General features: G+C 37.8%; 5 protein-coding genes across 6 annotated transcripts; all 5 read right to left on the reverse strand.

The window, feature by feature from the left end:
- Positions 1-30,267: 30,267 nt before the first annotated feature.
- LOC149819347 (beta-adaptin-like protein C) lies at positions 30,268-61,659 on the reverse strand. 2 transcript variants are annotated; one of them, XM_089985512.1, is made up of 15 exons: positions 61,411-61,659; positions 58,094-58,291; positions 57,625-57,738; positions 57,231-57,481; positions 55,940-56,075; positions 53,742-53,921; positions 53,569-53,661; positions 50,272-50,483; positions 50,114-50,177; positions 49,839-50,018; positions 32,686-32,778; positions 32,208-32,605; positions 31,853-32,042; positions 31,558-31,761; positions 30,268-30,695 (listed from the first exon to the last, which is right to left on the reverse strand). In XM_089985512.1, the coding sequence occupies exons 1-15, from the start codon at positions 61,495-61,497 to the stop codon at positions 30,399-30,401; spliced, it is 2,697 nt and encodes an 898-aa protein (XP_089841638.1). In that variant the 5' UTR covers positions 61,498-61,659; the 3' UTR covers positions 30,268-30,398. The 2 variants fall into 2 exon arrangements, with proteins under 2 accessions (XP_089841638.1, XP_089841637.1); XM_089985511.1 differs by having other exon boundaries at positions 53,742-53,972; positions 61,411-61,653.
- Positions 61,660-66,541: 4,882 nt separating this feature from the next.
- LOC149819348 (ras-related protein RABE1c-like) lies at positions 66,542-91,215 on the reverse strand. The gene is made up of 9 exons (XM_089983988.1): positions 91,186-91,215; positions 90,852-90,991; positions 68,192-68,264; positions 68,007-68,107; positions 67,630-67,695; positions 67,437-67,534; positions 67,291-67,353; positions 67,120-67,212; positions 66,542-67,027 (listed from the first exon to the last, which is right to left on the reverse strand). The coding sequence occupies exons 2-9, from the start codon at positions 90,922-90,924 to the stop codon at positions 66,950-66,952; spliced, it is 645 nt and encodes a 214-aa protein (XP_089840114.1). The 5' UTR covers positions 90,925-90,991; positions 91,186-91,215; the 3' UTR covers positions 66,542-66,949.
- A 7,117-nt stretch (positions 91,216-98,332) lies between these two features.
- On the reverse strand, positions 98,333-99,730 carry LOC149819349 (zeatin O-xylosyltransferase-like). The gene has a single exon (XM_089986389.1). The coding sequence runs from the start codon at positions 99,728-99,730 to the stop codon at positions 98,333-98,335; it is 1,398 nt and encodes a 465-aa protein (XP_089842515.1).
- Positions 99,731-118,925: 19,195 nt separating this feature from the next.
- Positions 118,926-119,837, reverse strand: LOC149819350 (zeatin O-xylosyltransferase-like). Its single transcript, XM_089986390.1, has one exon. The coding sequence runs from the start codon at positions 119,835-119,837 to the stop codon at positions 118,926-118,928; it is 912 nt and encodes a 303-aa protein (XP_089842516.1).
- LOC149819351 (cis-zeatin O-glucosyltransferase 1-like) lies at positions 119,838-120,296 on the reverse strand. Its single transcript, XM_089986391.1, has one exon. The coding sequence runs from the start codon at positions 120,294-120,296 to the stop codon at positions 119,838-119,840; it is 459 nt and encodes a 152-aa protein (XP_089842517.1).
- Positions 120,297-137,055: the final 16,759 nt, after the last annotated feature.

Consider the following 137,055-nt stretch of genomic DNA (forward strand, 5'->3'; position numbering starts at 1 on the left):
GACAGAGGAGTATTGTTCTTGTGGCCAAGCAATGTTGGATGGCTCATCATCTAGATTCTCCATGCACTAGTTTGCTTCATACTAAATATGGTGCTCCTGGTTTATCTCTTTTTCGTCATGAAACCCGGGGGTTGGCGATCTTGCACTTGCGAAGCATGTCGCTGAGAGCCTTATCATTCTTCAGAAATCAAATTGGAGATGCGGGAAATTACGATCAGTGGTTGCAATGGTCAATTGCGCCAAATGGTGCGTTCCTCACCCACAAAGTGTATAGATCGTTGCTCTCCCTGGGGGCAGATTGGTTCTCTGAGTGTGTGTTATGGGCTAAGGTCCCTTCCCCAAGATCTCGGGTCTTGGGTTGGTTAATTTTGCATGATAGGATTCAGACTAACAATTATTTAAAGAAGTTGGGCTTTCAGTTTCCTAGCTGGTGTGTGCTTTGTCAAGCTGCTGAAGAAACTACTTCTCATTTATTCTGGTCCTGCCCAATCTTTGTGGCCCTATTTAATAAGACGTGGAGATCTCCAAATATAATTGTTAAAGAGGAGTTTTTTGCGCTCGATCTGCTCCTGAGCTCTATTGGAATTAGACGTTGCAAGCGGTGAAGACTAATCTAAAAGACGTGGTTGCTTACTAGTTGGTGGTTTGTTTGGATGGCACGCAATGATGTTACTTTCCGTCAAATTCTGGTCGTCCTTAATAATCTTGCCCATAAAATCTTGGTTGATGTATATGCGATTCTACGTATGCATCTTAGAGACCTCTCATTCCCTCTTAACAACGTTCACTCATCGGTGGTTTCTTCTAATCCAACGGATCCTGGTTGAGCTTGGCTTATTGTTCGGTTCATGGGTTCAACATTTTGTTGATCTTCACGAGTGATAATGTTGATCCTCTCTCTCTCTCTCTCTCTCTCTCTCTCTCTCTCTCTCTCTCAAACACATTATTTTACTTGGGTGTCTGTTACTTGTTAGTAGGGAAGAATGTAGAACTAAAAATAACAGTAAGTGCTGTGCTTGAAGACCTGGTGTTAGTGGGTTGAGCTTAAGCTGAAGTTGGGAATTGTAATTTCGTATGGACCTTGTGATCTGAGCCAACTTTTTTATGGCGGCTAGGGATGGCTGGATCCCATCTTGTATACGGACTGTTGATGGTACATTTTATGACAATTATCCATTCCAATCATTAACACTTCTTCCTAAAGGTACAATAAGTCTGGATTCTTGAATCCTACTCATGGAGATAGGGATGGCAGTGGGGCGGGGCGGGGGACAAGGTTTCCACCCCCGCCCCGCCTCCGCGGCAGGGATGGATTTTATCCTCCATCCCCGTTTCATACCCTTCATCCCCGGTCCAAACGGGGATGAGGCGGGGCGGGGATATTGCGGGGAAAAGTGGTCGGGGCGGGGATTAGGCAGGGATTAGGAGGGGATCGTGGCGGGGACGGGGCGGGGCGGGGAAAAGTGCACGTCCACCCCCGCCCCGCCTCCGCGGCCGGGATGGATTTTATCCTCCACCCCCGCCTCCATCCCTGTTTCATACCCTTCATCCCCGGTCCAAACGGGGCGAGGCGGGGCCCCGCTTTCCCCCGGTCCACTGCCGTCCCTACATGGAGATGTCAATGAGTCTGTCCCGACCCAACAAGGCCCAGCCCTGGCCTCCTGCTAAATGCATCCAGCAAGCTCAATTATCAGTCTTTAGGCAGATAAGTAACGTCATAGTTAGATATGATCTACACTACTACATAGTTCACTCAATCAAAAACATGTTTCAGATCATTCAATTGTATTGCACATCAAGTTTCACAATTGAAAATCTTAACAAACAAACCATATTGATCCCATCTGTGGAGTCAGGTTAACTATATAAACCTTGCATCAATGAGTTTCTTTGTCATACTGTAATGCCCGCCTCTATTAGGGATTTTTTTTTGGTGTTGTGTACAAACTCTGAAATTTTATTTATAACACAAATGAAATCTTTTTGTAATAACTGAATTATTATGGCTTGATTCTAACTCTGGGAAGTGCCTGAATTTGAAGATTGTTTTTGAATTGGTCTGAAAAAGTCTTTAGCTGTAGTTCCTAAATATAATCCTTAGAGCCTAATAATTTTTAACTGAAGGTTAAAAATGATCCAAGTAGATCTGAATGCTGTTTTCCAGTTGTCTTTGTTAAAGGTTATCCAAAGATCTCCCCAATTGAAAGGCGTTGGATGCACGCCAAGCCCTGTGTATAGAACGCATGTGATGATCATGTTTGCTTGTTGCACATGAGAGGGAGTTGAGTTATTTTTATCACATTTTTTTCAATTTGACATATACGTTATGGTTTAAGTTTGGAACAGTTCAGACGGCTGGTTGACACGTGGTTGTAAGAGTTGCGTGTCTTGATAGTCTTATTTATTCGTTGACCTATACCAAAAAAAAATTGCCCCATTTTATTGTGTGCTAAATTAAGCATGACTAAAATGTAACAGTACTTAACAACGGAGGCTTGGCTTGTCTAGCAGGAGCAATTGGTACACGCCACCTTGTGTTGGGGACGTTGCTCAATGGTACGGTTTTGTATAACTGTTAGCGGTCTGCCTAACCTCAGCTTTCTCTATCTAAAAAATGTAGCAGTACTTTCGTTGTCACCAATTTTACCAGAGTATTTTTTGGCGTAGGCTGGGGTTAATGCTAAGTTAGAATTATGGAGACAGACATTGGAAGCTAGAGGTTTTAAGTTGAGTAAGAGTAAGACTGAATATATGGAATGTCGGTTTAGTAAGCAACGAAGTAGTGATGGGAGTGTAGTGAAGCTTGGTGAGCAAGATATACGGGTGAATGATTATTTCAAATATTTGGGATCCATCATTCAAAAGTATGGAGAAATTGATGGAGATGTAAATCATAGGATAAATGTTGGGTGGATGAAATGGAAAAGTGCTACTGGAGTGCTGTGCGATCGTAGAATGCCATTGCGGTTGAAGGGAAAGTTTTATAGGACGACTATTAGACCCGCTTTACTATATGGTACGGAATGTTGGGCTGCCAAGAGACATCATATTTAAAAAATGAGTGTAGCTGAGATGCGGATGCTTAGATGGATGTGTGGAAATACAATAAAAGATAAGATTCGGAACAAAGAGATACGTAAGAAGGTAGGTGTTGCATCCATTGAAAATAAGATGCGAGAGAATCGTTTACGGTGGTTTGGACATATTCGGCGAAGGCCTAATGATGCTCCAGTTAGAAGGTTGGAGAAATGGGAAAATATATTAGTTAAAAGAAGTCGGGGTAGGCCTAGGAAGACTTGGATGGAGATGATAGGAAAGGATATGAATGCTTTGAACCTCACCGAGGACATGGCGTTGGATAGAAATGATTGGAGGAAAAGGATTCATGTGGAAGACCCAAAATGAATTTTTTTTTTGGTTCATATCGCTGACCCCAATTGTTTTGGGATGAAGGCGTAGTTGTTGTTGTTGTTTGTTTGTATTTTTTGGCGTAGGCTAAGAAAAAAAAAAACCATCATCAACCTCACATTCACAGCCCTTCTAGTCGGTAAACCTTTGAGGTCCCCTGTCCACTTGGGAGTACACCGGACTTTTGACCATGTGGCAAGGATGCCCCCCTATGAGTTTTGAACCCGTGACATTAGCAAGTCGTTGGGCACTGGGACCAGTGTTGATAATAGCAATTTAACTGGATTGCATTATTGTATATCGGGATTATACATGGTATATTAAACTGCACTCGACCTGTAAAAAGGAAGTCTGAACCATAATGATGGTCGATTTGAAAAAGAAAAGCCATAGTTAAAGCTTTGTTGAATTGATTTGACAAGGGACTCTTACACGTGAGACGTGTGGAGAGGACTCTGGCGGATAATTCTGTCCAAGAAAGAGTTCAAGACTTGCAAGAAATAAGAGTCGTCGTTTAAGAAGGTGGGACTCCTCTAACTCTCTCATTGTAATTAAAAGGATGAGAGAAAGAGCTTTTATAGGTCTATAATGACTGGGGTTAATTTTCACCCCTTCGTTAACAGATATCCCTTCTTGAGGAGGGCCTTTTTACTCTCCGCCATTGGAAAAGGGAGTCTCATCCTTGATCCAGCCTAGTTAGGTGGGCTCATGTCCACTTGATCAATTAGGTCAAGGATTAAATTATATCATTTTAATAGAAGATTTGTTTCAAAACTTACTGAAAACAAAACAGATGTGAAAACTGTGTTTGACTCATTCTTATTATGATGCGTTCATCTAACTACGATCATTGATATATATGATCCTGTTCTTTAATTTATGTTCCTTAAACTCTAAAATATTGATTAGCTTTTCATTAATGCTAAAGTCTTTTTTAATATCTTATACATTATTGACAAAGATGAGGGTAACACTAATTTGTAAGGACTAAGACCTATCATTTTTAAAATCTCAAAAGTTTAATATACTTTGGATTCAATTTTTCTTTCTTTCCTGACATCACGACTCTTTTGAAAAATAATATTTAAAAAAAAAAACATGATCACCTTGATCAACTCAACCCTCCTTGAGACTAATGAGGATCATCTACTCTCTTTTTTTTTTTTTTGAGTAATTAGATCCATCCATGATGCATATCAGAGGATTGTCAATATTGGAATATATCAGCTGATGCACTGATTGGTTGGTTCATGAGAGGCACATCCCACGGTCTAAGCAGTGGGTCAGGGTACTGGTTTGGTGCATCCATGATGAGCCCACTGAGCTCCTGCATGTAGTTGAGCATCTCAGTGAGGCTCTGCAGCCTAGCACTCAGCTCCACGGGTTGGTAGTTGAGTTGAAGAACTAGAAAGTGAGTTTTATTTGGAGCAGCAATGAATTCGATTAAAAAAAACTTGTCTATTGCTTGTATGAATTATAGGTGTCTCTCTCCTACCCTCAAATTGACAGTTAAAATTTGAAAAGAAATGTCAGTGTGGGCTACACCAACAAACCCTAAAGTGATTTAAGGCATGTGAAGGGCACATGGAATGATGAAAGCATTCACTTGGTCGTATTATTGTGTCCCCTACGTCTCTTCTTTGTGAGCTAGAACTTGGGACATAATTTTTCTGTGCCACAAAACCCCAGTCCAAGATGCCCTACCGGAACATGAGGCCAACCTGACCTGAGCCGGCCCAGTGTCCATTAGACCCATTGAGCCAAGGAAAATCCCTGTCCCTCAAACAACCCAATCCGATTCTTAAGCTTGGGCTGATCCTAGTCTTAGTGGACAATGTCTGTTAGGTGCCTAACCAATAGACCATAAAACATTAGGGTGATTAAAGTGCATCAACTCAAGCCCTTAAGTGATTAGGATTTTAATAGACCACCACACTCTGTAGTTGATGTTCCTAGTAGCCCACTCTGGGTAGGGGTGTCAACAGGTTGGGTTTGGTTCGGACCCAGGTGAAACCAGATTTTCGGATATGGTAGGAAAAAATTTTGGGGACGTAAACTCCATTTGCCAAATCACCTAAAATCGTGTTCCCTCTGCATTTGATGTGTTTATGCTTTGCCCTATACGTCCTACAATATCTTTCACAATGGATGTGTTTGTAATGGTTCATGTTTTAGAAACCACATTTTGGATTGAGCCATTTCAACTTAAGAACATGACTTTTTTTTGTTCATAAAATTTCAGAAGCATTGTGGACCACTGTTTTCTTTTTCCTTCAAAAACTGCTTATACAGCACAACTGGATGGTCTAAAACATGTTTTTTACTAAACAAGTCATGTATACCGTACCCATAGGGTTTGATTTAAAGAAATACCGAAAAATACTAGAGAGTATGGCATTAACAAAGTGTCTCCAATGTTTACACATACATTTTACACGGGGTAAATATTTGGTACTAATAAAATACCAAACTGTTGAGTAGAAATTACTTTTATTTCATATATATATATATATAGAGAGAGAGAGAGAGTAATGGGTCCGTGTTAAACCAATTTGGTGCTAAACCGCATGCTAAATGGGTTTTTTGGGTTTTTTTCATTTTATTTTTAAATTCTGACCATACAGATGTGATCTATGTACTTGATTTTAGAGGGATCAGCTCTTGAAGCGCTTGATTCCAACACATTGATGGGTTTTTATAAAGTTCAAAAAATCAACGGTCCAAAATCTTTGTAAATTTTCGAGGCTCCAAACATCATTGTTTCCATCAAAAACACATGATCCAGGTGTGGATTCTTAGTAAATTGACCATGCCCAACACATTTATGGGGGCGAGAACCACATAAAAAGCACCAAAAAAATTTGAAAAACCCATTTAGCATGTGGTTTAGCACCAAATTGGTTTAGCATGGACCCATTACTATATATATATATGTGTGTGTGTGTGTGTGATAACATACTATGATATACCAAAATTTTGCAATTCAAAAAATCATAAGGTCCCATCCTTGAACACGTCTATGTAGTCAGATAGAGCCGATTCCATTTCCATCTATGATTTATAACTCCTTAGTTTTGTACCTTCATTGTGTAGTGCATTTTTTTTAATTGTACCATGCTCCCCAACGTTATATTCTTTTATCTATAACCCTTGGGTTCAATTCATTTTCATGTTGTCTAGGCTCATATCCTTAGATATGGTCCCACTTGTGGCTGTCTGATTGGGATCTAACTCATTGACAGCCCACCCTGTGGGATCTCTGTTGCAACCGCTACTTCACTTAACTTTCAAGGAATGAGAAGGGAAAAAACAAACTGTATAATTTGGACGGTGCATTAAGTTGTTTTATTTCAATGGATTAAAAAATGCTAATCAGCCCAAGGGTTTTGGTGCAGTGGTAGGGGCCCTTGGCTGCCAAACGGATGGTCAGGGTTCCATTCTCACGTGCATCAGCCCCTTGCATATAAGAATAGGGAAAGGCATTGTGCCCCTTGTTCGTGCCGAAGCAAGGTGACTCCCTTGGGGCAAGGGGTGTGCCATGAGTTTACACTGCCAGAAAAGCGACAGTAAGTATGGCAGACATATATAGCCAGCATGACTAGGTCTCTGATCCCGGGGTAGTTTCCCTGTTGCGTATGACAAAAAACATTTACCGAGAAGCATATTCTATTTTATCCAGATATGATGTGCACGTATGCTTATCCTAGAATGTTTTGGTGCATTTTTCAATTAAAGTTGTGTAAGTTGACACTCGACTATATGATTGAAATGGATAATTGGGGTTTTTTTTATTTTATGATTGAAAGATGAATAAGTCAAAGTCTTGTTAATTTGGTGCTATACTCCACTCTTTCTTGGCCGGATCAATGGGTGACCTCCAGCCGTGCATTATGGCGCCAATTTAGATTGTGTAGCTCCACTTATAGGCCAAGTGCCATCTGTCTTTTGTTTTATTTTTTTGACGAAAGGAGGATAGGGTACAATGTGGTTGCACACTTTTAACGTGCTGCCACACCTGATCACCCTCTATCTCTAGGATACACCTTGTCTGCTGTGAGGCCCACCTAATCTTCTCTCTCTCTCTCTTTTATGACGAAGAGAAACCACTGTTCAGGCTATAAGGGCTTGTTTGATGGCTTGTTCAAGATTAGACGAAATGAACAAAAAAAAATGGACAAAACACTGGTTTTGTTCGTTCTATAACAATTGTACTAAGTTCAATGTTTGTTTGGATCGTACTCAAATGTGTTTAAATATCCGCTGTTTGATGAACATGAAAAAAAGATGAAACCCTTCAAAATTATGTGATAAAAAAGACAAAAATTCGCATAATTTTACACCTTTTACGGCCAAGCCCAACAGAAGAAATTCATGCAAATAAATAGACAAAAACCAACAATCTGATCATACAAAAAAAACCGATACAATCCAACCGTCGGAGCAGAATTAACAAAAAACCAGCAAGATTTAATTTAAACGGGGATAGAGGCGGGGTGGAGGTTAAAATTCATCCCCGTGCGGGCTGGAAGTTTGGATTTTGAGACGGGTCAAGGGTGGAGACCGTGACCCCCGCCCCGGTCCATTGCCATCCCTAGGGGTGCCCCCCCCCCCCCCCCCCCCCCCGACCCTCGCCCACTGAACACGCAGCGGGACCTGCGCCGGGGGGGGAAGCCCCCGGACCCCCCCCCCCCCCTTTCAGAAAGGGCAAAAACTCTGAATCAGGCTCCATCAGTGGCGGAGCCAGGGGTGGGCATGGGTGGGTTGTCGCCCACCCCAGAATTTGAAACCGAAAAAAAAAATATTATGCCTCCAGCGATATTTCGTAAAGAAACAAAGAATCTGATTTTAACTCTTGTATGCTAATGCCTACCGCTATGTGTGTTTTAATTTGTCTGGTGTGTGACAAACAGAAAATAAGTGTATGTTTACTTTTAATCCAGCAATCTGTTCTGGATATTATCGTCTGTGGTGTGTTGTCATTTAGATGCAGTTTGTTATAGGTGGCGAGCACTCGCCCAGGACAGCAATCAGCAAGTGGTGCTGACACGTTTATGTCTTCCGCTGGCAGCGGTATCACATACACCCTAAGCTTCCACCTAATCTGGACCCGCGTCTGTCACTCCCCGAGTTCGAATTTGCATTCAACTGGGTTCTGCATTGTGCGTTTTAAGCTTTAGAAGCTGCTTTCGGAAAGCAGCGTAATGTTCTGGTTCCTTGCTGTTTATTTGAGCTGAATGTATGCAAGACTGATCTCAAATGATTTGAGTATATTGTGATAAATATTGCTGATTTTTTTTACATTGATAACCAATAGATTTCAATATAATTCAAAGGTTTATTTAAGTTTTATCTCTTCACCAACGACTGTGCCTCCAACCAATTTTTTTTGGCTCCGCCATTGATCCAAATAAATGGATCGTCCTTCAAGACCATAGCATTGTCCTCGAGACCCGAGGTCTGCCCACCCAACGAAAAACTCCTGGCTCCCGCCACTGGGCTCCATAACTCATCATTCTTCACTGTACAACTTTAGAGATGTGCAAAGGACAGTTATATCCACCACCTCAAAGTGGTGGAGATCCTTCCAGTACTTCAATCTTCAATTTAATGATATATTAGCTAATACAGCCCTGATTTGAAGCCCTAGAGGCTCAATTTTGTGCAATGACTTGTCCAGCCTTTGGTGCTCTGCTCTGTATCTTTAGCTCTGAAGAAATGAAAACTCACAACTCTAGAACCACAACCTCGCAGTTTATCCAAGATTAGCAACTTATTAGGATGAAAGTTTTTGTTTGAGTATGAAATTAATGGGTATTGAACTGGGGAACTTACAGTTAGAATCTGTTTTGATCCAGTTCTCTTCCTTCATGCATTCGTCAGCACTGGATTCAGAAATTGAAACTTTGGCTGAAGAGATGAGTGTCTTGTGATCAAATGTTCACTCCTGGTTGAAGATGTTATGGGAAGTGGAGAGGAGGCTGACGAAATAGAACAGTTGCCAACTTCACCTTTGAAGCTTAGTCTGCTTGAGTTTGAAATTGGTTCATCGTCGTGATGACCTCTGAGTGCCCCTCAATTCCCGAAATATAGAACCTTCAATGGCAGTAAACACAACACATTACAGTCAGAATTTAGCTGAATTAGACTTTTGTTACGTTCTTTAATACTAAGTGATTGAGTCATGGCTTAAGTGCCCTTACTCAGTATAGAGATTCTATTAGGGTTTCCTGACACCTGGCAATTTGTAACCAGCAACCCCTGAACCTGATGCCTATATGAGTTTGATAATCCGTTATGGTTTGATTTTGTTTTTGGTTGAAACCAAGTTGGCCAATAAGAGTCTAAGTAACTCCAATCTTGTGGTTTGTTTCTCCTGTTCTTTAGTTGAAGTATGTTTATTGCATTGTTGGTCAATCGAATTGTTGTCAAGGAATGATAACCAAAGTCAGAATGAGTCTCTTGCCAACTTGGTATATGGTGGATCAAGCTGGTATGTGATATTGTGATGCATTAAGTTTCAATGAGTTGATACAGAGATTCTTGATGAGACAAATTCAATATTCATGAGCCCTGATAAACAAAAGTAAAATAGTGTCAGGAGGAACTTACCTTCCATTGTTTATTGCCTCCCTTGTCAGGGTTGGATGCTGCTGCCCAACGTAGCAGCTCCTTCTTTTTAGATATTTTCCTTGTCTTCCACCCTTATGCAACTTCTTCAAATATTCGTTTGCATAACTCATATAAGTGGAGGAAGATGCACTTGCATCACACAATGATAAAACCTTGCTACCAACTTAGCAAAACTCTGCCATATGGTTGTGGCCCAAGGTAATATTAATGAGATTTTCTTTCATTGACTGCAAGTATTGCTTCAATGTGATATGGAAGAAGCTTGTGCCATTATCCACCCCCTCTTCCAAGAATATGTCCAACGAGCTCTTTGCAATTTTTCTTATCTGTATTTTTCTTTTTGTACACTTGTGAGTTGACAGATGCATTTTCTCTTTGTACACTTGTGAGTTGACAGATGCACCAACCTGGTGTAACACCCCAATCTGGGACCTCGGGAGTTTGAGTTCAGTTGGTATTACTTCCCAGAGAGAAAGCATACAGAGTTCACACAAAGAAAACATGGTTAAAAAAAAATCATTATTTTTCAATAAGGTGAAGCTTTCTCTTGGATCAATCTACGACCTATATCGTGCTTCTGTACGCTAGACAGGGTGCTTTTGTCGGATATGCTGAACTCTATTAATGATATTTCATGTTGCCTACTTCCACCATCTGTCTCAGACCATAGTCAGATTGTTATTCGATGGGGTCAAGGCTTCACCGGCAACAAATCCTTCAGATTTGAGCAATGGTGGCTTAAAGAGGCGGGTTTTGAGTTGTTAGTCTAACAATCTTGGAGTAAAACTTGCTATGCGGACCGAGCGGTGACACGATGCATGGTTAAGCTTTTTCGCTTATCATGCGACATCAAATATTGGTTTATCTTTAATAAAATAAGCAAATTCCAAAATATAGAGGATTGGGAGAGTGAGTTGTCGTCTATCAGTCAGTCTCTCTTGGCTATGACCTCTATGAATGCATCAGAGATGGAAAGCCTAAATGCTAGATCGGCGGAGCTGACTCTTCTTTTGCAATCTTTGTAAAACCCATGAATTTTAAAGAATTTTCAATGAAATAAAAATGCGTGTTTATGTGAAATAATATGGTTTATGAAATATTCAATGTGATTTTGAGGCTTGCGGGCCACTAGAGTGAACCCGGTAACGAATACTAGAAAGGGTACTTGGATCCGGACTTTAGCGAGATCCAATGATCCGACCCGGTTCACGAGGCCAAGTGGGGAAATTCGATAGTTCTGGGATAATAGCGTGAGATCCAAAGCATATTTAAGGTGAGAGAGTGCAAGGTTGAAACAAACGGGAGAAAAAATCCACGTAGTAACGGAAGAGATCCACCAACGGGGGTAAACGTCTCAATAAGACATAAAGGAAATTTCTTTGCAAAAGTAAACAACAAGCAGTGGTGTGGTGTAGTGGTAGGGCACACGGTTGTTTGGAGCAACAACCCAAGTTCAAAACTCACGGTGCGCCTACGTAGGAAGGAAAAACGTTGTTTTTTTAATGAAATCCGGAATTGAACAAAAAAGGGTTAAATAGAATAAAATCCACACACTTTGCAATGAAAAGCAATGTAGCACAATTGGTGGGGCTCGTTACCCCTTTGGTGGAAGACCACGGTACAAAACCCCTTGTGCACGGAGTTCTTTTTGCACAAAACACCATGGTTTTTACCTTATTGGAAAAGGTAAAAACGTGGGCTAAAATTAAACCCTACTATTTTGGCCTCTCTCCACCAAAAACGTGAGCAACTCCTCTCACTTTACCAAAAAAAGAGGAGAATCCCATGTGACATGGAAGAGGGGTACCCATAAAGCAACTAAATGGGGAGGTTAGAGAAAAACTTGCCAAAGGAGAAAGGGGGGTGAATTTGGAAAGAAAAATGTACCCACTAAAAATCGTGGGAATAGGGTGGAGTTTTGAAGTTTGAAAATTTTTAACTCCCCTAATTAAGAGGAGTTAAATGAGGAGCTCAAGAGAGGAACGGGTAGCCATTGTTGGATGTCCCATATTCCCTCTCTCTTTCTCTCTCCCTTTTTTTTTCTCTCTCTCTCTCACAACGTTTCTCTTTTTTTTTTTTTTGTCACTCCCGGTGGTGGTCGACCTCCATTGTTGGACTGAGTAGACCTTCATTGGCAACGTGGTGTGTCACTCTAACGAAGGAACGAGATTGCAGCCGTGCCGTCGCAAGACTTCAACGAGGTAAGGAGCAATATCTTTGTATGTAGGGTTCGAGGTCCTGTAGCACAACCATACGCTCCAGTAATCCCCGGACCACCCAGCACTGCAGTAAAGAAACACTGTCGGTAGCTAGCCGAGAAGTCACACTTAATCTCAATCTTGGTATGGTTCATGTTACATTCTAACCATGATGGTTTTCAACCATCCATGGTCGTCTAAAGTTCTCAAACACTGTGTGAGTGTAACCCTAAGTCATAAGTTGAGTTCAACACATTGAACCACATTCTCAAACTTGTATTTTACTAATTCTCTCACAAGTGATATCATAAAATGATCATGACAGATCTCATTTTTTTAATCTCAAGATAACATTAGGACTCACACTTATCACATAATAAGCACACAACGATGTAGGGTATCTACATCGTTAAATCACTGGTGGCTCACTCTCTATAGTGGCTACACTTTGACCGCAAACCAAGTAGCCCTTACCACAGGTCACCATTTTCAAAATTTAAGGGGTTATGCATGATAATCTCAATATATCTATTCACAACATAAATAGAATAAAGGAATTTAAATCTAATCACCATGTTATTAGCAACTTATTATACAGATATATTATCACAACATAATATCTTTCTAATATGCATGGCATACCACAACTAACATGTGTATGCAATCATCTTAGAATATCATGCATGGTCATTTTATGCACATCAAGATTACACTCAAAAGCTATCATGTTAATTCACAATATTATAATAATATGCAATGTAAAAAGCTTTATTTATATCTAAATTTTACTTACAATATCTCTTCGAATATGAATATTGTGCTTTATTCACAATTGAGTCTCAAGAAGCTCTAACAATAGGATATAGTCATTATACAAGCATATTCGTATTAATTTACAAAACCTCTTATATTCTAACAAAATTACCAAAATACCCCTCCTAAATTGACATGTGAGACCTTAATTTTTGTGTCTCTGATTTGACCAAAAAATAATAAATAAGTAGATTTTCTTCTACGATATGAGTCCAGCGCACCAAACCTCACTCAATTCTGAGTTTAGAGTGCAAAGTTATGTTTGTTTTACCAAAATGGATCTTGAGTACATATAAGGGCATTTTGGTCATTTCAAAATTTATTCTTAAAATTCAAAAATAATCACAACCCGATCCAGATCCAGATCCACTTTTTATCTAGATCCAAAATTGTCTGATTGGTCCAGACCCATTACTAATCTGGATCCAAAATTGATCTAATCAGATTCAATTCTGATTTGGATCCAAAACTGATCTGAACCAGATCCAGATTTGTTCTGGATTCAGACTAAGATCTCACTGGATCCTGTTCTATTTGGATCGACCCAAGTTAACTGAATCCAGAATAGGTCTGATCCAAACTGAGAATAGAGACCCAGTCAGACCCGACTTAGTCTAGTTCAAACCCAAACTGGTTCGGTCTGTTTGAATCGGTCTGAACCGGTTCAATCTAGACCAGTTCGGTTTGAACTAGTTTGGTCTGAGCTGACCTGACCCAAAATCAGTTTGGTCTGAACCGATTGAGCTTGAACTGGTTCAATCGAACCGCACCGCACCGAACCGATCCTGTTTTTTTTATTTACTTACTTTGTTCGGTCTGGGTGCGACCCAGACCGAACCGCACCCAGACTGACCCAGCCTCAACAAAATAAAAGCAGAAGGGGGGTCTACCCCTTCCGTCTACCCTGTTGCAAGGAGGGTGGCCCTCTCCCTTTCTCCCTGTGACAGCCGGACCGGTCGACCTCTCTCTCTCTCTCTCTCTCTCTCTCTCTCTCTCTCTCTCTCTCTCTCGCGCGCGCGCGCGCGCGCGCGGCGAGCGCGTAGTTTTCCCATTTTTTTTATTATAGTAACTCACTGACAGCCATGGCTGTCAGCCCTCAATCGACCCAAATAAAACAAAAAGAAGGAGAAGGAGGAGAAGAAAGGGAAGATTACCTCATCATCGCTGGCTAGATTTCAGTAAGTCCTCTCTCTTCGACTCTCTCAAAAAAAAATTGTCTCCCTTCCTCTGTCGTTCGCTTTGTGAGTGGGGGGGCGGCAGAGAGATGGCATAAGAGCTTTTATAGCCCTCACGCAGGGTGAGGGGGGTGAGGATAACCCTCACTCCCTCCCACGGATTATGGGGGTGAGGTTTATCCTCACCCCCTTTGGGCTATCAAGAAGGCAGTTTCCCCAAATAGGGAACCATCTTTTTTTTCTTTTACTTTAACAATCTCATCGCCTCCAACGATTTCATGAGAAGGGGTTTACAATTCTACCCTACTTAAAAGAATATTTATCCTGAATCTTACGTAGAAATAATTGTAGAAATTGTTCACGGATGTCTGATTCATGCTCTCATGTAGCCTAATCTTTGTTATAATGACTCCATCTAACTAATACCTGAGATATCTCCTTGTTTTTCAGTTTCTGCACTTTCGCATTCAAGATTTCTATACGCTTCTCACACATGCTTAAATCATCTTGTATTTTTAACACTGACTCAATTGTATCTAGTATGTGGGAGGGATCAAGCACATATTTTTGCAATATAAAGACGTGAAACACGTTGTGAATTCGAGACAAGGAAGGTGGCAAAGCCAATTGGTATGCCGTCTGACCAACTTTCGTAAGTATCTCGAAGGGTCCAATGTATCTTGGACTCAATTTTTCTCTTCGACCAAAGCGCATCACTCTCTTAAAAGAAAATATCTTCAAAAATACATGATCACCTTATTCAAATTTTAATTTATGACGTCTTTGGTCTACATAACTCTTTTATCAACTTTGCATTGCCCGAAGACGTTGTCGAATAACTCTCACTTGATCTATCATCCGCTGAACCAAATTAGGCCCTAGGAATCTTCTTTCTCCGACCACCTCCCAATACAAGGGTGTTTGACATTGTCGACTATACAGTATCTCAAATGAAGTCATGCAAATACTTGCTTGAAAGCTATTATTGTAGGCAAACTCTATCAGAGGTAGGATGTCATTTCACGAGTCACTATACTCTAAGGTATATGCTCATAACATATCTTCCAGGGCCTGAATAGTTTGCTCTAACTATCTGTCTCATTAAGGATAAAATATCGTACTCATTTTTAACTGTGTCAACATGGTCTCTTGAAAACTCTACTAGAATCGCGATGTAAACTTAGAGTCTCTATCTGAAATAATCGAATCTGGTACTCCATAAAGTCTGACTATTTTTCGAATGAATAATTGAGCTAACTAATCACAAAAGTGAATTGTTTTACAGGCCAAGAAGTGAGTTGACTTAGTTAGCCTATCTACAATCACTCATAGTGAATCCATCCCATTATTGGTCTTAGGAAGCTCTAAGACGAAGCCCATAGTGACATTTGCTCATTTCCATTCAGGTATAAGGAGTGGTTGTAGTAGTCTACCTGATCGTTGGTGCTTAATATTCACTTGCTGACATACCAGACACTTGCTTAAAAACTCAACACTGTCTCTCTTCATTTCACTCCACCAAAACGTATCTTTCAAATCTCAATACATTTTGGTATTGCCAGGGTGAATGAAATATCTAAAGTGGTGTGCCTTGTCTAATAACGGTTGCCTGAGCTGGTTATCCTTAGGAATGCACACTTTATTACGAAATCTAATAAGTCCCTAATCATCAACTTTGAAGTCTGACTTTACACTTTTTGAAATCTTTTGTCTCACTTAGGCCAACTCTAGATCTAAGGGTTGTTTTTCCTTAACTTGCTCTTACAATTCTGACCTCAATATGGTTTGCATAAATAATAATCGACATGTTAAGCATCGAGCTTCTTCTTTTTAATACGTAACCAAAGAAAATAAATTGCAATATGCAAGTATGTCTAATGCTCCTGACTTTCTATTAAGAGCGTCAGCGACTACATTCGCCTTTTTGAAATGATATTTCAGAAGCTCAAAATCATACTCTTTTAAAAATTTCAGCCATCTTCTTTGCCTCAAGTTCAAGTCTCTTTGTGAAAACAAATATTTGAGGCTTTAATGGTCAATAAAAACTTCAAATTGTTCATCGTACAGGTAGTGTCTCCATATCTTGAGGGTGAATACAACTACTTTTAGCTATAAGTCATGCGTCAAATAGTTGACTTTGTGTGTTTGGAGTTGGTAAGATGCATAAGCTATCACCTTACCATGTTGCACCAGAATGCATCCTAATCCCTTATGAGAAGCATCATTATAGATAATGAAACCTCCAGATCTAGAAGGTAAGATCAACACTAGAGCAGTGGTTAAACGCTTCTTTATCTCTTGAAAACTCTGCTCACACTTATCATTCTACTTGAACTTTACGTATTTCTGAGTGAGCTCTATCATTTGAGCTGCCAACATAGAAAACTCTTTCATAAAATGCCTGTAGTACCCAGTCAATCCCAAGAAACTATGAATCTCGGTAGGATTCTTGGGTCTAGCGCAATTGGTGACTGCTTCAATTTTTCGCAGTGTCTGACATAATTTCGTCTTTAGATACAATGTGACCAAGAAAGGACACTTGCTCCAACCAAAATGCACACTTAGAGAATTTGGTGTATAGTTGATGTTCTTTGAGTGTCTGTAGAACTATCCTCATGTGTTCTTCATGTTGCTCCCTCATTGTTGAATAAATAAGGATGTCATTAACAAATACCACCACGAACTTATCCAAATATGGTCTGAAAACCCTGTTTATCATATCCATGAAGGTTGTTGGTGCATTAGTCAAACCAAAAGGCATGACTAAAAATTCATAATGGTTGTACCTTGACCTGAACGTTGTCTTAGCTACATCTTATTTCTTAATCTTCAACTGATGATAACCCGATCTTAGAACTAACTTTGAGAAACATGCAGCTCCTTGAAATTGATCAAACAAATCATCAATTTGTGACAATGGATATTTATTCTTGATGGTCACTGCATTCAGTTGTTGATAATCTATACACATTTGCAGTGATTCATCCGTATTCCTGATGAATAGAATTGGAACACCCCAAAGAGATACTGACGGTCGAATAAAATCTTTTTCCAGTAATTCTTACAGTTACTCCTTGAGTTTCTTAAGTTCTGCAGGTCCCATCCGATAAGGAGCCTTTGAAATGGGTGATGTTTTCAGAATGAGATCGATCTGAAATTCAATTTCTCAATCGGGAGAGAGACCTGATAGTTCCTTCAAAAAAATATCAATATATTCACGAACTATGTCCACATGAGATATGATGAGGTCTTCTCTCCCTTCAGTCTTCATATAGGCCCGAAATCCAATGTATAATTCTTGAATGTATTTGTCGGCCTTCAAGCAAGATATGATCGTTGGCTTTGCTAGTTTTCTAAGACCTTGGTATGTAAAAGTTGGAGTCTGGGGGTTTTGAAAATTGGCATACTTCTTTGTGCAATCAATTGTGGCATGGTGGTTCAACAACCAATCCATGCCAATGACAACGTATATATCTTTGAAATCAAGTTGCAATAAGTTCATAGGCAACTCACGGTTTTATATTTTTACTATATAATTGTTATACACTATGTCCACTACGGTGGATTCACCTATAGGTATCTCTATTAAGTAAGAAACACTCAATCATGAAGGTATAATTAGCAACTGTTTTTCAAAAGTTAAGGTAGTAAAACTATGTGTAGCTCTAGAGTCAAACAATATATGAGCTACATTAAAATTATCACATAATTGATTTATCATTATTTGAGTTGGTTAGGTTATATTTACACAAGATTTCATCACATGTAAGCAATCAGGACACTTATTTAGTCAAAAATAGTTTATTTCATTAATTATCCTAGTACCTAAATATTACTAGGAAAGCAAGAAGAAAATAACGCAAAACAAGAAATAAATGAACTAGACTACATAAAGCTAAGTATTTCTAAACGTGATGTCATATCACTCCTCAATCCATCTGAAGCTTGGTTTTCTCCTTGAATACCTTCACATCTATTGTGGGTCAGGCAAAAAAACTTTCAAATCGTATTGGGGCGAAGTAGGAGTGTAGGTAGGTGAGGCAGGATCAATAGTGGGATCTTCATCCTCGCCTCCTTACCATGAACTTTCCGATGTTGCTCGACCCTATACTAGTCTTGGGCCACTTTCATTCGCCTTTACAGTTTGTCATGCTACTTCTGCTTCCTGAATTGCTGCCCTCTTAGTTTCTTTATTAAGAAACTCCTCGACTGAATGTGAAACTCTCCGATTGGCTACACTCATGATAGTTGCATAGCTACTTCGGGATATATGTTGTCCCCATGCACTGGTCACATGAGACCCTCTCTGAGATGCAAAGTTTGTGCTAGGAGATACTCTCACTCCTCCTCGATCCGCCATCCAATCTCTTGTCATTCACCCATGTACTGATCGAGCTCTCTGATAGTGGGACCGGTGAGTCTCTCGCTCGTAGGGTTGTGGTTGTTTCCCATAAAACTGTGATTGTTGCCCCTGAGTAGTGTTGGGATAGTCTTGTCGGTACGCCTCTCTCTCACCAACTACAATATAAATTGGCAAGGGTTGTGGTGTCAACTCTCTAACTATCTAGGTCATGCTCGCCATGACTCTAGTAGTCATCGCTATTGCAGCGACAAACTCCTCTTTTCCTATGATAGAAGGGTTTTGCTCCCTTAGGTCTTCATGATTTTTGCGTTCGCTAGCCATTTTAATTACAAAATAAACTAATCACTAACGTGCTTTTATCGAGCAAAGACTTATACCATATTTTATGTCATTGAACTTGTTATGAATGATGAACATTTTTGTGTAAACCTGACTCTGATACTATTTTGTAATACCCCAAACTGGGACCTCGGGAGACTAACTTCGGTTGGTATTACTTCTCAGAGGGAAAGCATATAGAGTTTACATAGAGAAAACATTGCTAAAAAAAAATTTATTATGTTTCTATAACTCACTTTCTTCCACAATGTTCATCATTCATAATAAAAGAAAATAACAAATACAAGAATGTTTAATGACAAGAAAGATAAAACTATCAAGTACTCCATCGAAGAAGAAGTCGCTCACGTCCTATCGATGCTAGTGTGCCTGAAACTTACAGTTGTAATTATACAGGGGTGTGAGTCTACAACCCAGTGATAAATAATTATAAGCAAATAAACACTTAAACTTACAACTGTAGTGGGCTCTAAGCCCCTAGTCTGATTTTTTGTTTTTGACACACCACACAAGTTTATGTATTTTAATTATCCTTCATTATTCTCTTAAAACCTCTATTACACCAAACTAATCCTAAGTCAGTTATACGGCCATAGTCGTCTATGGGCATAGTAACCCGCATAGAACACCTCAATTCTATATGTTGGTCAGACAATAAAACCATATGCTCACAGTGGTCCCCGAACCACCCGGCACTGCAGTGAAACAAAAAGAATACCCCACCGGTAGCTAGCCAGGAAGTCAAGTTGAATCTCAATCTCGGTATGGTTCACGTTACATCCTAACCATGATAGTTCTCAACCATCCATGGTCGTCTAGAGTCGCCAAATACTGTGTGAGTGTAACCCTAAGTCATAAGCTAAGTTCAACACATTGAACCACATTCTCAAACTCATATTTCATTAATTCTTTCACGAGTGATATTATGAAATGATCATGACATATCTTATTTTTTTCATCTCAAGATGACATTAGGACTCACACTTATCTCATAATAAGCATGCAACGATGTCGGGTCTCTATATCGTTAAATCACGAGTGGCCCACTCTCTAGGGTGGTTGCACTATGGCCGTGAACCAAGTATCCCTTACCATAGGTTGCTACTTTCATAATTTAAGGGGTTATGCATGCTAATCTCAATATATTCATTCACAACATGAATAGAATAAAGAAACTCAAATCTAATCACAATCTTATCATGATGCATGTTATTAGCAACTTATTACACAGATATGTTATCACAACATAATATCTTTCTAATATGCATGGCATACCACAACTAACATGTATATGCAATCATCTCATAATATCATGCATGGTCATTTTATGTACATCAAGATCACACTCAAAAGCTATCATGCTAATTCACAATATTATAATAACATGCAACATAAAAAGGTTTATTCATATCTAAATTTTACTTATAATATTATTTACGTTGAATACAAATATTATGCTATAGTCGCAATCGAGTCTCAAGATGCTCTAATAGTAAGATCCGATCATTACACAAGCATATTTGTATTAATGCACAATACCTCTTATATTCTAATAAAATTACCAAAATACCGCTCTCGAATTGACTTGTGAGACTTTGATTTTTGTGTCCCTGATTTGACCAAAAACCAATGGACAAGTAGATTCTTCTCTGCGTTATGAGTCCAACGCACTAAACCTCACTCAATTTCAAGTTCAGAGTGCAAAGTTTTGCTCGTTTTACCAAAAATAGATCTTGGGTACACATAAGGGCATTTTGGTTATTTCAAAAATTATTCTTAAAAATTAAAAATAATCTTAACCTGATCCAGATCCAAAATTTTCTAATGGGATCCAGACGCATTACTGATCTAGATCCAGAACTGATCCAATCAAATCCAGTTCTGATTTGGATCCAAAACTGATTCAGTTCTATTCTGGATCCAGAACCAGATCTCGTTGGATCTAGTTCTATTTGGATTGGTTCAGGTTAACTAGATCCAGAATAGGTCTGATCTAGATCAAACCGAATCTGAACTGAGAATTAAGACCCAGTTTGACCCAACTCGGTCTAGTTCAAACCCCGATCGGTTCGGTCTGTCTGAACCGGTTCGATCTGGACCGGCTTGGCCTAAACGGGTTCGGGTCGGTTTGGTCCGAGTTGACCTGATCTGAACTTGGTTTGGCCTAAATCGGTTCATCTTGAACCAGTTTGGTCAGAACCGATTCAACCAACTTTTTCTTTTCATTTACTTACTTGGTTCGGTCCAGGTGCGACCCAGACCGAGTCGCACCCAAGCTGATCTAGCCTTAACAAAATAAAACTGAAAGGGGGTCCGCCCCTTCCATCTACCCTGTTGCAGAAGGGGGGGGGGTGTCGGTCTCTGAGCTGACCCTCTCCCTTTCTCCCTTTCATTGAGGGATCGGATGCCGGTACTGGTCGACCCTCTCTCTCTCTCTCTCTCTGTTGCAGTTTCCCCATTTTTTCATTACAGTAACTCGCCGGCAGCCATGGTTGTCAGCCTTCAATTGACTCGAATAAAACAGAAAGAAGAAGAAGGGGAAGATTACCTCGTCGTCACCGACTGGATTCCAGTAAGTCCTCCTCTCTCTTCAACTCTCTCAATTTTTTTTCTTGTTTCTCTCTTCCTCTGCCACTCGCTTAGTGAGTGGGGGGGGGGGGGGGGTGAGGGCTTTTATAGCCCTCATGCAGGGTGAGGGGGATGAGGATAACCCTCACCTCCTCCCGCGGATTGTCACCCCCTTCGGGTTACCGAGAAGGCGGTTCCACCAAATGGGGAACCGTCTTTTTTTTATTTTATTTTAACGATCTCATCCCTTTCGATGATTTTGTCGGAGGGGGTTTACACCTGGTAAACAAAAATTATATCCATTTCTTCTGCTTCTAGTAGAAAAACATCTCATTAAAGTCACTTTGGTAAAAATTTGGTAGATATCAAAACTTCACAAATGAAAGTCAAACCCCAACTAAAACAAAAACCATTGCATTGCTCTCATTTCCTATAATTGTATTGATGAGAAATGGGAGCCAAAGTAGAAAACAAAACATCTTTTACTGTACAGAGTTGAAACAAAATTTTCATGGTTACTTGGCAATCTTATTAGCTACTTGAGTAGCCAAACACCAAAGTAAAGCAAAATAGATCTGAGGATCTTTACCAACACACCTATTAGAGTTGCCTTGCTCCTATGTTTATGCTCATGTGCTATCTTAAGAAGCCATTTAAGGATCTATATGTTGGGATTTTGAGAACCCAAATAACGCAGAAGAAAGTGAACACTAGTGAAGGAGGTATGAGGCTAGGGAAGCATATACTCAACACAATCACTTACAAACACCTATTGTATACACTCACTCTTAGTTACTCAAGAGAAATTTTATGGCATTGCTTGATGTTTCAAGAAGTGTACAAAAGGAGTTTATATAGGACTCATGAGAACAAGAAGATAGAGACGTTCCTCCCTACTTTTGGAGTGAGGCACATCATCCCAAGAGTCATCCTTGAAAAACAGGCTTAAAGGATAACCACAATAGAACCCCCCATATTGATTTACCAAAGTGGATGTAATGAAAATGATGCATGTGACTTTATAAATGAATATTTTAACATCGCTTCTTAATTTGTAATTCCCAAAATGGATCTGAAATTCTCAAACTTATCTCCAAGTAATGGTTTGGTGAACATATATGTTGCTTGTTCATTGCTTAGAACGAACTCTGGCAAAATTTCTTCTTTCTCAACCAATTCTCTGATAAAATGATGTCAAATGTCAATGTGTTTTGATCAACTGTGAAAGACTGGATTCTTTGTCATTGCAATAGCAGACTTGTCGCAATTGATAATGGTTGGTCCTTTGAGCTTCTGTTGTAAGTCTAAAAAAAATCTCCTTAGCCATATTGCTTCACTTATTACAGTAGTGGCTATGATATGCTCTACTTCGACAGAAGACAATGCAATAATATTCTGCTTCTTTGATGACCAAGAGATTACCTTCATTCCCAAACAAAATATATATCCTAAGGTACTTTTTTGATTATCGATGAATCCTGCCCAATCACTATCAATATAGCCAAGCAGTTTTAAATTGGTCTCGACAACATACTTGATTCCAAAACTTTTTCCGCTTTGTAAATACTTCAAAATTATTTTTGCTACTGCAAGGTGGAGTTTGCTTGGTTCACTCATGAACCTAGAAACCAAGCTTACTGCATTTACGATGTCAAGTCTTGTATTAGTGAGATAAATTAAAGACCCAACCAAGCTTCGATACATTGAAGCATCTACCTTTTTGGCCCCATCATTTTTTGATAGCTTTTCATTTACAGACATCGGTGTGCTCATTGGTTTGCAATTCACCATATTAAATCTTTTCAACAGATCTTCAATGTATTTTTCTTGAAAAATGAATTTTTTTTATTTTTTTGCTTTACTTGGATTCTGAGAAAATATTTCATAATCCTCAGATCTGTCATTTCATATTCTTTCATCATGATATCTTTGAACGTAATGACTATTTTCACATTTGATCCAGTGCAGATCAAATCATCTACATATAAGTACACAATAAAAAAATCTTTTCCATCTCTTTTCATATAGAGAGAGGGTTCGCTTGGATTTCTTTGAAAACATTCTTTTGAAAATATTGACCTATTTTCTTGTTCTAAGCTCGTGGTATTTGTTTTAGGCCATACAAAACCTTTTTTAGCTTGTAAACTTTTTTTTTACTTCTTTTCTTCTCAAATCCAAGAGGTTTCTCAACATAAATCTCTTTTTTGAGCTCTCTATTTAGGAAAGCAGATTTTATATCTAGTTGGTACAATGAAATTTTTAATTTAGTAGCAATAGCTAGCATAGATCCAATTGTCTCCATTCTCACAACTGGAGCGAAGGTTTCATTGAAGTCTACTCCAAATTTTTTAGAGTAGCCTTTTGCTACAAGCTGATCATTGTGCTTTTGAATTAAGTTGTCTTCATTATATTTTGTTTTGAAAATTCATTTTAGGCCAATGACATCTTTTCTTTTTGGCCTATCCATCAACTCCCATGTATGACTCTTCACAATTGCAGAGATTTCGTCATTCATGATAGTTTTCCAAATTTCATCTTGGATAGCTTCTTCATAATTTTGTGGCTCATAGAAAAATAATGCAAAAACCACATGAATCATAGATGTCAGGAAGAGATCTGACCTTTCATGGAGATGAATCAGATTATAAATCGCTTGAGTGAACGTCTTTTGTTACAGATGAATCTTTCTCATGTTCTAGTGACTACACTGAGCTTATTTCCCAAGTCCTTTCACTTTCTTCATCAAATATCATGTCTCCAAAGATTATCTATTTCTTTGAATTTGGATTAAAGAGATGATAGGCTTTGGAAGTCTATAGCCAATAAATATGAACTTTTCTCTTTTTTGTCAAATTTTTCTCTATTTTGAGAAAGAATTTTATTGTAAGCAACACAACCAAAGACTTTGAAGTAGCTTATCTTTGGTTTATGCTTATACCAAGCCTCATATGAAGTTTTATTGTGAATGGATTTTGTGGGATCTCTATTCAGAATATGCACAACAGTGTTTACAACTTTGGCCTAGAAACTATTGGGGAGAATCTTTCCTTTTAGCATGCTTCTTGCCATTTCCATAATAGTTTTGTTTTGACGCTCGATTACACCATTTTGCTTTGGTGCTTTTATTGTAGTTAGTTGCCTTGTGATGCCATGCTTTTTACAGAAGTCTCAAAACTCCTTAGATGATAAACTCTCCTTCGCGATCCATTCTCAATCTCTTTAGATTGTAACCACTTTCTTTTTCCACATAAGCTTTGAATTCTTTAAAGACGGAAAAGGCTTCAAACTTTTGTTAAAGAAAATAAACCCACATCATCCTATTGTAATCATCCACGAAGAGCAAAAAATATTTTTTTTTACTATAAGACTTGGTTTGCATTAGCCTACAAATGTTCGCATAGACCAGTTCAAGTGGACACTTTGCCTTCTAAGATGAGACTGAGAATGGTAGTCTATGAAATTTGCCATAGATGCATTATTCATATATTTTCTTTTCTTCATTGATATAGGGGAAGCCAACCACCATATTTTTCTACTTTAATAATTTCAGGCTTTGATAATTTAAATGACCAAATCTTAAGTGTCAAAGATTTGATTTATCTGAATTTTCAACTTTCAAGGCTTATCCTTCACATGGAATCATAGTCAAAGGAAAAATTTTATTTACAGTCATTTTTACTTTGACTATCACTTGTTGACTCTTCTTGTCAATTATAGTGCATTGGTCATTATTAAAATTTACTAAGTAGCATTTTAGCATAAGTTGACCAACACTTAATAAATTTTGAGCTAAACCAAGGACATAAGAGACATCACGGATAAGTTTAGTCTGACCTAATTTAGTTTTGATAACTATGACTCCCTTGCCTTCAACATTTTGAGATTTGTCATCTCTCATCCTTAATTTAGATGTGGCAGTTTTGTCAAGGTTCATGACACACTTTTGATTTCTGGTCATGTGGTTGCTACACCCGCTATCCACATACCATATGTCATGTGACTCGTGTTCAACATTCATGCAAGAGAAGAATATATGGTCTTTGTCATCTTCATTTTTTGTAAAGTTGGCTTCTTTCTTTTCTTGCAACCAACAGTCTTTCTAAGAGTGGTTTGACACTCGGTATCTTGTGCACTTGAATCGACAATCCCTTGATTCATTACCAGGCTTTTTACATACATAACATTTTTTTTCGAATTGCTTGTGATTTCTTAGTTCATTAGAATAGCCTTTTCCTCGATCACGACCACCAAATCTTGGATTTTTGCTCCCTCTTGCAAAATAAGATTTTTATTGCCAATTTTGTTTATCAATATTGAGCTTTGATCAGAGCACATGCTCAATATTTTGATATTTGAACCATGAGATCTATTTTTCATGTGCCTCGAGAAAACCCATCAACTCTTGTAATGATAAGGTTGTTAGGTCTTTTGATTATTCTATTACAACTATATATAACATAGTCATATTTCATCGGCAAGCTTCTTAAAAAAAATTTAATGATTTTTTTCTTCTCAATTTTATCGCCATAGCTTTTGATTTGATTTATGATTTCAGCAACTCTTGAAAAGAATTTTTTAATTGATTCATTGTCTTTAATTGACAGTGTATCAAAATTTCTTCATAACGCTTGAAGCTTGATGAAGATGATTTTTTCGGGGTCTTAAAATTCAACTCTTAGAATATTCTAGGCTTCTTTTAATGTACATGCATTCATAGTATGAAGAAATATCAAATTGCTTACCCAAAGTTGGATGCATAGAAGCGCCTTCGTGTCTTTGTTTTCCTTAAAGTCTTTTTGCTTTTCTGGAGTTCATGATGCAAGAGTTGCATCATCAACTAGTTCTTCGAAACCAACTTGGATGAGCTCCCAAAGTTCTTGTGAGAAAAATAATCTTTATTTTAAGATTCCAAAAATTATAGCCTTCACTATCAAATAAGGGCACTTAGAGTTGGGAGAGATTTACGACAGAATTGCTTGAGCATACTGCATAGTTTTGGTGCGAGTGTGATCTCCTTCAACAAAATTCTGATACCACTTGTTGGGATTTTGAGAACCCAAATAACTTAACAAAAAGTGGTATGACCAACAAAAAACATGGGAAAAGGAGGTGTGAGGCTAGAAAAACAAACACTCAATACAAATCACTCACACACACCTATTGTAGACACTCACTCTCACTTATTTACTCAAAAGAATTTCATTTCATTGCTTGATGTTTCAAGTGTACAAAGGGGGTTTACATAGGACTCAAGAGAGCAACAAGATAGGGCCGTTTATCTCCATTTTGGAGTGAGGCACATCATCCCAAAAGTCGTCCTTGAAAAACAAACAGCCTACCCAGAAATGGAAATGACGCATGGGATTTTACAAATTACATATTTTAACACTATATTCAAGCTTTTAAAGGTTAGACATGACTTAAAAAGAAGCAAGTAAACTTAAATTAGCAAGCAAGCCTAAATAATGTTGTTACATTACCTGCATGTTGTTCAATTTGTCTGTTATATGGGATGGATGAGTGGAGATGCAGCCAACGAGACAACCCGGCAACCAACCCTTATTTGTGTACAAGATAGAGACAAAACTCTTGCTTCTTTAACCAGCCTAGATAGAGTAAAATTCTCAAGAGGATTGTGCTGGCCATTGCTTTTCCTGGCACTTATATATATAAGTGTCCCGTATGGGTATGAGATAGACATGATCCATTTAAAATTGTTACTTTTGCAACTAGTGTTTTTATGCCCCATGTGTGGGCACAAACCCATGAACCAGAACCCAAGTGGGGTGGATGCTGGCCTCCAAGCTGACCTCATTGTCACCGACATTTTCCCTCATCTTAAGCAACACCAACTGAGGTCAACTTACCAATGAGTGAGCGCTTGTCTGGTAGGAGCAGTTAGTGCACGTCACCTTGTGGTGGGACGTTGCAAGTTCGAATCCCTATGGTATATGGTTGTATAACTGGTAGGGGTCTGCCTAACACCAGCTTTCTCTGTCGAAAAAAAACTGAGGTCAACTTGAGTATGGCTCATGATCCACTAAGTAGTCACTCTCCTAGCATATTCCCAAAGCAAGGCGACTCTATGGGGGCAAGGGGTGCGCCTCAGTTTTACACTGCCGGAGAAGCGATCGGTTGACCAGCACGGCCAGGTCTCTTACTTTGGAGGTGGTTTTCTCTGGTTTTCATCGAAAGAAAGAAATACATACACGGCCGGCTGCAAGTTTGCGTCCACACCATCCTAGCAAAAACAGTTAACATGGTGTGGTGTATCGTGTATGGTCAGCAATATTACTGTGCATCTAAGCAAACTGTTTCGATGGTGTTGGTGGAATTGGCAACGTTGGTCTAATAGATTACTTTCTTGCCCTTTATTTTACTTGACTTTTTTTTCGACAGAGAAAGCTGGGGCTAGACAGACCCCTACCAGTTATACAACCATACCATGGGGTTCGAACTTGCAACGTCCCAAAACAAGGTGACATGCACTAACTGCTCCTGCCAGACAAGCGGAGCCCGGGTTGGTCTTTATTTTACTCGACTTGCCTTTAACTTTCTCACCAACATCCACACCCAGTATTCCAAGTATTTGGAGTTCTAGGGAGTATTGACCTTGTAACTGTATATACATATACAAATGGCTAGGTCAACTCAGTTTCATTGGGTATCTCATTGGAAAAGGCTGTCACTTTTGGTGTGGGCAACTGCCTCACTTTATAAGAACAACAAATGTAGGGGGAAACTAGGGATGGCAGTGGACCAGGGGAAAGCGGGGCCCCGCTTCGCCCCGTTTGGACTAGGGATGAAGGGTATGAAACGGGGATGGAGGCGGGGCCGAAGGTTAAAATCCATCACCGTTCAGGGATGGAGGCGGGGATGGACTTACACTTTTCCCCGCCCACCCCGATCCCCGCCTAGCCCCATCCCCAATCCTTCTAAAGGATGGCAATAGACTACGGGGAAATGGGGCCTGCCTCATCCCCGTTTGAACCGGGGATGGAGGACATGAAACGGGGATGAAGGCGGGGGTGGAGGTTAAAATCCATCCCCGTGCAGGGATGGAGGCGGGGATGGAGGTTCTAATCTTGAGAAGGGGCGGGGGTGGAGACCCTGTCCCCCGCCCCCACCCGGGTCCATTGCCATCCCTAGGGGAAACTGCCTTTGTTATGTTAAGTGCCTCATATGGTGCAATACTTAGCCACGTTTAGTGTGAATGTACTTTCTGCTTCACTCAACTTGGCAAAAAACTTGGTAGGCAACTTGCCTAGTTTGCAAAATATATGGAACTTATTCTATATGCAGTGCACCATTTATGGAATATACCAGACATGCTACTCGTTCCGTACAAACCATTTCTAGAATATTCCTTACATTTTGCTTTTGAAATTTTGAATTGCCTTGCCCCTTGCTTTGCTAATGAGATTTCACGCTTCCAAAGCCAGGTTTCCAAGAAAGGAGCATCCCAGTTTTTTCAAAGCTTCTAGAAACCATGCTAAGACTACAGAATTGTATTTTCAAGTCTGGTGACTCTTCAAGTTCAAATCAGCCACAAGTATCGGCATGTTTTTCAAAAGCCAATGTAATCTCAATAAATGCTTAGTATTTTGAAAATATTGCATATTCGTGATTTATCTTGACATTAGCACTTTTCCCAATTTTTTTATTTTTTTCTTTAAGTTATAATATTTAATGTTATATATGCCAGCACTCTACTGAGAATTTTTCTAAAAAACAAAATTTTATTTCAGGATCTTCCCTCACCAAGGAAACATTGAAACCAAGATTTGTGACATTAGTCCAGATATGATGGCTGGATGGGTAGAACCTCACCATCTTAATCGAGATGTCTCTGGTTCGAGACCCACCGTGGGATATTCTCCACCTTAGAAGCATCAACCATTGGTTATACTACTATGCTAATCTTCTCTATCGTCAATCAAAACTTTGATTTTAATAAAAGATGTTTTTAGCAACAACAAAACAAGATAAAAGAGTTCACCCAATTGAGCAGCTTGATGCATCATGGCCATCACAATGCTTGCCTCTTTGAGTAAGCACAAAGGAAGCCCATCTTCCTTAATCAAGTTTATCGTACACAATTCCACAATTTTTGTTATCAGGATTTTCTTGGCAAGGAAATATCGCACGATAAAAATAAAAAACATTTTGAAATCTTCATACGTACGTAGAATTTTAAAAATATAAAGAAAAAGTAAGAAAATATATATATATAAAAAAGGAAGTGATAATATTGTGATCATGATAATAAAAACATGTTCACAGATATCACTTTTTGGGCATTTTATTGGATTTTGAAAATACTACAATAAAGTGCATATTTTCAAAATATCACTGACATTTGTAAATATTATCATACCTATCCTGAGTTTCGGGTAGGAATTAGAAACTAGAATACTAAAATATACTTATTGACCCAAAATATGCAGTACCCAACAAGCCAATTCGACATTTCACTTGGGTCAATGACAGTGCCTCACAGGGCTCAGTGGTTAATTGAGAAGACGTAGGCATACTACCTGTTTTTAGAAACAAATTAAGATGGATGGTTGAGATTCAATATCACCAGCCTGCAATGATACTGGATATGACCCTTTCTCTTCTCCTGCCATAGACCAGACCCAACAAAAAAATCGGCCGGTTCCGCCAGGCAACAAAATGAATCCTCCAATATGGGGAGACTTTTGCCCCATCCGTAGATTACATCATTTTCTTGTGTGTGTGTGTGCGTGTGTGCATGAGAGAGAGAGAGAGATGGCAACCCCAACTCAATCACTTGAATAATAAAAAAAAGGTCGTCAAAAACAAGATGGTGGGAATACAGAATGGGACCAACCATACATTTTACAGAAAAAGCAAATGAATATGATCAACACCATCTCAAAATCATTTGAGAAGGGACTCCATAGCTTCAAAGAACAGGGGCGCAAGTTCTGGACTTGGAGTCTTGATCGCACATTTAACTCCGGGGACCCCAACAACCGTTGTCAGTTCTATAAGGAAGGGGATGTTGCGAGGCACCTTGGCAGAGAGGTAGACAACTTCCTGGTTCGCGTTCCTGCGCTTAGCAATGAAAAACATGTTGGAGCCGGCCAGCTTGTCAAGTATGGTTTCCACACTGTTGATCACAGCATTTGGGAAATCCTTCACGATCTCGTGGGTATCAGGGAGGGACTTCCATGTCTATGCAGTCAAACAAAGATAATAACATGCAGTCAGTCAACCACAGGTAACGTAATCAACACAATCAGAACTACACTTTGAGACTTCTAGCCACTTTCTCATAGCTCAATGCAGATTTTAAACAGCAGCAAGTTGGAAAGAAATGCAGGAAACAAAATCACTCCGAGGTTGAATTGATACTAGAGCTAAACCAAGTTACTTGCCACTTTGTTGAGCCAAGAAGACCTTGTTTCTTATCTACAACCTTCATGAAACTCCAATCATAATGATAGAAACAATCTTCTATCCTTTAGAGGGTGTTTGGAACTTTGGACGCACCCGTTTATACAGAAATGTGGATAAGGTAGGAAAATGTTTTTTCCTCCAAAATACAAACTCTTATCTTAACTGACAGGTTCATCCGGTCACCCCTTTAGCATGGCCAGCTCCCATTCAAACCTAAATCAATCAAACCAACTTAGACTGTCTGAACTGAACATGCTGAAAAATTTATTTTCCAGGATTACACTCTGTTCTAGACGTGTATATTTTCCAGATTTCAAAGTATTCACAGTAACATTATCCAAGTTGCTGGACTGATGTAGAACCAATCCTGCTCCAGTTATGTCTTGTTTCCACAGAATTCATAAACATATGGTGGTGTTAGTGCACTATCACTTCATCAGTCCATTGAACTTCAGGCCTTAGGATCCACTGCATAACCCACAATTAGGATTTTGCTAATTGAACATAACTCAGTAAGAAGTTTTTGCTGCAATTGAGAAACAATACTTTTGCTCTGAATAAAATGACGTCGGTCTTGTCAATATCGGGCTAAAAACTAAAAAAGGGTTAGGAGTGGCTATAGGCTACATTTCCATACCTCGAGAAAGTTTGCACGCTCCATTCTACCATCTTCAGAGAAAAACACTTGCAATGAGAACTTATCGTTGATGTACCAGACCGGCTGCTGATTATTTTTCACAGCAACCTGCAGAAGTGAGCTTGGAGGTCCAGGTGAGATATTCTGGAACAACGCCATTGGGAGTAGGGTCCTTGCAGATGCCCCTGGTTGTAATTGTGGGACCTAAACAATAAAGAAAGATACACATCAGTATTTTATGAGCATTTATAAGATGCCTTAAGAATCAAATATAAAAAGTAGAAATTGCTCTGACCTGCAGCGGACCAGCAGCTGCAAGCCCAAAGGTGTTTTTGTTGAACTGAATCATAAACCCATCAAGAGGAATTGGGGAGTTGTTTTCAAACGACATACTATAAAAGACTTGACCATCATGCCGTGTTAGTTGCCCACAAATTTGGAGTCCTTGACCAGAAGATGATGAGAGTAAAATAGGTAAAGGAGGCCTGTGCAAACACAGTAAGAAATACAAATTTCAGTAACAGTAAGTAGATTAAACAAGATGAATCAAATCTTGCAGGTTCTAAATGGAAGATAACAAAATATGCATAAAAAGGAAAGATGAAAGAAAAAACAAACTGTAGCTTTTATTGATAGCCACTATCACTTACTCAGAAGCTGCGGATGGCTGATCAACTGGAACAAGTGCATTGTCCAGGCCTATAAGATCTCCAAGCAAGTCTGGAACTGGGGGAGAATTAACAGATGGTGATGGTGCTGAATGCTTCGGTGAAGAGTATGAAACATTGCTTGAATTAGATGGACCAGCAGTATTGTCTGCAGCAGCAGAAGATTCTGAGTATCCTGAATCAATACCATCAGGATACTCATCCTCCTCTGGTTTCTGAATTGCTGACCTGGCACGGCTTACAAATGCATCTGGAGGTTTATGATAAACAGATGCAAGTGTAGCGACATTTGAGAGAAGTTCATCAAGAAGAGAAGGATCAAGTTGGTTAGAATCATCGCTGATTACTGGTTTCTCAGCTAACACCACATCTTTTGCTGCCTGTGATGACCCATTTTAAGTATGTCACATATCTGTCTAAAAGCTTATTGGAGTAACAAACAAAATTGTGCTAAGTATACCTCGGGATCAGTTGAAAGAAGGCGCCAGTATATGTATGCCCGATCACGAAGATCTGGATTGTCCGTCTCTTGAGTAGCATTATTCAGCACAACCTGGAAAAAGACAATGGGAGCTTATCACGAGTCTATAAATTTCTATGGATGATCAAAGTTTTACAGATGTGTGAACCTATATAACCAGGAAGCAATAGGGACACTATGCCAGTACCACACACACACACACAAAAAGTGACAGTTATTGGTGTTAAAATATATGGATATCATATATATATTATGAATGTCTTTTGTAATGCTCACTAAGGGGAATTTAGCCTTTTTCTTATTATGTAAATAGACATGTCCACTAGGGACATTTTTGCCTTTTTCTTATTTTTCTTTCTTTTGTACTGTTTCCCATTTGTGTAGGGGCAAGAGGGTCCAACTCATAGAGTCGACGGTCACAAATGTGACCGTTGGAAATAGGAGCCCCCTTGGTCCCATAAAGTGTATAAAATAGGGTTTTTGCCCCTACTCCTCTCTAATGCTTTTTATAGCAATTCAATATACTATTATTTATATTTCAAACTTTCTCTCACATTGTGTGTTTGGTACTTATCCCTATGTGGCTTATTGTATTTTGCACATTACTCCTCACATTGTGACATTGTTCTTTGCACTAGTGTTTCATTACGTGGTATCAGAGCCCCTAGGTGTTTAAACACTGTTGGGACTTATGTTTTTTGTATTTAAGTGTGTTCAAGTTTTACACTCTTGTTCTTCGTCAACTCTTCTGCAATGGCCGACAAAGATGCAAAGATTGACCTCTCATTCAAATTGAATGAGACCAACTATAGAATGTCGGTGACCACTATAAAAAACAACTACAAAGGCAAGAAACTTTGGGATATGTATGTGGCGTCATTCCGGAACCACAATTAAAGCTCACCAAAAAAATGAAGAAAAAGTCTTGAATGATGAAGAAAAGGCCACAACCATGAAAGAATACCAATCCAAAGTTGAAGATTGGGAAAGTAAGCATGACAAAATATTGGTGTGGTTCATAAATAATGTAGAACTCAAAATTTGTGTTAATCTAGCTAAATTCAAGAAGGCAAATGAAACATGGTTTTTTATGAAAAGTATGTATACTCAAAGAGACTTTGCTATGCATTTTTTTTACAAGAAAAAGTGAGAGCAACCCAACAAGGAGATATAAGTATTAGAGATTATTATAGTACTTTATCCCCTCTATGGGATGAACCTGCTCTCCTTGAACCTCAATAGGAAGGAAGCCTTATTACCATGAGGCAAGAACAAATAGAGAGAGAGAGAGATTTTCAATTCATTCATGGGCTTAGCCCTGAATTTGAACAGCTAAGAGGATCCCTACTTTATAGGGCTTTAATTCTACACGATTTAAGCCAAGAAGAAATTGTGCATGCGATATAACCAAACAATAATATGAGGACATATAAACCTTCCCATTTTTAGAAAAATAACTATAACAACCATGGTGGTAGAAGAAAAATTGTGTCATCATTGTAATGAACTGGGACATCTTAGACCTGATTGTCCTAAGCTTAAAAGCAAAATGGCTTCCGTTGGAGATAACTCAAGCAACTCAAATAAAGATAAAAAAATATATGAAAACATCAAGGACTCTATTACTTAACTTACGGAAGCATTTCAACAAATTGTGAGAAACAATTCTTTCACACCTTCTACTTCCGGTATGTCTTCTTAGATTCTTGATTCGGGTGCTTCCTTTCATATGACCCCAAATGTATCTTTTTTATCCGAACCAAGCACTAATTCTTTTAAATTTTTTGTTTCTATGGTTGATGGTACATCCTTGGATATTAAAGAAATAGGAACTCTTGAAACAATTTTAAGCAATGACAAAAAATTATTTGCTCCGAAAATTAGAATTATTCTTAAACTTAAAACTTTTTTCGATTTCTCAAATATCTGATTTCGGTTGTAGTGTCTCTTTTTTATCTTCATATTGCAATGTGCAAGATCTCTAGTCCGGGAAACGGAATGGGCAAGACCATAGAAAAAGAGACCTATATTATATAGATTTTTTGTCATTACCATAAAAGAGGGCGAGAAGGATATTTATAGGCTTGCAAAGATGAGAGATAGGAAATCGAAGGATCTGAGTATGGTTAGATGTATCAAAGATGAAACGCAAAGGGTTTTAATCAAACATGAGGAGATTAAGGAGAGATTAAAAAATTATTTTGATACGCTATTTAATGGAAGTCATGCTCAGGATCTTGGAGACATTTCCATTCCTTTTCATGAGATGAATTGTGACTCCATGCACAATATTCAAAAGAAAGGAATTGCAGAAGCTTTGAAGAAAATGAAATCAAGAAGGGCAGTTGGCCCAAATGGTATACCTATGACAAATCTTTTAAACAAGATTTGGCGGACAAATAAGATGCCTATCGTGGAGGAAGAGTACTTTGGTGCCTCTATATAAGAATAAGGGTGATATACAAGATTGCACAAACTATCGTGGTATAAAACTCATGAGTCATACTATGAAACTTTGGGAGAGGGTGATTGAGTATAGGTTGAGGAAGGTTGTCATGATATCGGAGAATTTGGTTTTATTCCTGGAAGATCAACTATGGAAACTATACATCTTCTTAGACAACTTATTGAGAGATATAGAGAGAGGAACAAAGATTTGCATATGGTTTTTATTGATTTGGAGAAGGTATATGATAGAGTACCTAGGGATGTTCTCTGGTGGACAATGATAAAGAAAAGTGTTTCTCTCAAGTACATTAGTATAATTAAAGATATGTACGGAGCAGTAACCAATGTCTGCACTTGTGCAAGGGTGACAACCAATTTTCCTATAACAGTTGGGTTACATCAAGGATCTGCATTAAGCCCTTTCCTATTTGCTATAGTGATGGATGACCTTACGAGATCAATTCAAGAAAATGTGTCGTGGTGTATGTTGTTTGCTGATGATATTATTTTGATTAATGAGTCTAGAGTTGAGGTTAATGCTAAGTTAGAATTATGGAGACAGACATTGGAAGCAAAGAGGTTTTAAGTTGAGTAAGAGTAAGACAGAATATATGAAATGTCGATTTAGTAAGCAACGAAGCAGTAATGGGAGTGTAGTGAAGCTTGGAGAGCAAGAAATACTGGTGGATGACTGTTTCAAATATTTGGGATCTATCATTCAAAAGTATGGAGAAATTGATGGAGATGTAAATCACAGGATAAAGGTTGGGCGGATGAAATGGAAAAGTGCAATGGGAGTGTTGTGCGATCGTAGAATGCCATTGCGGTTGAAGGGAAAGTTTTATAGGATGACAATTAGGCCCACTTTACTATATGGTACGGAATGTTGGGCTGCCAAGAGACATCATATTCAAAAAATGAGTGTAGCTGAGATGCGTATGCTTAGAGGATGTGTGGAAATACAATAAAAGATAAGATTCGAAACGAGGAGATACGTAAGAAGGTAGGTGTTGCATCCATTGAAAATAAGATGAGAGAGAATCGTTTACGGTGGTTTGGACATATTCGGCGAAGGCCTAATGATGCTCCAGTTAGAAGGATGGAGAAATGGGAAAATATATTAGTTAAAAGAGGTCGGGGTAGGCCTAAGAAGACTTGGATGGAGATGATAGGAAAGGATATGAATGCTTTGAACCTCACTGAGGACATGGCATTGGATAGAAATGATTGGAGGAGAAGGATTCATGTGGAAGGCCCAGAATGATTTTCTTTTTTGGTTCATATCGCCGACCCCAATTGTTTTGGGATGAAGGCGTAGTTGTTGTTGTTGTTTGTTGTTGTTGTACCATCTAAGTCTTTTTGCAATCATGTTCAAACCAGAGATGTTGCTACTTGGCACAAAAGGCTTGGTCATCCTAGTCTTTCTAAAATGTATATTTTTCTTTTTTCTGAGAAATTTTGTAATGAAAAAGAATTTACATGCAATAATTGTATTCTCAAAAAAATGCATTTTCTTCCTTTTCAACATAGCAACTTCACTTCGAAAAGTCCATTTAAACTAGTGCATTTTGATGTATGGGGACCGGCGCCCGTCATGTCTAAAAGAAGATATCCATATTATGTTATTTTTATTGATGATTGATTGATTTCACTAGATACACAATTGATTTCACTAGATGCACCTAGGTTTATTTAAAAATAAATCTGATGTTTTTTCTATCTTCAAAGAATTTCATATCCTTATTCAAAATCAATTTCAAAATAAAATAGTTATCTTTAGATTTAATTCCAAAGGAAAATACATGCCAAAAGAATTTCAAAAATATCTTAAACAAAATGACATTATTTATCAAAGATCTTGTCCCAAAATTCATCAACAAAATGGCATTGTTGAAAGAAAGCATAGGCATCTTATTGAAACCACAAGAACTCTTCTCATTTCTAAAATTGTTCCAAAGAATTTTTGGGCTGAAGCCGCTCTTTCCACAATATATCTTATAAATAGAATGTCATCCTCATCTTTAGAAAATGTTTCTCCCTTTGAAAAATTATTTAAAATATCACCGGATTTCAAAATATTAAAAATATTTGGTTGCAAATGTTTTGTTCTTTTTCAAGGACAAGACAAACTCTTACCAAAAGCTCTTGAATGTGTTTTTATTGACTATGGTGAAAATAAAAAAGGATAGAGGCGTTATGATGTTAAAAATAATAAACTTTATGTTTCAATAAATGTGACTTTTCTTGAATAACAAAATGGATTTGAACATCAAAAACCCAAAGAAAATGTTGATTATTCTATGTTATTTGACTTGTTACCTATAAATGACTCTAAAAAATCTAATGATACAATTTGTGATAATGAAATTGTTTGTGATAACCATTCTCATCAAAGAGTTGATTCTCTTAGTGAGAAACCTAATGATATTCATGTGTATACTCGGTGTGAGGAAAATGAACATCAAAATGCTTTTGACATATATTCACAAAATCTTTCCTTAGAAGACCAAGTAGAGGAATCCCAACCTAGATGATCTTTTAGGAATAGTAGACATCCTCAAAAGTTTGTCATATGATTCTTTTTCTCCAAATTATAGAACTTTTAATGATGATTCATTCCTATCATGAGCCTTCCAACTTTAAATAAGCTAAGAAGCATTTACATTGGATAGATGTTATGACACTAGAAGTAGAAGAAATCAACAAAGCTAACACTTGGAAAATTGTAAGTCTCTCTTTGGGAAAAAAGGTTATCAGGTGTAAATGAGCTTATAAAGTCAAAACTAAAAATGATGGGTCATTAGAAAGATATAAAGTTAGGTCAGTTGTTAAGGAATATACACAAGAATATGGAATTGATTATGAGAAAACTTTTGCTCCGGTTGCTAGAATGACTAGTGTAAGAACTTTAATAGCATTAGCATCTATTAAACAATAGCCTATCTACTGATTAGATGTCAAAAATATTTTTTTAAATGGTGATCTTTGCAAAAAAGTCTATATGGATCCTTCGTCGGGTCTTGAGATAGAAAAAAGGAAAATCCTTAAGCTTAATAAAGCTCTTTATGATGTTAAACAAGCTCCAAAAGCTTGATATGGCCGTTTTAGTAAAGTTAATCTTGATAGTGGATTTACTTGTTATACCGATACTGCTCTTTTTGTTAAGAATGCAGGTGATCACGTAACTATTTTGTTGTTATATGTTGATAGGATCATCACTGGGAATGATAAAAGGGGCATTGAGTCTATTAAAAATATTCTTAAAAATAATTTTGATATGTCTGACTTTGGATTTCTTAGGTATTTTTTAAGGATTGAAGTTGCATATTCTCCTAGAAGATATGTTCTTTCTCAAATGAAACTTGCATCGGATATTATTATCAAGGTTGGCCTGATTGACGAAAAGAAAGTAGAGAATTCAGAAGTAATCAATGCTAAGATGAGAGTCGATATCACACTCATTATCGTCAATTGATTGGGTCACTAACATATTTGTCTATTACCAAGCTCATGTTGTTCACAATGCAAGTCAATTTCAAAATGCCCCTACTACTATTCACATGGCTGTTGTTATGCAAATTATCAGATATCCGAAAGAAACAATAACAAAAGGATTGTTATTATCCTCTTCTTTATCTCACATTTTAATTGCTTATATTAACTCTGATTAGGGTGGTAACCCTAATGATCATATTTTTACTACAGGTTATTGTGTTTTTCTTAGAGAATCATTAATTTCTTGGAGATTTAAGAAACAACAAAAGATGTTTTTGCCTTGCACGGAAGCCAAGTATAGGGTGATGGCCACAACTACAACCTAACTTTTATATTAAGAAGTCTGCTCAAAGATACAGGAGTCATTATCTCTATTCCTTCGAAACGGTGTTGTTACAACAAGAGTGTCATTTACATTGCTAGCAATCACATCATTTATGAACGAACTATGCACGTCGAGATGGACTGTCATTATATTAAGGATAATTTTTTATGTGGCACTATTCAACTACCATATGTGACTTCAAAGTATAAACTTGCAGATTTTTTTATCAAAGCTTTGTCATCCCCTCATTTTTACTTTCTCCTAAGCAAACTCTTGGTGATCTCACCGTCAGTTTGACGGAGGGTGTTAAAATATATATATATATATATATATATATATATATATATATATATATATATATATATATATATTATAAATGTCTTTTGTAATGCCTACTAAGGGCAATTTAGTTTTTTTGTTATTATGTTAATAGACATGTCCACTAGGGACATTTTTGCCTTTTTCTTATTTTTTTATCTTTTGTTCTTTTTCCCATTTGTGTAGGGACAAGAGGGTCCAACTCAGTCGTTGGGACCCTCCCCAACGGTTATAAATGTGACCATTGGGGAGCTCCCAACGACTCTAGAGGAGCCCCCTTGGTCCCATAAAGTATATAAAAAGGGGCTTTTGCCCCTACTCCTCTCTAATGCTTTCTATAGCATTTCAATATATTATTCTTTATATTTCAAGCTCTCTCTCACACATTGTGTATGTTTGGTGCCTAACCCTTTGTGGATTATTGTATTTTTCCCATTAGTGGCTTTTGTTTATGTGCTTGGGCATTTGTTGTAGTTACTTTGTGACATTGTTCTTTGCACCAGTGTTTCATTACAATTGGTCCTTGCTCCAATGTTACATGTATAGAATGACTCTTATGAAGATAGAGCATCAATACACAATACACAGAGATGGAGTTATGTCTAAGAGTGTTTTGGAAATCATATGTTTAATATCTTTGGATTCACCTTATAAATGTAGCGTTCATCCTCCATGCAACAAGCAAACAAAGGAAATCTCTTATATGATGAAATATATGTATGCCGTACTGATGCCAAATTTGTGATTGCAACACAAAATCAGCATTTATTGATCTTCCCCTAGGGTTGCTAAAAACACTTCTGTTGATACTCTGCAACTATTCTAGGAACATGGTGGTGCAGTATTATGAAATTAAGAACTGGAAAGCCTTACAGAGATGCATTAGGCGAGGAGTATAACAGATAATTTGTTCATTTTAAGGCAAAGCATACAATCAATACATTCATGATATAATAACAAACAGCTTTTTCCAAGGGGCCATCTGGATAGCATTTGGTAGTGTCATAAGGTATCATATGCTATATCGGAATCATGACAGTAATTTGTTCAATACAAGGTATGAAGCTGTTGCTGCTACTGCCTGCATAACTTATTCATCATTGAGATAGTGTCCTAGACATCTGCCATGAATTGTATAAATTGAAAACAGTTCATTTTATGGAACTGGGCAATAATTGGGGATAGAGTAGATGAGAAATCAGCTCATGGACCTTAGCAGGCAGGGTAACTCAACAAACACATGCTATTCAGGTTTGCCATCTTACCTTATTTCCCTTGATTCCTTGAAAAGTTGAGATCAGAGAATCGTTTTGCTCAGTTCTTATGGAAGGAAGTACAGCACATCTGGATGCATTTACTTGCTTAAAAGAGGTTTCTCGTTGCATACTGTTACATGGCTTGGGAATTAGGAGGATTAAACATTTTAGTAAAGCTTTCTTTATGAAATGGTGGTAGCTGCTGCTCTTCAAAAATTGACGGTGGCACTCTAACGAGGAGTAAAGGGTTGGCCTGGTAGCAGGTACAGAATCCAGATGGAGGAATGGTTCAAGTATGCGGAAGATGGTTGAGTGTCAAGAAGATTTAAAGTGAGAATTCTTTAGGTAATGGGGAACATATCATCTCATGGTTTGATCCTTGGGTGGATCCCAGGCCAATGGCCATTAGACTCATTCCAGTATATGCATTGGCTAATAATAGAAATATGCATGTGGAGGAATGTCGGCTCAGGAAGGCATTGTTAAAATATAGTCTCTTTATCTATGTCACATGGGTGCGGGTGCGGGTGCGGGTGCGGGTGCGACACGGGTGCGGCACAATTTTAAAATTTTTGGACACGGGGACTCGGCAAAAAAAAAAAAAATATATATATATATATATATATATATATATATATATATATATATATATATATATATATATATATAATTTTATTTATTTTTAAAATGCCACAGCTGACAGCATAGTCTGTGTGTCTGTGCACAGGCACAGGCACAGCACTGTGCACAGGCACAGGCATAGACTGTGCACTGTGCACAGGCACAGACTGTGCACTGTGCACAGGCACAGCACTGTGCACAGGCTGTGACTGTGCACACTGCACAGCACTGTGCACAGGCACAGGCATAGACTGTGCACTGTGCACAGGCACAGACTGTGCACAGGCTGTGACTGTGCACACTGCACAGACTGTGCACAGTCACAGTCAGGCAGCACAGTCACAGTCTGCACTGTGCCTTTTTTTATATATATTTTTAAGCAAAAAAAAATAAAAAAAATGGTTTTTTAGGGACATTTTTGGACTCGGTCAAAGTTGACCGAGTCCAAAATGTGGACGGACTCGGCCTGGACTCGTTGACCGAGTCCGACTCGGCGTTGACCGAGTCCGGGCCGAGTCCGAAGCCGCACCCGAGTCCGCACCCGTGTCGGGGCGTGTCGACTCGGGTGCGGCACCTCCTTAGCCGAGTCCGTGTGACATAGCTCTTTATATATATATATATATATATATATATATATATATATATATATATATATATATATATATATATATATATATATAGAGAGAGAGAGAGAGAGAGAGAGAGAAAGATACATATATATATCGTATATATATAAGTGTTATTAAAAACGCACCTCAAGGCGCAAAAAGCGCGCCTCGCCTCAAGGCGAGGGCCTTTGTGCCTTGAGGCGCAGGTACAAAGCGCAATACCCCTGAGGCGTGCGCCTCATAGGCCTTGAGGCGAGGCGCGCCTCAGACTGAGGCGCACACCGCCTCTATCATAGCTGGCTTGAACGTGATGCGTATCATCAACGAGCCCACCACCACTGCTATCGCCTATGGTCTAGACAAGAAGGCCACGAGCGCGGGCGAGAAGAACGTCTTCATCTTCGATCTCGACGGCGGTACCTTCGATGTCTCTCTTCTCACCATTGAAGAGGGTATCTTCGAGGTCAAGTCCACGGCAGGAGACACCCATCTTGGTAGGGAGGACTTTGACAACCGGATGGTGAACCACTTTGTTCAGGAGTTCAAGAGGAAGCATAAGAAAGATATTACCGGCAACCCCCGACCCAGCAGCGCCTTCTCCCGTCGGAACTTGGCCACCCACGAGTTGGCCGACTGCCGGAGGTCAGCCACCGCCAACGGCACGTTCGGATCCGACCTGTCCATCGTCAGTGTCGCCCTCATCTTCCCAATCACCTCCGTCGCCTCCCTCGTGTACTCCTCGTCCGCTGCCACCGTCGCTGGTGGTTGCCCTAGCAGCAGCAACAGGGTTGCTGTCGCTGTTGTCGTTGTCGTCGTCGTCATGAGGAGGGTTCGCCGGGTTAGGCGAGTGGCCGAGGCGGTTGGGCGTAGGAGGGCACGGTGGAGGTTGGTTGTCCACTTCCCCTGCTATGGTTGGGCGCAAGCGTTCCTTGAGCTATGAGCAGGGCTCAACGGGTCAGGCTTGTATCGAGTACCTGACCCGATCTAAATCTGAACCTGAATTCTGGGATATGGCATGAAAAGTACCAAGTACCCTAATAATATTCAGGTAGTGCAAGACGGGTTTGGGTTATGATTTATGCCGGGTATGAATCCAAGTATTTTATATGTGTTTTGAGTAAAAATAAATTTATGAAATTATGCATGTCTGAGTTTGATATTCCATTATTGTGACCGGGCAAAAACTGAACCCAACAATTTATTATATGGGCTGGTTTGGGTATACTCTGGGTCGAGTACCCAAGCCGTTGATAACCCTAATTGTGAGAGAAGTTGTCAGTGGATCGGGTTCAGGTTGAATCCATTTTGTAATTGAAACTGAAAGAGGAATTGAGGAAGTGCATGGGCTGTCAATATTATGTCAGATATCCAATCCATTCTGGGTGTATCTGAATTCAACCAAACAAAGTATAGTTGGCTCCTAGTAGGGCTGGGACTCAGCTCGTCGTTCAATGTAAGTAGTGTCACAAATCTCATAATTTTCTTGGCAAAGAAAACACAATAATTTTTGACAAAAAAATTGTTTTATGAAAATTCGTTTGTTTTTCTGCAGTTCATGCGCAAAATAATACGTTTGTTTTTCTCATATTTTTTTAGTATTTATTTGAGATTTTTTATTTCCTGTTGGTTGTTGCTTCATCAATAAAGATTTTTTTTATTTATTTATAATTTTAGATATTTTTTTATAGTTTAAAAAAAAACTTTGAGGCTTACACTTTACGCCTTGAGGCTTACGCCTCGCCTCAGATTTTGGTGGAGCGCCTCACTACGCCTCAACGCTTTTCACAACACTGATATATATATATATATATATATATATATATATATATATATATATATATATATATATATATATATATATATATATATATATATATATATATATATATATATATATCAAACCCAATAAGGGTATTTATGTAAATTCATGTATTTTACGCATATTCTCACTTGAGAATATGATTGTACTTTTTCCATTTTCAATTTCTTTTTTGTATTTTCTTTTTACTTTTTTTCTTATTTTTTTCCTTTTTGGACTGATGTGACATGGGGGGCCCTCAATGCACATGTTGGAGCCCCCTCCAATGGTTACATTTCTAACCGTTGGAGGGGCTCCAACGTATGTATTGGAGCCCCCCCATGTCTCCAATGCATTATAAATAGGGGTGATCCCCTTTAGCTTTCTTATGCTTCTGGAAAGCCCTTTGGGGGACCCAATATATTGAAGTTGATATTTTTTTATGCTTTTGTGCATGTGTATTTGTGCAGTTGTGCACTTGTGAGAGTTCTCCTTTGTGCCTTTGTGCACACTTCGTGTTTCTAGCATTGTATTTATATACAAAGTCTCTTTTTATAGAGATTTTCACATGGTATGAGAGCAAGGTCGCTTGGAGAAAGAAATTTGTGTTGTTGTTCACAATATCAAGTGCCTCGAAAAGCATGTCTTCAATCTTTTGGTGATTGGCGTAAAGACTCCTCTTCATTCAATATTTTAGAAGATTACTACAAGTAAGATTTAAAATCTTATTGTGGTACGTCTCATTTTCTCTAATCTTACCTCTCTAATGGGTAAAAAAGACTCCCATTTTTTCTTGGTTTCAAGGTAAATGGCTCCAATTATCACGTATGAGCCAGAAATATGGATGCCTACATTAAAGGAAAAGGGCTTTGGGATTACGTTCAAGGCTCGATTCTGAAACCGGAGCCTAAAATTACATTGATTAAAGAAGGCGAAATCAAAATTCTTGAAGGAGATGAGAGAACTAAGGCTCTTGAGGAGTATAGTAGAAAACATGAGTAAGAAATGAAGAACTTCAAGATCTTGTCATGGATTTTTTTCTCCGTTGAGACAAGAATTAACGCCAATATTATAAAGTTTAAAAAAGCTTCTCAAGCGTGGGAGTACCTTGAGAAGATGTACAATTCTAAGGACTTGTCCCATAAGTATTACCTCCAAAAGAGGGCGTTAACCCTTGTCCCATAAGGGAGTATTTTGCCGAACTCTCTTTCATTTGGGATGAGCTTGCTATGCTCAAACCCAAGTGGAGTGGAGAAGTCATAGAGTTTCGTCGTAAACAACTAGAAGAAGATCGATTTTTCAACTTTTTGAATAGGCTAAGGCCCGAGTTTGAACAAATTAGATTTTCTCTCATATTCTCCTTCACATCTCTCTCTCTTGAAGACGTCATTACAAAATTAAGTGAAGAGGAAACTCGTATGGGCATTAGCAAGCAAAATCCAAGTGTTCTTGCAATGCCCACAAATCAAGAAGAGTGGGATGGAGCAAATGCCGTTTCTAGGCCCGGGAACTTGAGGACATATAAATCTTCTCATTTTAAAAGCCAAAATCAAAGAACCAATTGTGGTCAAGGTGGAAGAAGGGACTATAGCAAAATTGTGTGTCACTTTTGCAAAGAGCTGGGTCATATCAAATTGGTTTGTCCCAAATGAAAGAAATTACTAGCAATGACCACCACATCTCAACCACAAAAAGAGGAATCTACAAATGGAGATCTCTCTCTAAATCAAATTATGGAAGCTCTTTAACCTCTTCTTAAGGGAGTTATTTTCGGTGCCGTCGTGTTTACTCCTTCAGGTAAAACTTCTTGGCTTTTAGATTCGAGTGCTTCATTTCATATGTTTCCAAACATTTTCTCTCTTTCCGAATATTCTGAAAGTTCGTCACCATCTTTTGTTTCAACCGCGGATGGCACTTCTCTTGAAATTAAGGGAATTAGAAATTTTAAAACCCAAAACTTCTTTATTCCTAAAATTAGATTTATACCAAAATTGAATTTAAACTTACTTTCCGTCTCTCAACTCTCGGACCTTGGGTATGACATTCAATTCTCATCTAATAAATGTTTAATACAGGATCACCGGTCCGGGAGGTTGATTGGAGAAGGCTCTAGGAAGGGAGACTTATACTATGTGGACTCTCTTCAAATTCCTAAAACCCTCTTTTGTAATGTGGCCCAACATAAAGACATTAATGTTTGGCACAAAAGACTTGGTCATCCCAACATCACCAAGTTTTCCTATTTGGACTTTGTTAAAAATCTTTGAAAAAGTATTTTCTCTTGTAATGATTGCATTCTTGAAAAATGAGAAGTATGCCTTTTGAACAAAGATCTATGTTTACAACTAAACCTTTTGATATTCGGATGTTTGGGGACCGGCACCCGTCATATCCAAGGGAGGTTTTGCCCATTATGTAATTTTTGTGGATAAATTTTCATTATATTGTTGAATATATTTTCTCAAACATAAGCATGAAGTCTTTTCATGTTTTAAATCATATCATATGATGATCAAAAATCAATTTAATAGTAATTTAAAGATATTTAGGAATGATTCCGAAGGTAAATATCTCTCTAATGAATTTAAGAAATATCTTGAAGACTATGGTATTGTCCATTAAAGATCGTGTTCTAAAACCCCACAACAAAATGGTCTGGCGTAAAAGAAGCATAGGCATATCATTGAAATCACTAGAACCCTTCTTATTTCCCAAAGTATTCCAAAAAAAATTTGGGCCGAGGCGGCTATTGCTTCCGTTTATCTTATTAATCGCCTTCCATCCAAAAATATAGATAAAGTCTCTCCTTTTGAGACTCTCTATGAAAAAGAACCTGATTATAATAGATTGAGAGTTTTTTGTTGTAACTGCTTTGTCTTTACAGATAAAAATGATAAACTCTCACCAAAAGTCATTCCTTGTGCTTTTTTTGGCTATTCCAAGACCCAAAAAGGGTTTTGATGTTATGATACTAAGAATGATAAGTTATATGTCTCAAGGAATGTAACGCTTTTGAAAAATGATAGTGGTTTTGAAAATAATGAATCTCATTTAGAAAATACCGACTATTCCTTTCTTTTTTATCTATTATTTAAAGATGATGATATCTCTAGTGATGATGAATCAACATATAACAGTGACAATGAAGTGGTTGAAATCAACAATAATTCTAACCCTACTACCTCTTAAGAAGAAAATATAACTAAAAACCCTATCACCTATACTCATAGAGATAGACGCACCTTTAGAAGTGCTATTGAGCAATATAGTGAACCTAGCAAATCTATCTCCACACATGATTCAAATCATAGAAGAACCGAAAGAACTAGAAAAAGTCCCTCTAGATTCGTATCCTTTGATTCTTTTCCTCCTAAATATCGAGTTTGCTTAAGTGTCATTCACTCATATTTTGAACCAAAAAAATTTGAAGATGTCAAACGATGTATTGAATGGAGAGAAGCCATGGAGAGTGAACTCAAAGCGCTTAGGAAAGCCAACACTTGGGAATTTCAAACGCTTCCCAATGGAAAGAAAACTATAGGATGCCGATGGGTATTCAAAGTCAAAACCAAGAGTGATGGATCTCTTGAGAGGTATAAAGCTTGTGTATTAGCTAAAGGGTATAGTCAAGAATACGAGATTGACTATGAAGAGACATTTGCTTCAGTAGCTTGTATAGTTACTGTCAGATGTCTCATCACCATTACTTCCATTAGAAAATGAAATATTTATCAAATAGATATCAAAAATGCCTTTTTAAATTGTGATCTTAATGAAGAAGTCTACATGGATGCTCCACCTAGTATGAAAATTCCTAAAAATAAAGTTTTTCGTCTTCATAAAGCTCTTTATGGCTTGAAACAAGCTCACAAAACTTGGCACGATAGGTTTAACAATGTAATGACCGAAAATGGTTTCTCTTTATACTATACTGACACTACATTGTTTGTTAAGAAATCTAATGCAGGAATTGTTATATGTTGATGATATGTTGATAACAGGAGATGATACTAAAGAAATCAAAAGTATTAAATCTATCTTGACTTCAAAATTTGAAATGTCAGACTTAGGATTTTTGACATATTTTTTGGTAATTGAAGTTGCTTATTCTTACAAAGGTTACTTTCTGTCTCAAACTAAACTTGCTTGTGAGATTTTTGACAGATCAGGAATCACAGATGACAAGGTCTGTGAAACTCCTGAAATAGTGGGTTCGAAGATGAAGATTGATGATGGGATTCTTCTAAAAGATCTCACACCTTATAGGCAATTGGTTAGATCTCTAACGTATCTCAGCATTACTAGGTCCAATATTTCTCATGCAGTACATGTTGCCAACCAATTTCAACATGCACCTACTACAGTTCATATGAGCAGCATTCTTCGCATTATCAGATACATAAAGGGTATAGTAAACAAAGGAGTATTTCTATCTTTTTCTTCTGAATTAAGTTTAATTGCTTATACTGACCCCGATTGGGGAGGTGACCCCAAATAACCGTCACTCCACCACTGGTTTTTGTATTTTTTTAAGGGAATCGTTAATTTCTTGGAGATGCAAGAAGCAACAGAAAGTATCGCTTTCATCCACCGAAGCTGAGTATAGAGCCATGGCATCTACCACCATGGAGATTGTTTGGATTCGCAGCTTGTTGGAAGATATGAATATTCAAGTTATAGGGCCCACAAAATTATGTTGTGATAATAAAAGTGCAATCTACATTGCCAAAAGGCGCTGTGCTCTCCAAGATTTAACTTCCTTCTTGGCAAACTTTTGGTTGTGACACCCTAAGGTTGAGGGATGGTGTTAAAATGTAGTCTCTTATATATATATATATATATATATATATATATATATATATATATATATATATATATATATATAGAAAGATACATATACATATATATATCGTGTATATATGTATATATATATATATATCTAAGTATATATATATAAATATATCTCAAACCCGATAAGGGTATTTATGTAAATTCATGTATTTTACGCATATTCTCACTTGAGAATATGATTGTACTTTTTCCATTTTCAATTTCTTTTTTGTATTTTTCTTTTTACTTTTTTTCTTATTTTTTTCCTTTTTGGACTGATGTGACATGAGGGGGCCCTCAATACACATGTTGGAGCCCCCTCCAACGGTTACATTTCTAACCGTTGGAGGGGCTCCAACGTATGTATTGGAGCCCCCCCATTCTCCAATGCATTATAAATAGGAGTGATCCCCTTTAGCTTTTTTATGCTTCTGGAAAGCCCCTTTTGGGACCCAATATATCGAAATTGATATTTTTTTATGCTTTTGTGCATGTGTATCCGTGTCGTTGTGCACTTGTGAGAATTCTCCTTTGTGCCTTTGTGCACACTTCGTGTTTCTGGCATTGTGTTTATATACAAAGTCTCTTTTTATAGAGATTTTCACAGGCATATCCCTTAGAGATCTGCCATATAATGAGTTTAAAGATAGAAAGTTCCAATGGAAGCTCTTGGCAGCTCGAAGGTGGAAGATAATGCACTCTATGGTGTGGTCTTGAAGCCCTTTGGGGTTTTCTTGAAAAAATTAATCTATAATTCCCTCCTGGATCCCTCAATCCATCTTTTCCCACAAGAACCAATAAACAGAGGTCTTTGCTTGACTGGTTTCTTCGGATCAGGTAGCTGCAGAACGTTATTGAATCTAAAGGCTTCTCATTGGTAGAGGGATCAGAGATGTCCCCTTGAAAAAGCTGACAAATCATGTTCTCATCTTCTGCCGGATATGGCTGATGCAGAGAGATTGAGGGATTTTTACGGGATATTTTCAATAAGGTAGATGTTATTGGGTTCTTGAGCTAGGAAAAAGAAGAACAAATAGTTGACCATGTGGAATTGGTGGTGCAATATGGCCTGGTGGCACATTTGGCTAGAGAGGAACCAAAGAATCTTTGTGGAGTTGAATGTGAACTGGCTGTAATATTTGCATATTTGTTCCCTTGTTATTTATGTTAGGAGCATCTAGCCTACAACAATTTTGCACCTGATGCAGATCAGTTTGGAAAAGCCATCATATTCAGGGTAACGAAAAAAATAGTAAACCAAGCCAAGACTAGCTAGACATATGCACAATCACTTTGAACTAAAAATGTGATGTACACACAGTTAATATAATATTGCAGCATATTGGAGAAGAATACACAAGGGTAGATGGACCTATGAATGAACAAATGCCGGAATTCTAAATTAACATAGATGAAAGCGTAAAATGCCAGACCTGAATCATCTGCTGAGGCCCTTCAGTTGGTTTCTTAAGGAACAACTTAACAGTTGCAGTCAACAACTGCAATTGAACAAGTGCTGGCTCCTCCGGGAAACTCTCTAAGAAGCTTTCAAGAAGCTCATCAGCATTATCAATTCTTTCTGCATACTCACCAATTATCCAAATCATTGATGCCTGCAACGACCACATTTTTAAATTAGCACATGAGATAATTAAGAGACAATCATGTTTACAAAAGCAAAAAATCCAGAAAATAATAAGACATGCACCTTGGCCTCAGGCTCATCCAAAGTGTCTAAGCTCTCACACAAGGTTGCGATGATTGACTCATATCTGCATAAAAAATGTCAACAAGATATAAAATGATCTCCCAAAATAACTACAAAGAGAATGATAAAACATAAAACAACCCTAGACAATAACTCACGTGTTTGGATATCGTCTAAAAATATCTTTGATTACTATTATAGCCTCCTGCACGACATAATTCACTTTAATCTTTATCAGCTCAAGCAAAACACTAATGCACCGCTCAGCTGCCCTTTCAAGCTTTATGGCACATCTACCAATGGCTCGAACTGCCTTTCTAACAAAATCTACATCTACTTCGGTCGCATACTCCTTAAATTCCAATAGAACCTGCAGCAATTATTCTTTTAGCATCAGGAATCTCCCAGACTGCCCAAATTAAAATCAACATCTAAACATGCTGAAAACAGTACATACTAATACAAGACATACAGAAGTGGCACATTATGCTCAATTATGAAGGTTTAATGCACTGCATAAGCAATGTCAGGTCTAAAAATAGTAAAATAGATCAACTACAACTAATCAACAATATAGAGTATGATCGTCAAGTAACTCTCCATCCCTTGCTCAAAGCTTGGAATTAGCTTCTATGGGTGTATCAACTCGTTTAATATCTTCCACTAGTCTAGCTCGATCTACCAAATAAATGTCCTATTCTATGTCACATGGACTCTTCATAAGGGTCACCGCACCCGCATCAACGCGGGTGCAGCATCCGGTGTGGTTACCATAAGAATCAATTGCACCAGGGTTATAAATGTCCAAAAATGGAATTGGTCAACTATGACTGAGTCCATTTTGGTCCAAGTTAAAAAAATCATGTTTTTTTTTTTGGGGGGGGGGGGGGGTTAGGGCACAATTGTGTAACCCCCACCCCCTTCTCGACCCCTCCATCTCCCATTCCCACTCCTCCTCTTCCTACAGCAGTGGCGGGACACCAATCTCCTCCTCCTCTTCCTACGGCAGCGATGGCAAAACCGGTAAGCTTATTCCTCTCTCTCTCTCTCTCTCTCTCTCTCTCTCTCTCTCTCTCTCTCTCTCTCTCTCTCTCTCTCTCTCTTCTTCCTTCTCCTCTTCCTCCTCCTCTCTCTTCTTCTTCCTTCTCTTCCTCTCCTCATTGCTGCAAGGGCCGAAACCAAGGTTGGGTTTGGCTCCTGGGTTCAGCAGAACCTAAACCCAGGCCTTCGTTCAACTCTACTGAACTTAAGCATGCTAGGTTGGGCTCCTAGGTTCAACAGAACCAAACCCAGGCTTGGGTTTGGCAGAACCTGAACCCAAACTTGGGTTCAGAAGAACCAAACCCAGGATTGATGGGTTCAGTTCTGTTGAACCCAGGGTTGATGGGTTCAGTTCTGTTGAATCCAGGGTTGGGTTCAAGAGAACCTAAACCCAAATGCCCAGACCTGGGTTAAGAAGAACTAAACCCAGGCTTGCATGAATTTATGATAATTGATCTATGTCACAGGGACTCGGCAAACTGGGTGCTGCACCCGCATCGACGCGACGCGGGTGCGCATGCGGGACCCGGTGTGGTCAACGCACCCAGGGTCATTTGTGTCCAATTTTTGGACAAAAAAAATGCTCCCGACTTTTCTTCCGGCGAACGCAGAGAGAAAGGGAGAGGGCACGGCAGGGAGCCGCCGGCCTCCTGCCAGCCTTTCAACAAACAGAAGGAGACGAAGAAGAAAAGAAGAAGAGAAGAAGGGGAGAAGAAGGAGATGGTACCTGAGAGAGAGTCGGCGCCGGGGTTCGGTCGCACGCCGGGAGCGAGAGAGAGTGCACAATCGAGAGGGAGAGGAGGAGGAGCGCAGGGGTGAGGGCTTCCCCCTTACCCTTGCATGATTTAAAGGGCACGGGAGGACGCAAATCAGGAAACCCCAAAAGGGTTTCCCTTATCAGCAAAGGGGGGGAAAAAACGAAGGCCCGCGGCTGCGCGAGCATTAAAAAAAAATAAAATGGAAAACCCTTAGGGTTTTCCCTGGACTCACTTCTGGTCCATGTCCGATTTTTTTTTTGTAAAATCGTGGGTTTTACACCTACCCTCAATGAGCAAAGCCCTCAGAGAGATGAGACAGTTGACCCTGGGTGCGGTATGTCCAACTTTTGGACTTTATACATATATATATATATATATATTGCAACACCCCGCACCCAAGTTTTTTGAAAGTGTCGCACCCCCGCACCCACACCCACACCCACATAGTAATTGATTTATTATATGATAATTATTTTTAATTTGATTTATTGCATGAATTTATGCATGATGAATTGATGATATGATAATTGTTTTATGATATGATAATTATTTTTATTTCATTAGTAATGCTAACTTAAAATTGTTAAAGTATATATATATAGAGAGAGAGAGAGTAATCGGTAGGTGCCTTACGCTTTTTGTGCATCGCGTGCCTACAGCGGGCCAAACGAGCTTTGTAAAGATTGTTTCTATTTTTTCTAAAATCTGACAGTACAAATGTGATCTACATGCTTGATTTTATGGGAATTGACTGTTGGATCGTCTGATTCCAACACCAAGTTAGACTTTTATAAGATTAAAAATAATGGTCTATAATTTTAAAAAATATTCAATGCTTAAAAAATCATCTTTCTCATAAAAACATGATCCAAGTGTGATTTCCTAGCAAATCGATCATGCAGAACACATCTGCAAGGTTAGATTTTTGAAAAACAACCTGAAAACTCCTATCCACTGGTGGAAGGCATGTGGTAGGCACAAAAAGCGTCGGGCACCTACCCATTACTATATGTACCCTCCCCGCACCCCTGCACCCAAGTTTTTTAAAATGCCGCACCCGCACCTATGTGACATAGGTCATACTTATGGTGTATCAAATAAGTAACCTCTCTTAAAGTATGCTACTTCCAACCCAAAAAATAGAAAGGCTCCAAGATCCTTCATCTCAAATAGCTAACTTAACCTATGTTTGACACTCTGGATGATCTGTAGATCATCCCTTGTGACAATCATATCATCAAAGTAAAGCAAAAGAAGACAATGACCTATCGAACTATTTGACACAAACAATGTCGGATCATGATAACTTTGCATGAAACCAAGATACCTCACTGATAACTCAATTTTGAAACCATGCCCTAGGGGCCTATGTGAGCTCACAGAGAGCTGTCCTAAATAGACATACTCTACTTTTGTCAAAAGGAACATTTATCCTCAAGAAAAAAAAGAAGTGGAGTACATCTGACTGTATATATGGGAATATATAACAAAGAAAGCCCACAAGATTAAACACCAAATTACTTAATATGACAACTAAAAGCACATTACAAAACATCAATTACCCAGTTAAGGATCACCATGTACAGATAGAGAGCATGCCCAGATGTAGAAGGCAATGGGAAACACAGCTGAGAGAGAAAAAGAAAAAAGAAAAACCTGGTCTATGTTCCGATCTGAAGCAAGCTTTATCATAATTTCTAATTTTTCCATTTTCACATATATTGGATCGTTGTACTTGCAAAAGAAAACCTGCCAGTATTCAACTTTTCAGTATAGATAAGACACGTTAACAAATTCTTCACATGTACAGTAGAGTAGAGGTAAATGACCTTGATTTCGTGTGCAAGAATAGTAGGCCGTCGTTGAACAATAAGGTTGATATTTCTTAAAGCAACATATTGTATTTCTGGCTCTGCAGAAAGAAGTGTCACTAAAGGGGGAGCCATTTTCTTGCAAAGATTCCGAACAATATCTGGACTAGTGATAAGTTCCATCTGCTGAAGAATCATCTGCAGCAGACAGAAAAGGGCACAAAAGATACAGCCAACTAAAATCAGCATCTGCTAGAAGAGAACAGATATTAAACAAATTTAGTATGCATGATTGCTACTACCACAAGAAAAATAATAAAGAATATATTATCAGATCTATGCCACATGGAGAATCTGTTTCTTGTTCATGGATCATATCCCTATAAACATCTGCTAACAGAGAACCCCACAACACTACCACATCCATCAGTTCAAACCCTAGATTAGCATCTGTTTGACATATTGAGTGAGAATTTTAGAATAGATCGGCACTTTGTTTATGAAAAAGACAAAATCTAGAGCTTGAAACATGATTCATCATCGGAGAAGATCAGGTTGCAGAATTATTTCTCAAAGGTTTACACTCAGCAAGACATCGGAATTTAAAAAGCAAGCTGTCCATGGTGCTCACACATCTACAGCTTGAGAAGCACTGTCAGACTGTATGAACCACTTTCTGTAATGAGCAGTAAAATGTGTAGAAAGGATATGCTAGTAATTACATAGACGTCTGAAGGTCGGATCCAATTTCACCAAACCCCATTCATTGTTTACAATCAAGAGGAGCCACCACATCCAATATGAAGCATACAGGAACAGCGATTGCAGCTAACATTTCCTTCTCCATTTTCCTCCTCTCCCTTCAGTATTCGCAAGATTTGACACAGTCTAAATGCTAACCTTAAAAAGCGATTGAAAAAATTCCGTAGGAATCTAATTTCCTATTACTAGTGACATCATTTAGGAATGTTTCTAACAAAATTCCCTTTCCACCAAACAATATCAAAGGTTTCTTACAACTTTTCCAAAAAGTAGAAAAACTTGCATGACAAAGTACCTTGAAATAGAGATAAATTATGGTATGTCTGGAACAAGGTAAAAAAGAATTCTCACTAACTAGAAATCTGAGGTTTCTAATGGCGATGTGAATTCCCTTATCAGTGGAACTCTTCTCTGCCACTTTCTGTGGAACAAAGGTTCCCCTTACAGGGTCCTCTTTCAATGGATCAATGCACGATACAGATGCATTAATGCACCCGTCAGTAATTAGTACAGATACACCTTCATTTTTTACCAAAATACCATCAAAGAAGCTCTTCACAAGTGCTATATTATTAACATAGGTTGTAATCAACTAAGTAGAAGAACACAAATACCTTAAATACTAAGTATCATTTGTTGAAAATCCTAGAGAATCCAAGACAAAGGGTAATAATCTCTGAGCACTCCAGACTGTGTGTGTGTGTGTGTTGTGTGTGGAGCCAGCAAAGTATGGACAAATCAATCTTTTCACACCCTCTACTATGGAGGTGATGTAACACACATGGCTATATTACAGATGTATATCAAAAATATGCTATAACCACACATATCTCAACTACCATGGAAATAAGGCATTTCATGCATCAGTAAACTTGACCAGCCAAAACATAAAAAATGCAACTTCTGTTAGGATGGCATTGGTGGACTAGTCAATGACTCAGTAATGGGATTTACTAGTGTAGGACCCCAAAAAAGAGCAGACTTCCATGGGAATTGTTGTTTCTATTAGCCAAATGCAATCATTCCTTATAGATGACTGGACAAAGAAATCAAATAGATGAATTGATTTTGTCTTGTTTACTTCATGTGTATTTCTTAAGGTGATATGCATCGCAACCATGATCATGAATTGGTGCACTAGAGAGAGAGCTCGACTCACCAACACTTTGGTACAACACATAGTGAGCTGAGATCGACTAACAGTCAATTCAGAAGTGGAATGATTTATGCATCTGACAACTGGTTTTTTATGGTTCATCCGACAGGTCAAAACACAAGTAATACCAGCATAGAGGTTAGATTATGCAGTTGCAGCACTATTGTGAATTATAGACTGGAAGGTTTGCATGAATATCCTTCCTCTGAGAATTTCAGATGAAAGCTGCATATCCATTAACAACATGGACTACTGAAGTATAAGAATTTAAAGATAATCAAAAGCACAGAAGAAATACCTTGACTGCTGAAAGCACCACTGCACAATTTGCATGCTGTAGACGTGGTGTAACTCGCTCAACTATATTTTCAGCTTCACGGGCATCAGATGCCTTGTACCTTGAAAGAGCATCCAAAATGAAGACTTGGCCCCATCTGTAGAATGGTAGACATCAGTGGCGAGAACAGTTAATCTTATATGTACATGGATCCATAACACAAACTACAAGAACATCATATCCTGTTCATCTTCAAATCTTATATTGGGTGCAAGCTAAATTGCTCAGAAGCTGAATTAAATAGACTATAAAACTGTAAGGTTAATGTTCATAAACACCTTTTATTATTTACTACTATGATTATAAGACATCATGAGAGGAATATGAATGAAGCTACTAGCAAAAATTTCACACACACACACACACATAGACAGTCACAGTGTGTGCGGGTGCATGTGTGTATGTATGTATGTATTGTATATGTATATTCTATGGTTGTTAACTTAAAGCAATAAAACATGAACATCGTCTCAAGGGAAAACTCTTTAACACAAATATAGATCACTATAATTGAAAACATCAAATATATATATAACATCAAATAATAAAACTAAGTTGAGGTCGAAATATAGCGTAATTGATGACAAATTTTAAAAGAAAAATAACGCAATTGAATAAAAAATAAGTAATCAAGAACAAAGAAAAATAGATAAAGCTAATGACACAATGTTGACTGCATCCATGAAGTGTCCTAGTGTGCCATGTGTTGTCTCATGTTGACATAGGATACGCATGATAACTGAAGGAACACACACAATATGTGACTTGAGCTGCAATGGCTAAAAGCTCTCACACATACGCACGCACACACACACACATAGATACATTGCAGTCAAACACTAGGCAGCACCGAGGACCAGGCTCCCATAATGCGAAGTTGTCACTTAGAAACCTAAATAAGTACATGAATCTATAAATAAAAATCCAAAAATCTAAAAATTATAAAAAATTTGAAAATTTTATTAGAAATTTTATTAAATGGTTATTATAATTTTCAAAATTAGAAATAAAAATTTTTATAGAAAGTTTGATATTTTATTCTATCAACCCCCACCTAGGACCTTATTTGAGAGAAAATAACATATTAGAAGCATAAAATCATTGTTTTTTAGATAAGCAAGCATAAAATCACTGTTAACATATACAGAAGGCAGCGTATGGACCATCTTTAGATCCATCTATACATGGGTCAAATGAACATATCATTGTGAACAAATTTTTGCAACAAAATCATTGATAAGTTAAAACTTACTCAGTACACTCATTTAAAGCAGCAAGGAGCTTTGAAAGTGTATGACTAGTAATTTCAAAAATTGATCGACTGCTATTTTCTTGGATCTCAGCAAGAGCTGCAACTGCATTTGCAACTACCATTGGATTGTTGTCAGAGATTAAATCCTTCAACGTGTCTAGGAAACCACGATCTTCCACAAGCTCAGCATTTATATCATAGAGTTTTGCAACACAAATTGCTGCCGTCTTACGAACATAAGGATCATCGTCCTAGTAGCAGCATAAAAAAGCTAATGAAATTTTCTGAAATTAACAAGGAAAATAGGAAATGGCAGGCAGCAAATAAAAACATAATAAGCAAGATAATAGTAATAACAATATGAATATTAAAAATCCCTGCCAAATAAGGTCACCTTAAGACACCGCTGAAGAGGATCACATAAATACTCAGTGATTTTATCTACACGAATGCATCCCATTGTACGCACAGCCAAAGCCCGAATCAAAGGATTTGGATCTTGTGAATCCTACAATGACAATTAGCAGATGGAATTAAGACTTGGAGAAAGAATCTTCTTTGCATTGTATTACATCTGCAGAACAATGCATTCTATATTTCAACATAAGATGTCCAGGAAAAATTCCAGAAGGATCAAACACTTTGCACTAACTTCTGGATCTTATTGTAAGGATCAGAAAAAGAAGCAGAGTAAGAAAAAGCACTTGACTTCATAAACTAGAATATAACAGAAGCTTCCAGTTATTAAAAAAAACCATGGGAACAGACTCATACACTTCCAAATAAGTGGAAGGGAAATAATCTATCACATCATGCAATAACTAAGTCCTCATAAGATGTACAAAATACAGCAAAAGCATTACCTTTACAAATGTATTAACAGCAAGTATGGCAAGATCAGGCTGGCTTTTAGCATAATTTATAAGATATAAATAAACTAGCTTCTTCAGCTCCAAATTTTCGGTTTGCATGCAGTTGACAACATCTGTAAACAATGACGAAACATCTTTACCAACGGTCATGGCAGCTATCACCTTCTTCACAGCATCCTTTTTCTTATCCTACAGGACACAGAAAAACAGAAAACTCAATCCAAATATCAATTTCTAGAATATTGATCCATTCCAAATATCAAGTCTAATAAAGATGAGGTCCACGCACACTTTGGATAATATAAGTCACTGTCCTGAAAGAATATAACATGGATTGAAATTTGAGACAGAAGAAGGTGGCATTTTCTCTCCAGTATTCATAGGTCGATATTTCTGTCTCCTGAATCTAGATAGGCATTGATAAATAACAATAAACTAAAACATGGAAAAAGTCGACATTCTTCATACCAAAAACATGTTTTCTGAAAGCTATCATCACTCATTAGTCACTATACCATGACACTAAATCCCTTCAAACAAAGTTTATCCAAGTGTTTACAAGTAATTTAAGCTCAAATACAGTTACCTTGAGAAACTCACTCTATCAGCTTCAAAAGAAAGAGGTGGCACAACCATTACAGATAAGCAAGTAACTATAGGAATCAAACTGAATGCAACCATATGACGCAAAATAAACAAACAAATAAAATAAGCAACAAGAAAGATACAATTTCAAAATATCAGTCAAAAAATAAACACGCTAAGACGTTTGTGGCCGCTAAACAATCATCAGTGTTTTTTATTTCTCTAAAGAATTCAGGGAATATACTGACACTACGGTACCGGGACACACCCTTTTACCCTCCGTACCCATGTCGACACACATTGACACCAGAAAACGCCATTTTTACCCTCTGTACATACAAGTTTGTATTCAATTTATAATTTATAATTATATTTTCAGTTTATAACTTTATATTTTCAGTATATAATATATATTTTAGATATAGCATATATATTTTAGATATAACAAATATATTTAGATTATATTCAGTTTATTTTGAATTTATTTTATATTTATGTGATATTTAATATACATACATATATATAGCCATGTCCCCGTACCCACATTTTTGGAATTGTCATGTCGTACCCTCTGTACCCACACCCATACCCAGGTGACATAGTACTGACATGATGCTACTACAAAAATCATGTGTCACCCCTATCTACTAAAAAATGTTAAGGTGTGACTCACTAACTGATAACTTTGATAGCAACACACAAGGCATAGGTCTAATACAAACAGTTTCTGAAAGTAAACTGCCCAAATGCAAAAGCACCATGCCCCCTTCCTTGGAAACTGAAACCTTCAATGCTTCATAGCTTTCCCCCATCCTTGAACATGATCACCAATTCCTTCACCCAGCAGTCTCATCTCAACGTGCCAGCAGCTATAAAAAGTAAGCTTCAGACAAACCTTGTGCAGGATCTCACCATTCTGGATCCAGTCCATGAGGGGTCAATCTGCCTTAACAAAACCATCCCATATCTATCTAATGAACAAAATTTCCCTAAAAAGAATATCAATTTGAAGAGAACCACAAGTTTCTAGCAAAAAATGTGTTATTTCTTACATTACACCCTTCGCCCTCACAAGTTTATCCACCAAGTGGGACAAAATTTACAAGAACTATTTTTCAAAAAACCTGAGAGAAGGTGCCCCAGTTGCTTACAAGTCAAGGCTTGCACAAGCAAACAAATATGACTGCCAATAGAGTGGAATTGAATGGGAGAGATGAAAACCATCACAAATGGCAAGAATCTACCTACCTAGCACCATGGAAATTCCTTAAAGAATGAATCCCTTTACTTGAAAATCCTCCCCTTATTTGAAGATTCCCCCATGCAACTGGACATCCTTGCATCAGAACCCAAGAACAAATTCCTTTCTCAAGGAGGAAGGAGGCCTTCCACTAAAATGATTTCCCCAAGAGGAGAGGAAAATGCAAAAACGGGCATGAAACCATAAAAGACATCATTGACAAACAACATCCCTTTGATTCAAGTCCCACCTTGGGATATCAGAGACATAATCAGGCATCAAGTTGGAATTAATCAGATCAGGCATTGCACAGCATCCTTTGATCTTGATTTCGCTTAGTCCGAACTAAATAATGATTTTGGAATAATGGAGAAAAACTAAATATCGTAAAGTCCAGGTTGATACTCTCTAAAGAGCATGGCAAACATTTTCTTATTTGTTTGTTTCTTAGGGTGAGAATTGTGGGGTGAGGCTACATTATTTCTAGAAGAAGTTTATCGATTAAGCACCTTATGTAATGGTGTCTGATTAAAGAGAAGTGCTACCAGAAAGGATGGGAAATTTTCAATTATACACCATCGGATTGCTCATAGTTTTTAAGAGGTATATGCTAGGCACTGGGCTAATGTTACAAAATCCCAACCAGAATGGATGATCAGAAGACTTAAATGACATGCAGTGTTTCAGCATCTAATGCATTCGATTGTTAACCGCAACATCACTATGCTGTCTGGCTTCTCCGTGCTTCCTATACCCTTGAAAATTATGAGCTAAAAAGCCAATGCCATGAACTACTGGATCCACGATGAATCAAGACACAAGGAAGTCGTCATGTAAATTAGTATTCAACAAGTTCAGATCCAGAAACTAATTGTTCCTCCATGACCTAGACATTTGGAAATTTCCAAATTTCATGATAATTTTTACCATGCACTAAATATTTTCCAGGAAAGAACACGGTTTCCATTCTAAACAACGGATCGCCGGTCAACCTCTTTAAGATCTATTTCCATGAAAATTTATAGAGATCACCAAGCGCCAGACAGAGCAATGCGAAACCGAAACAAGATCGTCTAACTATTCGCAGAGCAAATCCCGATTTTCATGATAACAATCTTCCCGCAACCACGCCCATCCACGGAAAAGGATGCCCCCGAATCCATTCTCTGGATCGATCCCAGCAGACAACAGACTCAGAGAAAAAAGGAGATCAAACTCTCTCTAACAAGATCCAAAAAAACAAAATATGCAATCAAATAAAAACAACCTAGATTCTCAAGAAGAAAACTAAAGCCAGATCGGAAGCTGATCACCGTAAAAGGGGGCCCGTGGATCTGTACTCAGATCGACCTATCATCGCAAATCATGGAAAAGGAAGTGAGATTTGGGAAAACGAATTCTCTGCAGATCGAGTTATACTCCTCAAATGGTATCTAGGGCTCGCCATTCCTAGAACAGACGAAGATGGAAGAGATGCAAGTACCTTGTATTGGGAATTGAGTTCTTCCTTGAGCTCCGGGATCTCTCCCTTCTTGGTGGTGGAGAAGTACTTGGAGTCGTGCCCGCTCATCTCTTCTCCTTTTCTGTTCCTCCCTTTCTACCCTCAGAGATCTCCGTTCCACAGGCAATAAAATGAATCTCTCTCGCTCGCTCGCTCTCTGAAAACACAAACACACAGAGAGGAGAAGAAGAAGGCCGCCTTTCTTCCCCCGACTTTGGGTAGCCTTCTCTTTCTAATTCCTTTTCAGAATAATTTACAAAAAGCTTCCAAACTGATCTTACATTTTGATTAAGCGGCTTATGGATTCGGTTATTTTCGTTAAGCTGCCTACCAGTTCAGTTATTGCAATCAACCTCCCGGTCCAGACAGCCGCTGTAAGTATACAATTTTTTTTTTTTAAATGAATGGTTATTAACAGAGAATCTGCATGGTCCAAGAGGATTCGTCACAAATACACAATTCTTAGGTGAAAGAAACAGTCTCCCTAAAGTAAGATCCTAGAAGTGAAGTACTCAGCCAAGAGATGTCATCCTCATACCAAACCGCCCGAGCCCAGTGGATCATATGTGACTGAATAGCATGAGATACATGGTCCACACCCAGACTTTAGGAGGACCAACAATCAACGACCTAAGGCTGGCCAAAATCCAAAGTGCGCCAAGCCAACTTAAAGAGGGTTTGGAAGAAGGGGGGGCATGACCAAAAAATATGTGGTATAGATTCTGCCTCTTGTTCACAAAAGACACCTATTTACAACTTGTATTCCCATGGATCAATTGTATTAACATGATCAGCTCATAGAACCCAAGGGAAAAAATTGAGCCCGAGGGGAGGATCTCTTGATCCAAATGGCTTTCTTGGGGGAGCCAATTCATCCTAAGTTCGTCATTTGCAGCATAGCAAGATGCCACCGAGAAAACCCCATCCGAAGATAACGTTCAAGAACAATTGCTCTCGTTTTTAGATTGAACGAGAAATAAAGAGAACTCTTGAAAAGATTTAGTGATCGCCTTCCAAACTTGAGAGCCCCTTTTCCAATGCCAATTGTTAGCTCAAGAAGTGGGTGAATCATTCAAGTGATATTTGTTCTTAAAAAATTCAGCCCATGAAAAAAACACCGGTCGCAATCCTCCACCATGACAAACATTTTTTTGGCAAAATCTCGTTTGTCAAAAACTAGCAAGAAATTGAAAACTTTCATAAGTCTCGCATTTTTTTAAGAAATATGTGAGTATTCAATGCATTTACAAAGTAGTCTATGACATATTTCTTTGTAGTTTACATAATATTTTTTTAATGTTGTGCTTCTTTTGTTTAAGTACTTATTTAATTTAATGTTGTGTTGCAGGTTAGTTTGCGGCAATAAAGAGTCTAAGGTGAAGGATGCACCACGTTTGTGGGTGAAAGCTGATGAAAGTGACCATTGTGTTTGCTTCAATGAAAGTTGAAGTTATTTGATTTTTGTTTTTTAAGTTGAATGGATTATATATATATATATATATAACATGGAACAAAGTTGTTTGATTCTTCTTTTTTGAGTATAATGAATTATTTATATAAAAGGAGTGAATTGTATATGAAAAAGGAATGAAGTTGTTTGATATGTGTTGTTTATGTAACAGGTGATTGATTTGTTTATTAGAATCAATTGTGTATAATGTGTATATATCAGAGAATGAACATGTTATGTAACTGGTGATTTTTACTTGAGGAAGGAATTTCACAACGTACATGCAAAGTTCAGTTTACTTTTTTAAAATCAAAAAAAAATTTCACATGGTACATGCGAGTTTTAATTTGTTTTTTTAAATTAGAATGAAATTTGACTCTAGTATTGCAAAATTTCTTAATCTCATTGCGTTGGTATTGCAAAAATCAATTTTCTTGCAAAATCTCAAAATTTCTTTTGCAGCTGATTCACAGAAAAAATCGCTGAAGGAGTCAAAATTCAGGGTTTGCGAACACAAGGCATCAAGATGCAAAAAAAGGGTTGAAAACAAATCATGCATTTTAACAAAATGAAGTCGCTTATATATTGCATTCTTTCAATTTTTTCATAAAATGAAATCGCTCATACATTGTATTCATTTTGTTCTTTCACAAAATGAAGTCGCTCGTACATTGAATTTGTTCTATTCTTTCACAAGAATGTTGGTTCTCACTGCATCTTTGATTGGGATAAAATAGAATATCCCACCCATACCACATGATCAAATGCTTATTGTGAGATACTTCAACGTTGTATTGATAGGGAGAAAGTACATATCTAGCTATCACAGTTTATTAGAGTGAATGACCTTAAGAATGCTGGATATCCCACCCACACCACATGATCAAACACTGATTGTGGATTTTGTTTTCTATCTCACCCATATTATAAGATGCCCTTATGCTTGACCTTGGGAAAATAGCCATAATTTCTAATTGGTTGGATACCACAAAAAACCGAGTTTCTATGAAACCCTAGCTTTGCATTTATACTATTTGTAAAAAATTTCACAACAAAAAGGAATTTTGCAATACCAATGCAATAATTATTCTGAATTTCGCAAGATACAAATTTTCGCAACATTGGAAAGGATTTTTGCAAGTGAAAATTGTGAAACACGTCATGAGTTTTGCAAATTGTTTGGAATTTTGTAATCTTTTTTGGAATTTTGCAACATCAGATGCAATTTTGTTGACGAGTTCTGTGGGTGCATTATTTTAATATCATGACATGCGAAAATAAAAATTTTGCACTTATGAGAGGTAAAAGTGACAAGAAAAAATTGAAAACTTGTGATATTATATGGTAAATTGTGGGGTATTTTCAAAAAACGCATTGTTTTTGTCATATAGTATGATCAGTTTCTGTTATTTATTGTAAAAATGCTGCAGACTGGATAAAGAAAACAAAGGTAGTAAGGGACTCTTTGGAATCTAAGAACTGGGGTAGGAGTTAACTACCACCTGTTGGTTGTTTGGAAACTGGTAGTTAGGATGGGAGTTAATGCATTTCAGATGGGAAGCGGCATTGTATTTAGACTAAAGCATGGAATTGACAGCTACCACCTCCAAATCCAGGATTTGGGAGCTGCCACTTCCTGAAATGCCATTACCATCCCAGCTACTAGTTTCCAAACAGGGCCTAAATTCAGGTGGGTTTGGGTTCAGTTCTAGCCTATAGTGTGACTTCACTGGGTCATTTCTGTTATGAATTGCACATCGTGTGCTTCAAACGAGGTCGGAAACTAATCAACCCTACAGAGATCGAGGGTAGATCCTGTAAAACGCTGGGTGATCTCACACAGCTTTTACAACCACAAAACCAACCCACCCCTACGTAGGTCCCACTTGTGCTGAGCTACAATGGGGTGGGTTTTGTGGTTGTAAACCCCAGCGTTTTACAGGATCCTCTCTCATAGAGATCAATGTACCAAAGGAAAAGAAAAAAAGAAAAGAGGAGAAAAGGGGACCCCTCGGCATATTAATGAATAGCGCTATCTAAAACAGCACATGATGAGTGAACGCAGCCCATCAAATTGCGTCTACTAGGTCATGGGCAGGTCCAAGTTACGAAACTTGGCCAGACCAATAGATCAAAATGAAAAAAACTTGAGGATAATTTAGTAAAAAGCCAAACACTTATAAGACCTAGTAGTACAGGGGGCTCAAGTACAAAAAAGCTGTACTGCATGGTTTTTCATTACCCAAACCTATGAGTACTACTTTCACGTCTAGTATCGTGAAATCATGCATGCAGTACAATTTGTGTGAAGGAGATTCAATATATAAGTGTCTTCAAATGATGAAATCTACCTTGAAGAAAAGAGAGATTAAGCAAGCAAATAAGGAATAGGGGGAGGTCCCAATAGGAGCGACATGGAAACACATGAAGCCATGATGGTATTTATCATGCAACGTGTGTTCCCAGGTCGCCCCTGTGGGGGCCTTCCTCTTCTTCATTCCCCAAAAACACCATCATCTCGCACCAAGAAGCTGGTGTTAGAGAGAGAGAGAGAGAGATCAGCTTTCCTTGCTTGGCACAGAGGTAGGAAGCAAGTAGGTCATGGCATTGGTCTTAAGGCTCAGAAAAACAAGCTCAGAGGGACCATGTTGATGCGTGCCCTAGTCATAAGCGTGTTCGCCCGAGTCTGAGTCCATCTTATGAGTATGTATCTTTCTACTGCTTGCCAACTTAAAAATACGGTTTTTATGTCATTCTTTCTCTGTTTGCTACTTTGCTTGGCACTGTCACTTCTGCTCTTTCGTCCAATGACAACGTTTTTGTTGTTTTCTTACATGATCGGGGAGCACCACCAAAGTTTCCTCAAGGCCAATGCTGATGTTAACATTGCTACCGAGACAGCCGAATGACTGATTCGTAATGGGTGACAAGACCACCCAGCCAAATATGCGTGCACGAAACTGTGCCTAGGAGGAGCACCACAGCAAATCAATGCCCAAATCCATGGTTGACAGGGCACGACTGAAGCCAAATTGGTGATCCCATCATAACGCTTGTATCATGGTATCATACCAGTACCACCACTGTCTGTAATGATGGCAATTATTGCTCTTCCCAATATGATGTAAATCTCTTGCATAACGTATCAAATTCATGTATTCAAATCAAATTTCAGCTTCTGCTTTCCAAAATATCGTCTCATGACTTCAATATAGGAACTCCAACTTGCTGACGGCCAAATGCTGTCAGTGTGTAACACGTATAAAGCTGTATTGGACTAGGGTTATCAAGCCAGGACCCTTGGCAATGCAGATTGTTAACGCAGCCGCTAGCAATACATACAGACACCACTAGCAATTCAGATTGTTGAACACTGAGTAAAACCTCCTCATAAGCAAGACTACCAACGTTTTTGGTTAGGAGTAAAATGGCGGTCCAGAAGTAAGCTATCTCCATCAAATATGTGAGAGGATAATGTCTCAGAAAGTCCTCATCACAATAATGCTGCAATAACGTGTAGATATCCACAACTGCTGTCAAAAGCTGTGCGTAGGCAAATTATTGGCTCGATTCAAGCTTTCATCCAAAAGTTGTCTGCCCTCCATACCAAATGATAAAGAAAGAAGCGTAAACAAGGACGCAATTCATGGAAGGTCAGCCTACTATCAAAGAAAAAGTAAAATCAATAACACCCATTACAAACCAGAGTTACAAAAATGGTTTGGATTCACTGACATATATTTAAGGAGCAATAATACTTGGCACCAAGGGAAAGCTTGACATACTTGTATCCAAGAACTTTAGATCATTAATAACTGAACAAAAAGAAACAAGGGGAAAATGAAAAGCAAGACAGGCCGACTGCCAGACACTCCAATTTCCTAGATGCCTGACAATCAAATAGGGTAAGAAACACGAACACCCAAAGGTCCAAAAGACATGTAAGTATAATGGAAACGGTGCCGCAGAAGGCCACGACAATATGAAACCATCTCCCCAAATCCTTGAGCCCAGCGTCCATGCAGATAACCAAAACCTCCAGTAAGTATCCTTTCTGTACAAAAGTCAAGATCAACAGCAAGCTGATTTAGGTGGAGCATCACCAGGACCTGCAGCTGGGTCTTGTTTGCTGATCTTGATGGCCTGGGGCTGCGCCAAAGATGAAGCACCCCATAATATCATGAACACCAACATGGCTTATTACTATATTACAAAGCGCTGTAATCAGGAAACCATCTAACCTCAACTTTGGAATCACTCTCTGAAAGTCTTTGCTTTATATCTCTGGCAATGGAAAAGAAAACCTGCTCCACATTGAAGTTGGTCTTGGCACTCTGCATAAAATATCATCATATTAAAATTGAATGTATACGTAAGAACATATGCATCAGGAAGTACACTTTAAAACTTACAGTCTCCAAGAACTTGATCCCATACTCATTAGCCAGTGCCTGACCTCGTGATGTTGGTACAGCCTATAAGACCGGCCAATTTGATCATGATTTTGATGATAAAACGATTTAAAAGGACAAAAAAGGTAGATTATAGCCGAACTTACACGTTTGCTTTCATCCATATCAGCCTTGTTGCCAACCAATATCTTGTTAACATTGTCAGATGCATGTTGCTCTATGTTCCTAATCCAGTTACGAATGTCTGTGTGGATCATGAACAAAGATGTTTGAAAACAGAAACTCGAAAGCGACCAATGAATAAATGAAGATAACAGGACTAGAGTAAGAAGCAAATACTGTTGAAGGAAGACTCATCTGTGACATCATATACTAGCAAGATACCCATGGCTCCCCTGTAATAAGCTGCACAAAACAATAGTGTAAATGGACACAGGAAGAAGTCAATATTGTGCATTGTTCATTCCGATGTCCTTGTTAAATAAATAAATAAATCATTGGTAAGCATATTTTCAAGGTCTCCCAAATAAAAGCTAGTCCTTTAAATGCATCATGTTTACATGAGGTGTTCTCTCTCTCTCTCTCATGTGCAGGATGTAGACATTTTTCATATTACAGTAAGTGCAATAACAGCCTGCTTAAACACTTAGACTCTATGTGTCTCTCATAACTTTTTCTTTTTCCAAAAATGAAGAATGACAGAGAACATCAAATACCTGTCGTAATTGTCCTGAAACGTTCTTGACCAGCTGTGTCCCAAATCTGCAGTTTGATACGCTTCCCGTCAAGTTCAATGTTTCGAATCTTGAAGTCAATCCTGGTAGACAAGTATTATTTTCTTCAGAATATTCATAGCAAAGTACACCATAAAAGGACTACAGAATCAGTTCCAAGGACAAACCCTATTGTTGTAATAAAACTAGTGGTGAAGGAGTCATCAGAAAAACGCAGGAGGAGACAACTCTTTCCAACCCCTGCAAAGAATAATCAAATATCTTCAGACAATTTGGAGAGATGTAGCCATACAAAATACATTCTGATTCTACATAGAGAACTGCTGTTCAGCACCACAAAATAGAAGTGTTCACATTCATAAGAAACCAAAGCGTAACCATGCAGTAATTTGGAAGATCAACCAACATTTGACAAGAAATAATAGAAAAAGAAAGGACTTCGTATCCACAGGTTGAATAAAGAATGAACAATTGAAATGTCCAGTGTTCTTAGTTGCAACGTAAGAGCTGCTGAACTAGGCCCCGGATGCATGTTTCAATCTATATATAGCACTAATTCCCTTACAAGCAAGAAGACAATATGCCGCAAAAAAGCACAAGAAACATGGACTCATCCAAGGAAGACAAATGATTAATCAACAGATATTGATGTCCAGACCAATAATTAGAAAAACAATGGAGCTGAACCACTCAAGAAAAGAAAAATCCAGATCCAAGAAAGAAACCAGCTGAAACATAAAAAATAGAATGAAAAAACAAGAGAAACAGGAAAGTAAAAGAACAAAGAGAAACAATGTTAAACAAGAAACACAAAGACCAAATAAAGAAATATGGCAAACAAGAGCAAGACACACAAAAGGTCAAACCAAAGGATTGGAGGCTATTATGTAAATAATAGTAAGAAAAACATAAGATGGAAACAAGAACAAGAATTCAACCAAGGAACATCCTAAGCAAAATAAAACATAAAAAGTAAGAAGAAAAATGAACTAAAAACAAGATGTCAAGAGCAATAACCCAAGAAATACAAAAGATCACATCATCAAAATACAAAAGACCAATCAACACACACAAGATTGAAACAAATAATATAAAATCCAAACAAATAATATAAATGATTGAATTCAAGAATGAAAAGATTAAACCGGACAAGCTAAGTCACAGGGACTCGGTGCGCGTGCGGGTGTCGTCAACACGACCCTGGGTGCGGTCAACTCACCCAGGGTCATTTTGGTCCAATTTTTTGAACGTTAAAAAAAAAACCGATGAAAAAGGAGGATTAGGGCAAAAAAAAATTGCCCTAATCTTCTCTCCTCTCCCGCGCAGCTCAGCTCGAGTCCTCCCAACGCCTCTGCCCGATGCCACCTCCTCCTCTCCCTCGTCGCAGGTATCCTCTAGCTCCCTCTCTCTCTCTTCTTGTGTCAGCAGGGGAGGGGCTGAGCCCCCCTGCTCCCTCTCGCTCTCTTGTTAGGTCGGCAAGGGAGGGGTTGAGCCCCCTTGCTTCCTCTATTTTCGGCAGGGGAGGGGTCGAGCCCCCCCTCTCGCTCTCTTGTTAGGTCAACAGGGGAGGGGCTGAGCCCCCCCCCCCCCCTGCTCCCTCTGTTTTCGGCAGGGGAGGGGGTCGAGCCCCCTTCCCTGCTCCCTCTTATTTCAGAGGAGGGGCTGAGTCCCTCCCTGTTTTTGGCAGGGGATATATAATATATATATATTATATATATTTTTATATCAAGATAATGTTTGTATAATTGATTTGAAGTTTTGAATGTATTTTTTTTGTGTTTTCAGGATTAAAATGACGGATAAAGGGAAATGACTTGCGTCATCCTCGTCCCAACATTTGAGTTCTGCTGCTAATTTTGCTGATAGTTGTAGTGAGACTAATGAGGTGGGGCCATTATGGATACATGTAGATAAACTTGCAAAAACTGGAGAAGGAGGTGGTGGAAACAAGAGATTTCGATGCAAGCTCTGTGAAAGAGATTTTGTTGGGTCTTACACAAGAGTGAAGGCTCGCTTGTTGAAGATACTAGGACATGGCATTTCAGGATGTAGAAAAGTTGATGAGGCAATGCGAAGACAATACAAGAAAATACAAGAAGAATATGAGAAGAGAAAGACAATGACCGATTCTTGTGCAGTTAGTGTGTCATTTGAAAGCCACCAAGAAGAAGCTGAAAAAAAAGAAAAGTCAATGTAGGAGGTAGATGAACGATACAAGCAGCATTCAATACATATGGAAGAGAAGAATTGGATAGAAAAGTTGGGAGATATTTTTATTCTAGTTCACTCCCATTTAATGCGGCTAGAAATCCTTATTGGAAGGATTTAGTAACATCCTTGACAAATTGTAATTTGAGTGGCTATATGCCTCCAAGTTCAGAAAAAATACGAACCATACTTCTTGCAGAAGAGAGGGCAAATGTGGAGAGGTTGTTGGAGATTAAAAAATATTCATGAAAGCAAAATGGAGTTTCTATTGTGTCTGATGGATTAACAGATATTCAAAGGCGTCCACTGATCAATTTCATTGTTTCTTCACTTAGTGGCCCAGTATTCTTGAAAGCAGTTGACGCATCTGGAGAATATAAAAATAAGAGTATTTGAAAGGATTGTTTATAGAAGTCATAAAAGAAATGGTTGATCAGAATGTTGTACAAATTATTACAGACAACGCTCCAGTTTGTAAAAGTGCAGCGTTGAGTTTGGAGAGTGACTACCCTCATATTTTTTGGACTCCCTATGTAGCACAGAGCTTAAATCTGGCCCTAAAGAGCATATGCAACCTCAAAGAAGAAAAAAATTCACAAGCATATGCTTTATGTTCATGGATTGAAGATTTAGAAAGAAATGTCAAAAGCATTAGAAATTTTGTTGTTAACTATCATCGTGCTAATGCTATATTTAATAGGCATTCTAACTTGAAATTTTTGAAGGTCGATGAAACACGTTTTGCGTCCATCATTGTGATGGTGAAGAGGATTAAAAAAGTGAAGAATGCTTTGGTTAGCATGGTGACTGATGAAAATTGGACATTCTATCGTGCTGATGATGATGTCAAAACAACAACAACAACTACGCCTTCATCCCAAAACAATTGGGGTCGGCGATATGAACCAACAAAGAAAATCATTATGGGTCTTCCACATGAATCCTTCTCCTCCATTCATTTTTATCCAATGCCATGTCCTCGGTGAGGTTCAAAGCATTCATATCCTTTCTTATCACCTCTATCCATGTCTTCCTAGGCCTACCCCGACCTCTTTTAACTAATATATTTTCCCATTTCTCCATCCTTCTAACTGGAGCATCATTAGGCCTTCGTCGAATATGTCCAAACCACCGTAAACGATTCTCTCTCATCTTATTTTCAATGGGTGCAACGCCTACCTTCTTACGTATCTCCTCGTTCCGAATCTTATCTTTTATTGTATTTCCACACATCCATCTCAGCATACGCATCTCAGCTACACTCATTTTTTTAATATGATGTCTCTTGGCAGCCCAACATTCCGTACTATATAGTAAAGCAGGCCTAATAGTCGTCCTATAAAACTTTCCCTTCAACCGCAATGGCATTCTACGATCGCACAATACTCCAGTTGCACTCTTTCATTTCATCCACCCAACCTTTATCCTATGATTTACATCTCTATCAATTTCTCCATACTTTTGAATGATAGATCCCAAATATTTGAAAGAATCATCCACCGGTATTTTGTGCTCACCAAGCTTCACTACACTCCCATCACTACTTCGTTGCTTACCAAATCGGCATTTCATGTATTCTGCCTTACTCTTACTCAACTTAAAACCTCTTGCTTCCAATGTCTGTCTCCATAATTCTAACTTAGCATTAACCCCAGCTCTAGACTCATCAATCAAAACAATATCATCAGCAAACAACATACACCACGGCACATTTTCTTGAATTGATCTCGTAAGCTCATCCATCACTATAGCAAATAGGAAAGGGCTTAAAGCAGATCCTTGATGTAACCCAACCGTTATAGGAAAATTGGTTGTCACCCCTCCACAAGTGCGGACATTGGTTACTACTCCTTCATACATATCTTTAATTATACTAATGTACTTGAGAGAAACACCTTTCTTCATCATTGTCCACCAGAGAAAGTCTCTAGGTACTCTATCGTAAGCCTTCTCTAAATCAATAAAAACCATATGCAAATCTTTGTTCTTCTCTCTATTTCTCTCAATAAGTTGTCTAAGAAGATGTATAGCTTCCATAGTTGATCTTCTAGGCATAAAACCAAATTGATTCTCCGATATCATGACAATCTTCCTCAACCTAGACTCAATCACCCTCTCCCAAAGTTTCATAGTATGACTCATGAGTTTTATACCACGATAGTTTGTGCAATCTTGTATATCACCCTTATTCTTATATAGAGGCACCAAAGTACTCTTCCTCCACTCATTAGGCATTTTATTTGTCCGCCAAATCTTGTTAAAAAGATTTGTCAACCATTCTAAACCTTTCTCTCCCAAGCATTTCCAAGCCTCGATAGGTATACCATCTGGGCCAACTGTCCTTCTTGATTTCATTTTCTTCAAAGCCTCTGCAATTTCTTTCTTATTTGCTATAGTGATGGATGAGCTTACGAGAATAAACAACAACAACAACAACAACTACGCCTTCATCCCAAAACAATTGGGGTCGGCGATATGAACCAACAAAGAAAATCATTATGGGTCTTCCACATGAATCCTTCTCCTCCATTCATTTTTATCCAATGCCATGTCCTCGGTGAGGTTCAAAGCATTCATATCCTTTCTTATCACCTCTATCCATGTCTTCCTAGGCCTACCCCGACCCCTTTTAACTAATATATTTTCCCATTTCTCCATCCTTCTAACTGGAGCATCATTAGGCCTTCGTCGAATATGTCCAAACCACCGTAAACGATTCTCTCTCATCTTATTTTCAATGGGTGCAACGCCTACCTTCTTACGTATCTCCTCGTTCCGAATCTTATCTTTTATTGTATTTCCACACATCCATCTCAGCATACGCATCTCAGCTACACTCATTTTTTTAATATGATGTCTCTTGGCAGCCCAACATTCCGTACCATATAGTAAAGCGGGCCTAATAGTCGTCCTATAAAACTTTCCCTTCAACCGCAATGGCATTCTACGATCGCACAGCACTCCAGTAGCACTTTTCCATTTCATCCACCCAACCTTTATCCTATGATTTACATCTCCATCAATTTCTCCATACTTTTGAATGATGGATCCCAAATATTTGAAATAATCATTCACCGGTATATCTTGCTCACCAAGCTTCACTACACTCCCATCCCTACTTCGTTGCTTACTAAACCGACATTCCATATATTCAGTCTTACTCTTACTCAACTTAAAACCTCTAGCTTCCAATGTCTGTCTCCATAATTCTAACTTAGCATTAACCCCAGCTCTAGACTCATCAATCAAAACAATATCATCAGCAAACAACATACACCACGGTACATTTTCTTGAATTGATCTCGTAAGCTCATCCATCACTATCGCAAATAGGAAAGGGCTTAAAGCAGATCCTTGATGTAACCCAACCGTTATCGGAAAATTGGTTGTCACCCCTCCACAAGTGCGGACATTGGTTACTACTCCTTCATACATATCTTTAATTATACTAATGTACTTGAGAGAAACACCTTTCTTCATCATTGTCCACCAGAGAACGTCCCTAGGTACTCTATCGTATGCCTTCTCTAAATCAATAAAAACCATATGCAAATCTTTGTTCCTCTCTCTATATCTTTCAATAAGTTGTCTAAGAAGATGTATAGCTTCCATAGTTGATCTTCCAGGCATAAAACCAAATTGATTCTCCGATATCATGACAACCTTCCTCAACCTAGACTCAATCACCCTCTCCCAAAGTTTCATAGTATGACTCATGAGTTTTATACCACGATAGTTTGTGCAATCTTGTATATCACCCTTATTCTTATATAAAGGCACCAAAGTACTCTTCCTCCACTCATTAGGCATCTTATTTGTTCGCCAAATCAAGTTAAAAAGATTTGTCAACCATTCTAAACCCTTCTCTCCCAAGCATTTTCAAGCCTCGATAGGTATACCATCTGGGCCAACTGCCCTTCTTGATTTCATTTTCTTCAAAGCCTCTGCAATTTCTTTCTTTTGAATCTTGCGCATGAAGTCACGATTTATCTCATGAAAAGGAATGGAGAAGTCTCCAAGATCTTGAGCATGACTATCATTAAATAGCTTATCAAAATAATCTTTCCATCTCTCCTTAATCTCCTCATCTTTGACTAAAACCCTTTGCGTTTCATCTTTGATACATCTAACCATACCCAAATCCTTCGATTTCCTATCTCTCATCTTTGCAAGCCTATAAATATCCTTCTCGCCTTCTTTGGTATCCAACTTGTCATAAACCTCCTTATATACCTTAGCCCTCGCGTTTCGAACAACTTTTTTAGCTTCCTTCTTTGCTATCATATACTTCTCCAAATTCTCATTATCACGACTCTTACTTAGATTTCTATAACACTCTCTTTTAACCTTAATAGCTAATTTGACATCCTCGTTCCACCATGATGTATCCTTACCTAGTGGTGCACCGCCTTTAGACTCACCCAATACCTCCTTAGCTACTTTTCTCATACCACCCGCTATCTTATTCCACATTGATTCTGAATCCTCCTCGAGACACCAATCAACTTCCTTAACTACCTGCTCTACAAACATTCCTTGTTTAGCTCCTTTCAGTGCCCACCACTTAATTCTAGGATCTATCCTATGTCTATCCAAAGCTCAAGAAATTAAGAAATTCATTGTTGATGATGAGTTTTGGGACAAAGTAGTATACTTTCTTCAATTTACCCAATCTATTTGGAAAATGTTGAAAGAAGTTGATAAGAATGAGTCCATGCTTCACAGAGTTTATGAAATGTGGGATAATATGATTGAAAAATACAAGTTATTGTTTTCAAGCATGAAGAAAAAAACCCTGCATTGGATGATTCAGAAATTTTTACCATATTAATTCAATTTTATTCAGAAGATGGGATAAGAGCAACATTCATTTGCATTACATGGCACATTCTTTTAATCCAAAATATTATGCAAAAAAGTGGCAAGCAGGTGGTATTGGTCGTGTCCCTCCAAATCTAGACGCAGAGCTATCAAGACATAGAAATATGTGTATGATAAGACTTTTTCCTGAAGCATATCTTCTAAATCAAATCACACAAGAGTTTGAAAAATTTTCATCTTCGATATTATATGGACCAGCATTATTCGCGAGAGAGGAGGATAATATAGATCCTATCACATGGTGGTCAACATTTGGATCAGAAACATATATTCTCCAACGTCTTGCATTACGATTGCTATCGCAACCTGCTAGTTTATCTTGTTGTGAAAGAAATTGGAGCACATATTCTCAAATCCACAACGTGAAAAGAAACAAACTCACAAGCAAGCGTGAAGAGGATTTAATATATGTTCATTCAAATCTTCGACTACTTTCGCTAACTAATGATAAATACAAGTACTAATTTTCTCTCTTAGTTATTTGATTATTTATTTTTTAAATTTTTATTTAAATATACTTTTATTGTATTTAACATTTTCAAATTGGGTTTGTAACACAGACAAGGAAGATCCAAATTTGAGGATGCAAACCCAGAAGAGTGTGACTTCGAGGGAGACCATGTTTTCAACATGACAAACATGGATTTATTTGAGCCCAATCTTCCTTCTAATGATACATTTGATGATGAAAAAGAAAATTATTACGATCCATTACTTTTGGTACGTAATTTAGTTTTTTTCTGCTTTACTTATTTGATCGATATTTAGGTTGATTTATGTAATTGCTTTACTTATTTGATTGATATTTAGGTTGATATATTGTATGCATGATGAATGATATTATGACAATGTTAACTGTTAAATTATGATAATGTTAATTGTTAAAACTTTAAAATTATATATATATATATTTTTTTTTTGCCCTGCCGCACCCCCACACCCGCACCCATGTGACTTAGCAGACAAGCCAACAACGCAATTTTTCATTTTCAACAAAAATGAAAGGAAACTGAAATCAAAATACTAGATGAACAATAAAAAAGAAAAAAAGCAAGAAAAGCCAATAAATAAGTCTACAAGTAACACAAAGATTTGCAAAAAATCCAAATGGATAATTAAGAAGTGTTGGACCAAGTAATGCAAAAGATCAATGACACAACAGAACGAAGTTATACAATAAGCAACCAAGAAGTACAAGATCAACATTCTACAAAGAAATACAAACAAAACCAATAACACAAAAACGTTAGCCAAGAGGCACAAATTAAAATCATGAAATGCAAAAGATTAGACCAAAAAAGAGAAGATAAAAGATTGAATAATGAAATACATAGAAAAGAACTATGAAATACATCCAAGCAAAACCAACAGATAGGCACCAGCCTCAATCAAGAAAGACAAAATTCTAACAGAAAAGTATAAAAGCAAATTTGAAAATGTTAGATTCTAAGTAAAATAAGAGAGCTACTCCACAAAAACAAAAAGCTGAACTGAGAACAATATGAAATACAATAAGGTCAAGAAATATAGAATCCCTAAACAATATAAATAGAAAAATTGGAGCAAGAAATGCAAATGATGCCAAAGAATAAAGAAAAAAGGAATATCAAAGCAAGATATATCAATTTGAATGTACGGCATAAAAAAGGAAAAACTAACATTTATAAACACATAAAAGCAGAGAGAAAATCAAATAATTAAGATAAACCATTAAAATATCAAACAAACACCAAATTTAATGCATGCAAAAGATATTCACGAAGCAAATTTCCTTCAAGTAACACAAAAAAAGGGAGGAAAAAAAAATCAAACTAACCAAGTTACAAAATCATTCCGGCAACCAAATATCCACGCCTACTAGCTGTTAGAAACGTCATTTTTGTAATCTATTGCAATATAGTGAAAAGCTTACCGCAGTAAATTCGCACTTGTATGATGTTTTTACAGTAACATGGCCTGCCTCATGACTCAAATATTACATTAATTTAATTGGGCTGTAAGCCCTTCGCTTCTCCTTTCTTTCTAGTTTGTTGCTTCTTCTCTTTTACAGAAAAACTCTCATGAGGCATTGGAGAACCAAAGTTGTTTTCCCAGGTCTGTAGATCTCCCCATTTCTTCATATTCTTTCTTCTGTCTCATATCCTGCCTTTTATGAATATGTTAATTTCTTCTTTCTGCTTCTCTCTTTTTCATCAAATCTTAATTTTATTTTCCTTCACCCCATTGCTTGCCATTCATTATTTTGTATTAAGTTCTTGACACCAAAGAATAACAAATTTTTATTATTAAAAAAAGAGAACTCAGTAGGAAAGGGCATGGATATCAATATCTTTTGTATTTAACATAAAGTCTTTGCACCCATTTTGCAAACCTCTGCTCCTTTTAATTGCTCAATTTTCAATCTTTGCAAATTGTCAAGGGAGAAAAAAAAACGAAGCTGTTCTTACACATGGCTCCTTGCTGCACCAATCCTCTTATCCCTCCTTATTCAAGGATTTTGTCCTTGAAAAGCTTTACAAATCTAATTTCTTGCTTTGAAGGAAGCAAATTTATCCCCCCTTTGTCCACAGTATGGAATCTATGGAACTCTTGGGTCATTTCTATGGCAGTAATCCAATGCATTTCTTGTTCCGTCTTTTCTTTCACAAGAAAACTTTAACCAACAGCCAATTTTGCCTCAAATATTTGGTTCCTTTTCAGTTCTAATCTCAGTAGAAGATGTATAGGAATACACTGCAACAGCCATATACTTCAAGCGCATTCATACCACCTTTGGAAGCAAAATGCCAACTCAAAATAACTAGCAAATTACCCTTGATTCATGCATAAATTTGAAATCCCTAGTTGATAGCCCACACTCCCACATAAACAATCACAAAGAAGGTTGCAGGTTTTCATTTCTTATTTCCAAATAGTTTGTGACTTGTTCATTGGGTTCTCCCATCATGCCTTGGAGCTGCAACATGAAACTTGATATCCATGACCCGTCCCTACTTGAGAAGAAGAAGATAATGTTAGAAATTAACCAAATAAAAAATGCATTACTCAATGTTTCAAAGGCCATGAGGCAAATTCAAGGCCAAGATATGAGGTTATGCCGTTAGCCAAGACTCAAGAATTTTATTTTATTATATCAAGGAACAACAAAACAATGGATATATAATGAGGAATCATTATGATGGAAGATGTTAATTTCCTTAAAGATGAAAGAGAAACAACAAGATGGAGGAATTGGTCATTTGAGAGTCTAGTTTATTGCTTGTTTAAGAGCCATCCAGGTATCGGGGAAAAATGATAGACAAATCTGAGAGGAAACGAAGTGCTGCATCATGTTAAAATATGTTGTATGGATCATATATACATATATATATATATATATATGTGTACATATTTATTTCCGTCTATGTAAACTGAAATATCAATCAGCGGTATTTAAGTAATTTCACATTGTAATAGGGATCAGTCTATAGGGCTGTTTTCTTTTCTTTCTTTTTCTTTTATCTTTGTTTTTTTTTGTGGCTGTTGGGGCAGCCCAACCAGTCGTTGGGCTGCCCCCAATGGTCATAAATATCCCAACAACTAGTTGGGCTGCCGCCACACTCCCTTTTGTTTGGTTATAAATAAGGGTTTTCCCCTTGTATTCTATAATGCTTTTCTAAGCATTTTCATGACTCATTATAATTTATATTCTTACATTGTGTTGGTTGTAACTTGTGTTTGGTGATTATCTCCTTTGTGAGATTGTAATTGGTCCATTAAAGACCCTCTTGTGTTTGTGCACATCTTGTTTCATTACATAGTTTCAGAGCCTAGGGCTCTTGTGTTTTAAATGGCATCTTGATCATGATCTTCGCGTGGTGGTGGACATCTTCTAGTCTTCTTCCTCATCATAATTGTCATTATGAACGAAAAAGAATCTTCTTCCGTCATCTCCTACAAGCACAATGAAATCAACTACTTATGTGGGCTACCGCCATGAAAAAACACACCAAAAGAAAAAAAAATTATGGGTCTCGTTAGTGAAACCTCCAATGAACCCCAACTAAAGCTAATAAGAAAAGAAGACAAAATCAAAGCTCTTTCCGAAGAAGAAAAAGAAAAAGCTATACAAGAATATCAAGGAAAAATGAAGGATTGGGAGGCTAACAATGCTCAAATACTCTCATAGTTTATGAATACCATGGATTTCAAGATCGCTACCAAGATTATCAAATTCAAATAAGCATGTGATGCATGGGTGTTCCTAAAAAACACGTTCATTCAAAAGGACATGGCTCAGTTATATTATTTCCAAGATAAAGTGTGTACTACCAAGCAAAGAGATAAATTTGTAAGGAATTTTTATGGTCTCTTATCTCCTATTTAGGATGAACTAGCTATACTAGAACCTAAGTGAGAAGATTCGACAATTGAAATGAAGCAAAAGCAAGTTGAGAGAGAATCTTTCCTCCTTATATGGCCTTAAACCGGAATTTGAGCAAGTATGGTCATCTCTTCTTTATAGAACTTCCTATGTCAAGAGGAAACTAAACTTGTAATACACAAGACTAGTGATGGAGTTTTTGCCGTGTCAAGACCTAGAAACTATGTAAAAACATATAAACTTCCTCATTTTGAGAAAAAATACAATGGATGAAAAAAGGTTATTTATCACTTTTGTAATGAACTGGGACACATAAGGCCGGATTGTCCAAACTCAAAAGAAAAGTGACTTCAGTGAGTGAAGAATCTCCAAAACGTGAAGAAACAAGAAAATGAGGCAACTTCAATGATTAAACGATTTGACGATGAACCTTCTTTGAATGTAAAAAGTATAGAAAATTTAAACAAAATTTAAAATGATTCAATTTTTTCCCCAAATGTAAGAGTTATTCCAAAACTTGATTTAAATATTTTTCAGTTTCTCAAATTTCCGACTATGGATGCAAGGTCTTTTTATTATCTAAGGGTTGTTGGGTGCAGGATCTCTAGTCACGAAAGCCGATTGGGCAAGGCCATAAAAGAAGAGACCTTTATTATATAGAGTTTTCATGTCTTTTCTAAAGAATCTTTTTGTAACTATGCTAAAAAGATTGACTTAGACCTTTGGCACAAGTGTCTAGGACACCGAAGTATATTCAAACTATCTCTCTTTCCATTTTTGAAAAAATCTTGTAAGAAAAAAGACTATGTATGTAATGATTGTATACTTGGAAAAATGAAAATGTTACCTTTTGGGCCTAGAATTTTATCTAATAAAATTTTTGAATAGGTTCATTCGGATGTATGAGGTCCCACTCCCATTATGTCAAAAGGCGGATTATCATATTATGTTACTTTTATAGATGATTTTAGTAGATATACATGAATTCACTTTCTTAGATTCAAATTTGAAGTTTTTCATGTTTTAAAATTTTTATAATCTTATAAGAAATCAATTTAAAACAAATATTAAGATCGTTCGCTCTGATTCAAGGAGAGAATTTCTTTCAAATGAATTTCAATCTTATCTAAAAACTAATGATATTTTACATAAAAAATCTTGTCTTAGGACTCCTCAATAAAATGGTATCGCTGAAAGAAGATATCATCATATTATTGAACTACTAAGACTTTACTTATTTCAAAAGGAGTTCCAAAAAGCTTTTGGATCGAAACCACTCTCATCGCGGTTTTTTTGATAAATAGAATGTCTTCTCAAATCTTAGAAAATAAATCTCCAATTAAAAAGCTTTTTAAAACTACTCATAATTTCAAAAGATCAAGGGTTTATGGATGTAAATGCTTTGTACTCCTTGAAAAATATGATAAACTCGCCCTCAAAGCTATTGAATGTGTTCTCTTTGAATATGCCGATAATAAAAAAGGCTATTGATGCTCTGATTTAAAAAATGACAAACTTTATGTATCTAGGAATGTCACTTTTCTTGAAAAGAAAAAGAATTTGATCTTGAAAAACCTAAGAAAGAATTCGAGTAAGATTTCTTGTTTGACTTATTGCCTAAGTCAAATGTTGAGATTAATGATTATGAAAATGATGATAATGAAGTTAGTAATAATACTAAACTAAGGGATGAGTCTAGCGTTGGCGAAGAACCTACCCATGTTCTTATGTATTGTTCTAGACGTGGTAATGAAGGGCATCCATGTGCAAGTAGGTTTGTTTTATATAGTCTTAGAAGATCGGAACGAATATCTAGAACCCTAAGTAGGTTTGTTTTATATGAATCTTTTCTCTACTAATCATAAGGCATGTCTTCTAGCCATTCATTCATATTATGAGTCATCCAACTATAAAGAAGCGAAAAACATGAAAGAATGGGTGGAGGCTATGAGCTTAGAATTAGATGCCTTAGATAAAGCTAAGACTTGAGAAATTCAACATCTTTCCAAGGGCAAGAAGAGAATTAGATGCAGGTGGGTTTTTAAAATCAAAACAAAGAGTGATGGATCCTTAGAAAGATACAAAGCTAGGTTGGTTGCAAAAATGTATTCATAGGAATAAGTATAGATTACAAGGAAACCTTTGCCCCAGTAGCTCGTATGACCATCGTAAAAACTCTAGTTGCCATAGTGTCCGTTAAAAAATGGCCTATATATCATTTAGATGTTAAGAATGTCTTTCTAAATGAAAATTTGAATGAAGGAATCTACATGGATCCTCATCTTGGTCTAAATATTGAAACAAGCAAAGTTTTTCGCCTCTATAAAGCTTTATATGGGCTTAAACAAACCCCTAAAACATGGTATGATCGGTTCAATAGAACTACGTTAAATTTTGGATTTAAATCATGTTATATTGACACTACTTTTTTTACAAAATCTACAGGTTCTGCGATTATCATTTTGCTCTTATATGTTGATGATATGATCATCACTAAAAGTGATAAAAAAGGAGTTGAATAAATTAAAATTATAATTATAATTAAAAAATCTTTTGATATGACTGGACTTAGTTTCTTGAGATATTTCTTAGGTATTGAAGTAGCGTATTCGCCAAGACGATATATCTTGTCTCAAATCAAGTTTACAGATGATATTGTTGCACGCTCAGGGATAAAAAATGAGAAAGCTGCTACTACTCTTGAAGTGGTTAATGCCAAAATGAGAGCTAAAGATGGAGTCTTATTGGATGATCTAACTCCTTATAGGCAGTTTATTGGATCACTGATGTATTTGTCTATTACTAGATTGGATAGTGCGCATGCAATGCATATTGCAAGTTAATTCAGCATGTGCTCACTTCGGTTCCCATGAGTGCCGTGTTGAGAATAGTTCGATACATTAAAAACACTATATCTAAAGGGCTTTTCTTATCCTCTTCCTCAATTTTAAATCTTATTACATATACTGATTTTGACTTGGTTGGAGATCCAAACAACCGACACTCAATTACGTGTTTTTGTTTTTTTTAGGTGATTCTCTTATATCTTGGAGGTGTAAAAAGCAGCAGAAGGTATTTTTGTCCTCTAAACAACAACCGAGGTCGTGTGGATGCGGTCCTTACTTATAGATATGGAAGTTGATGTTTTGAAACCTTCAAACAAGAGTATCATGTATATAGCCAGCAATCATGCATTTCATGAACAAACAAAGCACATCAAAATAGATTGTCACTATGATCAGGAAGAACACTTGAAGGAGACGATTGATTTACCATATGTTCCGTCTAAATTTCAGATTGAAGACTTTTTCACCAAAGCTCTCCCTCTACCTCGTTTTCTTTTTCTTCACAAACTTTTGGTGATTTCAATGTAAGTTTAAGGGGGAGTGTTAAAATATGTTGTATGGATTATATATGCATATATGTATGCATACAATATTTATTTCTGTCTATGTAAACTGAAATACCCATAAGGGGTATTTCAATAATTTCACATTGCAATAGGTATCAACCTATAGGGCTGTTTTCTTTCTTTTTTATCTTATTTTTTTTTGGATGTTGGGGCATCCCAACTAGTCGTTGGGCTGCCCTCACTCTCCCTTTTGTTTGGTTATAAATAGAGGTTTTCCCCTTGTATTCTATAATGCTTTTCTAAGCATTTTCATGACTCAATATAATTTATATTCTTACATTGTTGGTTGTAAGTTTGTAACTTGTGTTTGATGATTATCTCCTGTGAGATAGTAATTGGTCCATTAGAGACCCTCTTGTTTTTGTGCACTTTTGTAGCCCTTTGTTGGCATTGTGTTTGTGCACATCTTTTTTTCACTACACATCCATCATTCTTCATTCCAAGACTTTAGCTTCATCTATAAAATTACAAGGAATACAGAACAACAACAATTTTTAATACATCATGGTGATGTAATTATAATCTTTATATTTTTTAGTGTATGTTGGTGGTCAAATAAATGTTGTAAGTATCGTACTGTATCGTACAATATATATAGTTACTATTAGGAATATTGATACGATACGCACGTATCTGTATTGTATATATCGTATGATACATGCATGTATCGTACGATATGGGGTGTATCATATGATACAAGGTATACACACTTAAAAAATGGTTGAATCATAATTTTTCAGTTTTGTTTTTTAAAGACATCTTGAGGGCCAACTCCTTCATTTGTGTAGAAGCCATCAGAGAAGTATCAACGCACCCTAGGAGTCGTGAGAGCGATTTAGGATCTGATCTATGCACAAGGGACAAGGCTTTTGCGATTTGCTAAAGTAAAAGTGCATTTTCACCATTTTTCAATCAAGAAAGTGAACTTACTACGAAGTTGGATCTGTGAAAATTAGAAATTTATATTAAGGTAGAAATCAAGCTCCACACTCTAACAAAGATGACATCAGATGATTCGGCATGGCAATAGGTGTTAGAAAAAGAAGTCTTCACGTTCAGCTATGTAGGAAAAGAATGAACAAAATAACAGAAGAAGGGGCTGCAGGAAGAAAAGACGTCAGAGTCACACTCTGCGTCTATCAATGTATTAATATATTGAGTACAAAATTTTAGGGTACGAAAATACCCTCTAGCAATATCTTAAATTACATTACATAATAACTGGATCTTGACCCGGTTCAGTACATGGATCGGGTCGGGTCCTGTACATACACAAGTTGGGTCCAAGACCCAATAACGACTCCTTTTCAGCCTCCCTCAAGTTGTGCATGGTCCTGGACCATGAACAACTTGCCTTTCAGAAACCAAAATCTGTCCTTTGTCAGCCCTTTGGTGAAAATATCAGCAACTTGCTTTTCAGTTCGCACAAACATGGGCTCAATCTCCTTTTCTTCAACCTTTTTCCTAACAAAATGCTGATCTATCTAAATATGCTTTGCTCGACTATGATAAATGGGATTGAAAGACATATTGATGGCACTTTGATTATCACACAGTAGCAGTGATCGAGCAATAGGTTCTCCCATTTCCGGTAGGAGATGCCTTATCCATGTGGCTTCAGCAGTGGCAGCTGCCATCGACCTGTATTCAGCCTCAGTACTTGACCTAGCAACCGCCTTTTGTTTTCTACTGCTCCAAAATACCATGTTCAATCCAATGAAGCTGCAATAACCAAATACTGACCGTCGTTCATCTGGATCACCCGCCCAATCAGCATCAGCATAAATAATGATCTCATGGCCGCCGCCTAGATCTAATTCACTTTTCTTATATACCAGCCCATCACCAATTGTACCCTTCAGATAACGAAGTATTCGTTTGACTGCCTCCATATGCGACGTATGAGGTTCATGCATAAACTGAGACACCTGATTAACCGAATATACTATATCAGGTCTAGTAAAAGTCAGATATTGTAGCATGCCAACTATGCTACGATACTTAGTGGGATCTCCATATATATCCCCTTCTTTAGAACTCAGTTTCTGATGAATGACACTTGGAGTTGCTAATGGCTTACAATCTGTCATGCCTGCCCTGCTGAGAATGTCCAACGTGTATTTGTGTTGAGTAAGTGTGAGTGTATCACATCTTTTATCAACTTCCACCCCAAGAAAATACCGCAGCTCCCCTAAATCTTTCATTTTGAATCTATGATTTAGTAACTTCTTTACCTCCTCAATGTGACTTTTGCAGTTCCCTGTGATGACGATATCATCAACATATATCAATAGGAGAGTAGTGACATCTCGTTCATTGTGAATGAATAACGAGTGATCCAGAAAGGACCGAGAAAAGTCATGCCTTTGTATCTCTAGTGAAAAACTCTCGAACCAGGAACGAGAAGCTTGTTTCAATCCATAGAGTGCCCTCTTTAGTTTGCATACATTGTAAAAATGCATTTTTTACATCTAACTGGCTCAATGTCCATCCATGTTCAATGGCTAAACTCAACACAATACGAATGGTTCCCATCTTAACCACAGGAGAGAAAGTTTCATCGAAATTTTGTCCTTGTCCTTGTGTGAATCCCTTGGCTACAAGTCTAGCTTTATACCTTTCGATGCTTCCATCTGGTTTATACTTTATCTTGTATACCCATTTTGACCCAACGACATTTCTATTTAGTGGTCTAGGCACAATCTCCCATGTCCTACATTCATGTAAGGCTTCCATTTCTTCATTCATTGCTTCGACCCATCTTTTAGAACTTGCAGCTTGATAGAACATGAGAGGCTCATCCTCTTTATTTATGGACGTCAAGAATAGTTGAAAATCCAATGAAAATTTTTTATAGCTTACCCACCTGTCAAGCGGATGTCGAATCTGTGAGGATCTTCTGATATCCATCATCTGTGGAGCAGGATCAGAAGGATCCGTATCTGTACAAGGAATGGATGAGGGCTCTTTCTCTCGCCGGGTGTATACAATACCCTTATACCTTGTTGGCTCCAAGTTTTGTGTGACAATCTCTTCTGTTTGAGTTGCATTTGTTGATTCTTCATATATCTCCTTTTGACTGCAGTCTGCTGGGCAATCTTCCTTAGCACTGGAGAAGAGTTCTGAATTTAACCATGGGTAGTATACCTCAACACTCGGACTTGAGTTAACAACATGAAGACTTGAATTAGGCGGCTGATCATCAAAATTCAATTCATCAAAAACTACATTTCTTGATATTTTGACGCGTTTACTCAATGGATCATAACACCTATACCCTTTGTAGTCTTCAGCATATCCCATAAACCTGCATTTTAAGGCTTTGTCTTGAAACTTATGTCTCAATGAGCTGTCAATGTGAACATAGCAAATAGACCCAAACACACGTAATTCATGATAATCGGGTTGTATGCCAAATAGAGAAAAATATGGTGACTTATTTTCTAAAATGGTCATGGGCAGTCGATTTATCACATGAACTGTGGAATGAAAGGCTTCAGTCCATAGTGCTACAGGAAGATTGCTCCTGTGCATCATGCTCATTGCACTCTCAACAATATGTCGATGCTTCCTCTCAGCAATCTCATTTTGTTGAGGTGTATGTGGGCAAGACACTCTTCTCTTTATCCCATTATGTTGAAGAAAACTAACAAAGTCACTAGAGGCGAATTCACCTCCTCCATCACATTGAAAATTGAGAATGTTGGTAGAGAAATGGTTTTAAACAAAGGAATGAAATTTCTGAAACAATCCAAAAGCTTCTGATTTGTGCTTCATGAAAAATATCCAAGTATAACGTGAATAACTATCAACGAAAATGAGATAATATTTATTGTCAGAAAGAGAAGCAATTGGGGCAGGACCCCAGACATCAGAACATATGACCTCAAAGGGCCTTGAAGCTCTCTTATTAATGAAATTGAATGGCAAAACACGACTCTTACATAAATGACAACTAGAACACTTTATATCAATGACTTCTGAACTCAAACTGGACTTAGGAATGAGATTATTTGACACAAGTTTTTCAATAAAATGACGACCACAATGACCCAAACGACTATGCCAAAGTCTTGGCTTATTACATTCAGAAATGGCAAACACAAACTCAGAAGGAGCGAGAAATTGATGTTGACGAGGCTTCAAGGATGAATAGTCAGAATGAACAGAGGAAGGATCTTCTTGAAAGATGTACATGTCGCCCCATCTTTTTCCCTCAGCGAATGTCTTCCTCGTGCGAAGATCATTAACATAAACAGAAGAGGGAGTAAATTCAACTTAAGCATTAACATCATCAACAAGTTTTGAGACAGAAACAATGTTCTTCTGAATATTAGGAGCATGAATAACATTTGGAAGATTAAGAGAGGACTTGGACATGGGTATAATGGCATTTCCAATGTGTGAGATAGAATGATGAGAACTGTCTCCCGTGACTATGCTATTCTTACCAACATAAGGAGAGAGATTCAAGAGTTTACCCGCATCACCCGTGACATGAGTCGTTGCTCCGGAGTTGACGTACCAAGTGCCTTTATCATTTTGTTTCATATTCAAGACTGCCAAGGCTGCCAACAGCAACTCTTTTACTTCTCCATCCCTCCTAGCCTGCTTGTGGAGCTTTCCCCTTGTTTTGAGGGTTGAACCAACAATTTGCTTTAATATGCCCTTTCTTGTTACATAAAAAACAGGTGGGAATGGGCCTTTGTCCTTGTATATTGGGCGTTAGAAGTATACCACGACCTCCAAAAGTATTTCTCCTGTGGCCTCCCTTTCCTCGAAAGAAATTTCCTCTACCTCTACCATAAGTCATTCCCGTGGCCAGCACATCTTGGGTTTCCTGGATGTCCATGAATGTCTTCAGAAGATCCTTTCAGAGTCATTTCATATTGCAATAGTTTGGCACGAAGGTCTTCAAATTTTGGAAGTTCTGGTAAACATAATAAAGTCGTCGTCATAGCATGATAATCTGGCCCCAACCCACTCAAAGTTTGTTGTACCTTATCCTTTTCACTGACGAGACACCCCACAATAGCCAGCTGATCCGTGATGCCTTTCATTTTGTTCAGGTATTCCATAATAGACATGGAATCTTTCTTCAACATTTGAAATTCTCGCTTGAGAAACATGATTCTCGCCTCAGAGATCTGCGAATATGTCTGAACTAGCTTGTCCCACAATTCTTTGGCCGAACAATCATCAGGAATGGCTACAAGAACCTCTTGTGAGAGGGTTGAAGTGATGTATGCCACTAACGATTGATCAATTTTCATCCAAGTAACATATTCTGGATTCTTGAGAAGAACAGTAGATTGCGCCCCTTTATCGTCCATCTTTTCCTGCGAAGTGAACTCTGGAGGAGGTGGAACCGATCCATCCAGATGACCAGAGAGGTCCTGACTCCTTATGAACGGAACAATCTGTCTTTTCCAGGTTAAGAAGTTGGAATGATTCAGTTTTTCAGAGACTAGTTGACCGAGAAAGTTAGAGGAGAGACCTGACTGCGGAAGAGGGGATTCCATTTGAGAGGAAAGTAAATTATGACAGAAATTGGCACAGAGATATGAAAGAAAGTTATGACAGAGAATAAAAGTTTAACAGGGAATGAAATAATATTCAGATAGAAAGATAAAAAGATGATTGGAAATAATATTGAGAACTGTGTAAGGTACACAGTAGATCTGAAATAATATTCAGTTAAGTGAGACAAATAATGAAGAACTCGTGTGGACAGAAGGAACGAGAAAGGACAGATCTGAAATAACCAGCAGGTATAAAGAATAGAAAGGGAAGCTCGGCTTTTGCGTGATACAGGAGAAAGTGAATCAGATTCACGTGCCTGAGCAAATCACGTGAAGAGTTAGAAAGTAAAGCAAGAGAAGAAGAGCCAGGTTCACGTGATTAGGCAAATCGCGTGAAAAGATAGGACTCGAATCCACTAGGTAACAGCAGACTGAATATGATTCAAATCTGCGATGGAAGATAGAAAAGAGAAGAGGAAGAATCGTTAACTTGACAGAAAAGAAAAGGAGAATAACCTGTCGACGAGGAGAGAAAATCGACTTTTCACGTTGACAAAGTGAAGCCGAGACAACTCTTCACACCCAGAAGTCACGCTGCTCTGATACCATGTTAGAAAAGGAAGTCTTCACGTTCAGCTGTGTAGGAAAGGAATGAACAAAATAACAGAAGAAGGGGCTGCAGGAAGAAAAGACGTCAGAGTCACACTCTGCGTCTATCAATGTATTAATATATTGAGTACAAAATTTTAGGGTACAAAAATACCCTCTAGTAATATCTTAAATTACATTACATAATAACTGGATCTTGACCCGGTTCAGTACATGGATCGGGTCGGGTCCTGTACATACACAAGTTGGGTCCAAGACCCAATAACGACTTCTTTTCAATAGGGAACTCAAGTAATGAGTGGAAACCGATTGAAAAACGAGTGCAACTATTGCCATAATATTTTTGTTTACGTAATATGAAAGTATGAGTCTTGTGGCATGATCTTAATTGCAAGATATTTAATATTTTGCATTGTTCTTTTGAGATGGTTGTTTGATATCTTATGAAGCTCATAGAGACCTAAATGTTTCATATGTGATTTTAAGGTTGTATTTTCTGCAATTCATCATTGTTTCATGTATTATATTTAAAAAAAATTGCTATTTTTTCTGTTTTTTCATGATTTATTTGAAAATTTCAAAATTTTTATTAAAAAATTGTGATTTTTTACTACACGATACGGATATTATTTTGGGTCTGACCGATATGGGTAACAATACGATACTTGCAACCTTGGGTCAAACGACCCCTTGATTAATGTTGTTCCCAACACCCTCATAATACTTAAATGCAAGATGATATATTCATTTTCTATGCTCTTTAATAAAAGAAAATTCAAATGTTCCTTAGTTCCCCCCTCCCACCCTCCCAAAACACAAGTTAAAAAAGGCAGCTAACAGAATGCTTCCTAATTAATTCAAATGAAAGAAAAAAGACCCCTTGAAGTCTATAGCAGCCATTGCCTCCTTGTATCATCACTTTGGCAAATATAGTCCATGATAGTCATTTCAGTACCAATTAATATTGGGAATAAGTGCCTAAAATCCAAAATCTTCCATCATCTATCTCCAACCCATCAAATTTTCAACCACAGATACTAAACCATTTCATTGAAATCCATCACGCAATCAGCTCCTTCATTGAAAAATTAAAAAAATCATTTCCCAACTAATACGCCAAAACTAGCAAACAAGTCACGTTACAAAGAACCTTAGATCCCCATACCATCACCACGCTGAGCTTCCCCAAATGGAAGACAAGTAATCAACGGAAAACTCGACCCTCAATTTGATCAAAGATGGACGAAAGAAAAAGCAGCACTTCAACACAATTCAATCTGGATTGAGGTTCACAATCAAAATAAGTACGCGCACAACACACATATAAAAGCAAGCAAACCAACAAAAAAATTGAACCCCCGATGCGATGTGTCATTTAGACTGAACACATAACTTCCCCAACCACGTGATCTTAGATTTCTGCAAAAACGAATCAGGTGCACGCAAGAATTCTCTCCAAAACTAAATCTCGTTTAAACAACATAAAACAAAATGATAAAACCAAGAATACAAAAACACGACAGATGGCGCAAGTTTCAAGCTATGATCTGAAAATCTTCTCCCCATTGTTAAAACATAATCAATCCTTAGAAACCAATAGAATTCGGGAGAGTTTCTTTCGATCATCAAATCAATACACAAACATTCGCACTGCTCGTCAACAGACACCATCATCCAAGCCAATCGACACACGCTCTTCCATTAAGAACGCGTAAAGATAGATGAATTCGCGGAAGCGGAAAAAGAGAATAGCAACAATCACAACAAATCAAGCAAACAGAACGCCAGAGGAGAAAAGGGGAAACCCTAATTGGTGGGTGGGCGATCGTTACCGCTATCGCCGATGAGGAGGAGCTTGATGAGGTAGTCGTAGTCCGCTCGAGCCCTACCTGGCGCGGCAGCCATCTTTACGCGATCGGGGCGAGACGATGAAGACGACGATCGATCGCGCTCTCTCTCCCTCTTTCCTTCTCTTGTTTTGGAGAAGGGAGATTTCAAAAAAAAAAAAAAAGGAAAAATCAAGAGAAAAATAAGCAAGGAAGAAAATTGGGGAAAGGAAAAAAGGTGTGTGTGTGTGGCGGGCGGAGGAGAGAAAAACGAATTCCGGGAAAAGGGAGTGGTGAATTTGCCCTAAAAACCCGCGAAATCTGAACGATGGAAACTTACCCAACCCGACCGCTAACCCGAGTTAATCTCTCTCTCTCTCTCTCTCTCTCTCTCTCTCTCTCTCTCTCTCTATATATATATATATATATATATATATATATATATATATATATATATATATATATATATATATATATTTATATTTATATAGGTGGCTGATTCCATGAATTATTTATGCTTTATTGGTTGTCCCTCTCTCCCCCCTCTAAACATTTGCTTTCTTTTTTCTTGTTGAAATACAAATTGTTTTATTATTTACTTATTTTTAGGACTGCAAATGGATCGGATATCTGATCTGAACCCAACATGTTTTTTCCAGATGTGAATCCTTTAAGTAAAATCTGAATGTGGATTCAGATCTGTTCAACCGGATCATTTTCAGATTTAGATCAGCATTTTAATTCGTATCTGAAGTTGATCTGAATCTAAATCCAACCCGAATGCATTTTGGCATGTAAATAGCATGTTTTGTTCTATTTTTTAGGATCCAGTATTACCACATGTATTTCAGTTTTAAATTCAGTCTAACCTCTTCTGATCTGAAACCGAATTTGGACTACTGTTTGCATTTTTGAATCGGATTCGGATCTAACAAGATCCAGCTTGAACCCAACCCGTTTGCACTCCTACTTATCGAAGTTCCTCCCAACTAGGGCTGGTAAATGAACTAAGCAGATGGTAACTCCATTCAATTTGGCTCGTTACAAACTCGTTCATATAACTGGCGAGCCAAGCCATGAGCAACTCGTTCGGCTAAAACCAGCTCTGGTTGAAAAACTATTATATATTTTATGTGTAATATATAATTTTTAATGTAATAAAAAATAGAATATATATATATATATATATAAAGATGTATTAAAAATATATATAGAATATGACTATTATGTGTAATATATAAAATAACATATAATTTTAAGTGTAATATACACAATATATAATATATTCTATGTAATAATTAACCTAGCTTATTTTACACAAACAAGCTCGTGTTTGGCACGTCTAGTTCCGACATAAGTCACTTTGAAGAACGATTTACAAGATAGGACAAAGATTTTACCAAAAGTTTTTAACTCAAGTAAAAACTATAACTAATGGGACGTGGGTCCCACAGGCCTGAGTGACTGTGTCATGACCCACACTCACACCAATATCCCTCACTTGGCCATGAGAGCCGAATGTATATACCATGATTCTCATCAGTCCCAAAGTTTAGAATCTTATTATGGTATTTTCATGATGATATTAAATTCAAACCATGACCGCATTCCATTTCTTGGCATACAAGGAATTCATCCATTGTTATGCTATAGGGATTCTTCTGAATTATTTTGGGTATATAAAATTTTAACTCAATATGTTGCCTACAATCATATAAAGCAGCCTGTTGGTTTTTCAAGCTCCAAATAAATATGAAGTGACTCACCATACCATACTCATGCTGCTATCCCTTAGCCATGTATTTAACAAGCAACCAAACCGTATTTCTTAATCAAGAAACAATGATTCCTCAAAAAATAATTGAAATTTTCATCATCCTTGTTATAATTGGCACCAGAGAAGCTTTCATTTTTAAACAAATCAAACACAGTTTTGCATTTGCCCGCTTGTGATGCGTTTGTAAGTTACTCGATTCCTGCAATTTGAATAACAAAAATAAGGCCCTTCACACGTCCTATATTTTTAAAACATAAAAGCCAACTTTGAATGTTACCAATTATATTGCCAACATGCAAGGACAAAATGTAAATCTACTTCCACTGTTCAAGATATACACTTATAGGACAAACACAAATTCATACAAAAACTGAATGAAAATTCAAGTATAACAGTTCACTGATTTAGGCAGACAGGATCTCCTCCATTTGCATGTCTGTATCCTTGATATACAAACCACTTTGGGAGCATAATAATTGAATCCTTATAGAAATAAACTTGGTAACAGTCAAAAAATAAATTAGCACCAACAGAGAGAATGAACTTGGATAGCCTTGATATATTTAGACTGACTCTAACTTTTCTCTATGGCAATACTACATAGATTCGGGAGAACCAAATATAAATAAAATAAAGGAGTTAAAAAATTATTTAACACGTTATTGTTATGAACTCACTGATTTCATCGGTAACCACAAAAAATAAGTGTATTAACTTTAATCTTAGTTTCCATATGTACATAAAAAAATAAATAAATCACAGGTTGTGAAGAAGGATATCATCAATTTTTTCTTTAAAAGCATGATGCACAATTATTATATTTTATAACTATCAACCTAGGAATTACGAAAAAATATTTATTTATTCTAAGCAAATAAAGTGCAAAATGTTTATTCGTCAAATAAAATCAAATGAATCAAAAAGAAAATATCAAATGTCCTTAATGACATCAACCCTGAACAACCCATGTTCAGGTACAAAACTTCCTGAAAACAAAAACTGGTTGTACTTTCTAATGGTTATGGAACCAGCTCCAAAATGAACATCAAATCCCTTATTAACCAACATGTGACACAATTGTGTCAACATAAAATATAACAGACAAAGTAATATCAACATTAGCAGTGGGGAGAACATATGAACCTACACTCAGTATCTCACGTAAGGTGTTATTCCCAACGTAAATCTGATGCTCTCCAAGCTTAGATTCTACCATGTTACTTGCTCCCTTTTTTAATCTCACAATATGTCGTGTAGCCCCGGAATCGATCCACCACCCATCAATATGTTTGTCAGCAATGAGCCATTCTGTGACCACACAAGATATCTGCTTGCATCCACCACCCTGATGATTGTCATCATTCTCATGCCTTAGATGATTTGCATTGAAATGTCCCGTCTTGCCACAGATGAAATAATTATTTGGATTTTTTGCTCAAAATTATCTTTTATTTTTTCTTAAGTATGTGTATAGGGTTCCCTATAAAAGTTTAGTCTCGTATTGAAATTGTAGGAACTTTTTTTGTCCTTATATAAGACGGTAATGCCTTAGAGGACAAGGCCCTAAGGGCATTAGATTTTGGGCTTGAACAAACCTTGGATCTTAGATTACAAACAATATTTGGGTTTAGGTTTGGGATTGGGATTTGGACCCAACTCGGTTCAGTTTGGTTTAATCTTTGACTTTCTTCTTAATACCTGACAGGGTCATTTCAAACCATGTTCTTGTCTTTTTGGTCCATTTTTGACGTTCCTCCCTGGCTAGCAATTTGGGCCTTTATAATTGACTGTTTGGTCAACCCAAGCTCATTATGACTAGATATTTGGGCTCCCTTAATGGCTGGTGGGCTGGGGCCTATATAAACCCAACTTTTCATCCTTATTTCTCATCCCTCACTGCTCTCTTCTTTCTATCTCGAGCTTTGCTCTCCTCTCTCTTTCGAGTTAAGAAGCTTTCTCTCTTTCTTTCTAATTTTGGTGCCTCTCTCTCTTGGGTTAGACCCAAATTCAAGTAGAGATCCAAATCTAGTTTAACCTAGATCCAGACTCGGTTGTAGTTCAGATCTAGAATTGATTTTAGATCCAATCTTAAGATCCATATCTAGTTGTGGTTTGGATCCTAACCTAGTTACTGTTAGAATTTATATCTAAACTCAGGATCCATATCCGATTTAGCCCTAGTAAAAGGTTGTTAAAGGTGGTCTATGAGGTTGTTGGACTCACCCAGTACAAGGCATTGCCTGATCATTCGTGAGAAGGCAAAAGCTCGGTTATATCATGCGAGCGTAGTTGCACGAATACTCATTGCACTGATGACTTGATCTTAAGTGGGGCAACTATCGCTTGAAAGTCAACATGTTTATGTGTGCCTTTGAGTTCACTGGTTCAATCTCAGTTGCCTGATCCACTAAGGTAAAATTTTGAACAATTTTAAAACGATAATTATGTAAATTGCGACTATAAAGGTTGGAAATGAGGAACTACTCAAGTTTTCCCAATTTGATGATGTCAACACAAGGTGTTCATTTTTTTTACGATTGGAAATGTGATATATGTGCTCACGAAGGACTATCAAGAAGAATGGGAGGATGAAATCATTGCTAAAAATTGTATGAGACTAAAGTGAAAATAGGACTTTGTGTGTCATGGACACATACTAAATGCACTCTCCGACACCTTGTTTGACCTCTACTCAGAACTCAGCATTGCAAAGAAACTGTGTAAAGCTTTGAAAAGCAAGTACAAAATGGAGGATGCAGGAAATCATAAGTTTTTTGTTAACAAGTATATGGATTTCAAATTCTTCGATGATAAGTCACTGCTACCTCAAGTCTATGAGATGCAGATCTTAGCTAATCGGATCAAGTCTAAGAGTATGAACCTTGATGAATCATTTCAGGTAATTGTAATCATTGGAAGATTGCCCCCATCTTAAAAAGATTATCAAAATGAATTAAAATATAAGAGTGAGGAATTTACCTTAGAACAACTTCTTCAACATCTTAGAATCGAAGAGGAAGATCGATTTCGAGATAAAAAAGATGATATGAAAGAAGTTTGAGCTAAGGTAAACATGGTTAAACGTAAACCAAGGTTCAAACCCAAACTTAAGAATAAGAACAAAATTTTTAAATTTGATGCTAAAAAGAGAAAGACTATTTCCTACTATACTTGTGAAAAATTGAGTCACTGTAAGAGAGAGTGCTGACACAGGAAAAATTTCAAGGCAATAAAGCTAGTAAACCCAATAACGACCTAGTGATTGTAGTTAGTAACATATTTATGATTAATTTAGATAAAGGATGGTACATGGATTCTAGATCAACGATCCATTCATGCATTGATAGAAGTATGTTCAAAACATACAAAACCGTAAGGAAATACCATATTATATATATATATATGAGAGATAAATATGAAGCTAAAGTTCATGAAAAAAAAGTACCCTTCATTCATTTTAGATGAATGATATTGTTCAAGGAGAGGTTGTTTGTACTTAAGATGCAAATATAGTGTCATACTTTTCTTTAATTACAACCATCATTTTCTTTTGCAGTTTTGTAATCTTGAAACTCCCCCTTGACCTGATGAGGAGGACATCATAAGTCAATGGTGAGGTCGGCAGGGTTGTAAAGACCCAACTATCTTTGGAATGTGGGTCCACTCTTAAGGTCCTAATCGGGTAAGGCTAAAATGCAAGTGTGGATGCTCTTGTTGGCCATGAGGGGGTGCCTGCCATGGAGCGCAGGTGGGCCACCAGGCCGTCGTTGTAGGCCTTAGCGTTGTCCAAACGGGCCCCAGATTTTAGTACTGCTCCTTGTTAGAAAATGAAGAAACAAGAACAATCAAAATACAAAGAAAAGGAACACAGAGATTTAAGTGGAAAAACCTCCCCTCAAATCCGAGAGAGAGTTAAAAACTACGCCCGCCTAGAGAAAAAACTTTTATTGCTCTTTTTCGACTGTTACAAGAGAGAAAGAAAAGAAAGAATTTATAAGGCAATGGCGACAACCCTAAACCTAAACAAGTCGGGTTTGATCCATAAGAAACCGGGTCCCAAACATAAGCCTCAAAAAAAAATTTGTGGGGCGCTGCCCCCTACGACCCCCCACCAAGGGCAGCCCCCCGACCCCCGTCGGGGGTGCCCCTGCCCCCCCCCCGTACTGCAAGGGCAAAAACTCTGAATCAAGCTTCACAACCCACATTCCAGAGATACTTGGGTCTTTACAACCCTGCCATTGTAGGCCTTAGCGTTGTCTAGACTGGGGCCCAAATTTGAGTGCTACTCCCTCGGTAGGGCCACCCAGTCTCGGCCACCGCTGCTGAAACCCAGCGAGCCCAGCCCGTCCAATAGGTGACGTTGGTGGCTGGAACGAGCCTGCCCGGGTTCGGATGGAAGAGGGGACCCAGGCTGAAGGTCGGCGAAGAATGGGTACTAGATGTTGAAGAGGGGGGGGGGGAGGGGGCTGTCTGCTGGAGAAAGGCTGCCACATCCTTCGTGACCCCTCGTAGAATGGCCGGAAGAGGCCAGAGGAGGGAGGTGACGACCGTTGCAGCACAGCCATGGAGCTCACGGTGGTGAGCTTGATCTTGTCGGCAAGGGCGGTGCCCGCGTGGGCCACGTGCTGTTCTAAGTAGGTTGATGGCCATTGTTTGCAGAGTACTCTCCCTGTTTACTACTGAACAACAAGACTGAATTTTCAGGTGGGGAGCAAGATGGAGTTTAGCATGGGTTGAATCGCATGAGGTTAAGAAAACTCTAATCTGTTTTATATATGCAGATATATGTTGGCATTTTTTTTACTGTTTTTGAACGCAACAGTAATATATATGCCTACGTTTTTCTGTTCCGGAACGGGATGCACAGCAGGTATATATAAGCCTGTGTTTTTTTTGTTCCTAAACAGGATGAGCAGCAGGTATACATAATACCAATATCAGTTGCCCAAATCTGTGGCCATAACAATACGAAACGCTGCATGCACGATGCATAACACTTTTGTCTAATGGGCATGTGCAGCTGGCCGCCTCCCATGCATTATGTGCAAGTTTTTTTTGGAAATTCAAAGCCTTTCCTGGATTTACCAAGAGAGCCGTTTCACCCAGTCTGTGCCCCAAATTAAGTCACAGGATGATGAAGCAGGTGAGAATTGCGTACTAATTTAGTTATTTATGAGAGAGAGAGAGAGAGAGAGCAGTTCGGTTCCACTGATCCCATCTCATGATGCAAATTATTTTGATCAAATCTGACCCTATCCATGGATTCAGCATGGTCAAATCAACCCTGGATTTTTTTTTACATAAAACATGACTTTTAAAATCACAAAATTGTGTGTTTTGTCCGTGGTTGATTTTTTAAACGCCCAAAAGTCCTGATTTTGGCAATTTAAATTGAATTATGAGTCCAATTTGATCAAAACAACTTGCATCGATGACATTATAAACAAGAGTTGGAAGATAGAGATAACATAGGGGATGAGCGGAACCGATTTAGAGAGAGAGAGAGAGAGAGAGCTTTATTGATGGGATTATGTTTAAACATTACATGGCCAATAAGACATGTCAAGACCACTAATCTCCCCTGAATCGTACGAGTGATGCTTGGGGATGAACCCAAGCGAATTGGTCAACGTATTTAGAGATTGAGCCGTCCACCTGGGCTCCACTTAATTAATAGTTTAACAAGCACACACCATGTACTGCTCCATGCCTAGGGTCTAGTTATCAAGTCTACAAATTTGTCTAAGGCTGCATGGGATGATCCGGCTTGAGCACATGCATTCCGAGCCGCATCTCGGATCTTGGCTGATCTCTTTCGGATCTCCGAGCTCTCCGGCGTGTCTGCCATAAGCCGCCTTATCGCCTTTTCAATCTCCATTGCCGGCACCACCTCCTCAGCTCTCCCCCATTGTCTGACCACCACCCCCACCTTCAAGACCTCAGTCACCAGCTGCGCATTAGCCGGCTGGTCCGAGTGCAGCGGCCAAGTTGCAAGAGGCACTCCCAGGCTTAGACTCTCCATGCAAGAGTTCCACCCACAGTGGCTCAAGAACCCGCCTACAGCAGCATGACTCAGTATCTCCAGTTGTGGGACCCACCCTCTCTCCACCAGACCCAACCAGGCAACCCGCTTCTCGAACCCATCTGGCAACTGGATCTCTGGATCGGTTCCCTTCACGAAGATGTTGCCCCGATCTGCTGCACGAAGAACCCACAAAAATCTTTGACCGCTCTGCTCAAGCCCAATGGCTAGCTGGTAGATCTGAGCCGACGAAAAAGATGTGATTGTCCCAAAGGAGATGTAAAGAACCGATCGGACCGGTTGGTTGTCCAGCCAATTGAGCAGATACGGTTTCGGACCCGAACCTTTTTCCAATTGGAGTGGGATAATGGGTCCTATACCCCATATCCTTCTGTTCTGGTATTCTGGCTTCTTAGATAGCATCTCTATGAACTCCCCTTCAATCTCATCTAAGGTGTTGAAGAGTTCACCTTTGGTTAGTGGGATATAACGGTGGCGACGATGCACAAAATTGAGAAATTCATTGGTGAAGCATCCTCTTGATGAAACCGGATCCAGATTTGGCTTGATCCCTCCTTGTAGCTTCTTCTGTAATTGGTTCATTTGGAAAGAAAGGGAAGAGAACACACTAACGCATCTAAAGGCAAAGGCCTCCACATTCGGATGGTTCCATGCGAGGTCTGCGGCGAACGACATGAGCGAGTCGTGAACGATCACAACACGCCTGAAGGAGGCCGAGAGCGATTCCAGTAGAAGGCCAAGAGGGTTTCGTAGCTGGTCCGAGATCTCAAAAGTTGGTTGCAAGTGTGCAGGGAACTTGTTAATGGACTCCGGGTCTGGATCCGGTACCGAACAGTGAGGGAGTGGGAGGTCATGGAATGTGATGCCAGTGAAAGAAGATACGTCCCATCCTTGTAGCCGCAGCTTTGCCTGCCGGTTGTGGGTCGCGGATCCGAGAAAGACGACCCTGAGGCCGCGGAGGGCGACAAGCCGAGAGAAATGGAGCAACGGGGTCAGGTGGCCTTGGGCAGGGAAGGGGAGCATGAGCACCACCACCGGTGCATCCATTTTACGGTTAATGCCCATCTTCTGCCAGCCAACTTGGTTGCTGTTGTCCATATGATGCTGATGTTGGTTTTATAAACCCAAAATGCACTGGGCCGACTCACAATGGGTCTTCAAAGAATATTGCTAAAGATAGCATGTGAGCAACTTGTTTTCTTTAAGTTGAGGAGGCTATTCACTCATGTGATGGTGATGTTGATTTTACTGGACCCACTAGGCTCAATTGAACTTTGTGCTTCCACGTATATTACCTTTTCCAAAATGAAGGTTCAGGACCAATTGAACCTTAATGTCTTCTCTAGTTAGACTCCATCCTTTGATTATGAGATTATACTAGATTCCAAAAATTTAGTTGAGAACGTTGGCCGCAGAAACGGGTCAAGTTTTCATTGATTCAGTTGGCTTCTTGGGAACACCGATCCCGGATCCCATCATTTGAAATAGGATGTGTTCCATAGTACATTCAATCATTACCATCCAATCGATGGCTAAATGGTTCTGATGAATGGTTAGGATTGAATGTACGATGAAACCCATCATTTGAAGTAAGATATGTTCCATCTTACCTTCAATCCTAATCATCCAATCATGCCTAAATGGTTGGGGTGGATGGCTAGGATTGAATGTATGATGATGAAACCTATCCTATTTTGTTTTTCTTCTCAAGATCTTATTACAATTGAGCCATAACAATGTACTTGATACATCTTTTGTTTTTGTTTTGTTTTTATTTTTTTATGACAAAAAAAACCCTAGGCCTACCTCCCTGCGCATGCAATGTAAAACTCAGAATTGAGGACACGACCACCAAGCCCTACATGCCCCCGACCACAAAGGCAGCCCCATGCTCCCCTGAGATTTGAGCTTGGGCATTCAGCTCGACCCCGTTGACCACATGGGTAACCACTTCTGTGGTGCACATATTTTGAATAATGATATTCAATATTTAACTTCGATTGCGTGTTCATGCTATTCACATGACTGTGACGCGTTGGTGTAAAGTTTTCATCTGAGATGCATGCAAGGGGGATTATAAAAGCAAAACATTGAAAGCAATCAGTGTGTATAGTCCCCACAAGTGCATAAAGAACAACACTGTCCCTCCAAATATGCAAAAGGTGTTTGAGTTTATATAATGCGAGAGCGCACTCAGCGTCAAAAAGCTTGTCCGGCCATTAACCTTTGGCTTTTATGCTGGGGAATAACCGGTTTGGGTAATTCTTTCTTTTTCACTTTTTTCTAAATAGACAGATGTTCATCTCTCTCTCTCTCTCTCTCTCTCTCTCTCTCTCTTCACAGGTGGAGGCCACACATACTATAGATCACTGAAATGGATTTGCTCATTAGACAGGACTATCTCGAGTCTGAGTAACAGGTGGATTACGTTTTAACACGTCAATCAGATAGAGGAACACCTTAGGTATGACTGAATCGACATTGGATGGAGTTTGATCGAGTTGGCTACGTCTATCTACCTTTCTGAATCCCCACTAAACCTTTCAGCTCTTCACTCAGTTTGGCCGACACCAACTCAATAAAATTGCCATTCCACACACAGAGAAGGAAAAAACTCGTGATGATGATTGTTGACTATTCTGGATAAGATACGAGTTCCTTAAGTTTGGCTATTTGTTTTTATTAGCTGGCTGCTTGTGTATCCTTCTCTTTGTACTTACCACATCTATCACGGTAAGTCTTTGTTTTTTGGATCTTTCCTGGATGGGTTGCTATCTTGGGAGATCGTGTTATCTATATTTACCTTGAGAGATTGTAACAGATACATAACCGAATATGAGAAAGATTAGTGGGTTCCTTACATGGATATAGGCAAATGCCGAACCACGTAAATCATTGTTTCTAATTATTGCTGAGTATGCACATTATCCTCCAACATGCTATCAGAGCACCTCTTTTAGATCCTGTATAGCATTTGCATTTGATTATTGTGGCGGGTTACTTCTTCTGTGGTATGCTTCTCCCTTTCAAGATATCTCTTTGATACCGTGTGTCATTATGGATGTCTCCTCGCAAAGCACTGCAAATACTAAAATGGTAGTTCAAGAACAAAATTTCACTCTTAAGATTATCACCGTTCCATTAAATGAAACAAATTGTCTCAGTTGGTCTAAGACAACCCGCCTGTTTCTGAGTGGCAAAGGGAAGCTAAGACATGTTACAGGAAAAACCCCACCTCCCGAACAGAATGATGTTGGTTTTGACGAATGGGAGTCTGCAAATCATTTAGTAATGTCGTGACTCCTTAATTTCATAGATCCAAGCATTGCTGAGGGATTTCTTTTCCTCGAAACTGCCCAAGAAATGTGAGAAAGTATTCGCGATGTGTATGATGAGCAAAATAATCTTGCTCGAATTTATCAAATTCAACAAAAATTGTATCTTCACACTCAGCAAGAAAAACCCTTTCATACTTATTTGGGGACACTCAGGGGCCTATGTGGCGAACTTGCCCAGTATCATCCTTTCTTTGCCGATCCAGAAATCATTAAAAAGCGTATAGAGGAGGATAGAATTTTTAAATTATTGGCAAGTCTTAAGCCCGAGTTTGAATCTCTGAGAAGTCAGATTCTAATAACAACACCTTTACCTACCTTCAACATTGTTTGTTCTATCATTCAACGTGAGGAGACCAGACGAAAAGTTATGAACCCCTCCTCTCAAGTCACCGAACCCATGAATGAGAAAATGGCATTCAAGGTGTTTCCCACTGCAGCTATCGTTGATCAGAAAGACCCTTCAAAAAGGCCTAAATTTCATTGCAACTACTGTAAGAAGGTTGGTCATACAAAGAATAAGTATTGGGAGCTTCATGGAAAACCTCCTAAAACCACGTCGACTGGTGTCTCTAACCAAAAGGACTCCTATGCAACAAATTTAGTGTCTATCGTTGATCTTGTGAATGCCTTGCAACAACTTAATAAGGCTCATCTTGTTGTTCGTGATCCCACCAACCAAACTCATGAAGACTCGGCAGGTATTACTCGTTGCTTTACCACTCAAACTTTACTCAAAAATTGGATTGTGGACACTGGAGCATATGATCATATGACAGGACAAGTGTCACAACTTCATGATATTCGGTACACTACGGAGAAATATGTATGCATTACTGATGGGAGCAAAGTCCCAGTAAAAGGAATCAGTACAACCTAATTTTTTGATAAATATAATGCTTCAAGAGTTCATTACATCTCAAGTTTTTCTGCTAGCCTATTATCTGTTAGTCACATCACCCAGATCCATGGATATACTGACAGTGTGATTTTTCAGGATCAAAGGACATGGACAGTAATTGGTAAAGGGCACCAACACCATGGCCTGTATTTTTTTAGATGATAATGCTAAAGCTCTTGTCGCCTACAACACTAAAGAATTAAGCATGTTGTGGCACACAAGATTAGGCCATCCCTCACAAAGAGTTCAAAACCAGTTATTACCGCATTTACCTTTTGTTTCAAGTGCATATGATGCTTGCAAATATGCCAAATCTACTAGTTTACCCTTTTTCATTCTAATAGTAGACCTGAGATTATGTTTCAATTGATTTATTCGGGGACCTTCCCTTGTAACATCATATTTGGGGTATAACTATTTTGTTATTGATGATCACTCACGTGCAACTTGAATTTATTTTTCAAAAAAAAAAATGAAGTTTCAAGAGTTTTTTTCAGAATTTTGTCAACTGGTCTTCAGCCATTTTGATAAGAAAATCAAAGTCTTGCAGTCTGATAATGGAGGTGAATTTGTCAATGCCACTATGAGAGATTTCTTTACTAATCATGGGATTTTACCTCAAAACTCTTGTGCAGGGACTCCACAACAAAATGGAGTTGCAGAGCGAAAAAATCGATAGTAACTTAATGTTGCCAAAGCTATTATGTTTAAAAAAAATATCTCTAAAGAATACCGGTTTGAGGCTATTGGAACTGCCAGCTACATTTCAAACTGTCTGCCAAGTTTCTTTATTGAAGGACGTGTGCCTCCGGAAGTTGTTTATAACAAACCCATATCTAATTTCCACTTACGAGTTTTCGAATACAGGGTCTTTGTTCACCTTCATGCCAAAAGCAAAGATAAACTCGAACCCAGATCTATAAAATATGTCTTTTTGGGTTATTCTATAGTTAAAAAGGGCTATCGATGTTTTGATCACCATCAGAATAAATTTTATATCTCTAAAAACGTTTAATGCTTTGAACATGAATATTTTTTTTATGAACCTGTTACTTTCTTTGATGTGGTTCAACCGTAGGGGAAGATTGGATTGGGAACCAATGTGGTTCTTCTAAATGTCCAAAACTATGATGGTATTCATGCATCAGAACCTCAAACCTCACTTAATCCTGCTCCCAACTCCCAAATCGAGTTCAACTCAAACATTGCTGATGAACTGAACTCTAATAAAGTTAGTTTTGCTCCTATAGTTGCTCTCACTAGAAGGACCAATCGCATCTTCAGGTTACATGAGCGTCTGAATGATTTCTACACCTATTTGGCATCAACCTCATCCACACATTTCACTTCTCACCCCATCCAGAATTATTTCTCACTTAAAGGACTCTCACCATCATACATATCTTATGCCCTAAGTAGTTATGCTCACCGTGAACCCAACACATTTCAAAAAGCTAGTCTTAACCCCAAGTGGAGAAAAGCTATGGTAGAGGAAATCTAGGTCCTAAAAAAAATGGTACTTGGGAAATTATTTGTCAACATGAAGGAAAAAAACTTGTAAGATGTCGTTGGATTTACAAGATTAAGTATAACATCAATGGCTCCATTGTAAGGTATAAAGCAACACTGGTTGCGAAAGGCTACACTCAAATAGAGAGAATTGACTACAATGAAACCTTCACACCTGTAGTTAAAATGAACTCTATAAGAATTCTTTTATCTGTGGCCGCGAATAAGAATTGAAAAATGTTCCAATCCGATGTTAAATTATTTTTTTTCACGAAGAACTTGAGGAAGAAATATATATGAAGTTATCTCTAGGTTACCATGTTCAAAATCATGAAAAGGTAGCTTGCAAACTAAAAAAGGCTATTTATGGTCTAAAGCAGTCTCCTCGAGCTTGGTTCGCGAAGTTAAGTACCGCTTTCCTTGAAATGGGTTTTAAAAAAAGTTTTGTTGATCACTCCATATTTGTTTCTATTAAGGGATCTAAAACTGTTATCATTCTTTTATATGTCGATGACATAATCATAACAGAAAATGATGAGGTTGTGATCGAGCAAGTAAAAAAGAGATTTCATCACAAATTTAAGATAAAAGACCTGAGAACGCTCAGATACTTCCTTGGTTTAGAGGTTGCCCATTTAAGCAAAGAAATTTTTGTCTGCCAGAGAAAGTATATCCTGGTTCGTCTCAAGGATACACTCATTTGGATCAAATCTTTGTTGTCAGACATGGGAATTAAAATTGATTAACCCATAGAATTAAGGTGCGACAATCAAGCTGCTATTGGAGCAAATGCAATTTTTCATGAAAAGACAAAGCACATTGAACTAGACTGTCATTTTGTTCATGAAAAAATTCAGACTCAAGTCATTAAAACTCCTCATGCCAAAAGTCAAGATCAGCTTGCCGACATATTTACTAAAGCTTTGAGAAAAGGAAAACATTTTGATATCATAAGCAACTTGAGACAGATCGACATCGATCTGCCTACCGACTCGAGGGGGAGATTGTTCACGATTTTGAATAGGATGCGAGTTCCTTAAGTTTAGCTATTTGTTTTTATTAGCTGGCCGCTTGTGTATCCTTATCTTTGTACTTACCATATCTATCGTGGTAAGTCGTTTTTTCTGGATGGGATGCTATCCTGGAAGATCGCATTATCTATATTTACCTTGAGATTGTAACAAATACAGAACCAAATATGAGAAAGATTAGTCGGTTCCTTCCGTGGATGTACACGTAAATCACTGTTTCTGTGTATTGCTGAGTATGCGCATTACCTGCTCATGTTTTCCAACAATGATGATGATCACCATGCAGAGGACCATTAGAAATAAAGAATCTGAAGCATTACAAAAATGCAGATGATGTGTCCAACACCTTTTTTTGCTTTTGCTTTTTTGTGGGCTTTACCACCAATGACCCGAATTATGGGACAAGTTCAACTTCTTGATAACTTTTACAGATATAAATATATCCAAATCTTTCGTTGATAAAAAAATGCTGAGGATGTGTCCAACACCTTTTTCCTTTTGGTGACAAGTTCAGCTTCTCAACACTTTCTATAGATAATCTTGATATATATCCAAATCTTTCGTTGATGATATTCAAAGGCCTTTTTGTAAAGTTCTTTTTTTTTTTAGAGTGAGACCTCTCTGCAAAATCGATAAAATATAGTTGTCAAAGACTCTTTTCACCTCTAAAAGATCACTCTACCTTTGTATTTTTTCTAATGTCAGTTAAATAGAACCAAATGTCTTCCTGCCCACATTAATAATGTCTCCCTGCTTTACTTTTCCAATATTCACTCCCCCCATCAACCTTGCTTGTGACTCCGACCAGCCAGGCCATCATGAGACAACAAAAGTTGGGGGGGGCTTGTTGGTCTCTCAATGACCAAAGCATATCGAATCAAGATGTCTGCTCGTCCCATTCCAATCTCAGTCCATGCAAGACGTTTGATTTGGTGCTTCAGTATCACAATCACGAATATGATGCATGACCAATGTTGTCAGTATCGGCATCCGCCCTGTATCGTTTGGCCAACGATTCAGGTGAATAGGCGGATACCGATGCTCAAGTGAATCGTTCTGAATGGGCAAAAAAATAATTAAAAAAATATTACATGTCAATCATAACGTGACACGTGTTAATGTCATTAAAATAATTTTAAGTATTTTTAATATTTATTAAAAAAACAGCCGATTCAGGGGTGAAGGATATTGATTTTCTGCTAGTAGATACAGGCTGATGCCCACCTATAATGACAACATTGTGCATCTCCATCCTTACAAAAGTTTAAAACGTGCTACACAGGTCTCTCTTGTTCTTATCGTCGTACTCCAGACCATAAATGTGATGGGAATGATCCATTTGTGAATGTCGGCATTTGAATCACCAGAATCTAACACGCGTTTGGGGATTTTCTGGTGATTAAAAAATCAACAATGGTAAAAAAAAATGTCACTTTTTTATTTTAAAATTTATATTTTTTGTTAAAAAAAAATAGGCAATTTAAGGGTCATTTTTCTATCAAATTGGACATGTTGAATCTATCTACGTACCGGGTCAGGTTTGATCAAAACAGCATGCATTAGGGATGACAGTGGATCGGGCAGGGGGTGGGGGACAAGGTCTCCACCCCCACCCCCATCTCAAAATTTTACCCTCCATCCCCGTTGCATGTCCTCCATCTTCGGTCCAAACGGGGCGAGGCGGACGGGGCCTTTTCCCCGGTCCACTGCCACCCCTAAAGGCATTTTAGTTATTTTACTAACGAGGATCTGAGACGGGGCGGGGGAAAGCGTAAGTCCATCCTCGCCTCCATCCCCGCACTGTATTTGATTTTAACCTTCATCATCTCCCAGTCCAAACGGGGCAAGGCAGGGCAGGGCCCCGTTTTCCTCCGATCCACTGCCATCCCTAGTATGCATCATTGAGATCATGCCGATAATTAAAGATAACATAGGAGATGAGCGGAACCGGACTGTGCATAACACATGCATGTAGAGCCCAACAATCCTCCTGCTTTTGACCTCATTCAATCCAAGTGGTTAGGGATGTAAACGGTTCAAATTCGAGTTGGGTGCAGTCAATAGCAAGTCTGATAAATCGGATATTGGCTCACTCTGATTCGAATGGGAAAAGGCTAATACCAATATGTAGTTAGATTCGGATAATCCAATTACTAATCAGATTCAGTTCTCTTAACCAAATCTGACTAATCAGGTTCGGAATCAGGTCGGATATTGGATATATCCAATCCATTGACATCCCTACAAGTGACCGATGTAAAATAAAATTAAAATCTACCAAAAGATATCAAAATCCACGTGGTTCGGTTCAAACTGCATGAATCTATACGTCCAGGGGCTGAGACCACACAGTTCTGTGATGGTCCGGAGCCATCACTAGTGGTTACATGTGGTGTAGTGCCTCCATTATGTGATCGGGTTTATAAAAGAACCATTTGGTTTTAGTTTAATTTTGGGTTATTTGAGTTTTTATTTTTGGATATTTTTGTCATGTAATGGATCCATCTAAAATCCATTTCAGAATTAGAGTTTCCTGCATTTCCTATAAATACTCATTATAGGGATTTTTTCCGGGAGGTTTGATTGATTGAGATTCCAGTTTTTTTATTTAATTTTATGAATTATTTTATTATTAAATTTTTATTATTCCTGTTTTTCATAGTTCAATTTGCATAAAGGTAAAGTAGATTTTTGTGCACCCTTCGAATCGAGGGTGCATCAGTTATCCATGATTATCCATTTCAATTTTCCTTGCATCGACCTATTTTGTATCCTCCTCCTTTGAATAGCCTATTCTTTTTGACAACCTTCTCATGTGGCACAGATACTTTATCATCTTTGCTGACTTCCCCATATGCTTGCAAGCAACTTTACGTAAATGGATCTTTTGACTTTTCTTGAACTTCTTAGATTCAGTAGACCTGGATCTAGTACTGATTATAACTGGACCTAAGTTTGGACCTGGACCTCTCTACTCTCTAACACTATTATATGCAATTCAATAGGTGCAAATGGATTGGATTAAGTTTCATATCCAATCTGAATTCAACATATCATTTTAGCATTCGGATCTTAAAAAAAAAATCCGAATGTAAAATGGAATAGGAAACTTTTGGGATTTGGATCAGAATTTTCTTTCAAATTTGTATTTGAATCCTTGTCTGATCTAGTATAACAATATAAAATCTGGATTTGGATTCAACTCTATTATATCAGATCTAGTTCGAATTGGAATTCAGACTCTAATCACTTTCATAATGCTTGGATTTGGATTTAGGTATATTATGATCCAATCCATTTTGCACCCTTAATATGCATTGAGGGTTGAATCGGTACTTCGAGGTTCTTGGTTGCCAAGAGCATAACTAGTCATTAGTCAAAAACCTTCCAAAGTGATCCCATTCATACAATATATAAAAGCAGAAACAGGGGTAGTTGGTCCAAAAAATTGAACTCTTTATAACTTTTTCTTAAATCACATGTTTGTCGTGTGTTTTAGAGATGTAAATTGTAGATTCATTTGGAAATGCATATATCATTACATATTATAAGGGCAGAAGTGAGGGTAATAAGTGCCAAAAATTAGATGCTTCGTGAGCTTTTTTAAAATGACATTCATGCCATGTGTTCTAACAATGTCATTAAATTTTTTTTTGCCCATCCTCTATATAATTTTCCAAAAAAAAGGTCTTACATGCATATTGTAATTTTTCAAAATGCTTTAATTACCATATATAACTTTTCCTTCGCGCCACCCCCCCCCCCCCCCACTCCCTCTATCTCTTTCTATTAAAAGATGAGAATGTTTCTCCTAAAATATCTCTATAAATCACTCATCTCTCTCTCCCTTTTACTAGCCATCAAAAATGTGAAATCCAAATATGTCGTTACTTGTAAAGGAAAGTAGGGTGTTATATACCAACGGGGGCTCCACGTGGTTGGTAGGAGCTGCCAGTGCACGTCTCCTTGTGGTGGGACGTTGCAGGTTCAAACCCAGTGGTATGTTGAATAATAACTGGTCGGGGTCTGCAGCCTAACACCAGTTTGCCTTAAAAAAAAAAAGTAGGGTGTTATAATGGTCCTCTCTCTCTTTCTCACATTAGTTTCTAATTTTAAGTTGATCTGGTTGTTATGACAGTAACAATTAACAGTACCTGCTGGAGAAATTGCCTGTACTTTTGTATTTTGTTACCAATTTTGACCCTTCTAAATCAAATTGAATAAGAAAATCATCGCTTTTTTAAGGGATTCAATTAGGAAGGCTTAATGCATCATGATTCCATTGCTGTTTTTGCTTGGGTGTTGTAGGCCTTGCTGTAAGTTTCTGTCCTTATTTAATACATCTTATTAGGTTGTTGAGGGTGTAAGATTTGCTGGTGCTTCAAAGATTATTGGAGTTTATCTAAACCCAAACCGATTTGAAGAAGGGTGACCAATGATGGAAATGGCCATAATTCAGTTCATTGTGATTCTACAAGTAGATTACTGATAATATTTTCTTTTCAACTGAAGTAGTTACAATTTAACTAGGTAACCGTTCAAATGACAATCTTTCTTTCTTTCTTTCTTTATTGGTGGCCATATTATGTTGAAAATAAAGGAAACTTGACTAACAGCGATAAAACTATATAGTTACCATTTAGCTAGATAACTATTCAAATAGGAAAACAGGCTCTCTCTCTCTCTCTCCTATTTGTCAAACTACCACTTTGTGAATTACATAGAGGCGAATATCTTAGGTAGGTGGCACCCCTGGTAGGGCTTCTTAAAGGTGGTGGTGTTGTCTTGTTTGGAGGATATCCTATACCTAACGACCCTTCTCTCCAATTCATGTTTGAGATTCCTTCTTGGATGCACTCAGTTCTATTAGGAATCAAAGGCAGCCTACCTAAACCTTCTTAGTGTATTCCTGTCAATGGTATGTGCTGCATCTGCTGACAATTCCCTGTTGTTATGCCTCAACAGCATGATGAGAACATGTGAAAAATAAAGAAATTGCATGGGAAAATACATTGGATTCAAGTTGGAGGTCTAAACAAATTAAAATGATCCATTTGCAACCTGTTAAAGTAGAGAACCCAATTAGATCACGGAACTTGGCCCATCAAGGTATCATCCAAACCTGATAAGACATGGACCATGCCCATGCAGGATGTACTGTGGTTGCATGGTTCCAACTTCCAATTAAATAATATGTATTTTTATTAAAACATCTATTAAAAATGTTGGAATAATATTTATGTGTGTCATAGCATGTTCAGTTGTATCACCCAGGATACACTGCAAAAATGGTGTGTCCATATAATATATGTAATATGTGCACCCACCTTGGTGGATCCTTCACTAGGTCTGAATCTCACTTCTATTACTACGTCTTATATGATCTGATCTTGGTTGTCTTAACAGAAGACAATGATAGCGTCATCGAATCTGATTCATTCTACGTCACAAGGGGTACATCCGTTGGGAGAGGATATTAAATCTGGTTCCTACATCATCGCAAATCGTCATTGAATCCTCACGTAAAGACCAAGTCGGCCAAATCAATAGGCGATTGGAAGGAAGAGGCCGTTCAGCAGGTTCATTGGATCATCTTATACAGCGTCTGTTCTTTGCTCAGCCTGATGTACTTACCGTCTCTGTCCATGCCAACGTAAAACGCCGAGGGCGTACCCCTCGTCCCCAGGGAGTCCCCAAGCTTTGGCTTAAGCAGTGGGTGACGCCCATGGCATTTGAACCTAGGCTGCCCGTCAAACGGCTAGGCCCCATCCCACTATGCCAAACCTCTTGGGTCTAGAGCGTCTGTTGGTTTAGCAGAGTTGTCATCAGATTCGTTCCTAAGATGACAGTCTTGCTTGTACAGTCTGCCGAAGTTAACAATCACTTGCTGATGATAGGCAGTGCAGACTGGATTCCCACCATGTAAAGTTGTATATATTGTTCTCTTTTAGCTAATAAATGGTAGGAGTCTGCCTATGTCCAAAAAATAAAAAGACAATGATAGTGTTCCAGACAGTTTTTGTTTTTGATGTACATATGGAAGACTTCGCTTCTAAGCCCGTGACAGATAGCGTGGCTCATGTCCTATTAGTTATGCTCTTGCTTTCTCTTTTAAAATTCTTGTGTGTTGTCTTATCCACTACTTTTGTGATCACTACACACATTGTCACCTAGATCTTTTTAGGCATATCTATGCTTGAGTGCCTAGAGCCACGTTATGGGGAGTGTAGACACATGCCCACCCTGACCAGGAAAACCCCTAATGGGTATCGGTGCCCACCCTAACCCGCATAATATGTGGGGGAGTGCCCATCCTAACCTAGGTCTAGGTGGGCTCTAGTGCCTAACCCAAAGGGCCAATGGACAATCTCCCTTTTTAGCCCCAAACCCCCATCCCCCCTAAACCCCCCTCTCTCTCCTCTCTAGCCCTCCCCGGAACTCTACAACGTCGGCCTCTATTGCTCTGCCCCTACTCGTGACCCCCACAACATCTGCACCTTCGGTGGTCCACGTTTCACCCACTAGCGGTGGCCTTTGCGCACCTCTCTCTCTCTCTCTCTCTCTCTCTCTCTCTCTCTCTCTCTCTCTGCAACATCTCAGCTCAATGCCTCAGCCATTCACCATTCGATGGTAGCCTCTGGTACACCCCTGGCAGGTCCTATCCCTCTCTCACTCCTAAAACCTGTGTCGGGTCCTTAGGTTTGCTGCCTGCACTATGCATCCATTCGTTTGTAGTTCGACGACTTTCCCATCAAAGTGGCATGTCATTGTTAGTCTTCTTCTTCTTCTTGCACTTTTTTTAGGGTTTTGGGTTTTTTGTATTTTTTTTCAATTAGCATTTAAGTTTTTCAAATGAGAAGAATGCTTAATTAGGTATTTAAGTGTTGTTTTTTCCAATCAATATTAAACATAACACCACGTGCTTGATTTAGTTAGAAACAATATTTTAGTATTTTTTTTTCAATTAGTATATATATGAATGATGTTTGTTAGGAATTAAGATTTAGGTTTTTTATTTGAGTTTTTTTTAAATAGCATGAATATTTAATTAGGTTTTAAGGTTTTTTGTGGTTTTTTTTTTCAATTAGCATTTAGGTCTTTGATTTTGTTTTTCTATAAGATCAATATTTCATTAGGTATTTCCATTTTTTCCTAATGAAATATATGGCATATGTGTATATGCAATACACATATACCTTGGATTCGAAAATGAACCAAGTGAGGGTTCCAAATCTAGGACCGCCCAAGAATTCTATGACCAGTTCATAAGGGCTAGTTTTTGTTTAAAATAAAAAATAAAAAAATATATATATATGTGTTATGTTGTTGGCCAATTTATACCAGACTTGAACTAAGTCGGTTCAAATCAGTTTGAACCCAGGCCGGTTCAGACTAGACCCGAACCCAGATGGTTCAGATCTGATCTGAACCTAGTTCGGTTCAAATAACCAGACCTGAGCACAGTATCGGTTCAAACCTAATCTGAACCCTTGATGTTTTAGACCAGATCTGATTCAGTTAGCATGGTAGAGAGCATGTTATCAAATATATATATATATATGCATGAATTATGCGATTTCTAAGAATATATATTGTATGGTATACAATTTGGAAAGTAGGTACACGTAGTTTAAAAAAGAAAATGTTATTGTATGTAGAATGTGGAGTATATATACACATGTATTTAGGTATACACATATATATGTATACATAGTGTGAAGTGTGTGTATACCCTGTTAGAGGTACGCATGCAGTTCAAGAAACAAATATATATATATAGTTCAAATTCACACAATTTTGAATATGGTTGAGTAGCTTCGCTATATACATATATGCATAGTTGAAAATTTTCAAAAGAATACTCTTGTATACAGTCTTTAAGAGTATGTGCATGTGTATGCATCGATTATAAATTGCACATACATATGTATAATGTAAATGCATAACTAAGTATGCAATTAAATGATGTATGATATAAATGCATGACTAAGTATGCAATGAAATGATGTATGATGAAAATGTATAAGTATGCAATGAAATAATGAATGATGTAAATGCATGACTAAGTATGCAATGAAATATTGTATGACTTAAATGCATAAATGAATTAAGCAATGAGATTATGCATGACATGCACATAAAGCATGATATGTATGAGGTCCTATGTATATTTGATCCATGCTTACACTATTATTGCCTATATTGAGTGTATGATTCAAAGAATCTTTGCAGTATCAATGGACACACGTGTGAAATTTTCTATTACTGCATTTAACATTGTTATGCATGTGAGCCATGTCATTGATTTGATAGCTCGTGTATGAGCTTGGGCCTGTTAAGAACCCAAGAAGTACGCAAGGGTGTACCATACTACATGCATATATCTATTGACTTGTTGCACTCGCCTTCATTAGTGAATTGTACTACCATTCTCTCTCTCTCTCCATGACTCTACAATGTAGGCCTCTATGGCTTCACCCCTACTCGTGACCCCACAATGCTTGCACCTTCGGTGGTCCACCTTTCACCGACTCGTGGCAACCTCCATGCACCCCTCGCAGGTCCTCTCTCTCTTTCTTTGAGCCTCTGGCCTATAGCATCTCTGCTCAGTGCCTTAGTCATTCACCATTTGACGGTAGCCTCTAGTGCACCTCCTGGCAGGTCCTATCTCTATCTCAATCTCGAAATCTGGGTCATGTCCTCAAGTTTGTCGCCTTCACCATGCATCCATTTTCTTATCGTTCGACGACTTCCCTATCAAGGCGGCATGCCAATATTGGTCTTCTTCTTGTGCTCTTTTTAAGGTTTTTGGTTTTTTGTATTTTTTTTCAATTAGCATTTAAGTTTTTCAAATAAGATGAATGTTTAATTCGGTATTTAAGTGTTTTTTTAATCAATATTAAATGTAACTCAACATGCTTGATTTAGTTAAAAACAATATTTTTTGTTTTTTTTAATTAGCATATATATGAATGATGTTTGTTAGAAAACAAGATTTAGGTAATTTTTTATTTGAGTTTTTTTTAAATAGTATGAATATTTAATTAGGTTTTAGGGGTTTCTGTGTTTTTTTTTAATTAGCATTTAGATCTTTGATTTTTTTTTATAAGATCAATTTTTTGTTTAATATTTCAATTTTTTCCATTCAACATAAACATGATTTCACATGCTTGATCTTAGTTAGAATTTTTGAGGTTTTATTTTTTTTCATTTAGCCTCTATAAAAATGATGTTTATTAGGATTTAGTTTTTTTTTAAATAGCATGACTATTTAATTAGCTTTTTCGATTTTTTGGATTTTTTCCAATTCACTGACTAAAAATATTATAAAACGCAATAGTCTAAACCGACCGATGTTGATTCACGCTGGAAGCAAACCAGACTCGATTCTACAAACAGTAAACAGAAAGAACTAAAAACTAAACCAACTATTTTGATTAATTAACTAATAAGACTGACGATTGTAAAAGAAAGGAATTAGACAACAAGATTAATTTATGCTATGAACTATTCTAATCTAATCTAATCGAACATCACGAAATCAAACAAGGCTAACTACGATTTTTTTCTTTTGGCAATGGCTGAAAATAATTATTTAAACTAGAAGCAATACTGTGAAGAATAAACTAAACAAAATATGCTTTATGCGATGCTCATGCAAAACATAAAGAGATATGCATGCGATGAACTGAAAATCTACGAAGATGGGGTAAAAGAAGCAAACCGCCGGATTTGCTTCCGATGAAGGGGTTGAGAAAAAGAGTGGTTTTTACCTTCGATTAATGTGTGCCTCAGTCGAGTAAGGCAAGAAGAACCGACAACAGATAAACGTTAAAAACAAGACAAATTCAAGGGAGAAAAGAAGAAAACGCGGAAGAACCGGTTGGGATTGAGAAGGAGGAGAAAAAGAAGAGAGAGGGGAGAAGAAGATGCATTTTTTCAAGAGGCAAAAACAATGGCTGCAGAAAAAACAAAACTACTGCTAACGTACCTAGAATTTGGTAATTTGTGCTCCTTTTTAAATTGCTTTCACCGTTGATTTTAAAAGTAAAAACTCTTATCTTGAAAGTTTTTTTGTCAATGTTTTCGAAATCATAAGTTTAAATTTTAGGGCGTTACAGGTACGCTTCTGCATTGTGATTCAATTTTGTTTTATTTTCAATGATTTAGCGTGAACACGAACATAGGTCTTTTTAGTTTTCGGTAGATTTAAAATCCAACAGAGTATACATGAAAAACCAAGGTTTTACCCAATATTGTCACTATCGGTATCAACGCTCAATTGTTTGGCAGCAGATTCAGCTATATCGGCCTGATGCCGATAGTCAACTGAATCATTTTGTATCGGTCTAAAGTAATAAAAAGTTATCATGTGCCAATCATTATGTGACACATGTTAAAACTATTAAAATAATTTAAAAAAAATAATAAAAAGTCATTTTTGGTATATTTATATTTATTAAAAATTAGCCCAACCAGCCTTGCAACTTATCGATATTCATCTAATTTTTGGTTTTTAAATTAGATGAATATTTAATTAGGTATTTTTGTATTTTTTAATCAGCATTAAATGTGATTTCACCTGCTTGATTTTAGTTAGAATTTTGAGGTTTTTTTGTTAATTAGGATACATGTGAATGATGTTTGTTAGGATTTAAGGTACTACTTTATTTTTTTGTAAAATTGCATAAATGTTTAGTTATAGTTTTATGATTTTTTTTATATTTTTTCAATTACCATTGAGCATGAATCCATGAATAATTAATAATGAATGTTTGAGTTTGGTTAAAATGTTAAGGGTTTTGATTTTTTATTAATTAGCATAAATGCATAATTTACTATGTTTGTATGAATTAGGGTTTGATTTGATTTTGTTTGTTATATATTTTATCAATTAGCATAGATTCAAGATCTATAATTTTTTTTATGATTTAGGTTTTTTATTTGTATCATTTTAAATGACATGAATGATTAAATTAAGGTTTTAGAGACTTTTTGTGTTTTTTTTCTTTTCAGTTAGTATTTTAATTAGTAATAATCATCATGATTTTTATTAGGATTGGGGGTTTGTTGTGTTTTTTAAATAGCAATAATTATGATTCAATTTTTTATTTCTATGATGATTTTCAAGACCTTTTTGTGTTTTTTATTTGTTTTAGTATTTGATATATATATTTTAAAGTAGTTTGACCATTCAAACATATATATTTGCAATGTAAACATTGGATTGATATTTTATTTGGGACTTCATTTATTAGTACTGTGCAATTGTGCCCACCCTAGTTTAGATTACTGGCTTCGCCCCTGGTAAGGAGATATGGGAAAAAAAGAGTTGGATTGAATAAGATGACCGGCCAGTTAGAGTTGATGTTGAAAGATGTGACGGGTTGGGACCATATATATATATAACAACATGGGATGTAAACAAGTCAGATTCAGTTGGGATACAGTTCATACAAAATTCTAATTAATCTGATTTTCTTTAATCACTCCAATCAAATCTGAATCCACTTATCCAAATAAGATATGAATCAAGCTGAAATCCACATATAGGATGCGTTAGTGGTACATATGCATTTACTAGATACTTACAAAATTAAGGGACTGTACCAAAACCCAATTTTGTCAGGCTTCCCTTCATTTGTTTTCTTCTGGATGCCCAAAGGAAAAAAAAAAAAACCATTACCGCACATTGGCTGGCCTCCGATATCCGGTTGGTAAAACGCGCCCACCGGAGATTACATCTAGCTTCAACCTTGCGGCAAGGGACGGGGCCCACCTTCCCTTCATTTGTTACACTTACAAAGTGAAGGGGCAGGAGGTGGCTGCAACCTTTTTTGAAAGGTCTTTCTGTGTCTTTGTTATACTTAACAAAGTGAGAACGGTTATACTTCATGAAAGTGGTTTTAAATACTTGGTTTCACGTTAAAAACTGTTTTACCTTTAAACTAGTACAAACATCTGAATAGTTGGTAACCACCGCTCATCTGGCAGGGGCGACTAGTAAATGTCACTAAGTTGACGATAAATTATGAGTTCAAAACCCACAAGTCTGCATCCTAATAGCCATGAGGCTAAAGCTGGGTGTATTCCTTCATGGGTAAATCCCCACTTAGGGTGTTAAGCCCACGAACTTGGCGTGTAAGGTGACTTTGATTGGCACATAACATACAATAGTCTGAGTCTAAAACTGCTCGGATCCAATTAAACCCACTTACATATTTGGTGCACAATTTCTTATCAAATCCAATTAAACGAATTCAGGTATATCCAATCCATACTCGTACCTTTCACATCCCAAATAGTAACTTCAAAAGTATAAAATCTATGAAATGTTTTTGGTTCAATCTTGTAATAAATAAGATTTTTAAATTTCATATCATGCGTCACGTTGATCTTTGGCAGTTTTTATTTTATGACTAAGGAAAACCCTCACCGAGAACCGAGTCACTTAATGGGTTCGCTTTCCTCTAAAGTAAAACTCCGGGTTGAGGACATGACCACCAAATCTTATGTGCCCTAACCAACCGTGATAAAGCAACGACAGCCCCCATGCATCAATGGGATTTGATCATGGGCCTTCAGCTTGACGTATGACCCGGACGTAGTGGTCGATCTTTGGCAGGTTTAACTTTTCTTTTTTCATAACTGCGCCTAGTATAGGAGACCTGGTTGCTCTGGTCTTAGCCTGTCATTGGTAGGAACCCTCCCTTGAAGGTTTGGTATATAGGATTGTGAAGGTAGGTCGGTGGTAGGGAAGGAAGCAAGTAGGGAGGAAGAAGGGTAGGTCTGTTGAGGGAGATAGAGAGAAAAGGCTGGTGGGTTTAGTTGGGGGTGAGAGTTAGAGATGGAGGAATATGATTCTTTAGTGGTTATATATATATATATATATATATATATATATATATATATATATATATATATATATATATATATATATATATATATATATATATATATAATCAGGAATAGAAACCTATATATAGTTGCAATAAATTTTATTTTTAGATGAAAATGTTTGCAATAAAATTGTAAACAAAAGTCTTAACCGATCAGGAATAGAAAATGTTGTGGTTCCATGGTTTGACAGCAAGAACAAAACTCAGGGTGTTTAAGGGGGGCTCATGTTTTCATACCTTCATGACTCTTGTGAGATACAAAGTCTAAATCACATGAATTAAGGGGCTCAACACATAGGTAAAGAGAGATTAATGCTAGGAAAAACTCAGTCAAGTAGTAAACAAAAGTTGGCTAAGTTGACTTGGCTGTGGGTCTTGCTAGCTCAGAAGAAAACTCTTTATGGACCTCTAATATTGGCTAGTGTCCGTTAAGCATCGTGACCAGTGCTGATCAAGACTTCTCACCCTTCACACGACTGCTAAGTCCATCACCAACCTTTGCTTCTTACTCGCACCAGTCTTGGGGATGAACCCAGCTGTCTGGCCAACTCGACCTGGGTTCACATATCACGTACTGACCCAGCCCTACGGTCTATTTATTAACTCTACAAATGCTTCTAACGCTGCGCAGGATGATCCGGCTTGAGCCCACGAACGCCAAGCCGCATCTCGCAGCTCGGTCGATCTCTTCCGGATCTCATCCCTCACCGCCGTGTCCGCCATGAGCCGCCTTACCGCCTCCTCGATCTCGTCGGCCGACACCACCTCCTCGGCTCTCCCCCAATGTCTGACCGCCACTCCCACCTTCAACACCTCCGTCACCAGCTGCGCATTAGCAGGCTGGTCCGAGTGCAGCGGCCAAGTTGCAAGAGGCACTCCCAGGCTCAGACTCTCCATGCAGGAGTTCCACCCACAGTGGCTCAAGAACCCACCCACAGCAGCGTGGCTTAGTATCTCCAATTGCGGGGCCCACTCTCTCACCACCAGACCCGACCCAGCGACCCGCTTCTCGAACCCCACCGGCAACTGGATCTCTGGATCGGTTCCCTTGGTGAAGATGTTGCCCCGATCCGCGGCAACAAGAACCCACAAGAACCTTTGACCGCTGCGCTCGAGCCCGAGGGTTAGCTGTGAGATCTGAGCTGCGGATAAAGACGAGTTCGACCCGAAGGAGACGTAAAGAACCGATCCATCCGGCTGGTTGTCCAGCCAGTTGAAAAGATCATGTTTCGGATCGGAACCTTTTTCCAAATGGATCGGAAAGATGGGTCCTACGGCCCATATCCTTCGGTTTTGGTACAGTGGCCTCCTCGACAGCATCTCTACGAACTCCCCTTCAATCTCATCAAAGGTGTTGAAGAGTTCCCCTTTGGTTAACGGGACATAACGGTGTCGACGGTGCACGAAATCACGAAATTCATGAGTAAAACAAGCTTTTGTTGATACAAGATCCAGATCCGGCTTGATCTTAAGCAGCGGCTCCTCCCGTTGGCTCATCTAGAAAGAAAGCGAAGAGAAGGCGCCCACGCACCTGAAGGCGAAGGACTCGACGTTCGGATGGTTCGATGCGAGGTCCGCGGCGAAGGACATGAGCGGGTCGTGAACCATCGCGACGCGCCTGCAGCAGGCGGTGAGCGAGCTCAGTAGCAGCTCCAGCGGGTCTCGGAACTGGTCCGATATCTCAAAAATAGGTTGCAGGTGTGAGGGGAACTTGTTAGTGGATTCCGGGTCTGGATACGGTACGGAGTAGGGAGGGAGTGGGAGGTCATGGAATGATATGCCGGGGAAGGAGGACAAATCCCAGCCATGGAGCCGCAGCTTGGCCTGCCGGTTGTGGGTCTCGGATCCGAGGAAGATGACCCGGAGACCGCAGAGGGCGAGGAGGCGGGAGAAATGGAGAAGTGGGTTCAGGTGGCCTTGGGCTGGGAAGGGGAGTATGAGCACCACCACCTTCATTTTCATCTTCATTTTCAGAGGTCCCTACTCCTTCATGCTGCTCTTATATAAACTAACAAGGCAATTGGGGCAACTCATACTCGCACCTCACGGCGTCAGTCAAAAAGATGTCAAACTTAGCACGTGGAACGGTAGAAGAGAGCATTGCTTTTTTTTTTATGCTTTTTTTTATTTTTTTAAGTTGAGATTACTTGGTCGATGGTCAATTTGGTGATTGAAACTAGGACATAAATGGATATGTATCCACGTATAGGAAAATTGTTTCTTGTGAACTTCAGATTTTTCTTTTTTCTTTCTTCTTTTGGCTAATCTATCTATGGAGATGTGTCTATTAATTTCACCTTGGGTTTTACCTATCATTACATGGTAAAAAACTGACGTAAATGGTAAGTGAAATCTAAGTTTAAACGGTAAAATACGTTTGTAAATTATGTTGATAAATTTTGTGGATATTCTTTATTCTTTTGGCTCTCATTAGGTGGGGACATTCACGGGAGCTATTTTGGATGTAATCATATTGACAAATATCGACGATATTTTAAAAATATTGTGAACAAATCGATATATTATCTTACCGTTTTAAACTTTAAATTCTCACGATATTTTCAAAATATCGTGACATTTGCAACAGAACCTAGCTACATATCGTGTTTTTATCACGCTATTTAAGTTTTTATCGCATGATTTAAAAACAAAAAAGTGACCCTTACTTGCTTTAAATTCATTTAAAATGCATTGAACAACATTATTTTCAAGTGAATGAATTCTCATTAAACTTTCTTTTAATTTAACTCTCTCTCATTTAATAGTAATAAAAAAAATTCGCATCCACCAAAAACATAAAACGAGTTTCTCAATAGGCGAAAGTGTTGATAATAGAAAACGGTTTCCTAAACTCCATATCGGAAATTAAAAGCGTTGAGAATAGGAAAGTTTTCCTAAAGTCCAATGTATAAATTACAACCATATTTTGAAGTTTTAAATGATTTTATTTAGAAGTTTCATTTTTGGACAAGACCTTAAACCCATATCATTTTCTAAAAAAATTATTTTGTCTATTATTCATTAAATATTAATTCATTCATTTTTAACTTATATTTTCCCAAAAAAAACTCGTGACAAATAAAAATTTTCAAAATCAAACGAGAAGAAGTCTTGGCGATAACTTGCCGTTTTAAGCTTTTGTCTGTGGATGTAATCTTTCTTATCTTTCGTACATCTTGCATATAAGTCAGGGTAGCAGTGCAATACAAATGAGATTCTCTCTCTCTCTCTCTCTCTCTCTCTCTCTCTCTCTCTCTCTCTCTCTATATATATATATATATATATATATATATATATATATATATATATATATATATATATATATATATATATATATATATATATATATATATATATATATATATATATATATATATATGCTCCTCATATCTCTCTCTGCAGTGCAATACAAATGAGATTTTCTCCTCATCTCTCTCTCTCTCCGGTTTTCCAATGTCTTTGATATAGTGCATTCACCTTGAAACTGACATTTGGATTGTGTTTTTCATTGAAAAATATGATTTTTTGAGGTTTGAGTATTTACAAAAATTATGCCCGTCGTTACTTACATGACAGAATCAGATGTGGTCCAAGAGCTGGTTTTTATAAACCCAGTCCCACAGATAACATTTACATGGTCAGATTAGAAAAAAAAAACGTATATCACTAAAGTTCACACAAAACGGATGCATACCATCATGATCAGCGAGCCTTAACATTACTACATACGGTTGTCTTTGCAAGACTTACTTTTTCAGTTTTTTCTATCTAGAGCTATAAGTTTGCCCACTTTGCAATCCTTCATGTTGCTTTTGATGGCTTCCTTCCAAGTTTTCAGTTTTCCCTTTTTCTCAGTTCTTTACACTTGTACATATCATCACAACCTTTTTGGCATGAGCTGTAATAAAAATCTCTTTGCAATATATCAAAAGCATCTTAGTGACATTCACTTATTTCATTTTTTATTGGTCTAACTTCTAAGCACATTTTGATGTTTATTTGCAACTTTTACTCATCTAACACAACTACATATAGTAGTTAGGGATGGCAGTAGACCGGGGAAAGCCGGGATCAATCCGAACCTGTTTCGTTTATTGAGGATGGACTTTACACTTCCCCCCCCCCCTTTGCCCCGTCCGGTCCCGATCTGCATTGATTAAAATACTCTTAGTTATTTAATAATTATATATCTCTTATATATATTCCTAATACTAAATTTCTAACTCTAAAGCTTAAAATGACCCTTTTAGCTTCTTCAGTTCTCATTTTTCCGGTCATAGTGGTGGACCCTTTCGGCCTTCTCTCAAGGTTTCTCATGCAGCTTCGCTTGACAACTTGATAATCTGAGTGGCTCGACCTCTCCTTTTCCTCATTCTAACGAATACAATGATAGGAAACAGGGATGGTAAATTTAGCGACATGCAAAAATAGGTATGGGTATGGGTATGGGTATGGTTATGGAGACGGGGCCGGATTGGAGGTCCAAAGTCCCCCGTCACAGGGATGGACTGAAGATGGAAGTCACTATATATTGTGAGATGGGGCAGGCATGAAGACCTTGTCCACCGCACCCACCCCGGTCCACTGCCATCCTTAATAGTAGTATTAGTTTTACAGCAGTTCTATAAAACATCCTTTTATTAGTAAAAGTATTTTTCTATCATATAACATGTCATTAATCTCTATCAACTTAACCCAATTGGTGATATCTTCTTCAAATCCACCATTATCATTTTGTTGTAGTATAAGCACTAAATATCAAAACTTGTGGGATGATTTGCAAGTTCGAACCCCAAATGGTATGGTTGTATAACTGATAGGGTCTGCCTAACCCCAGCTTTCTCTGTCGAGATTGCTTTTGATGAAAATTTCCATCTTTTTAGCATAGTCACAACATTCGTTCTCAATACATATAAAAATATAAGATACACGTAATATAGTCAATGTAAATAAATTTTTGAATAATATACAATTTTAGGACGTTTATCATGTTAATCTTGTAATAAGAACATGATATTTCATTGTAGATGATACCTTGAAAATCTTTCAGCTTTTCAGTTTAGTAAAAGTCTTCCAAAATATTGCGGGCTGAGCCAGCACGGCTAGATCTCTGCGCCTAGGAGATTGCTCCGAGTACAAATTAAAAAAATATAAGCCTTCCAAAATATTACAATATTTTCAAAAAAATCGACAAGCCCTCAAGGCTTGTACTCGAAGGTGTCCCGGTAGCATGTCCACATCTTTTTTTTTTTTGTCCTGTCCAGTAAAGAGGAGACCTAGGGTGTCCCATAGGGATGGCAGTGGACCGGGGCAGGGGCGGGGGACAAGGTCTCAACCCCCGCCCGGTCTCAAAATCCTGCTCTCTATCCCCGCCTTCATCCATACACTAATTTTGGTTTTAACCTCCATCCCTGTTTCATGTACTTCATCCCAGGTCCGAACGGGCCACGTTTTTTCTCGGTCCACTGTCATCCCTAAAGAAAGAACGGGGATGAGGCAGGGCAAGGCGAGGATGGGGTGGGGAGGAAAAATGCGTAAGTCCATCCCTGCACGTGTTTTGTCATCCCTGTCTTTCCTCCATCCTCCTTCCAAATGAGACGAGGCGGGATGGGGGCCTCGTTTTCCCTGTCCACTGACATCCCTAGTGTCCCAGCTGTGACATGGAACGCACATAATTTTGCACCAATTATTCCCTTTATTCTTTAAATTTGTTTGGATAATCACGTTGGCGTTCTCAGGTGCCTTGTTACACGTGATGCACGATCCGAGATCTAAAAATGGACAAAAAGCAAAAGCCGTGCACGCAACCATTTTATCTAAAAAAGTGTAAAGATCAAGGCGTCACCTTTGCTTTGAATTTATCTATCTATAAAATTTCGTTTTTTTTTTGACATGACAATTAACTTTTTCAAAAAAAAAAAACATGTTATAAAACCACTAACTTTTTCTTTATTCCTTTTTACTTATTCAGTACATATCTCTCCTTCTCTCTGTATATATATTTAAGTAGAGATCATGCCTTCCACAGATTATTCAATTTGATTGCTCATCGACTAAAATTTTCTTGAGTTGAGTAATTGTTAGTCTAAAGATGAAATAATTCCTTTAAAGATTGGGTCGCAATGGAAACCAAGCTCTCCAAAACAAAGTTTCCATACGGTCTATGATTAGAGAGTAAAACTTTTTTTCTTGGGATAAGATAATGGAAAACCCTCCATCACCGATTGCACATTGGCAGTCTTTCCGTTGAACAATCTTTGAAGTTTTGCTGGCCACCAAGAAGTACCTAGCTTCTACTGTTCGGTGAGAGGTGCTCTGCTTAAGACATTCATTAATTGGCAAGTTACCTCCACCAGATGAGAACTAAGGGTAGACACGTTGTGGAGGAGGGTAGGCAGGTGATAGACCTAGGATCATCAGGGTGTGCATCAGGAAGTTTTGAGGAGAGGAGGAGTGAGCAATGATTAACGGCCCCCATAATGGGGGATCCTCGATAGAAATATTGAGACCTCTTCGATGTGTTCTTCAGAAGCAATGACTGAAAATTTTAACTTCCTCTGAGTAGCCGTTATCCAGGCCTAATTGTCTCATTGAATTCCCAAACATGCTGGGAATCAAATGTGTAATGGGTCTCACCATTATCCTAATGGTGCATATCTCAATGGTCCACTACTCAAGTGATTCATTAGATTCCAAGTAAGACCTATTTGGCCACACTGAATCCATACCAGGATCCAACATATCTCACTTGGCCATATAGAATGAACACCCACATTTTATCATAACCAGTACATTATGTATTGTACTCGTGACATTATGAGATTTAAATGTGCTAATTGAATTCCGCCTTCATGATATATCTCTATCATGAGGTTATTCACAAACTATGTTATTTTTTCATCACATCATAGATTTCAAGTATTCATTATTCACTGCATACTAAGTCATGCAGTCCACTTATATAGTCATGGGGTTCTTATGGCTCCTCCATGACTATATCATAGGAATGCACACTAGTAGAGTACTATGAAATTTATAAAATCATGATTTGCCAAGTATAACAAATACTCTCACTTTTTAAATTTTCACGTACTCTCACTTTTTATGTGCATTATCACATATTGATCACTATTTGATCATTTCATATCAATATATCTGGATCTAAATAGTTATAAATGTGACTAACCAACATCATTTAACATTTTATGCATGAAATCAAAATATTCCATAATACATTTATGCAAGCATATCATAAGAAGCATTATTTATAATAATTATTTATCATTATATACAAATAAATATCCTCACATGTATGTGTAAAATTATAATTCCGCTCTCACTATTCCAATGCATTGTATTTAAGCAATATTTGCATTAAGTCGTGACATCATGAGGTTTTACATACACTAGTTGGAATTTTCCTTCATGATATATCACCATCATGAGGATGCTTACAGACTAGATTGATTTTTCATCATTAAAATAGGCATAAATCTGTATACCTAAATCCAATTTGAATATGTATCTAATGAGAGCTATCTCATTATCATTTGGATATGCTAAATATGATAAGCTAATTACAAGGCTTTTATCAAACTACAAGTTTGAACTTCTAAGTTTAAACCTTTTACTGGATTCACTAATATATATTTATATATCCAAATTTATTGGATTTATAGGATTCTATATCCAAATTCAACTTGAGATGTTATCTATCAAGCCCAACATGATCCATATTAAAATGGATCTCCATACAGGCTTAAATAAAATCATGGATCTTACATGATTTGACCATAATCCAAATTCATATTCAAAATCATATATTTCATATACAAATAGATCCATATTAAATATCCAGTATTCTACTTATCTAGATCTAAGCATGTCAATCTTGGATCTATAAAAAATATACGTCATTATTAGATCCAAATATTTGGCCTGAGATTACCTAAATTCAACATAAAACTTGGATCAAATCTAGATCCATATAGTATATGTATATATATTTAAATTTGTCTCTGGATCAATTTTGGATCCATACTTGTATTCGGGCATAACACTCGTCCGGATCCAATCACAAAGTTGGATCAAACTAGATTCATATTCTATATCCAGGCATATAACTCAACTAGATCCAATCTAAATCAAACTAGATCCATATCTCATATCAGGGCATCAGAACTCAACACTAGATTCGTTCAAGTTCAATAAGATCTAATAACATTGTCTGGATCCAAAATTAATTCAGCTGAATCTATATCCAATTAATTTGAACTATCTAGATCCATGCACATTCATCCAGACCCAATATTGCTTTATTGGATCCAACTAGGCCTATGTCACCTTACTAGATTCAAACATCTGATTTAATATAGATCAGATCCAATCTAGACCTAAACAATTATGTATAATAGATCTTATAATTAAACTTGATCTAAAAATTTTGATCAACCATATTGGATCTTGATATTAACATGAACAAAATATTAATGCATATAACAAAACCATATGCAAACATAATATTTCTATATCCAAAAAATATCAAAGTAGAGATATAAACCAAATAATAACTGGGTCCAAAAAGTTTTACCGGATCCAACCAAGGTTTGTAAGAAGCTACCTGAATAGCTTGACCCAATCCAGATCCAAACCTGTCTGAGGTATTCTGCTAACAAGGACTACTTTTCTGTAAAATCAAAAAACTCAGAAACATTTCTAGGTTAAATCAACAATCCAAAACATAATATTCAGAAAACTCTGAGTTAAACAAAAAACTCTAGGTGGTCTTCTATAATTTAAGAAAACACATCCTTGTCTCGGGTATTAACCAGAAGACAGGTCTGTTTTTGGAAATTTCAAAAACTAGAGCCTCGATTCTAAAAATAATAGAGGCATTATAACGTAATATCACATAAAAATATAGACTAAGTGTGAGAAAAAAAAATGAAAAACAAAAAAATACAAAAAGAGATAAAGGGTTCTCGAGTTTTCGAGAAACACTAACCCCTTTTTTTTTCTTTTTCTTTTGCAGGTTTCTCTAAGGCTGACATCGCGGCCAAGATTTTCGGTGAGAGTCTAGTCGAGATAAAACCTCACCGAAAGATGCGACAGTTGTGCCTTCTTTGGCGTAACCATCTAGGGTTGCCATCTCTCGGTGGTCAGTCGGTCAGAACTTCACTACGATCCCTCTCAGACGTAGCCTCACTATTAAGGTAGATGCAACTCCTCCTCCCTCACTGTTCAAATTTGCAGAGGGTTTTGACCCTCTGCTCTCTCTTTGTTCCTTCGGTCAGCCTCAGAATCGTTGTTGTGGACCTTGTCATCTGATGCCTCACACCTGAGGTGCCCAGAAAAGAGACCGCTGAAGCCACCGATGTCGGGGCCCATCTTGGCAATCCACTGGAAAAGCTCAATGTCGGCATCGATGTCGATGTTGGCGTCCTTGTAGGTCAATCCATTGCTATCTCCTTGCTGTTGCTGCATCACTGAAAGTGCAGTAGGATCGAGGCAACAAACACTAGAGGGGGGGTGAATAGTGCTTTTAAATATCATCTTCGGAATTTTGAAGGATTTTAAAATTCGCAAAGCAATCACACAAAGAACATAATAATTTATCCTGGTTCGGTCTTTCCCGACCTACATCCAGTCCCCAAGCAAAACCCGCTTGAGATTTTCACTATTAACCTTGTGTAACTACAAGATCATACAGACCAAATCCGGTTCCACTTCCAGTAACACACCTACTGAAAGCAAACAACTCCTTTAAACCAAGGAGTCTTTCCTTTTACAGAAAAATGAAATAAGTAACAACTTACAAAACAATGTATGAGCCCTTCTTATGAATGCAAATGAGATGCAATTGGCTTTTGAGATTGTTGAAATACTATACACACAAATTCACTATCTCTCAAAGGAATTTGAGTGAAAAACTGAAGTGAAAAATATCATGTGAGTGAGAAAATGAATATGAGTGAAAATCAAAGAGTAATTGATTCAAATTGATTGAATTGTGTTGCTTTTAAGTGTAAAATGCACTCATATTTATAGTTGAAAGTTTCCATACGTTGAGGGTATGAAAGGGTGTCAAAATAATCCATTTTGAACGATCAAGACGCTTTAAAAATGAAAAGACACACCTTTTTAAAAGTTTCATGAAAAACGACAAAATTAGTCGACTGGAACAATAGTTAGTCGACTGATAGTTAGTTATTAGTAGACTGACAGTTATCGTCGGTCGACTGATCTGTTTATCGAGCCGTTTGAAAATCTAAAGATTTGAAACTTAGTCGACTAGAGAAAAAGTTTGTCGACTGATAATATCATCAGTAGACTGAAAAACATTTCAGTCGACTGCTGCTAAACTTTTCTGAAAATACATGTTCTGTCCGGTCGACTGATAAAGTCATTAGTCGACTGTTGCTAAAATTCTAGAAAATAGACATTCTGTCCGGTCGATTGATAAAACCTTCGGTCGACTAATTTGACAAAAATGACATTTTGTTTAAAAAATTTAGCGCGAAATGATTAGTCGATTGGTGAGTTTATTGGTCGACTAATAAACACGAAAATTTAAAAAAAGAGTTTTCTAAAAAGATTTTCATGAAGGGTTCTTTTAGAAAAGTTTTTCTAAAGACTTTTTAGGTGAAATGCAACCTGAATATGCACTCTAAGTAAGGCTCTTACAAGAATCTAAGACTTTTAATGAATTTAACATATGTACACTAGTCTTCAAAGATTCTTCATTGAATTCTTCAATTTCTTCATTGCCTTAGCTGAAATGCAGTTGATTTCACTTGCTCATTATCAAAACCTTGTACTTGAAGTATCATGTACGGAATCATTGTCGTAACAATCTCCCCCTTTTTGATGATGACAAACTACTTAAAGATGAAGCATTTAAATGCATAGATGGAGATTTTACTCCCCCTATCAATATGTTGCAAAACATTAGAAGTTAGTACAATCAAAGCACATATATCACATATTGATTGTTTTGCATTTCCATCATTACTTCATGCATTTCTAAAACTATTTTTTATGAATGCAATTTTCAATTCTTTCACATGATGCAATTTCTATGTTTGTCTTTCTTTTCTCATGCAAATTCTATGTCATGTGAGGCAACGTCTTTTTCTCATAATTTTCATCATGTGTCTTTTTCTCCTTTTTCTCATGCAAGTTCTCATGCAATTTCCGTCTTTTTCTCCCCCTTTGCTATTATCAAAAAGACTAAGTACAGATATAGCATAAGAAAAATGCAAATTCAAGTTCAAAATATTACAACCTAGAAAGTATCAAAGTTCATGTAAAGTAATGTTGTTTTATCAAAGCAATAACAGTAAACAAAGTTCAAGAAAAAATTTAGTCTTAAAATTTTTCAAGTAAAACAAAAAAAAAAATTATATGTCTAATAATGAACAAATGCCTAGTTCTTTAGACATGGCCAAAAACCAAAATTCATCATCACAAGCCTCATTGATATTTTTTTTTGTTCTATTTTAGATATGAAAGCAATAATTGCAATATATTGCAATTGCCTTCTAGTTTGGACACCACTCTTTATTTCTCCAATAACTTGTTCATGTGGATGATTGGGAGCTTCTTTCCAAATCGGTTGAAGAGGAACATTTTCTTGAGAAGTACTCTCTATCAAAGGTTCTTCTTAAAGTGTGACTTCTTCTCCTTCGCTTATAGGTATAACCTGCTTAAAAATCTTCATCAAATGCAACATGTAAAGATTCTTCAATGCAAAATGTTCTTTTATTAAAAATATGATAAGCTTTACTTCTAGAAGAATATCCAAGAAATATTGATTCATCTGATTTTGAATCAAACTTATCAAGATTATCTTTGGTATTTAACAAGAAGCATTTACTACCAAAAATTTTGAAATATGAGATCTTTGGTATACGATCATAATACAATTCAAAACATGTTTTATTTAAGATTGGTCGAATAAGAACACAGTTTAAAACATAACATGATGTATTTATTGCTTCAGCCCAAAAGTATTTTGGTAAATTTTTATCTTGAAGCATGGTTCTAGCACATTCTTGCAAAGTTCTATTCTTTCTTTCAACAAGTCTATTTTGTGGAGCCGCTCTAGGAAAAGCAAAGTTGTAAGATATACCATGTAGATCACAAAACTTTAGAAAAAATTCATTTTTAAATTCACCACCATGATCACTACGAATTTTAATAATAGATGTAGATTTTTCATTTGTAACTCTTCTACAAAGTTTTTAAAATTCAGAAAAAGCATCATTTTTGCTTTTTAAAAAAATCACCCATGTAAATCGAGAATAATCATCTACTATAACAAAAGCATACTTGCTACCATTCAAACTTTGAATTCTTGATGGTCCAAATAGAACTAAATGTAAAAGTTTAAGAGGACGTTTTGTTGAAACTATATCTTTTGCCTTAAAAGAACTCTTGATTTGTTTACCCATTTGGCAAGCATCACATAAGTGATTCTTCTTATATGGTATTCTAGGTAGGCCTCTAACAAGATCATTCTTGGATAACTTGGAAATAATTTTAAAGTTAACATGTCCAAGTCTCTTGTGCCATAACCATTGAATTTCATTTGAAACAATAAGACATTTTTCATTAAAAGTGGGTAACTCATCTAGATAAAGTTCATACACATTGTTCCTTCTTTTACCTTAAAAAATGATCTTTTTAGATTGAAAATCAGAAATTAAGCATAAATCATGTTCAAAAGAAACAAGAAAACTTTATCACATAATTGACTAATGGATAATAAATTATGCATTAAACCATCTACTAAAAGAATATTTTCTATCAAGGGAAATTTTGGATTACCAATATTACCGATACCGATTACTTTTCCCTTGTTATTGTCACTGAAGGTGACGGTTCCTCCATCCTTACTTTGAAGGTTGGAAAATAACTCCGGCCTTCCAGTCATATGTTTGGAACAATCGTTGTCCAATATCCATTTGCTCCTTATTTTGTGTACCTACAACAAAATTAGAAGAAAAAGCATTTGACCCCTTTCTATTTTTGGGTCCATGAGAGTTAGTCTTAGGAACCCATATCCATTTGGATTTTGGTTTCCTTTGATAATAAATATTCTTTCTATAAAAAGATTTAGCATTTCTAGAGTAATCATGTCTAGGCTTATAAGCATTATAAGTTCCATGATTAGATGCATTTCTATTATAACTAGAAAATTTAGTTCTTTGAACAAATGGTTGAAAATGTTGTCTTTGATTCTTCACAACATAGTTTGGTCTATTTTGAGTATCAAAGAAGCTATATCCCAATCCAGTTTTATTAACCGAGCATCTTTGAGAACCAAGAAGTCTTTATATACTCTAGTCCATTTGTGAATTTGATCACTATAGAAAGAAGATCATTTGATTTTTCTTTTAGACGATATTTCTTTTTGTAAGAGATTGGTTCTAATTCCAATTTCTTTTATCTCAAATGCTTGACAAGAGTTTTCCTTCTTGAGATCTTCTATCTCTTGAAGTAACACTTTGTTTTGAGAGTCAAAAGTCGAATTTTCAATTTTTAACTCTTTGTTTTTAGAACTTAGACTCTTAAATTTAGCATATAAATCATTAAATGCCTCTAATAAATCATCATACTCAAATTGACTTACCGAGTCTTCTTGAGCTACAAAACATGTTGGCGATTTTTTCATTTGATTCTTCATCGGAAGAGGAGTCACTATCATCCCAATATGCTTGAAATGCCTTTTTCTTCTTGAATTGGTCCTTAGGCTTGATTTTGAGAAGAGGACAATCTTTCTTGATATGTCTCGCCTTTTTGCAGTTAAAGCACTTGACTTCATTAGGATTGGAAGAATCCGCTTTCTTTACCTTTCTTTGAAATCTTCCCTTTTTGATGAATCTTCTGAATTGCCTTGTAATGAGGGCAATGTCTTCATCTTCATCTTCTTCTGAATTTTCAGAGTCAAAAGTAGCCTTAAAAGCAAGAGATTTCTTCTTGGGTTCTTCTTCTTGTCTGTCTTGAAGTTGGACTTCATATGCCATTAAGTTACCAACCAAATCTTCAAGAGTGAGAGTGTTTAAATCATTTGCTTCCATAATAGCTGTGGTTTTTCTCTCTCATTCAGGAGTTAAACACCTTAAATTTTTTTTGACTAAATCTACTTGTGAATATTCTTTTCCAAGAGATTTTAGAGTGTTAGTGATATCGGTCATTCTTGTTACCAAGTCTGATATAAATTCATTTTGCTTCATTTTAAACAATTCAAATTTATAAACTAAAGAAGCAATTTTAGATTCCTTTACCTTTGACGTACCTTCGTGAGTCATGAGAAGAGTATGTCAGATTTCATTTGTTGTAGAGCATTGAGAGATGCGATTGAACTCTACCTTATCAACGACACAATACAATGCATTCATAGCCTTGGCATTAAGGGAAGCCATTTTCTTTTCTTCATCGGTCCATTGACTGAAATCAGTTAATGGCATTTGGTACTTTTCTAAAACAACTCTCCAAATTTTGAGATCCATGGATTATAAGAATATTGTTATTCTTACTTTCCAGTATCCATAGTTTGTTCCATTGAAGAAAGGAGGATGAATAGAGGAGCATCCTTCTTTGTGCTGAGAAGATGTTGTTGTCATGCTAGATGATGGTCAAATCAAAATAATAGCAAACCTGCTCTGATACCAAATGAAAGTGCAGTGGGATCGAGGCAACAAGCACTATAAGGGGGGTGGATAGTGCTTTTAAATATCATCTTTTGAATTTTGAAGGATTTTAAAATTCGCAAAGCAATCACACAAACAACACAATAATTTATCCTGGTTCGATCTTTCCCGACCTACATCCAATCCTCAAGCAAAACCCGCTTGAGATTTCCACTATCAACCTTATGTAACTACAAGATCATACAGACCAAATCCGGTCTCACTTCCAGTAACACACCTACTGAAAGCAAACAACTCCTTCAAACCAAGGAGTCCTTCCTTTTATAGAAAAATAAAATAAGTAACAACTTACAAAACAACCTATGAACCCTTCTTATGAATGCAAATGAGATGCAATTGGCTTTTGAGGTTGTTGAAATACTCTACTCACGAATTCACTATCTCTCAAAGAAATTTGAGTAAAAAACTGAAGTGAAAAATATCACGTGAGTGAGAAAATGAATATGAGTAAAAAGCAAAGAGTAATTGATTCAAATTGATTGAATTGTATTGCTTTTGAGTGTAAAATGCACTCATATTTATAGTTGAAAGTTTCCATACGTTGAGGGTATGAAAGGGTGTCAAAACAATCCATTTTGAATGATCAAAACGCTTGAAAAATGAAAAGACACACCTTTTTAAAAGTTTCAGAAAAAACAGCAAAATTAGTCGACTGGAACAGTAGTTAGTCGACTGATAGTTAGTTATTAGTAGACTGACAGTTATCGTCGGTCGACTGATCTGTTTATCGAGCCGTTTGAAAATCTAAAGATTTGAAACTTAGTCGACTAGAGAAAAAGTTAGTCGACTGATAATATCATTAGTAGACTGAAAAACCTTTCAGTCGACTGCTGCTAAACTTTTCTGAAAATACATGTTCTGTCCGGTCGACTGATAAAGTCATTAGTCGACTGTTGCTAAAATTCTAGAAAACAGACATTCTGTCCGGTCAATTGATAAAACCTTCGGTCGACTAATTTGACAAAAATGACATTTTGTTTAAAAAATTTGGCGCGAAATGATTAGTCGACTGGTGAGTTTATTGGTCGACTAATAAACACGAAAATTTAAAGAAAGAGTTTTCTAAAAAGATTTTCATGAAGGGTTCTTTTAGAAAAGTTTTTCTAAAGACTTTTTAGGTGAAATGCAACCTAAATATGCACTCTAAGTAAGGCTCTTACAAGAATCTAAGACTTTTAATGAATTTAACATATGCACACTAGTCTTCAAAGATTCTTCATCGAATTCTTCAATTTCTTCATTGCATTAGCTGAAATGCAGTTTATTTCACTTGCTCATCATCAAAACCTTGTACTTGAAGTATCATGTATGGAATCATTGTCGTAACAATCACCACCGAGAAGGAGGAGGAGGTGGACGATCATGAAACCCTAGCCCTCTTCCAATGAAGAAGCCCTGACAGAGACAACGTGCTCCTCGTTGTCAGCCTCTCTCATCCTCTCGACGATGGCCTTCCCCTTGGTCTCTACTGAAAAGGTCGGTCAGCGCTCTGATGGCTCTACGGCTCATGGCCAAAAACTGAGTGAGTTAGAATGACAATGATGACGATGACATCGTCGATACGTCGCCTTGCCCAACCATGACCATGCCTCCATTCTCAGAGGACGACGTCGACGTTGTAGGTGGTGAGGATGTCATGGCAGACTCGCCGGTTCTGGTCGACTGGAATGTCGAGGACCCGGGTGCCCCGAATGAGTTGGCGATAGATGAAGCATGACTGACATTAGGCTAAGGGACGAGTGACGTATCAGATCCTGATCTTGTTGGTGGTGGAGTCGTGGGTGTCAGTCCACACAATGCCCTTGATTCAGAACCTCTGCAGGTCGAGCGACGTCATCCACGTCTTGCAATCAACGGGTGTATGGCCAGAGCCGGGGAAGGAGATGCCCCTCTTTTGGAGTTGCGAGAGTTGCTGCTTCTTGCTGGTCATTGATTTCCTCCTCTCTACCTGTTTGAAGATGTGAGCGATGACAACCATACCGTCGATAAAGCTTCTACGTTTTTTCCTTTTTTTTTGTTTCAGTCAGTGAGAAAAAAAAACATTAGTCATTCGCAAGAAAAAAAATGATCTTCGTTGATTCGTTCGCTGAAAAATGGAAGAAAAAAAGGCTGATCTGTGAGATGGTTTTTTTTTTCTTGTTGTTGTAGTTGTTTGCCGACGTGATCGATGGCCTCATGTTGGTCAAGATAGGCACGTGCCCAACCCAAATCACCCACCTTTTTGGTCTCTCTCTCTCTCTCTCTCTCTCTCTCTCTCTCTCTCTCTCTGTGCAGCGCAGATGAGCAGGCCCTTACCACCACAGACTCTCTCGCCTTTCAGCCCTCCCCGTGACCCCATAGGTGTCAACCCACAAAGCCCCCACAACTCCTCTCTCCCTCCAACCCTCCATGTGAACCTATAGTCACCCACCACAACCCACCGCCCACACTCACAAGAGGCCCCTCCCAACTGCCCCGCTCTCTCTCTCGCCCTCCAACCCACCTCGCGACCCCCCAACCACAGGGGCACCCCAGTCTCGTCCCAACTGTTTTTGTATCTCTCTCGTCTTTTCCTCTATCTTCTTTATATTTTTTCTAGCTTGTACTAACACATCATCTTTCTTGGATCGGGATTTGAAATGCAGGGTCATAGGGGTTCGTCTCCTGGTAGACTCACATGTGTTAGAGCTATCTGTCTCGTAACCCGCATGAGGGATGTGGGTATCATTCTTCAGACCCAACTTTAATACAAGGTCTTGTAGACTCGTCTGCGCCAGAACTACTTGTCTCATAACACACATGAGGGAGTTTATGAGATCGATGAGAGCACTGACGTGAGCTAAACTCATTATGAATATCTGTGTGGGTCCTTTCATTCGGATCCTTGTTGAATATGATGTTTTGCATCATATAGAGTGGCATCTCGTAGGTAGGATTCTCCATAGGTGTTTCCTCTGGGATAGGTTGGATTTTAAGTTAGCAGGTTTTGGTTCAGGTATGCATTATACCCCAAACAATAATTCACACAGGACCAAACAATTAATGAGATATTTCAAAAACACTTTGGTACCTAGCAAGGTTTTATCTGCGAGGACTCTTCAGGTTCTAGATTTTTGAGCGCTCATCCGAATCCATACCGATATACCCCAGGTAACAACTGAAAGGTACTAGTGGGAGGATTCAAAGATCCAAATAATAGGATAAAAGATTTTTTTTTTAATCACAATAAAAGGGTTCTTTTTCTAGGAGAGAGGAAGAAAATAAGGAGCACAAGATAAGAATCAAACAATAACTCACACAAGCCCTAACTTGTTGGAGGTTGTATTTTCGTTTGTTCTATGTGAGCATGTACTTTCTTCAGCAAGGGTCTTTAAAATTATGAGAAAAGCCTAAATTTTAAAGTTGATGCATGAAACTAATGCAAAAAAAAGTCTATATTCGAAATTAAAAATAAATAAATGAAATCAATGTTCAGGATAATGAGTCTTGAACAGCCAAACTAGGCCAGATGGCTAAATAGAACCGGACGGCTAAAATAGAAAAAGGCATTGGATGATCAAAGAGTGAAGGGTTGCTGGGCCTGGACAGCCCACACTACAGGAAACCTGCAGGGCTTGAATGATCAAGTTTGTAATAAGGTCGCAGTGCCAAGACTACCAAGTCTGTGAGAGGGATCTGTAGGACCTGGACGACCAATCTGCAGAAAACTTGTAGGGCCTGAACGCCTAAGTCTGCAATAAAGTCGCAAGGCCAAGATGGCCAAAAGGAGCTGCAAGACCTGCACGGCTAAATCTGAAATGAGGTCGCATGGACAAGATGACCAAGTATGTGAAAAGGATTTGCAGAACCTGCACAGCCAATCTGTAAAAACAGAAAAGGGGAGAGAGGCAGATTCTAATAGGATGGCCAAAATCTATCAACAACAAAGTCTGACTGGATGGCCAAACTTGTCAGAAACACAGTCTGATTAGACGGTCAAACCTGTCAGGATCAGAGCCTTGTTGAATGGACAAACCTATCAG

Source organism: Nuphar pumila, chromosome 13 (genome assembly GCF_984573655.1).
Source record: "Nuphar pumila chromosome 13, dmNupPumi1.hap1.1, whole genome shotgun sequence".
Classification (NCBI taxonomy): Eukaryota; Viridiplantae; Streptophyta; class Magnoliopsida; order Nymphaeales; family Nymphaeaceae; genus Nuphar; species Nuphar pumila.

Coding starts and splice junctions, on each gene's coding strand:
- LOC149819347 (XM_089985511.1), bottom strand. CDS start 61,497: ATGAGCGGGCACGACTCCAAGTACTTCTCCACCACCAAGAAGGGAGAG. Junction 32,606..32,685: donor TTCTTTCAACTGATCCCGAG/GTATACTTAGCA, acceptor GGGTCATCACAG/GCAGCAAAAGATGTGGTGTT. Junction 31,762..31,852: donor CAGCTGCTGGTCCGCTGCAG/GTCAGAGCAATT, acceptor TTTATTGTTTAG/GTCCCACAATTACAACCAGG.
- LOC149819348 (XM_089983988.1), bottom strand. CDS start 90,924: ATGGCTGCCGCGCCAGGTAGGGCTCGAGCGGACTACGACTACCTCATC. Junction 68,108..68,191: donor AGTTTTATTACAACAATAGG/GTTTGTCCTTGG, acceptor CTTGTCTACCAG/GATTGACTTCAAGATTCGAA. Junction 67,535..67,629: donor AGATGAGTCTTCCTTCAACA/GTATTTGCTTCT, acceptor TGATCCACACAG/ACATTCGTAACTGGATTAGG.
- LOC149819349 (XM_089986389.1), bottom strand. CDS start 99,730: ATGGGCATTAACCGTAAAATGGATGCACCGGTGGTGGTGCTCATGCTC.
- LOC149819350 (XM_089986390.1), bottom strand. CDS start 119,837: ATGAGCCAACGGGAGGAGCCGCTGCTTAAGATCAAGCCGGATCTGGAT.
- LOC149819351 (XM_089986391.1), bottom strand. CDS start 120,296: ATGAAGGTGGTGGTGCTCATACTCCCCTTCCCAGCCCAAGGCCACCTG.